Raw genomic sequence first — 144,179 nt, 5'->3', positions numbered from 1 at the left:
GCTTCACTGAGGAAAGCAGCCACTGAGAAGGTCCCAGCTTTACAGGAAACACTGGATCTCTGCTCTGATACTAACTGTGTTTAGGACAATACTGATGGAAGCAGCATGGACTGACTCCAGATACTGACCTCACAGTCTCCAGTCTGTAGTCTGGGTCCTCCACAAGATCATGGAGAGGCTTCACTGCTGAATCATTCAGGTAGTTGTGACTCAGGTCCAGTTCTCTCAGATGGGAGGGGTTGGACTTCAGAGCTGAGACCAGAGAAGAACAGCTGATCTTTGACAACCAGCAGTTCATCAACCTGAATAAAGAATAAAATATAGAGATTAAATCATTGATCAATCAGATCTGTCCTGATCAATAATAACATCATCAGTAATAAGAAGTGAACAGACACTGTTGATGACAACTGAGTGAAATGAACTGAACCTGAAAGTTCCTGTAAAGCAGTGATAGTCATGTGATCTGAGTCACTCCACAGAGAAATGTGCTTTTAACCACCCAGCTAAATGTGAATGGTTAAAAAGATCAGCTAATGTAGAAAATCCAGTTTCTAAATCTTGATAAATGAAGGAGCCTCTCTGCTCTGATGCTGGGGGCGTGTTCGCTGCCAGAGCTGAATCCACGCCCACTCAGTGCAGCACAGTGACAGTTAGCATCCTGTTAGCATCCTGCTAGCTCCCTATTCTGTACGTTTGAGCCACCGGAGCTTTTTGTTGATCAAACAGCCAGAAACAAGTCACTCTGTTTCTGCGGTCATATCACTGATGTTCATTAAAACCAAGTATAAAGACTGTCTTTGTCGTCACAGTGAAATGGTCAGTGCAGAGACCGTGGTGGTTTGGTTCCTCAGCTCTCCATCACTGTGGCAAAACCTTTACCAGTCAAGCAGGAGAAGCACTGATGCTAACGCAGCGCTGCTATTTATAACAGGTACAGTGTTGGGGGCGGGGTTATGCTGAGTGGTGGCTCTTCAGACCCCCCCCCAAACAACCCTGAGAATGAAACTGATGGAAAACTGTGAAACAGTCTGACTCCACACTGCAGTGACACAGAGTTTACAGACGTGACACGTTCTCAGGAACTGTTCTCTAACACAAACCATGTGTTTACAGACAAATTTGCTCTATATGAACCTGAAGGAATAATTCTCAGTGTGAGATCAGAACAACTGACAATATGGAACAACCACTATTTAACATGTCATTCATTCTAAATCAATGGATTCAAGTTCTGTGAAGATAAATGAGCTTCAGTTGTGGATTAAAGACAGAAGATCTCCAACAGTAACAGACAGTGAACTGACCTCAGAGTCTCCAGTCTACAGTCTGGACTCCTCAGTAAACCACACAGATCCTTCACTCCTGAATCCTGCAGCCTCTTGTTCTTACTCAGGTCCAGGTCTCTCAGATGGGAGGGGTTGGACTTCAGAGCTGAGACCAGAGAAGAACAGCTGATCTCTGACAAACTGCAGTTCTCCAACCTGAATAAAGAATCAAAGATGTGAGTTTAGGAGACAAAGTTCCTGCTTGAATCCATTCAGTGTTTCATCATCTGTTCAGAGCTGAAGAAGGTTTAGAATGAACAAGTTTAGAAACTGGAAACTCCAAACACCTGAACCAACAGGATGCAGCTTAAAAACAGTCAGAGACACAAAGAGAAAAACAGCTCTCATTAATATTAATGACAACATGCTGCTGCTTCAATAAAGACGTAGTGACTTCAGCTCTTAAACTCTGCAGCTCCACCACAGGCTCCATCTACAAACTCAGGCTGTGCAGACACATTTATCTGAGATTCAACTAAAGATCCTCGAGTTTTCAAAGAGAACAAACATGTCAGACTGAACTGTGGAGAAAAGTCGACCAATGATTCAAACTAAATCTCCAACATTGTCACTTCCTGCAGTGGAGACCACATTGAACAAACATGGTGAGTTTGGTCTGAATCTCTCAGTCAGTTTCTCTTCAGTCTCATCACTTGATGTCGTGTTGGAACAAGAAAATACTGAAGATACATTTGTTCATGTCAGAGTGGAAAACAGTCTGATGGGATTTAAACAGTGAAGGATTTTTCTTCTTCTATTAAAGTTTGAAATCTGTAGCTCAGCATTTCTCTGCCACAGTCACTGGACTAAACCACAGAAGAAGAAAACTGACTTTACCTTTAAGATCCTCAGTGTGGATCAGTATAATATGAGCCTGATGTCTGCAGGTTAGAGTCAACACAACTTTACCATCACATTCATCTCAGCACACAAAGAAAATATGGAGTCTGACCTCAGAGTCTCCAGTCTACAGTGTGGACTCTGCAGAAAACCACACAGCTCCTTCACTCCTGAATCCTGCAGGCTGTTTCCCCTCAGGTCCAGTTCTCTCAGATGGGAGGGGTTGGACTTCAGAGCTGAGACCAGAGAAGAACAGCTGATCTCTGACAACCTGCAGGACTCCAACCTGAATAAAGAATCAAAGATGGAGATCAAATCATTGATAATCAATCAGATCTGTCCTGATCAATGAAAAACAACAACAACAACAACAACAACAACAATAATAATAATGATAATAATAATAATAATAATAATAATAATAATAATGAGTTGCAGTTAATGCAGTGAAACACATTTAACAAGTAAATTCAGCTCAGTTGTGTGACTTGTGTTAAAGGTCAAACACACACAGACACAGTTTGATCAAACAGACATTAGTCCTGATGATTCACTGAAATCAACTGAAACAGAAAACAACAAGAGTTTTTTCTTCATGTTCTTTGTCCAAATATCAGCTGTGAGGATCTTCTGTTTGTTGTTGTGACCAACGACCACTGGACATTTTCTACAGTGTATTTAGAAAACATGAGTCCTCTGACTGGGAGAAATACCAGTGTGTGAGTGGTGAAGGTTTGATTGAAGTGAACAGACATTATTGATGACAACTGACTGACATGAACTGAACCTGAAGGAATAATTCTCAGTGTGAGATCAGAACAACTGACAATATGGAACAACCACTATTTAACATGTCATTCATTCTAAATCAATGGATTCAAGTTCTGTGAAGATAAATGAGCTTCAGTTGTGGATTAAAGACAGAAGATCTCCAACAGTAACAGACAGTGAACTGACCTCAGAGTCTCCAGTCTACAGTCTGGACTCTGCAGAAAACCACACAGATCCTTCACTCGTGGATCCTGCAGGTTAATGTTCTTACTCAGGTCCAGTTCTCTCAGATGGGAGGGGTTGGACTTCAGAGCTGAGACCAGAGAAGAACAGCTGATCTCTGACAAACCACAGGACTTCAACCTGAATAAAGAATCAAAGATGGAGATCAAATCATTGATAATCAGATACAAACTATTTTAAATTACCGATGGATTTAATAGAATACTTTGGAAAATGCTCAGCTGAAATGTCAACATGATTCCTGCTGAACAATAAACAACAACAATAATAATAATAATAACTTGAGTCATATCAGACAGAAACAGTTAGTTCATCACTGGTCAGTTTGGAGATTTGGGGCTTTTTGCTTCTAGAACATGTTTGACTTCAGACTAGTGGAAAGAAAAGGTCAGAAATCCACAGCTGAGTGTTTCTCTATCTACAGTTTGTCCCAGCAGTTGTTGTTCTCCTGCAGCATGCAGCACTGTGTCTGCTGTCTGCAGCAGGTCATGTGTGGGATGGTTGTAAAGCTCTCTCTCCTGCAGTGTTATCACAGACAAACATTTCATCTGGATCAGCAACAAAGCCTGAAAATGCACAGGAGGGTTGATGACTCAGCACAACATCTCATTGGCTGCTGTCCATCTCTGACAACGTGATTTGTTCAGATGAGTCATGTGACGTGCTCTGACACTTCCTGGCTGAGCTTTCAGCAGGAACTTTATCATCTGAAAATGAAGAAACAAGTGCGTCTAAAACCTTCCCAGAAAAGACGACAGCAGCTGTCACTTGGAATAAAAGCCTGACGTATCAATGATGAAATGTGTTGATGAAGAGCACAGATGGATAAAGTGTCAGTCAGAGAACAGCAGTGTTCAGACAGCAGAGGCTCATCATTCATGGAGCTCATCTGAATGAACTCATCAGTGGCTTCATTCGTCCTCACTGTGAAGGAACAGGCTTTAACATCAACAGTGAGCTGATCAATCAGAGCTTCAGCTGCAGTTTGCTTCTACACTGCAGTCTCTGAAAGAGATGGAGACCATGTATCTACATCTACACGTCTTCAACACTTCACCAGGAATCATGTTGTGTTTGATGGGAGTGTGCACGTGGTGCTCTCAGTGCACGAGTCAGGGCTGGAGGATGAAGCTGTAAAGAATCAGCAGAGTGTGGAGGATTCCTGGGCTTCATCTTCAAACTCATCAGAGACACAGAGTGAGTCAGGGGAGGAAACTGAGACAGAGAAAAGCTGAAGCTGAAGGGAAACAAGAAACATCTCTCTCTGTGTCTGCATCAATCAAACTGGACCAGATGATCAATAAGTGACACATGACACTCAGAGACCTGGACTCACTGCACAGGACCAAGGAGCAGATCAGGCTCATACACATGTTGACCCAGATGTAGGAAGATCTCCAACAGTAACAGACAGTGAACTGACCTCAGAGTCTCCAGTCTACAGTCTGGACTCTGCAGAAAACCACACAGATCCTTCACTCCTGAATCCTGCAGGTCTTTGTTGTCACTCAGGTCCAGTTCTCTCAGATGGGAGGGGTTGGACTTCAGAGCTGAGACCAGAGAAGAACAGCTGATCTCTGACAAACTGCAGAGACTCAACCTGAATCAAGAATAAAAGATGGAGATCACATCATTGATAATCAATCAGATCTGTCCTGATCAATGATCTTCTTTGTGGGTTAAAGAAATAAGATCTAAGATAGTGACCTGACTGAAGTTATTGAAGTGGTAGTTACATTAAACTCAGCTGTGGATTAAAGGTAGAAGGAGAGTAACAGACAGTGGTGCAGTGGTTAACACTGTCACCTCACAGCAACAAGGTTCTGGGTTTGAACCCCGGTTCACCCGGAGCTCTTCTGTGTGGAGTTTACATGTTCGTCTCCAGGTGCTCCAACTTCCTCCCACAGTCCACAGACATGCAGGTGAACTGGTGACTCACCTGTTCTCTGTAGGTGTGAGTGTGAGTGTGAATGGTTGTTGTCTCTATATGTCAGCCCTGTGATGGACTGGTGATCTGTCCAGGGTGTACCCCCCCCCTCTGGCCCACTGTCAGCTGGGATTGTCTCTGACCCTTAAGGATACAGAAAATGGATGGATGGATGGAACAGTAACAGTGAACTGACCTCAGAGTCTCCAGTCTACAGTCTGGACTCTGCAGAAAACCACACAGATCCTTCACTCCTGAATCCTGCAGCTTGTTGTTACTCAGGTCCAGTTCTCTCAGATGGGAGGGGTTGGACTTCAGAGCTGAGACCAGAGAAGAACAGCTGATCTCTGACAAACTGCAGGACTCCAACCTGAATAAAGAATCAAAGATGGAGATTAAATCAGTTGTCAATTAAAGTGCTGCTCCTGAATTTTGTCCTGCAGCTCCTAAAATGATTTTTTTGTGCTACTGGTGTAAAAAGTCTGAATCTCTGCCCCCACAGCACCTCAGCCCTCCAGGAACCCAGGAACCTCTGGTCTGGTTCTGTTCCTCTAATGTTGTGGGTCATTGTCTTGCTGTAGGATGAAACCCTGACCAACCAGTCTGTCTTCCTTTGTCTTTCTCTCACCAACACAGGACTGTTTCCTGCTGTATTGTCCTGATGATGCATCAGACAGTAACACAGTTTGTTCCAACACTGTCTTTGTACAGACGGTTTCAGTCCTGTAGGAATTATCTGCTTCAACTTTCAACACTTCATTTCCTTCCACGGCTGCATTAAAAGCTGAAGTTCACCTGAAAAAGGCCTTTTCTCTGGGACATTAACATGATGTTTCAGTTTGACCTCAACTGTTTCTGTTTAGTTTATCACTGACCTGTGAACCATTCAAGGTTTTTCACTGAACTTCAACTGATTGAGGTTCAATAAAGACTGATGTTCTACAACATCTGACTGAACCAGTGAATCTAATGTAACTGATTAAAGACAGAAGATCTCCAACAGTAACAGACAGTGAACTGACCTCAGAGTCTCCAGTCTACAGTCTGGGCTCTGCAGAAAACCACACAGATCCTTCACTCCTGAATCCTGCAGCTTGTTGTTACTCAGGTCCAGATGTCTCAGATGGGAGGGGTTGGACTTCAGAGCTGAGACCAGAGAAGAACAGCTGATCTCTGACAAACAGCAGCACTTCAACCTGAATAAAGAATAAAACATGAAGATCAAATCATTTATGATCAAAAGCATCTTCAGTTATAAAAATCTGATGAGTCACAACCACTTTCACCAATTAATATGAAACTTCAGATCTTGGTTCAGCCAAAGTATGAAAACATCAACTGATGACATTCAGTCCACTGGGTTTTCAGATACACGTTTGGTTTTGTGGCGCCCCCTATGGGTCGGCCTCAAAAAGCTTTCGTAGACCTGTTCCAGAGTCATCAGCAGCCAGGACCAGAGGAATGTAAAGACAGAAGATCTCCAACAGTAACAGACAGTGAACTGACCTCAGAGTCTCCAGTCTACAGTCTGGACTCTGCAGAAAACCACACAGATCCTTCACTCCTGAATCCTGCAGCTTGTTTTGACTCAGGTCCAGTTCTCTCAGATGGGAGGGGTTGGACTTCAGAGCTGAGACCAGAGAAGAACAGCTGATCTCTGACAAACCGCAGCCCCTCAACCTGAATAAAGAATAAAAGATGTGAGTTTAGGAGACAAAGTTCCTGCTTGAAACCATTCAGTGTTTCATCATCTGTTCAGAGCTGAAGAAGGTTTAGAATGAACAAGTTTAGAAACTGGAAACTCCAAACACCTGAACCAACAGGATGCAGCTTAAAAACAGTCAGAGACACAAAGGAGCTGAGCTTCTATCAACTAATAAAGGGAGAAATCTGTCCTTTGATTTTCTCTACATTCACTCATCCAGTCCACTTCAACCTGAACATGAGGAACATGAAACAACAGTGTGTGAGTACGTCAGAGCTGAGGCCACACATCCACATCACTGACCTCATCATTACAACAAAGATGGCTGTGAGCGTCAGGAAAACCTCCACCCAGGATGATATATCAGGATTATTAACAGGTGGAACAAGTCATTGATGAACCACTGCTGCTATGGAAACCAAACATTACACCAACCCTCATCAAACATGCTAGATTTTCTGGTTTTCATCTAAGAGTCATGTATGAATCAGGAAATGGTTTGAACTCATGTTACAGATGGAAATTGTTTCTCTTATTTTTCTCACTGATGAAAAAAGAAACATTTCAGTGATTTTCTTTTCTGCTTTTTTCTCCAGTGATGAAATCAAAACATGTCAAACACATTTTTAGTCTCACATCAAATCCTTCAGTAAAATACTGATTCTCCAGTTCAGGGAAAGACCTGCTGACTCACACTGATTCAATTTATCATCACTCACTTTACAGTTTATTAGCTACACCTAGATAAAGCTAATGTATGATAATACAACAGGCCTGTGATAAATCCTCCTCCATCAGGATTATAATCTTCAGTTTGAATCTAATCTGTGTGAGAGGATGTTGATTTATTTTGGAGGCTGTAATTTGTCGTCATATTAATCTCAGCACAGAACTACAATACTGTGTCTGACCTCAGAGTCTCCAGTCTACAGTGTGGATTCCTCAGTAAACCACACAGATCCTTCACTCCTGAATCCTGCAGGTTGTTGTTACTCAGGTTCAGTTCTCTCAGATGGGAGGGGTTGGACTTCAGAGCTGAGACCAGAGAAGAACAGCTGATCTTTGACGAACTGCAGGACTCCAACCTGAATAAAGAATAAAACAGAGATTAAAGAATAATTAATGTTCCAGTCAGATATGGACCAATCTGCCAAAAGAAAGACATGACAGTCAGAAGACACACAACATTATGCACCTTCTGTTTAAAGTGCATGGAGAAATGAAAATCACCTGCAGAAAACATTTAGTCCTATTTAGACTGAGGTAGTGGTGCACTGCTGCCTCATGTGGCTGAAATGACCCAACATCATTATTATCCCCATGTTTCAGCCTCAATAAGCTCAGTCACTGACAGAGAACTGACCTCAGAGTCTCCAGTCCACGGTCTGGACTCTTCAAAAGATCAGTCAGATCCTTCACATCTGAATCCTGCAGGTAGTTTCCTCTCAGGTCCAGTTCTCTCAGATGGGAGGGGTTGGACTTCAGAGCTGAGGCCAGAGAAGAACAGCTGATCTCTGACAAACAGCAGCACTTCAACCTGAATAAAGAATAAAACATGAAGATCAAATCATTTATGATCAAAAGCATCTTCAGTTATAAAAATCTGATGAGTCACAACCACTTTCACCAATTAATATGAAACTTCAGATTTTGGTTCATCCAAAGCATGAAGACATCAACTGATGACATTCAGTCCACTGGGTTTTCAGACACAATTTTGGTTTTGTGGCGCCCCCTATGGGTCGGCCTCAAAAAGCTTTCGTAGACCTGTTCCAGAGTCATCAGCAGCCAGGACCAGAGGAATGTAAAGACAGAAGATCTCCAACAGTAACAGACAGTGAACTGACCTCAGAGTCTCCAGTCTACAGTCTGGACTCTGCAGAAAACCACACAGATCCTTCACTCCTGAATCCTGCAGCTTCCAAGTGTCACTCAGGTCCAGGTCTCTCAGATGGGAGGGGTTGGACTTCAGAGCTGAGACCAGAGAAGAACAGCTGATCTCTGACAACCTGCAGGACTCCAACCTGAATAAAGAATCAAAGATGGAGATCAAATCATTGATAATCAATCAGATCTGTCCTGATCAATGATGTTTAGTCTAAAATGAGCAGAGTGACTTTGTCCTTCTGTTATTGTGGATCATCATAATGTCAGCCTTCTACAGACATCATCCAAATATCAGCTCAACATTCATCCACCTGTTCATGTCAACACTGATTCAGAACCTGCTGCTGACCTCAGTCAGTCTCTAACTAGAGGATCAATATCAGATCAGACACGTTGGACTAAACTTACTTTTTTACACTCATGCATCAGTCTAAACTTGTTTCACTGTTCACATTTGCTCCAACATATGATCAGCCTGTCAGTTCTCTCTAAAACATTCTGAATTACACTGAACTGTTTGAAAGACAGTGTTTATCCATTTGATAAGACAGAAAATTCCTGGAAATACTGAACTTTGTGTTCAAACAAATCCTGAACATTTATCAACCAAAACCATAAAACTTCAGTGAACTGACCTCAGAGTCTCCAGTCTGCAGTTTGGACTCTCCAGTCCAGCAGAGACCAGCTTCACTCCTGAATCCTTCAGGTCTTTGTTGTCACTCAGGTCCAGTTCTCTCAGATGGGAGGGGTTGGACTTCAGAGCTGAGGCCACGACTTCACAGTCAGTCTCTGAGAGTCCACAACCACCAAGTCTGTCAGGACACGTGTTATAGAACATGTTATTATCGAAGAGGACACTTTATATTGACTTGAAGCATTTGATGACAGAGTTGGACACGTCCTGGTGTTTTGCTCACAATGCACAATTCCACACCAAAAGTGATTCGAGGTCACAGTACAACTCTGTTTGCACATCTCATGACTGAAAAGAAGCAGGAAGAAGAAAAATCTTATTATATTCACCTTTGAACAAAACCAACCTTTGACTGAAAAACTAAAACTGTTTGTAACTCAACAAGATGTTTGATGAACATCTGCTACAAAAACACAACAAGACAAAAACAATGAGGTTCTGATCCTTTGGGACTTGAACCATCAATAAATCCATGGTTTAAAGTCATTTAACTGATAAAATGCTGTTGTGATCAAACATCAACCAGAACCAGTTTATTAGTCTGATCAGGTTTACAGCTTGTCTCCATCACTCTCAGGAAGATCAATACAAAACTGTTCACTGTAAAAATTATTAGAAATAAATAAAGAACTGTTCATTATAAACACAACCAACCAAGAATCAGTATTTAACTCTCACACAATCTGAAACTGATGCTTTAATTAAATAAGTGGAAATCTATTTTAATAATAATGATCTGAGTTTTATACAGTATATGTTATATTTCATTACTAATCTACATCATGATAATAACATTAATCAGCTGTGGACTCACCGAGCCTTCCTGCAGTTCCTCACAGCTGGGATCAGTCTCCGTCGTCCCTCCTCTGATGTGTTGTACGTCTTTGGGTCAAACTCATCCAGAACCTCCTCTGACATCTGCAGCATGTAGGCCAGAGCTGAGCACTGGATCATAGAGAGTCTCTTCTTTGATCTGTTCTCTGACTTCAGGAACTCTTGGATCTCCTGATGAACTGAGTGGTCGTTCATCTCCATCAGACAGTGGAAGATGTTGATGCTTCTGTTAGGAGATGCTTTGGTCTTCCTCTTCTTCAGGTTGTTGATGGCTATCTGGATGATTTCTGGACTGTTCTCTGTCTGACCCAGCAGACCTCCTAAGAGTCTCTGGTTGGACTCCAGAGAGAGGCCATGAAGGAAGCGAACAAACAGGTCCAGGTGGCCATTTTTACTTCTCAGAGATTTTTTGACTGCTTCATTCAGGAAGACATCCAGGGTTGAATCAACATATTTATTTCCCAGGAACTTCTTCAGTACCTGTGTCTTCCTGTTGGTGAAACAGTGGAACATGTAGACTGCAGCCAGAAACTCCTGAACGCTCAGATGAACAAAGCAGTAGACTGTTTTCTGGAAGATCACACTCTCTCTTTTGAAGATCTCTGTACAAACTCCTGAGTACACCAAGGCCTCTGTCACATCAAGACCACACTGCTCCAGGTCTTCTTGGTAGAACATGATGTTTCCTTTCTCCAGATGTTCAAACGCCAGCCTCCCCAGCTTCAGAAGAACTTCCCTGTCAGCCTCCGTCAGCTCCTGTGGACTCGTCTCATGTCCCTCATGGTACTTGTTCTTCTTCCTCTTTGTCTGAACCAGCAGGAAGTGTGAGTACAGGTCAGTCAGGGTCTTGGGCAGCTCTCCTCTCTGTTCAGTCAACATGTGCTCCAGAACTGTAGCAGTGATCCAGCAGAAGACTGGGACTCCACACATGATGTGGAGGCTCCTGGAGGTCTTGATGTGTGAGATGGTTCTGTTGGACAGCTCTTCATCACTGGATCTCCTCCTGAAGTACTCCTCCTTCTGTGGGTCAGTGAAGCCTCGTACTTCTGTTACCCTGTCAACACATGAAGGAGGGATCTGATTGGCCGCTGCAGGTCTGGAAGTTATCCAGACCAGAGCCGAGGGAAGCAGATTCCCCTGGATGAGGTTTGTCAGCAGCTCGTTGACTGATGACTTCTGCGTGACGTCAGACACAACCTTCCTGTTGTTGAAATCCAGTGAAAGTCTGCTTTCATCCAGGCCGTCAAAGATGAACAGAACTTTACAGACAGCCAGCTTCTCTGCTGTGACCTTCTGTAATGTTGGATGGAAAACATGGAGCAGCGTGAGAAGACTGTACTGCTCATCTCTGATCAGGTTCATTTCCCTGAACGAAAGCAGAACCAGCAGACTGACATCTTGGTTTTCCAAGCCCTCTGCCCAGTCCAGAGTGAACTTCTGCACTGAGAAGGTTTTTCCAACACCAGCGACGCCGTTGGTCAGAACCACTCTGATGGGTCTCTGTTGCTCAGGTAAGGCTTTAAAGACGTCCTGGCACCTGATTGGAGTGTCATGGAGGGTCTCCATCTTGATCTCCAGCTGCCTCACCTCATGTTGGGTATTAACCTCTTCACTCTGTCCCTCTGTGATGTAGAGCTCAGTGTAGATCCTGTTGAGGAGGGTTCTACTTCCTGTTCCATCAGTTCCTTCAGTCACACGTTCACATCTCCTCCTCAGACTGATCTTATGTTCATCTAAAACCTCCTGCAGACCACTATCTGCTGTCTGCAGTCCAGGTCCTGGTCTGGGTCTTTGTCCACACTGGGGACAGGAGGAGTCTCCTGATGGACCAGACTGGTCCCAGTATGAGGTGATGCACTGTCTGCAGAACCAGTGTCCACAGCTGGTAGAGACTGGATCCTTCAGGACGTCCTGACACAGATCACAGCAGGACAGCTGCTGCTCCACAGGAACATGACTCCTCTTCCTCTTTCTGTGGAATCAACACATTCATTATAACACGTTACATCAGTGGAGGAAACCCACAGCTCACAGGATGAATTCAGCTCTATGACTGACTGTGAAGACAAATCCTCAGTAAATATCCACCTAGAGCTCCTACTACTACTGATGTTGAAACACATGTCAACACTGAATCATCTTCAGGTCAACTTACTGTGGAAACTGTCTCCAATGACTCCAGGGTCCAGGTCCATTACTGAAGACTGGAGGATTTAAATCTTTGGACCAGTCACTCTTCATAGACAGACAGCTGGATACTGAAGACTCTGCTCTGTGTCTGTGGAAACAACACATATTTTACACATATTAACACTTTCACATATTATCACTCACAATCTTCTTGCTGTAGTGATCAGTCAGTGGTGATCAATAACATTCATCAGGGTGTTAAAAGAAATTTCCACTCCCTGCTCCAGAGGTTGGGTTCCACTTGTTGGTTCCATTTTGGACCTGGTTCCAAGTTGGACCTGGTTCCAAGTTGGTGAAATACTAAAATTCATTAACCATCATTAAATTAAAAAACACAAATTAAAGAACAAACGTGATAACAAGAGGTGGGGAAATTTTTTTAAAATTCTTAGATGCTGGATCTGGTTCCAAGTTGGTAAAATAGATTCATTAAGCTCTGCAGCCAATGAATCGGCCTCAGCCAACCAGTGTTACCCTGTATTCTGTGACCTGCAGCAACAACCAGTTCACCTTCAGGTAACATTCAGAACATCCTACAGAACAATACCATTTAACCCCATCTCTACCTACTCCCATAGATATGGTCTTTGAACACATTAAAATACATCCTGTATCTCATCAGACCAGAGACATCACAGTTTTCAGCAGTGCTGCTTTTCTTCAGTGTTTCCTCAACAAACCTCTGAGCAGTCCTTCACTAAATAAAGACAAACACAATGTGACTGTGACTTTAGAGAAAAGAGCCACAAATCCTCAGTAAATATCCACCCAGAGCTCCTACTACTAATGTTGAAACACATGTCAACACTGAATCATCTTCAGGTCAACTTACTGTGGAAACTGTCTCCAATGACTCCAGGGTCCAGGTCCATTACTGAAGACTGGAGGATTTAAATCTTTGGACCAGTCACTCTTCATAGACAGACAGCTGGATACTGGAGACTCTGCTCTGTTTCTGTGGAAACAACACATATTTTACACATATTAACACTTTCACATATTAACACTCACAATCTTCTTGCTGTAGTGATCAGTCAGTGGTGATCAATAACATTCATCAGGGTGTTAAAAGAAATTTCCACTCCCTGCTCCAGAGGTTGGGTTCCACTTGTTGGTTCCATTTTGGACCTGGTTCCAAGTTGGTGAAATACTAAAATTCATTAACCATCATTAAATTAAAAAACACAAATTAAAGAACAAACGTGATAACAAGAGGTGGGGAAATTTTTTTAAAATTCTTAGATGCTGGATCTGGTTCCAAGTTGGTAAAATAGATTCATTAAGCTCTGCAGCCAATGAATCCATCATCAAATCTGTCAGTCATACTCTCTGTTTAGTCTCTGACACCACAGGCATCAGCAAAGAAAAACAAAAGACCTGAACAAACATGAAAACTCAGAGACACTTGTTACCAACAAATATGGCTGACCAACTGAAATGTTCCAAAGTCAATGAAACAACTGAACCATCTCATATTTACAGGAGGAACTGCACATCGTTTATTTTTTAAATTAATATCTATAGACTTATTTTTTTCTGAAAACTTGAGGAGGACAAGTACTCGGCCTCAGCCAACCAGTGTTAACCTGTATTCTGTGACCTGCAGCAACAACCAGTTCAGCTTCAGATAACATTCAGAACATCCTGCAGAACATCAGAGACATTAGACATGAAAACTGAATCATCTTCAGGTCAACTTACTGTGGAAACTGTCTCCAATGACTCCAGGGTCCAGGTCCATTACTGAAGACTGGAGGATTTAAATCTTTGGACCAGTCACTCTTCATAGACAGACAGCTGGATACTGAAGACTCTGCTCTGTGTCTGTGGAAACAACACATATTTTACACATATTAACACTTTCACATATTATCACTCACAATCTTCTTGCTGTAGTGATCAGTCAGTGGTGATCAATAACATTCATCAGGGTGTTAAAAGAAATTTCCACTCCCTGCTCCAGAGGTTGGGTTCCACTTGTTGGTTCCATTTTGGACCTGGTTCCAAGTTGGACCTGGTTCCAAGTTGGTGAAATACTAAAATTCATTAACCATCATTAAATTAAAAAACACAAATTAAAGAACAAACGTGATAACAAGAGGTGGGGAAATTTTTTTAAAATTCTTAGATGCTGGATCTGGTTCCAAGTTGGTAAAATAGATTCATTAAGCTCTGCAGCCAATGAATCGGCCTCAGCCAACCAGTGTTACCCTGTATTCTGTGACCTGCAGCAACAACCAGTTCACCTTCAGGTAACATTCAGAACATCCTGCAGAACATCAGAGACATTAGACATTAAAACTGAATCATCTTCAGGTCAGCTTACTGTGGAAACTGTCTCCAATGACTCTTTGAGGGTCCAGGTCCATTACTGAAGACTGGAGGATTTAAATCTTTGGACCAGTCACTCTTCATAGACAGACAGCTGGATACTGGAGACTCTGCTCTGTGTCTGTGGAAACAACACATATTTTACACGTATTAACAAAAATACAAATACTTTGAATATTTATCTACTGTCCAGCACATTCAAATAACATCTTTCTGATAACTTGAGGTGGACGAGTGCTCGGCCTCAGCCTACCACAGTGTTACCCTGTATTCTGTGACCTGCAGCAACAACCAGTTCACCTTCAGGTAACATTCAGAACATCCTACAGAACAATACCATTTAACCCCATCTCTACCTACTCCCATAGATATGGTCTTTGAACACATTAAAATACATCCTGTATCTCATCAGACCAGAGACATCACAGTTTTCAGCAGTGCTGCTTTTCTTCAGTGTTTCCTCAACAAACCTCTGAGCAGTCCTTCACTAAATAAAGACAAACACAATGTGACTGTGACTTTAGAGAAAAGAGCCACAAATCCTCAGTAAATATCCACCCAGAGCTCCTACTGCTAATGTTGAAACACATGTCAACACTGAATCATCTTCAGGTCAGCTTACGGTTCAAACTGTCTCCAATGACTCCAGGGTCCAGGTCCATTACTGAAGACTGGAGGATTTAAATCTTTGGACCAGTCACTCTTCATAGACAGACAGCTGGATACTGGAGACTCTGCTCTGTCCTCCTCTGTCCACATCATGTCCAGTCTGAGAGGTAAACCTGTAACACTGGAGACACAGACACAGACAGACAGACAGACAGACACACACACACAGTTTAATAAACCCAGGTGGTTGTGATAGTACTAATGTAAATTACATAAAAAGCTGCTAACTTCAGAGGTGGAGCAATGACTCCATTTGGCAATTGCCTGATGGTGGTTTAAACCCAACAACTGGTCAGACTTCAGATAAACGTCACGTGTTATATTTCTCTGTGAGAGTGAAGAAAATATAATAGGAAAATAAAAAGGAAACAACATGATATGGTTATCTTTCTAAATAGTTAAATGGTTATTTTTCTAAATGTACGTTTGACAGACTTACAGTAAAAACTCAGTAATGATACTTATCATAATTTGTAGACTTGATATTAACACTCATGAGACACACACATGAGAAACTTCTTTTCTCTCCGTTTTTTTACTCTTTATCTACTTCAACTGACGCCACTTCGTCTCTGTTCGCGCGCACAGAACAGGTTCGCCTCCACAGTTCGCGCCCTGAAATAAAAACTGCGCAACAGCGGTCAGCTGCTGCCAACGGACACAAACTGTTAAACAACCATCATTTAAAGTCGCTTTTAACTTTTTGCAATCACTTACAGCTCAACGTGCGAGCGGGAATTTAACTTTTAACTTCTGAGAAGTTTTCTGGCAGTTTGTTTGGTGTTAGCTGCCAACCCGGAAACGAAGACTTCATTTTTAATAAAACGGTTATTTTCCGGTAAACCTTCTGTTCTGTCAGACAGATTACTCAGTCACCGTGAGACTAAACTACACCCTGTGACAGAGAAATAATAACGAGAATAAAGTCAAACTGACAAATAAGAAAAGAATCAAACTTACACTCCGTCGTTGCTCTCTCTCTCTCTCTCTCTCTCTCTCTCTCTCTCTCTCTCTCTCTCTCTCTCTCTCTCTCTCTGCTTCTTCTTCCGTTTTTTTCTTCCACTTCTTCGTTGGTGTTTATTAGCGGCTGGCAAACAAGCTTTTAGAGGCGCATTACCGCCACCTACTGGACCAGGCTGGAACAGGAGATTATCATAATGCAGAGAAATGTAGATCATTGGAAGAGTTTCTGGGGGAGACTTGGTCTGGTTAGGAGAGACGGCATTCATCCCACTTTTGATGGAGCATCTCTCATATCTAGAAATCTGACAGAGTTTATTAGGAAGCCAAAGCCCTGACAATCCAGAGTTCAGGCCAGGAGACAGAGCTGCAGTCTTACACGCTTCTCTGTGCCTCCTTTAGAACAGTCACCCCTCCATTACCCCATAGACACTGTGTCTGCCCCCCGACCATTTAAATTAACTAAATCGAAGATCAACAAAAGAGGAGTTAGTCACAATAATCTAATAAAAATCAGCACATCCACCTCAAATGTTCAGCAAAATGAAATAATTAAATGCGGATTACTCAATATCAGATCTCTCTCATCCAAAGCTGTACTAGTAACTGATTTGATATCAGATCACCATCTTGATCTATTCTGTCTGACTGAAACCTGGCTGTGTCAGGATGAGTATGTTAGCCTGAATGAATCAACCCCCCCCCAGTCATATTAATACTCACATTCCCCGAGACACTGGCCGTGGAGGTGGAGTCGCAGCCATTTTCAACTCCACTTTATTAATTAACCCTAAACCTAAACTCAATTATAATTCATTTGAAAGTCTTGTTCTTAGTCTGTCCCACCCAAGGTGGAAAACATTAAAGCCAGTTCTATTTGTTGTAGTGTACCGTTCTCCTGGTCCATACTCTGATTTCTTATCTGAATTTTCAGAGTTCCTGTCGAGTTTGGTTCTTAAAACAGATAAAGTTATTATTGTAGGCGACTTCAATATTAATGTTGATGTCAACAATGACAGCCTTAGCTCTGCTTTTTCCTCTTTACTAGACTGTATTGGCTTCTCTCAGTGTGTAGATAAACCCACTCACTGTTTCAGTCACACTCTCGACCTTGTTTTAGCTTATGGTATTGACATTGAACATGTAACAGTCTTCCCACAGAATCCCATTCTATCAGACCACTTCTTAATCACTTTCGACTTCATATTGCTGGATTATGTATTATCAGCAAAAAACATCCTGACTAGAAATATTTCCGATAATGCAGTAGTTAAATTCAAGGAAATGATTCCCACTAACTTAGGTCCAGTGCCTCATCTTAATTTTGCAGAAGCTACTCCCTCCCAGCTTGATCATCTTGTAGACAGTGTTGCAGACTCATTACGTACCACTTTAGATTCCATCGTCCCCCTAAAAATGAAAACAATAAAGAGAAAGAGGCAAGCTCCATGGTTCAACTCCCAAACCCGTACACTGAAACAAACAGCACGTAGGCTTGAAAGAGTGTGGCGTTCCACCAAACTGGAAGAATCCCACTTAGCTTGGCAGGATAGTGTCAAAAGATATAAAAAGGCCCTCTGTAATGCAAGAAGTGCCTATTACTCATCATTAATAGAGGATAATAAGAACAACCCCAGGTTTCTCTTCAGCACTGTAGCCAGGCTGACAGAGAGTCACAGCTCTATAGATCCACGCATCCCTATAACCCTCAGTAGCAATGATTTTATGAACTTTTTTAATGATAAAATCTCTACCATTAGAGGTAAAATTAATCACATCCTGCCTTCAATCAGTACAGATTTATGCCATAACACAGGATCCATAGAGTCAGCTGCAAAACCTAACCTTGACTCCTTTTCTACCATCGACCTAGCCCAGCTCACATCAATTATCTCAGCATCTAAACCTTCAACCTGTCTCTTAGACCCCATCCCAACTAGGCTGCTTAAGGAAGCTCTGCCCTTAATTTGCAGTCCTGTATTAGATATGTTAAATCTGTCCTTGTTAACAGGTTATGTTCCGCAGTCGTATAAAACAGCTGTAATCAAACCTCTTCTAAAAAAGCCCACTCTAGATCCAGATGTATTAACCAACTACAGACCTATATCTAACCTCCCCTTTCTTTCTAAGATCCTGGAGAAAGCAGTTGCAAAACAGTTGTGCGACTTTCTACAGGACAATAGTTTATTTGAGGTTTTTCAGTCAGGATTTAGGTTGTATCACAGCACAGAGACAGCACTTGTAAAAGTTACGAACGACCTTCTGATAGCATCAGACAACGGACTTGTTTCTGTACTTGTCTTGTTAGATCTCAGTGCTGCTTTTGATACAATTGACCATCACATCCTTTTACAGAGACTGGAGCACTTTATTGGCATTAAAGGAACGGCACTAAACTGGTTTAAGTCCTATCTATCTGATAGGCTTCAGTTTGTACATGTTAACAACTACTCCTCCATGTACACAAAAGTTAGACATGGAGTTCCACAGGGGTCAGTGCTTGGACCAATCCTCTTCACTCTGTATATGCTTCCCTTGGGCAATACTATCAGGAAACACTCCATAAATTTCCATTGTTATGCAGATGATACACAGCTTTATCTGTCCATGGAACCTAATGAAACCAATCATCTAGCCAAACTCCAAGCTTGTCTTAGGGACATTAAAATCTGGATGACAAGCAACTTCTTACTACTAAACTCAGATAAAACTGAAATCATTATAATTGGTCCTGAACACATCAGAAACAAAGTTTCTAATGATGTAGCTCCACTAGACGGCATTGCCCTGGCTCCCAGCTCCACTGTAAAGAATCTTAATGGTCAGGCTCCATCTTACCTTAAAGATCTAATAGTCCCCTACAATCCCACCAGGACTCTGCGCTCCCAAAATGCTGGTTTACTGGTGGTTCCCAGAGTTTCCAAGAGTAGAATGGGAGGCAGAGCCTTCAGTTATCAGGCTCCTCTACTGTGGAACCTTCTCCCAGTTTCGGTCCGGGAGGCAGACACCCTCTGTACCTTTAAGAGTCGGCTTAAAACTTTCCTCTTTGATAAAGCTTATAGTTAGGGTTGGCTCAGGCTTGAACCATCCCTTAGTTATGCTGCTATAGGCCTAGACTGCCGGGAGATCTCCCATGATGCACTGAGCTCCTCTCTCTCTCTCTCTCTCTCTCTCCCTCTCTCCCCCTCTCTCCACTCAGTATGGATTCATATCCCATGTTACATGTTACTAACTCAGTATCTCCCCTTTCCTGTAGTATTGTGCTCTTCTGTCTCTCTCTCCTCTTCTGTCTCTTTCTGCAGGTATTTCTGCCTCTGGAGCTGTAGAGTCTGATCTGTGATGACAAGTCTCCTGCTGCTCCTACAACTCCACTCAACACCTGCTGCTAGAATTAGAAATTACTTATACTGCTATTAGTTGTATTGCTGTGTTAGCAGTTAATACTTTAATTATCACTACTATCACTACTACTGCTGTATTACTGGCCTCATCTTACATCTGATATGGAACCTGTGTTATGCTATGTTCTTCTTTCGCTATTCTCTACCCCCTCTCCCCCCCCTCCCCCCCCCTCTCTCCTTCTTAACCCAACCGGTCGAGGCAGATGGCCGCCCACCCTGAGTCCGGTTCTGCTCGAGGTTTCTGCCTCTTAAAAGGAAGTTTTTCCTTGCCACTGTTGCCTAGTGCTTGCTCTTGGTGGGATCTGTTGGGTCTCTCTCTGTAAATACCTATTTTAAAGAGTATGGTCTAGACCTGCTCTATATGAAAAGTGCCTTGAGATGACTGTTGTTGTGATATGGCGCTATATAAATAAAATTGAATTGAATTGAAAAGAAGAAATTGTGGTTCATTCAGTTAAATAAAGTTCCTGAATAATGTCACCACATACCTTACTGCTGTTTTCACCTGGAGTATTTTATCTCCTTAATGACTGAGGAAGCTGATTTCTCTTAGTACTGTGTTTCCTTCAGTGCAGTAGTCCATGTTGGACTGTTTATGATGTATGGTTGAGTCCTGTATGACCTGTTCTAAGGAGAAGATATTTAATTCTTTATAGCCATCTAGTCTGATGCTTTCATTTTAATAGTTTATTTAATCAGCTGTGTAGTAATGGTTTTATCAGTTTTGTCTCAACCTTTACCTCAACCTTTCCGCTGCATGTTGTGGTCTTGTGTGTCATATTTTTTTTCCTTCACATTTCATTTATTTTTAATTTCCTCGCAATATAATGGTGTTTGTTTGTTATTCTCAAGTCTATGGTTCTCAACAAAAGAGAAATAAATACAAATATTTTCTCTCTAAAAGTGTTGCTGTAGCAGGTTTTCCCTCCATGCACCTAAACGCATCGCTTTTTTTATCCATACATGACTTGATAATTTCACGTGTCAGGACACTGATGTTAACATGTGTCTGGCCTGGAAATGTTTTAGAACAACTCATCTTTGGGTGAGTAAACAGTGTGTATAGCTTTACAAAACAAAACAGATCTTAAAACTGCTCAGTGCATCAAACAACAACGTTGGTTCCTGAAGGTGTTTTCACTTTGTGTCGGTAGAGGGCGCTCCTGGACAAAAGATACAGGCTCTCACTCTGATTTCCTCTGCACTGACTAGTTTTTAAGAAGCCAAGGCTGTGTATTTATTTAATTTGAAGGATTTTGTGTTATATACATGTGTGTGTCTTTGCAGTATATCGCTGTGTGAGCCGTTTAAAGGGCACAGAGACAGAGTGTGAGTGGTGTTGCAGCAGCTGGACGGTGACTGAGCAGATCCACTGACTCTAACAAGCGTCTTTTTGTCCAAACATCTGCTTCTCTTCCCCTGTCACTGCTCTGTCAATCCCCGTTTGTGTCGAGGTTACACTCAGACACTCACACAGATTATCTTTGCGCTGTTCTTCTGCTGTGGAGTTAAAATGGCGTCTGGACTGACTTCATACTTTCACTTTCAGTCTTCCTCCCTGTCTGTCTCCTCTTCTCTTATTTATACTCGTCTGTGTTCAAACCTGTGACTATGTTATTTTCTCTGTCCTGCTTCTGTCTCTGTAGCTGCTGGAGTCACGGAAAACTCAGGAGAAACTACTTTTCTCTCCGGGTTTTACTCTTTATCTACGTCAACTGACGCCACGTCGTCTCTGTTCGCGCGCACAGAACAGGTTCGCCTCCAAAGTTCGCTTCGTTCTACTTCGACGACTCTCGCGCACTGAATTAAAATCTGCGCAGTAACGGTCAGCTGCTGCTAACGGACACAAACGGTTAAATACCCGTCATTTAAAGTCGCTCCCAGGGTTTTAAAATCACTTACAACTCAAAGTGGGAGCGGGAATTAAATTCTAGAGCTTTCTGAAAACTTTTCTAACTGTTCGTACGGTGTTAGCTGCCAACCCGGAAACGACGACTTCATTTTATTAAAACGGTTATTTTCCGGTAAACCTTCTGTTCTGTGTCCACAGACGAAGTCAGACAGATTACTCAGCGACTACAGTCAACGTGAGACTAAACTACACCCTGTGACAGAGAAATAATAACGACAATAAAGTCAAACTCACCCTCCGTCATTCTGTTGTGGCTCCGCTTCTTCTTCGTTGGTGTTTATTAGCGGTTGGCAAACTAATGTATAGAGGTGCACATTACTGCCACCTACTGGACTAGTTTAGAACAGGGGATTAATGCAGACAAAAGGGAAATAAATTCTTATAGTTACATTCAGTTTCTTTTAAACTTAATAAAGTCACCATATATGTTGCTGCTGTTTTGCCCTGGAGACCTGACAATGAAAAGAGTATTTAACCTCCTTAATGACTGAGGAGGGTGATTTCTCTTAATGTTTTGTCCTCAGTGCAGTAGTCCATGTTGGACTGTTTTGACCTGTTCTTAGGAGAAGATATTTAATTCTTTCTACCCATCTAAAACACCTGATACCTTCATATTAACCGTTTATTTAAGCAGCTGTTTAGTGATGGTTTCCATGAGTTTTGTTTCAACCTTTATTTCAGTCTTTCAGCTGCATGTTGTGGCCCTGTGTATAAGTCTATGTTTATAACAGAAATAAATAAAGATATTTTCTTTCTGAAAGTGTTGCTGTGGCAGGTTTTCCCTCCATGCACCTAAACCCATCGCTCCAGATGTTTTCATACTTTTAAACTTAGATTTAATTATGTGTGTCAGGAGACTGATGTTAACATGTGTCTGGCCTGGAAATATTTTACAACAACTCATCTTTGGGTGAGTAAACAAAACGGCTCCAAACCTTAAAACTGTTTGGTTGGTGCCTGAAGGTGTTTTCACTTTGTGTCGGTAGAGGGCGCCCCTGGACAAAAGATACAGGCTCTCACTGATTTCCTCTGCACTGACTCGTTTTCATGTGGTCACAAGTTGCAGAGGGTCCCAGGTCGTTTTTCTTCCACTGGACTTTACATTCAGAGACAAAAACCTTTCGATGCTATGAGAAGAGTAAAGAAACATGCAGCTTGTGAGACTGTTTTTGTTTTTTAAAAAGAAGCAGGACTGTGTATTTATTTAATTTGAAGTATTCTGTGTTATATACATGTGTGTATCTTTGCAGTGTATCGCTGTGTGAGCCGTTTAAAGGGCACAGAGACAGAGTGTGAGTGGTGTTGCAGCAGCTGGACGGTGACTGAGCAGATCCACTGACTCTAACAAGCGTCTTTTTGTCCAAACATCTGCTTCTCTTCCCCTGTCACTGCTCTGTCAATCCCCGTTTGTGTCGAGGTTACACTCAGATAAGATTATCATTGCGCTGTTTATTAACCTATTTCCCTTCAATAGCTGGGACAAAGGCCTGTGGCAGGCCTCGCGCCATCAGCAGGCCAACGAGCTGTTATTAAACACCACAACAGGATTTACAGCAGAAATAAATACGGCTCAGCAACAGGTTCACATGTTACTATAAATATATTATTATTATTATTATTATTATTATTATTATTATTATCTCCCAGTAAATAATAATGCAGGCTGTGTGTAGCCAGTTAATAATCGCAGCTTATTCTTTTTTCGATCATTAGAAATGAAGATGTTCCTCTCTGTGTCCTCTGGGAGCCTCAGGTCTGTTTCTATAACAAATCTGAGTTTAAGAGTTTAAACTTTAAATTAGTTGTAAATTTACGAGATAAAAATTCAGATCCTTCATTATGTTAAATGGAGACTGGGCCGAGGACGTTTGGCAGCTGCTCGTCTTTGGCTGCAGATGAGCGGGAGCAAAGTGCCAATCTTTCTGTCATTGATCTGACACCGGGTCAGACACTAACTGCTTTATTTCAACTCACTGACATTTTACAGAAACCAGAGGAGACCGAGCAGCAGCGGGAAATATGAGCCTTTATTTTAACAGCAGCTTCTCCTCGACAGATCATTAAAAACAACCTTAAAACAGGATAAAAAAAAACAGGATATAAACGAAAGATAAAGGCTCATTTCCAGAATTAGAAACCATGTTAGTGGAAATAGTGAAAACCTGTTTAAAAACCACAGTCTTTCTCTGCGCTGAGCAAAGGTGCATTTTGCTGAAGCCTTTCAAATGTTAACGTGCTCATATTTCACTCTTACAACCTTCTCACATCTCCATAAAATATTACAGCACTCAGAGTGATGACTGGAGGAGCCGCGGCGCTGGGTTTTTTCCTCTCACACACTTTCACCGCAGTTTGTCTAAAAAAATAATTAAAAAAAAAACCTAAAAAAAACACAGATTATTTCGTTTATATTTAAAAATCCTGCAGCTCCGTCCTTTAAAGACTTTAAATGATTATCTCAGACAGGCCGGTGGCTGCTCCTTCAAATAATAAAAACCATGAAATAACAGGGATGTTGGTCGCGCTGCAGTAACTCAGTTTATCTGACCTCATTCACCAAAGTACCGAGATCAATGACACAAACTGTCGTGCAAAGGAAATAAAATGGAATAAGAGAAAAAGGGAAACATGCTGACTGGTTGAAAAGTCCTGACCACATTATATCACATCAAATATATCAACTGAAAACAGCTTGAAAAATACCGCAAATCAAGTTACATCCAGGTATTTCCCCGTGCACTGTGGGTTATAGAAATTAAAATCGAATGTGAAATCATTAAGATTCCCTCCTCGGCCCTCACCGGCTTCCGTCTCCACGTTAATATACTCACTTTATCTGCGGCGCCGGCTCATAGTGTAAATGTATTTTCTTTGTCATATGTGGAAACAATGATTTCCACGGTGGGAGACGCATCATTAACAGCAGCGCCAAAGATCTTAATAGAGTGTGGCTGCGTGGTGCGTTCAGGGACTGCTCCAACACCCTGGCTTCCACCGTTTTAATAGCTTTAATTAAAAAAGCTTTCACTTGATTTTAGCTGCTAATACAGTGGAGGAAATGTGAGAAAAATAAATGTCTTGTAGGCCTAGTTATTTTTTAAAATGTCAAAACTTTAGCTGTGTGGTTAATCACAGTAACATAAGCTGCTGTGTCAGTTTATTTTCTCGGTTGTTGACTCGAGCTGAAGCGTCACTTTCCAGTAGATCAACAGGCCTGATCCTGGTCCCTTCACGTCGCAGCTTCACTAAAAACTCCCATTTCCGACAGCACATGAAGGCACCGTCGCTCCAACCAAGACGCACATGAGAAGCAGCGGAGTTTCTGTCCCGTCCAATCACGACGCTGTGTCACTCGGCCCTCCGTCCAATGGGAATAGCGCGCGTGCAGGTGGCTGCGCTGTTATCAGCTGGTCCCGCTTCACTCCCAGCAGAGAGCGAGTCAATTTATGGCGAGAGAAGCCGACCCCCTTTAATGGTTCCCATCAAAACCACTAAAAACACCATCAGACCGTCCGACTTCCGCGAGGATTCCTGTGGCGGACGCACGCGGCCGTCTCCCAGCTGACACACTCCGACCAAAACAAACACGCGGAAAAGACATTTGGGGAGTTTTCACCGAGCTCTTCGCCTCCCGAGAGAGAAGAAGTTCGGCTTTGCTCAAGTTTCCCAACATTCCCAGAGAGTTCCTCGTCGGCCGGGATACTTGAGGAGAGGGCGGCAGCAGTGGCCTGGCTCCTGAACGTCTCCAGCCCGCTCTGCGCCTTCTCTCACTCCGCTGCACTTGCTTTTATCTCCCGTTTTTGTCCGAGCGAGTTTGGTGGTTCATGTTCACAAATGTTAGCGGTCGGGCAGATGGAGGCTAACCGGCAGAGTGCTTTCGTCCTGGGCAGCACCCCGCTGGCGGCGTTGCACAACATGACCGAGATGAAGACGTCCCTGTTCCCGTACGCGCTGCAGCAGAGCCCGGCGGGCTTCAAGGCGCCGCCGCTGTCCAACCTCAACTCGCAGATCTCCGGGGGCACTCCGCACGGAATAAGCGACATCCTGGGGAGACCCATCACCACGGCGGGGCAGCTGCTATCCGGGTTCCCCAGGATAAACGGCCTGGCCACCACCGCGGCCGCAGCGGCGGCGGGGATGTACTTCAGCCCGGCGGTGTCGCGGTACCCGAAGCCCCTGGCCGAGCTGCCCGGGAGGGCGCCCATCTTCTGGCCCGGGGTGATGCAGGGTTCTCCCTGGAGGGACCCGAGGGTTCCCTGTCCCAGTAAGTCACGGCTCTGTCTCTTTATCCACTTTAACCAGTGAGTCAGATAAAAGCAGAAACTCCAGAGGATGTTTCTGTGATTTAAAACATTATTCAGGCCTGTGAGAGGCCCGGCAACACACACACACACACACACACACACACACACACACACACACACAGCAAACACACACCTACTAAAATAACTGTTTCATTCCTCACAACAATCACAGAAAATAGAAATGTGGAGTGTTAATATCAGTTTTAATGTCTTTAACTCTCCACATGAAGCTGCAGACTCAGACACCGTCAGGCTTTATAACTATATTAAATGGAGGGTTGTTGTCAGAATATCTGAAGCTCGTTTTTACTTGTTCATTATAAAAATGCGGACACACAGGAGCATCATTCCTCCAGCTGCTTTAATAACTCCGCTGTGTTTCCTCCAGCTCAGGCTAACATCATGGTGGATAAGGACGGAAAGAAGAAACACTCCAGACCGACTTTTTCAGGACAGCAGATTTTTGCACTGGAGAAAACCTTCGAGCAGACAAAATACCTGGCGGGACCAGAGAGAGCCCGGCTGGCCTACTCTTTAGGAATGACCGAGAGCCAAGTCAAGGTAAAGACACAGACACACACAGCTGCAGGAATTCAACACAATCTGATTCTATTTCTGTCAGCCCAACGTTTGGCTGAATTATTATTATTATTATTATTATTATTATTATTATTATTATTATTATTATTATTATTATTTCTGTGTGCACCTGTTGAGCGTCTGAGCTGATCCCGCTCCGTCTCCACAGGTTTGGTTTCAGAACAGAAGAACCAAATGGCGGAAGAGGCACGCGGCGGAAATGGCCTCGGCCAAGAAGAAGCACGACTCCGAGACGGAGAAGATGAAGGAGAGCTCGGACAACGAGGAGGACGACGAGTACAACAAGCCGCTGGACCCAAACTCAGACGACGAGAAAATCACGAGACTGTTGAAAAAGCACAAGGCCACCAACCTGGCGCTGATCAGCCCCTGCAGCAACAGCTCGGACACTTTGTGATGGCGCACAGAGCGGGGGAGGCTCCACCAGAGACTTGAGACTTTCACCTGACACTGACGAACATGCGCCTGCGGGGACCGCTCAGACTGGACTTCAGAACCAGGTGTGTGCGCCACGACGCGCGGCCGTTCGGCTGCATCCAAACCCACTCCCAGACACTGTGCTGCACGGAGAGAAGAACTCCTGTCGGTCTGAACCGGACACACTTCCCGTCAGTTAAAAAAGGACGCAAACACTGGACAAAAAACTGGCGACGAAAATCCGTTTTTACGCAAACAACCGGAGTTTTAACAACAGGTGTAAATGTAAAGAATCTACTGTTCAGTCCGGATCAGTGTTGGACTCACTCACTTTACGTTACTTTTATTTTATACCTCTGCCTTTAAACGTGTCACCGTGAGGTCAGCGAGGCCTTCTCTCTTTCTCTGACCCTGAACGTCTCTGAATATGCCCATGAGCTGATGATAGAATTATCAGCGCAGGAGGTGAAGGTGTGTTTTCACCTGAAGAAAAAAAAAAACAGTTTCATGTTTTTTTTTTTTTATTCTGCAGTGAAGAAAATGCACCAGTTTTTTTTAGATAATTAATTCAGCTTTAATGTGACTTTTGGTTCCAACTAAATCAGCCATTTTCTCTATGTAGTTCTGAACGGCGGCTGTGAGCCTGAATCCAACACTGATCCGGATCCCAGACGCATGTTTTAACGTGGCAGGTGTGAACGGGGCCTGTGATGCTTCTAAAGCTCAGTTTAACCAGGGTATCCAGAGGTGTGGGGGGGTGAGGAGGGGAATGAATGGTTGTAGCCTAAAGATGAAAATGTATATATTTTTTACTGAGTAAGTTATGTTGTTTTGACGCTTCTTCCCCTCAGATACACTCACACATCAACCCGCTGTAACGTTAACGTCGCCTCCTGTTTTTGTTTCTGTTTCCTCAGCACCGACACACACACACACACATGTATAGACGCAGAATGCTGTAAATAATCACTGTAAAGAAAAACCAGCTTGTTTTAACCACATCACGTCAGTTCAGAGTTTTTTCTTTTCATTCGTTTTGAAGGAGTTTTTCTGTTTTTACCTCGTCACACAGCGGAACTGAAAACTGGACCATCGCTTCTGTTGGAGTTAAAACAGAGTATTATCACTTCCGGGGTTATAGGAAGAAAAAAAACAAAAACACTTTGTATTATGAATAAATTATTTAACAAGCATTTTTTGTTTTATTATGGGTTTTGTTTTAATGTATGGGCTTAATATAAATTAAAGATAAATTCATGACTATCAGTAACTGAATTTCATTATTGGTAACTGACGTTTTTACAGGAGTGATGCTGATTTTTATTTTAGAAAAGTCTGAAAGATTCATGACGAAAAACAAGACACTAATAATAATAATAATAACAATAACAATAATAATAATGATAATAACAATAATAATGATAACAACAGCAATAATAATAATAATAATAATAATGATAATAATCAGAGTAAATTTTTGTATCTTTTATTTTCATCGTTAGGTTCAGTTTTATTTTTAAAATAAAATGAAGGAATATAAATTCTACTGTCCACTGTATTATTATTATTATTATTATTATTATTATTATTATTATTATTATTATAGCAAATGGTAAGTTGTGTTTATAATATTTGATATTTAATTATCGTTATAATTATTGTTATTAGAGCTGAATTCGCTAAAACTCTTTTGATCTTTCTCAGTCATCGTTTATTGAATGAACTGATTATTTTAAACCTCCAGTTGTTTCCTGCAGTTGAATTCATTCCTCACTCAGGAAGCTATCTGATGTTTCGGGTGTGTTTCGGGTGTGTGTCGGTGGATGTTCGGTGGAAACAGCTCGTAGACTCAGTGATGTTTGATAGAAGTGCGCCCCCTCTGTCTGTGAGGCGGTACTACACCTCAGTGTCTGCACCGGCTTCAGCCAATCAGGGATCAGATCATCCTCAGGAATCTGAAGTGAGCAGTTAGATCTAAAGTACAGATGATAAAGAATGATCCTGCTGCAGGCTGATGTTCGCAGGTACAGCTCACTGTTTATTAAAACAGAATGAGCCTTTATTTTTCCATTAATTACCAAGAAGTTATTGGATTAACTAATTAAAGAAATTAATATTCAGGAAGCTTCAGCTTCACATGAGATAAAATATATTTTAAAAAAAGAGTTTAATTTCTGGGCCTCATGTCGGGCTGTAAGTCTCCTTCATTCACCTCAGTCAGTGTCAGTTTATTCTTTAACATCAGAATGGAAATCAAACATCCTGTGGGAATCTCAACCGGAACATAACTGTGTCGATATTACAAAATAAAAGCTGATTAAATAGAAGATGATTTTATTATTTTTATTTGTAGAGGCCAATTTTCAGCCAATTAAAACCGATGTCACAGTCCACCCCCCCTGAAGAGTCAGTGATAATGCAGTGTGATTGTGCAGAGAGGAGGTGAAGATGAGAGGTAATGAGGACAAACAGCCGCTGAGCTCTAATGGTTTTTATTGCTTGAGAACTGCATCACCTACAGTAGAGGCCAGGCCGTCCAGAGAGGGGCTAGAATCAAATCTCTATCTGCTTTAAGAAGATGGAGTGAAGGAAAAAACTGCGGCTTATACTCCTACAGTAAACTCACAATGACCAGCAGGAACAAAAACAAGCTGCGTTTTTTTTCTTTCTTTTGTTATTATCTTTTTTTTTTTTTTTACTTTTTGCCTACGAACCAAATCACACGAGACAACATAAATCCAGCTGCAGGCACAAAATCATCTCTACTTGGTGATTTAGATGAAAAGAAAATCACAGAGGATCAATGTGACGGCTTCACACAGTCTGAGACCTGTAGTGTAAATGAAATCAATAAAAACAGACCCCCCCCCCCCGTAATGCTCAAATGATCTGCAGTGAAGGCTGCTGAAGGCTACATACAACACAACATAAGAAGCAAGTCCTCCTGCTCTCCCCACGTTAGAGTTTCTCTCTATTCTTTTTTTACATTTCAGAATCAATACCTTTACCACCTGACTGAAGTATTTTATAACTCTCAGACATTTCATCTGTGTGTAGATACTTGGCACCATAATGCAGTAACAAAAATAAACAAAGAAGGAGACATTTTAAAGATACCCAAGCCTATCTAAAATATCACATTCAGAACCATAATATTATAGAAATAAGTTAGAGTAAGAATAATAATGTGAGAGTGCTATATATGAAACATTATCTTATATACTTGCATGGTCTATGGCACTGCTTAAAACATTCTGGATAGGCAATAAATCACTGCAGAGCTTCTCAAAGGTCACACACACTCGCTGCGTCTCTGCCGCTTCAGCATCAACATTTTGGTAAGAATTATAAATTATCTCTTTAAAAACGTACAGTATATAAAATGAGACTGAACGGATGTGTCAGGCATGGCAGTGTGTTGTGCACACGACAACAACAACAACTCAAAAACAAAACAAAACAAAAAAAACAAAAATATATATATATATATATATATAGAAACTGTTGAAATAAAGTGAAAAGGTCGATCTACTCCAACAGAGGGACCACAAAGTTTGGTCAGAAAAGAGAACGGCACTAAAACCATCAACAGCTCTATGTTCTACTGTCCAATGTACAAATAAACCTAACCATATAGATACACAACGTTTTTTGCATTGCACTTGTCTTGTTTTAAAACACCTTACATACTGAATGGAGAGGAGCGTCTGTACAGAGGCGAACCTAACGATGGTGCTCGGTGTCTAAACGTGATGTAGTTCGACTGATTCAATTAGAGTTTTGGCAACGAGGCTGTGGAGAAGTCCGTCCGTCCGTCCGTCTGTCTGTGTCGTCTCTGGGAATTGGTGGTGGTGGTGGTGGTTGGGGGGGGGGTTGCATGGCAACGGTGAGGTCAGCGATGTGTGTGTCGTCCACGTCTCAACAAGTGTTTTTTTTCTTTTAATGGAGAGAAACTGGCGGAGTCTTGGTGTGGATGAGGAGACTGGTCAGCACTGCTGAGAGTCCGTCTGCAGGTTCTTCAGTGTAGGCTTGTGCAAAGTGTGTGTGTGTGTGTGTGTGTGTGTGTGTGTGTGTGTGTGTGTGTGTGTGTGTGTGTGTGTGTGTTGGTGTCCTGTTTGTTTCTCACAGAGGCGCTTCACGAAATATGTTCTCCCCCCTTTGGCAACACTTCCCTGTGGAGCAGAGAGAGGCAGGGTCAGTGTGAGCTCTCCGCTCTCAGCTCAGGTAACTGATGCAGCTCTGCTCCGTCAGGAAGGACCTTAAAATGTCTGCAGCATTTTAAGCGATCACGTGACATTTTTCCACTGATGAGGTTTTATTCTGGAATAAAACTCGTCAGAAAAATTCAGTTTTTCTTTTTTGCAAAGTGAATGAAAAATCAAGCAAATCAAAGCAAACAATGGCAACAATGAAGAATTATAATAAAGAAAAAATAATATTTACCACGACATCACTGCACCACACAACACTTGTGCTTATTTGCATTAGGTTTACCTGCCCCCGCTGTTATTCGGAAGGACAGGAAGACGGGCTGGTGGGAGGACAGACAGACAGAGTTAAAGCTCAGGCCTGTGTGTTAACTACAGCGGACATTTGAAACATAGGCAGCTGTGACCTGGGGTCACCTCACACACACACACCACTGTCTCCATCACACTCAGTAATGATGAAAGGCCTGAGTTAAGGCGCCTGACTTTCAGCAACAAACACTTTCTGTACAGTGAGAGAGAAGCTCTCTGCAGCAGCTTTTACAATAAAGACTGAACAAACCTGGAGCTTTGCTTTAACTTGTTCCTGCTAAAACATTTTAGACTGAATCCAGGAAAGTTGTTGCAGCATCGTCTGTGTTTTTCAGCTCTTTATATTCACAGCCTGATGATTTTCTATAAAGACCCTGATTTGGGAAAAAAATTAAAGTGTAAAATCCCTGAACTGAAATTTTCACCCAAATATCACATCAGTGATGATTTTTTCTTCACATACGTTCTGTTATTGATGCTGTTCTGATACGTGACGTCTCTACCACTGAGGGACACGAGGATATGAAGAATAAATAATAATAATAATAAAGCAGGTGTGAAGCTGCAGGAACCTGAGGAAATCTGTCAGTGAACAAAGCAGAGGAACATTTCTGTCACTGTGACGACAGACAGATCCAAAGACAGTTAGTTACGTTTCTTATTTATACATAATAATAATAAAACCAGAGACGATGCTGCATCAACAGAATGAGCTGCTCCCTCTGTAATGAGCAGGTATTTACTGATGACAGAGTCTAACTCAGTGACTGAGTGTGTCCTTCACAGTTTAATCACAACAGCACAAACACACACAGTGCAGGTGGGGGCCGGGCCCCTGTCGTTACCTTGTGGTCCCCCATGCAGACATTGGGCCCAATGTTATCATAGACTATAGACTTCTCTTCATTTTCAGGCTGCGGAGACACAAAACCAGAAACAGTGATGAGGAGCTGCTCACACACACACACACACACACACACACACACACACACTCGCAGGGTGCAGAGTCAGCAGCTCGGTGTTTGTGTTTACAGTCATTACAGGCCTGTAGCACTGTTTTATGACACATTCATGGACGAGCAATCACTGCACTTCATTACACACAATTAGCAGGATTATGTTGGACCTTTCAAAATAAAAGTCACACAGAGGAACTGAATAAAGACAGTGTGTTAACTCTGCAGTCCAGATCTCTGTCTGTCAGCTTCTGTATCTGGTGTTGATCTATTTCCTGCTCAAGCTGCACGTTCTCCTACACTGATAATAATAATATTCATAATATTAATAAGAAAAGATGCAGAATTATATGAAATTACACAGAGTGTATTTCAAAAGGTAACAGTTGAAAATGAATCAGTGACAAACAGGAAGAGAAAAACAGTGATGAAGTCAGGAAACATCCAGCTTCTCCTCACAGGGTCACAGGAGGCTGGAGATAATCTGAGCTGAGGGGCGACGTACAGAAACAGTGTCCAGCGAGCAGCAGGAGGAAACACAGTCACGACTCGAAGGCAGAAGTTGCTGTGAGGCCACAGTGAACCGACTCATCAAACATGACAAATATGATTCATTTGTTTCGTTGAATTCCTTCAAATTAAAAGAGTCTGACAACACAGCGTCTGATTTATGGACAATAACAGCATCCAGTGAAGTGAACGCACCTCAGCACAGCTTTAACTCTGAAACAGACGCTGAAGAGAAAAGAGAAGCAGGAGAGATTTCCAAAGAGCAGATACACTCCCAGTGTGTGTGAGAGAATCGTGTTTCAGTAGCACGCTGTTACCCACTCACACATGAATCTGCAGACTGGAGAATAAATCACACTTTTCTGGTTGAACTAAAGACTTTTTAAACAGCCGTCCAAACCCCCACCTACACACACACACACACACACACACACACACACAGAGGCTGGTGTGTGCCTCCAGTTGTGACTGGCTGAGCTGCACCTCAGACGAAAGAGACAGAGCGCCTGAGAATGAACCATAAAGTGAAATCCAAATTAACTTCAGACCAATGCTGCAGTGGAGCAGGGTCAGCTCACGGTGTGCCTCCACCTCACTGCCTCCTCCAGCAGCCACGCACTGCCACCTCTCTATTTGTCTGCCCCGAGCCGCCGCCTCCTCCTCCCGCAGCCTGAGATACATTCATCAAACACACACTTGATAATTTACAAAGGCAGCATAAAATTGTGGATTTTCGGGCTGCATAATCTTTAGACAGATAAACAAATTACCCGGGGCCTCCGGCAGAGAGGGAGCGCTCGCTCGGCTAAACATTCATTACCGGCGTTCCCGGAGCTGGTGCCGCGCCGCACGGCCAGCGGGCAACCTTTGGCGTGTTAGGGCTCGGCAAGCAGAAAATAACATGATGGCGAGTTAACCGACCGTGCCATGATAGATGACGCCACACGCTGGGCTGTTTACGGGCTCATGTCTCAACAATCTGTAACGCTCAGAGCCGGAGAGTGTGTGCTCAGTGAATCATCAGCCAATCTGCGAACACACTAACTGTTCCACTCTGTCCCTGCATTACAAGCAATTAGCCGGTGCTTGAGGGGAAGAAAAGCAAACAGCAACCCAGCTGTGTGCGTTTTGTCATAACTCTGACACAGTAAACGGCTGAAACAAACTGTGATCGCTTTAAAAGGCCCCGGGCGTTTTTCTCTCCTCGCTGTGACAGAGATCAGAGTCATTGTTGGCTGCAGGCCTCAGTCAGCGAGGAACAACGATCAGGAAGGAATTCCTCATTTGTTTTGGACACAAAAGAAACTTCCTGAGCCTCCTGCTGTGCTGCGCTACTGTACAGTACACTGCTGCATCTCCCTCACACACATTCACAGATGGAAGCCTGAAGGTCAAAGGTGATAAACCAGGATCTGGGTCAGAAAAAACCTGGGGAAGGTTTAGCAAAGCTGCACGTTGGATCTGTGAGTAAACAGCAAACAAAGTGAACAGACTGCAGCACAGGCTATAGGAGGGGGGGGGTGGCAGATTGGCTGGAGTTTACTGTGCTGTGGGATGGATTTGAAGCTGAGCTGCGTCCTGCAGGGCTGCGAGACAGATCTGTGGTTTTATGAAGAAGACGGGGCCCAGTGGAACTCTATATATATATACAGTATATAGTGTCTGGGTGGAGCCGCGGCTTAGAGCTCTGAATTAATATTCACAGACATCATCCGTCCATCTGTGGAGTGACGGAGGAGGGGAGGGATCAAGGACGATGGAGTTGTAGAAATAAAGAGTGAGGCATTAATAAAGGAGGAGGAGGAGGGAAGAGGAGGAGGGATCAGAAGTGTCAGGTTTAGACTCACCTTTAAGACCAGGTCTCTGGCAGAGGAGGACATGAGGATTCGGTCACACCAGGCAGGGCATCTGGTGTTCATGTACTGCTTCCCCTGACTGCTGTCTTCACTGTACGGGTAACTGACAACACACACACACACACACACACACACACACACACACACACAGCACAGTCAGTAAATACAAAAACATAGACTCACATGACAAACATTTCAAGGGATTTATAAGCGTTTAAATGACGTCTGAGTAATAAGGAACTTTATATTCTGGTAGAGTGCTGCACAAAGAACAAGACACTAAAGCAAAGCCAATAAAGACAGCAATAAATATGATGCATGTGAATCAACAGGGCTGCAGAGGAGTAATAAATATGAGACGTCACGTCATCCTCCTTATCTCACAGACAGAGATCAGAATGTTTTCCTGAGAAAACAGGAGGTCCATTAGTATGACCAATCATCTGAGTAATCTCCTGAATCAACAACCATGGATGGCTCAATCAAAGCAATCCTTCTCTGCCAACTGTACAGGTTGTGTGTGTGTGTGTGTGTGTGTGTGAGAGAGGAATAAAACAGAAAGAATGAGAGCGATGGAGGTGGAGTGGGCCAGAGGGAGATTCAGTTGCCCATATGTATGGCTACATCCCTACACGGTCATCAAAAACAGATTAGGTGCCGCGGCAAATGGCCAAGAGAGATTGTATCTTGGAACAGCAGGGAACAATCGCATGATTTAAGCGGCGGCGGGGCTGGAGTCGGGCGGGGAGCCACGGAGCTGATACAGATTTACATTGTTGAGAATTCAATTTGCCCGTTCGGCTCATCAAACCGCCTCAGATTTACACGCCTCCAATCCAATTTGTTTGTCGGCGCTCATCAGGATGTAAGAGCGGGCTTACACACTGTAATACCAATCCAATTTGCTCCTTCAGTGCCACGCGTGCTAACCGTAGCATAACACAGAGTGCCTCTTCTCTGAGGACGCACAGATCCTAATGATAAAATAAACACACACACACTGAGGCCTGCGATTCATCACACTCACCAGCCTCTCACAGCTTAATTGGACTTTGTGCTCAGGCAGAATTTCTTCACTGAGCATTTGGTTGTGGATCCTTTATGTGTGTATTTAAATCACCATGTGCAGCTGCTGCCACTCCTGCTGCTTCTACAGTTTCTCCATCATCACCTCCAACTGAAACCTCCACTAACACAGAGGGACAGTTTGTATTCAGCAGCTGATTTTAATGTTTGATTTAAAGACTCTAATGTCTGTTCAACATCACCAGCCTCTGTTCCTACTCATTTACTCTGAGTTTCAGTTCACTTTCAGTAAATGAACAGAATAAAATCAGTAACATTGATTATGAAGGAGAGCAGATTTTATTCTGTACTCGGATGAATCCTCGTCCACAGAGCTCTGTGCTGCTGTAAATAATGGTGGTACTGTGTGTGAGTGTGTTCCTGCCTGTGTGAACGGGGGGGTTAATGCTGGGGCATGAGGCGGCCCCCCCACCAGGTGTACAAACAGACCTGCAGAGAGCTACTCAGAGAAGTTCCCTGCCTCCAATTAGCATTAATAGCACTTAAAGCATGGGGGAAATGCATGGGGTTTTGGTATGCTAATCAAAGTGATCCTGGGATAAAAGAGAGCACGAAGAATAGGATGAGTGACACAGAGACAGACAGGGAGGCAGAGGAGAGGGGATAAAGATGGATCAGACAGAAAGAGCAGAGTGTTCAAAGGGCTGGAGGAGCTGCTCCTCTTCAGGGTGGCCTGAAAGCTGGAGCTTCCTGAGGGACGGTCTGAGAACAGTCCTCCTATCAGGGACTGCTACAGCTTTATTGACTAACAAGCTCGGGGTCATTTTGGTGTTAAAGAGATTGAGAGAAAATCAAGGCCCCCCCCCTCGCCTCCTTCAAACAATGAACTCCCGCCTGATAGCAAACTTCCCGAAGCACTTCAACAACAAAACTTCTGTATCGTTCAGTCATTTCTGATGACAGCCGGCCATTGTAAAAGCCGATTAAAAATCCTCAACAATGGCCATTAAAGGGCCATTCTGTGTCCCTGTGTGTGCAGGCAGAGGTTGTTCCCCTTTCTGTTTCACCGCACCCTCCATTGGCTCCAATACAGATAACAAGTCTTAATGCAACAGCAAACAGTCGAACGGCGCGCTGGGGCCAAAGTGATTAATGTGTCCGATTAGCGAGCTCACAAACTTATCGGAAGGTAAACGGTCGGAGAGGGCGTGTGGGCTGGAGGCCGTCAGCTCCTATCAGACCCTTACTGCCCACAGCAAGACTAATTACACTAATTAATGGGCCAAGCTGATAACTCCAACAATTGTGTACCTGTACAGGTGGGGGGGCTGCACACACACACACACACACGTGTGTATGAAATGAACGTGGAAACACACCTGCCACAGAGAGGAATCTGACTGCAGCCTGAGGTTGGTTCAGAGGGAGAGGAGCAGATGTGACAGTGACACTGAGTCACCTCACAGGTAAAATGGCCGCCGTACACCTCATGTCGAGCGGGATGTTTTCAGACCCTGTGCTGTGTTACAGACTAAACATCACATCAGTCTTCAGAGAGGCTTTCTGCTGCGTCGGCCTGTAGATTCTCAGCTGGTTGCCTTGTTGCAGGAACAGCACAGGTGACAGGTCAGAGCAGAGCTTTCTCTCTGGAACTGAGTGTTGTCCAGTCTGGATGAATGAGACTCAGTCAGGAAGTGACTGTTTCTTCACTTAAAACACAACTCAAACTAAAACAGGCTCCTCGGACGCCCGGCGTAAACATTTCAAACTAAATCATATTAGAGTGTCTGCAGCCTGACGGTCTGATGACTGAAATATTTCTGCTGCTTCTCGTCTCCGTCTCTTTCACAGCGAAGCTACAACACCGTTTGTTTTCCTGCTCGTTCCTCTGTGTCGCTGACCATAACTCAGATGATACATGTGTGTACAGTCACATATGGAGCCCCCCCCCCCTCACCCCCCTCACCCATCCAGAGCTCATTCATTCAAGCTTGGTTTGGGGTTTAATGTTTGACTTGGCTGCTGACACATTACTCACATGTGTTCCGGTCGGTGTCGAGCTTGTTTGTCTTGCAGCAGTAAAAACCTGGCGAGGTGAGGCCCAACCTACGGTGTGTGTCACCCTGCCTCACCCTGCAGAGGGAGAGGCCGCCACACATACACTGCTGTGCTAAACAAGCTACTGGATCTGTGTGTAGAAAATGTCCGACAGGCCGGGCCGGACCCTCAGTCCTGGAATGGACTGGTCCAGGTCAGACCTCCTCGTCCCACGTTCTCCTATCTCCCGATCAAAAGCTATTACCTTGTTCTACATAATGACAAATATGTGACAGGCCAAACAGCAGCCTATTCAGCGGCTCAGTATTTAATGAGGGCAATATAAACTACAGGCAGGGCTCGCAGCCACAGATAAGAGTCCCAGTATCAGCTGCACCAGGTCAAGGGTGCATCATGGGATGTCGGAGCGGCCGGTGCCGGGTTGGCATTGGCTAAAAAGTCAGAAACTGCGAGCTCCGAACGACTCGCTGCCTCTGTGTTTGTTTGCCGTTGTCAGGGGAGGCTTGGCAAAACACACACACACATACACACATTCAAAAAGATCAGCCAAATGCTATCAATAAAGCTGAATGTTTGCCTCGGTTTGTAGAGCCGGGAGGCTCGCAGGCACAACATTGGCACAGTGCAGTACAAACAGAGTGAAATGCCATCAATAGCTCATGGCTCACAGCCTGCCCGGTTCAGCTATAACATGTTCTGCCTTTAGCTGCTCCAAATGAAGACAAGGCCACACAGATGGCGTCCATTTCATTCTCTCCCTGTAAGATTCTGAACAAAGCCTCCTCTCAGACAAGAGCCAATGACACATGACAGCGGACAATCTTCAGCTATTATCACCACAATGGCCCCTCATCATTTCACAGGCGGTGTGGTAGTTAGAGTGATGGATGCGCTGATGGCTGTAAAACAATGTTCCTGTTCAGCCTGAAACACTGAGTCCAACACCGGCAGCTTTAACCAAACACTGCCGTTAAACTACGTCTGTGGAGATGGAGCCTCCACTGCAACAAGCCTCCTTCATATAGGACACAGACAATAGCTATAGGACGAATGTATTCACACACACGGAGAGAGAGAGGGTGACGTCGCTCGCTCAGCCCTGCTGTGTGAAGAGTGTTGTCCACAGAACAAGGACGGCCACTGTGAACAGGAGAGCCATCTGTGTGAGCACTTCCTATGAGCTCAAAAGGAGTCTCGAGGAATTCTCCACCACTCCGATAATTCACTCATATGTACTTATTAGCAGCTATTGAGGAGCTGGCAGGCGGCCATTTCTGTCACTTGACCAGAATTTTTCCTCAGCTGCTTTCACCCCCCCCCCCTGTGATTGTTGTAGAGATTCCCAGCAGGACAGAAACTCTCTGGCTCGTCCTCACAGACCTGCAGCGTTCAGAAATGTAAGCTAACGTGCTGAGGTCTCACCTCCTGACCTCCGGGCCACACTCTGGTCCTCCTGCTCCTCTCCCAGTCTAGACTCGACAAACACAGACACATGGGACTGGAGCCATCCTGTCAGGTCTGACGCCTTCACTTCGCTCTATATGAACTTAAAGAGAGGTTCAGCTGAGCAGTGGAACAAACAGAGATCATCTGAATCCAGACCTTTAACAGGTCAGCTCATCTTTTCCAGCTGAAATCAGAGATGTTCTGAGCAGTGTCCGCCATCTTAGACCAGACTGAAAAATCTCAACAAGTCGATGAACGTCCATGAAACTTTGTCCAGACATTCATGCTTCCCAGAGGATGACTCGGCCATGATTTGCAAGCATTTGCAAAAATTGTTAGCATGTTAACGTGCTAAGCTAGGAGGGCAAACACACCTGCTAAACATCAGCATGTTAGCAGCTTTTCTTTAGCTCAGAGCTGCTGCAGTGGCTGTAGAGGAGGGTGTAGCAGAGGGTGTAGGTGAGGCTCTGAACAGGGTCTGAACACCAACTGCACATCCTGTGAAGTGAGTCCACGAGCACAAAAACTGCAGCTTTACTCTCGTTTGCTTTAGTTTGCACTGATTCAGTTTGCTGTCTGTGTTTTACCCTGTGCATGAAACCGACCTGTCTGCACCTCCCCTGTGTGTCATTCAACCTCTGCAGTGATTAGTGCCTTGCTCAAACACTCTGTAACAGCAGCTGATGATTGACAGGAGCTGTCACACCTTCACAGGTGTTGGATCTTCCAAACAGCTTCTCTTCTCTTCTCTTCTTCTTCTCCTCCCTCCAGCGCTGCACTTCCTCGTGGCCTGAAATCACTCATGATTTGTCCGTTGATGGAGTTGTACCGCTGCTCTGATGTCACTCAAAATCTCCCTCAAAGCCCATTCCCAGTAACCACGTTACAGGCAGAATACATTCCTCCACTGCTCCCTCATTGTCCACTGCATTTCCTCCTGAAGCCGAGGTCCCGATTCAATTTTTGCATCGATCTCGTGCAAAAAAAGAGCAAAGAAATCAGATCAGAGGAGTACTAAAAGCTTTCCCCTAAATCAATCAAAATACATGAATAAGTTACTGGGGCTTTAGTATGTTTTAGGGCATATTACCTTTGTTATGCCATTTCAAATATGAAATCAAAAGAAGAATAATGTAAAGTAAAACTAACCATTATTTTCAGTCCAATGGCCGCCGCTGCAGCTCTATGCAAAGATAAAGACCTAATGGCTGCTCCGAGGCTCGTACATTACGGCTGATGGAGAAACTGTGTCTAAATAAATGATTGGTTTCTGATTAATAGACTCATCTATTCTCTCCCTGCAAACTCTGAGACCATACACTGTGTGTCACTGTGTGTGTGGTGTGTGTAAGTCGACCCGCGGCCGATCAGTGCGCGGCGGCCGACTGGCTCCAGGTCCAACTGTGACGAGGACCAGGCAAATTCCTCACCCCGGTGCTCAGGTACTTAGACCTGTCACGTCCAACTTTGACAGACGACTTCTTGAAAGTAAAGAGATGCATTTTACAGGTTGGAGCCTCTGCAGCGGCGCGGGGGGAAGAATTCACGAGGACGGAGATGTAGACCTGCCTGATGGAAACAGGAAGCAGGAGATACAACTTTCTGCACAGCAGCTGTCAATCATTCTGCCTCACTTCCTGTCGGCTTCTCTCCGAGCGCCGGACAACACAACAGAATTAACTTGCAGATTAAATGTTTGTGACGACTATTGATTTATAGATCTGAAGCAGAGCGAGCCGTGTGTGTGCATGAGTGTGTGTGTGTCAGTGAGGGTGTGTTCTGATGGCCTGCATTAAAAAGAGTAATAACCTCACAGATGGCGAGGGGCCGGTCCAGCACAAGCTATGTGATGGAGAACAATCCTTGAGGCTTGATTGCTCAAGGAGCACAAGGCAGAGCTGACAGGGGGAGGGGCACCACTATATGTATGTGTGTGTGAGAAGTGGGAGGAGGGGGTTGTTTAAGTTTAACCAGGCCACTGCTGCCTGTTACAAGGCTGACAATGTGGTTTGTGGCGCACACAGAGTAGATCAAATCAGATTTCATTGGCTGCTCCAGGTTTCATCTCTTTGATTCATCATCAACTCAAGTATGTGGAAATCATTTGTATTCTTCGGCGGCAGCGCGCTCCTTCCTCCCTGTGGACGGATGATTCAGTGTTATATGGAGAGGTGCAAAAGTCAGCCGGTGTAAAAGGACAATAAATCCACCTGTCACTTATGCAAAGTGATGTAAATGGGGTCTCTGATTAAGACACAGAGTCATTTAAAAAACAGGGACTGGCAGAACCTTGACACACACACTCAGTCTGCAGCCCTCACACTCTGTGTTACACACACACACACACACACACACGATCTCAAACTCACACACACTTTGATAGCTCTGTGTATTTCAATCCCTCTCTCTCTCTCTCTCTCTCTCTCTCTCTCACACACTAAAATCCCCGGCCGCCCTGCGCCTGCCACCAGAGCAGTTTATCAAGTAATTATTGTTTGATTACAGCGTTTCATTATCTGCACTGATTGAGTCACAACCGACGGCAAAGGTCAAGCACCATTAACGCGCTGCTCCCGAAACATATTTCCGCGCCGGCCGCATGTTTGCCCTCCCTCTCCTCTGAAAGGGCTAATTGCAAATGCATTTGTTTGAGGAAGAGGAGAGGAGACCACCCGCTCCCATCTCCCCCAAGTCCCACTGAGACAGAATACCAATGCAGCCCGAAGCCGACGCACCACACACACACAACACACACACACACACACACATGTACGCAGATACACATGGGAGCAGTTTGGAACCAGATCCAATCACACTTAACAACTGATACCCATCAAACACTCGTCCAACAGCTTTCAGAAAACCATTCTGGACGATAAAGACTGCGACTGACTCGCTCTGATTTTACATATTAATAATGATGATACACGATCACTGCCTCTACCAACACGTGGAAACATGAGGCTCAGTGTTCGCTGACAATCATTCACCTTCACACTCAGACTGGTTTCAGATAAACTGATCTGAAGATTCTGATGAAATCAATCAGTTAAATCTCAAACAAAAAGCTCTGAAACCTGAAAAGTTTTAATCCATGACAGAAAAAAACCTGTTTGTTTCACTGGTGTGTTACTGGAGCAGGTTTATATCCTGCATCATTTTGTAGCATCATCACCTCTCACCAGCTACTTTAATGCTAAAGTCCATCTTTATTCAGGACGTCTGACGTGTAACGTGCTCCACACAGAGCAAGAAAAATGACTGAGTGTTCTGTGATTGTCACAGTTGTTGTTGTTGTTGTTGTTGTTGTGCATCAGGAGGTGGATGCAGCTACACCACAGCTCCTGCATCAACACACAGGAGAACAAATCACCTAAAGATCTAACGAAGAACAGAGGTCGACATTTAATCATCAAACTGGAGACTGTCTGCATCAGTCAACTCCAGGACAAGAGCAAAAGTCAGCAGGGTTCATCCTCTGGGGACCATGACTGTACACAGCATCAAAGTGGTGAAAGACTGCCTGACTTGATTTCAGAGAGCAGCAGGAACAGAGAGCAGTGCAGGGCTGTGTGTTAGTGTTGGTCCGTACCTGGGTGGGAAAGAGATCTCCAGTTCATGCAGCCGATCCTTGAACACCGACAGCTCTTTGTCAAACTCTAAAAGCTGCAGGAAGAAAAAAGAGCAAAGAGAGAGAAGTTGAAATTATTAGCAGTGTTTTTCTTTCTACATCAGTAAACAGCAGGTACAGACAAACACGATGTAGAAATGTAGGTTTGTTCCAAACAATTCAAGGACAGTTTCAGCTTCTGACTCCTCTGAAGTGAAACCAGAAGTCAATACTCTGCTGTCAGCAGGCCTCAGTCTCAGTGAGGTGTGGGGGGAACACACCAAACCAGAACTGATGATGATGATGAGGAGGAGGAGGAGGAGGAGGAGGAGGAGGAGGAGGAGGAGGAGGAGGACGTCCATAAACCCCACACAGCACCAAATCGACAGCTGACCAGTGTGTGCGTGTGTGTGTGTGTGTGTTCCTACCAGGGGTCTATCTCTCCACGCTAACAGTGCATCCACACACTCTTCATCAATCATGTCTCCTCACCCAGCTGTACTCCCTCACCAGAGTGTACACACATCCTTCCCCCAGTTTCCCCCCTTTCACAAAACCCATAAATCATTAGTGAAAAGTGCAATTAGCGGCTGCTTGTACACATTAATTATCTGGGAGATGAACAGGTAGCTCGGGCACCTGCATGACTGCCTCCCTGAGAGACTGACAGCGACGTTTCCCAGCAACCCCGGAGGACCCGCCGCGGTAGCCCCGCCCCTTTCCTTTCAGACGTGAGGACGCAGCGGAGACGTGTTCGTTTAGTGGTAAATTGGGCTTTTGTACATGTTTCAAACGGCGGGCGACAGTTACAGCCTGATGAAGACCTCGTCCTCTGACGGCTCCACGTTAATGACATTACATTGGTGTTTTACATGCAGCGATACGTTGACGGATACATGATGAAATACCAACGTGGTGCTCATGGGTAATATTTGGAAGGACGTCCTCACAAAGTGGAGACATGGGAGGAGGAGGTGGATGTCATGAGTGTCATTATAGCAGCAGAAGGTAACTACAGCCCTCCATCTCTGCTGACATATTTATGTTGTGCATCTTTACATTGTTTGTCTTCACACGGCTGTGGAGAACACGTCTGAGGAAGTTGCGTGTGTGTGTGCTGTCCGGATGGCGCTCTGTGTGTGTGTGATTGTGTGTCAGTGGTGTAGAACAGTGGCCATTACTCGCAGGCTCAGGGGCCTCCCACACCGAGTCTCAGCGGTTCAGGAGGGCAGATGTGCAGCATTCATCAAACTCACAGTGCCGGGGTCACAGGAGAGACTCACACACTGTGGATGAGGGATGGCAGAGCAGGGGATGCAACCCCACGCTCCACTGTACACCCCATCCTACCATCCACCCACTGACACCTCCCTCTGCTGGGTGTGTGTCTGTGTGTGTGTCAGCGTCCGACTGACGCTGGATTTTTAAGGCGGAATATTGAGAACTGAGCTTTAAAGTAGTTTAACAGAGAAGTAAAACAAACCCTGAGCAGCAGCTTCTCAGTTGTAGCTAATTAAGCTAACATTAGCTTCATGAGTTCAGACTGAAGTCTGTGAGGAAACTCTTCATTCTCACAGACAGGAGGAAACAGATGCTTTATAAATACTTCATATTTAACGCTTCAAACTAAAACAGAAACTAACCAGCGTGTTCGGCAGACGTGTTTCTGTCCTGGATAATAACACCGGCTGGAGCTGCTGGAGGCTAAACAGCACTTTGAACATTTGTGAAAACTTTATATTCGACCTGTTGGAAAGGTAGGCAGCAGTCAGAACAGGTGAAGTAGTTTGCTTGTGATCCAGCAGAGGGCGCTCTATCAGCTCGACCTGCTGAGCTCTCAGTAAGCTACGCTGATGGTAAAATGGACGACAGCGAACAATCACGACACTGAAAGATCGCAAAGTCACGAATAAAAATAAGGCTGTTTGTCGACGTTGTTACGCTCCAACGATAATAAACCTGCAGACTCGCCTGCTAGCTTAGCATCGCAGCGAGCCAGCAGGAGGCAGCGCAGACGAGCAGAGCAGGGAGTGTTGTGTTGTGGTGTTTCGGGGCAGCGCTCTCTGGTGGACAAACTGTGAAACAGCGCATCTTTTCCCTTCATTTCTCGACTGATACTTCCTGTTACTTTCTCTGCAGTAAGCTAATATCAGCTGAGGCACTGACCCAGTGAGTAACAGCTTATTTAACAGTGCTGAGTGCTCAGATCAATAACTGACAACCCTCTGTGTGTGTGTGTGTGTGTCCACGTTCACAGGTGTGACTGTGTTTGTTTGAGGTGAAGAAGCTCAGGTTATAAGTGTGTGACAGTTTAAACAGCAGGGGATGAACAACATATGGCTGAGTGTGTGGTGGTTTAAGTGAATGTTGAGTAATTCATTCAGGTGAATGGAAAACACCGCAGCCACAAATTTCACACTACATTTCACCGCAGGTCAATTAAGCATAATGCTCTGCTTATATTGGTTCAAGGCCTCATGACTTTATAAAGCCAGGAGCGCTCTGTCAGGCAGAAATGACCTTGGGAGTCGTGGAGGAAGTGATGCGAGATGATGCTGCGAGACGACATCACAGACGGGAGAAAGATGAAGAAGTGTCGGGGTAAAAACGACCCTGTCATGGGCTCAAATTTCTGCCTCTGCCTGGATGATCAGCACGCTCCTAAATCAGCCGCAGGGTGATGGTTAGGAGGTGGGAAGTTAAAAAAAGAGGGAACACGAGGTCTTTGCCCCCCCCCTCCAACACCACCTGTAATTGTGCTTTGATTTACACGTTGTCAAATATGGGCTGTGACAACACCTGCTGCCATTAAAACCCATCAATAAATGTTGGGGTGAAAGGTCATTTAATTTGATTTTTACACCTCGCACTTGGCTTTCATTGCAGGAGCCATATTTTTCCTTCTTTTTATGGGATCTTCATTATTTTGTGTGGAAAAGCGATAAACTGTCACTGACTGGGGGGGGCAGGAGGGTCGGGGGGGAACTGAGTCCCAAACAAGACTCCACACTGCAGCACTGAGCTCCCGTCTGTTAAAACATCAGAGAGCCAGTGAGGACGTGAAGCTTCCTCTGATGAAGCTCAGTAAAGCAGTCAATACTTCCCTGCACCGTTCAGAATAAAGGCGAGTGAAACTACAAGACATCAGTTTATATAAATGCTTTAAGGTCAGATTTCATTTAGCATGGCTGCTGGATTTCCACTTAAGAGCTCTGACAGGTAAAATATGAGAGAACTTTGGGCTAAAGGAGCATTTGTTCTTTTCTCTGTCCCTCTCATGTTGGAAGCGTCTCGGGGCTCTGAGTAATGCTGAGGACGACGCTGGCAGCATGACAAGGGGAGGCAGGCCGGACAGAAAGGTTCATCACTTCACTTACAGCCAGTGCACAAACACAGCCTCCCCTGCCTCCCCCTGCCTCCCCCCCCCCCCCCCCCCCCCCCCCCTCCCCCTGCCTCCTCCCCCACCTGCCGACACCGCGCTGATAAAGTTACAATAAAGAGATACTGAAACAAAATCAATGGGGACGGCCCTGCCGAGTGTGTGTGTGTGTGTGTGTGTGCGCTGCTGGATGAGGAGGAAGCAGCTGCACACCACGCATGCGTTCACACACACACATACACAATCGCACGCTCCTCCCATCTCTCCACCGGAGTGAGCCCCCCCCCCACGGTCGCCCCCTCGACGCCACGAGCGCCCGGAAAATTTAATCTTCCCAAATACTCATCAGGGCTCTCCATCGTCCCGCCGTGACAGCGCTGGGGATAATTAATTATACAATTTCGATGGGAATATCGACTAAACAAACCTATTAATCATAGCAAAAGTCAATAGGCATGGACACATTCAATCATGTCCCGGCCAATGATTACTCCTCTCAAAATACAATAATTATTTTCAAGAGCTGCCTCGAATTAAATTTCTGTCAAGCTGGTACAAGTCTTAGAGTTGATGAAGGATGCAATGGATTTTCCCCCTTCCCCAGTGGAGGAGTGTGAGGAGGAACATTTATCCTTTTGGAAAGGTAGTTTGTTTTATAAGGATCATAACATGGTGTGTTTAACTAGACCATGACCATCAGATTATCTCTGATGCCTCCATTATGTCGTCCATCTTGTCTGGCTGGGGGAGGAGGAGGGAGGAGGAGATGAGGAGGTGCCTCAGCCTCCTGCTGCTACTGTTACACATCTCTGCTGATCACATCAGTGATGTACGGGACAATGTGCACGGTCAATATCTGTTTCCTCTGAACGCATGGTGTGTTACAGGGAAACACATCGAGAAAGTAATATTTACTCAGGAGGTGTGTTGATGATTTCTCTTCAGAAATGATTCTAAAGGTAAATTATGGAACAAAAAACCTCAGAGTCACTGTGATGGTTCAGTGTAACAGGGAGAACAGAGCCTCTGTCAAACACCTGTTGTTTCTAACTGAGTGAGAGTCAGCAGCTGAAACTGCTGGAATCAGACCCAGAGAGTTCAGAGTGAAGCTGAACTGGAGATCAGTTAAAAACCAGAGTCCATCTCTGAGATCCAGGAAACTGACGCAGAACATAATCAGAAACAGAGCTTGGTGTTTGTTACAGCAGCACTTCCTGCTCCAGAAGGAGAGGAGGATCATGGGTAATTTACACCACTCTGTGTTTTAGTTCAGGGAGTCGAAGCTCCAGCAGAGTTGATTATCTCTCCTGACTGCAGGGGGCGCTGCTGCTCAGCAAAGTTACATTTTGTTGCTTTAAATTCTTTTCGACATCCTTCAGTTTCCAAAACATATGAACTATAATGAAGTCAGATTCACTTCTGCAGGAGCTGGAAAACTGAAATATCATCTGAGTTCACAAATAGAAAACTGAGCTGCTGATATAAAGCGAGTGAGGAGACGACTGAGATCTTCCACCAGGTCAGATGAAATTCTAAACTATATATCTCTCCCATATTAAAGTTCATAACCATGATCATATTATGTTTTTACATTGTGTGACTGACGGTAAATGAACTGTGCTTCCAGTCTGTGTGGATGTGTGTGTTTCACTGGTTTTAACAAGGTCCAACTTTGAACCACTTAATGTAATAAACAGCCATATAAAAGAGGAAGAGTGTAGCGGCTGTTTTTCTTCTGCAGACACTTAACACTCACCTCATCTACACTCAGCCTCATTTAAAAGTTATTCCAAAGACATTTGGCCCCTGGGACAAAGACAGTGTGTGTTCAGCCTCGGCGACGAACTGAAACGTGTGTGACGCAGGTCGGCAGCTGCAGACGACTGGTGTGGATATGTGCTAATTTTACCTTCACACTACTCTTTTCTGTCCAAATATGAAAAAAGCTCAAATCAAATTTTGTTGCTGCCACGAAGCTTTTGATTCTCATCCTATAATCAGTTTGAAACGCAGTAAATGGCAGCCGTTGTTGCCATAAACTGGAAAAAGAAAGTCAGTAAAAGAAATTTAATTTGTAATAAATACCTAGAGGAGGAGAGATGAAAGAGGAGATGAAGATATAAAGGGTTACAGAGCTCAGGGGTGACTTACTGAGGTCCCATTGTTTTCCCGGAAAACGTCCTGGTTGACATAATTAAAAAGCTTCTTTTCAAGCTGAAGAACAACCTGAATGAGAGAGAGAGAAACGGAGCTCTGATTAATACCAATACTAATGTGAACTGCACTTTGTAATTAAAGCGCTAATGAACAGCAGAGCGCCGCCGCAGACAGCTGTTAATTCTACACACGTCTCACTGAGGCGTCACATTAACACAACCTGGAAGAGCTGAAGTTAAGATGTGTGATGATACAGAGCAGAACAATAATGACTCTGAAGGTTTAATTACAGTGTTTAAAATGTACTGCTCATTTCAGTGGATTTCACACAGGAGGAAAGACATCTGACTGGCCCCTGAAGAAATAATATATCACTACCAGACTCCACTGAAAAAAACCAGGGATTTAACCAGGAGCTGCCTGGAATACCACTGCCTCCATCTGTTACTGTGTCTGTGGTTACTGTGTGGTACTTTTACTTCAGTAAAGTATCTGATTACTTCTTCCACCACTGAAAGTCACACAGTAACACAGACACACTAACAGATGGAGGCAGTGGTATTCCAGCAGCTCCTGGTTAAATCCCTGGTTTTGTCAATGGAGTCTGGTAGAGATATATCAGAGATGTTTCTGGTTAAACAGAAAGGATCTGACTCTTTAATTAATATTTATTAATAATTAATAATTGTGTGTGTTATTGTGTGGCACTCCCAGATCCTACAAACAAACAAACAAACAAACAAACAAACAAACAAACACATCACTTCCACTGCAAAACCTGAAAATAAGGCTCAGGTTCAGAGATACCAGAGTTACTGAAGTTCTGTGTGTCTCAGTGAGCTCTGATGGGTGAGTGTTGCCTTACCTTTCTGTCATTATCACTTTCTCGGAATATTAGCTTGTCAACTTCATTGGTGTCGGCGGCTCTGACTGTCTGCATGGTGGCAGTGGAGCAGAGACTCTGGAGGAGGAATATGAATGTATATTTATTTTATTATGTTACCCACATGTTCACAGGTCATTCATGTGTAATCACACACACACACTCACTCACACTGTGCAGCCGTTTCCAAAGCTTCCTGCAGAACCATCCCACAAACCACCAGCTCACTGTCCCTCTCTTTATCCTGCTCTATGTACTGACCCCACGGACTGTGTGCATGGTTAAATTCCCCTTTGTGGACTCTTTTAACAATTAGTTAAACATTCGACCATCTGTGTTTGAAGACAGTTGAATGAGGTAATCCCTCAGCCAGTGGTTCCCATACCACACGGCAGAGACCGGGTGACCTGATTGAAATTCAAAGCACAGATTAGATAATCGGGTCAAGCCAATATAGCGAGCAGAAAAAGGCCCTTTAGACTGAAATGTCACAAATCAGTCCTGCGAAGAAACTGCACAGATTAGAACAAACACCCTGAGAGAAAGTGGAGCAACTCTCTGCAGAGCCCCCCCCATCCCCCTCCCTCTCCACTGCTGCAACCCCATTCCTTCATGCTCACCCCCCCCCTCCTCCAAGCACCCCCTCCCTCCCCAAAAGCAACTTTCTAAAGCCCTAACAAATCGCTCCATCTTTCACTCATTTAGGCCATCCAAATGCAGGGTCAATATGGTCCCCTGGCAGCCAAATGCTAATGCGCTTAAGTGCGCTTAAGCAGCTTTGTGCAATGAATAGGCCAAAGAAGGAGCTAGTGAGAAGGGCAAGAGATACTTTCCCTGTCAAAAAGTCATTGTAGCCACAGCTAGCAGAGACAGAAAGTCATTTTTCACCATCTCTGATTAACACCCTCTGTGCTCTTCTTTCTGCTCGATATATATATTTTTTACATTTCAGATCTACGTTCCAAAAACTCCATCGTTTCCAGACGGGCTGGAACAGGCTGGAGTTTTATTTAAAAAATACCTTCCTCAGCTGGACCTTAATGTTTCTGGATTACCAGCATCAGGGTCTGACACAGGCCTCCTCTTTGCTGCTGAAGCCAGGAGCTCCACTGCTCACTGACACAAGCATCAACACAAACAGCCGTGATTCAAATGATTCTGATGATCCAGTGATCCAGCTCGGATCAGAGGAAGGTCGGCGTGTGAACAGAGAGAGGACGACGCGTCAGAGAGATTAGCTGATGCAGCGTCTTCTCCCTGAACGACTGCCTCCTGACTGAATCAGACTGTTTCAGCTTCAGGGAAACTTCACAGTCGGCCTGGACCATCGATCGCTGATTGACTGATCAGCCGATCGATCACGGCTCTCCTGCTGTCCTCCTCCTCCTCCTCCTCTGTCCCCGCTCAGCCCTTCATCTCTGTCATGAGCTCGACGCTCAGAGCGGGAAAATGAGAACCCCATGCCGTCACTTAAGGCTGGATCAGTGCAGTGATGTGTCCTTCCTGCTGCCAGCAGAGTCCAGGTGCCTGTGCACAGCTCTGCCTCCTAAGCACATTACATCGCTGACCGCCCTAAATGATATTAGCAGAATTCATTTGGCTGCAATTGGCTCCTTATTTGATCCATGCAGTTAGTGTGAGATGCTAACAGACAGCTGTCAGGAGGAGACGCCGGTTATATCTTCACTGCTCTGGGCTCCGTCTCTGCATTATGGGTCAAAGGTCAACGCTGAGTGTTTGCAGAGGGCCAGAGGCCGGGGGCTGGGACGAGAGGTTGCCGAGGAAGGCGCTGGCTTTGTGCATCAATGGAGGATAATCTCATGACTGTCGAAGGAGGAAGCGGCTGTTTAAAGGAGCTCTCTATTCCAGCTGCTCTCCTCAGAGGAGAGGTTAAAGCAATCTGTCCCACTTCAAAGAGCAAAGACACACACACATTCAGGCCTTCTGTCTCTGCCGCTGCCAACAGATGGAGGCGATCCACTGCCCGACTTAAACACTGACACACACACACACACTGATGCTGCATATCAAAGACAGGCCTGTTTCACAAGTCAACAGTCTGAAAAGAAACCAACAGAGAACCATTAAATTAAAATGACACTGCAAAGGTTGAACAGACACTGGTTTTATTCTCAGCTCGATATGAAGCTGCTGCTTCATGGATAAAAAGGAGGTTATTCTTTGTTCTGTTTACTGTGGAGAAATCCCATGATCTGGCCCAATAACAGGAGGAAACTATATTTATTATGCTGAGGAGGAGCCAAGGATTCTTCTGTCAGAGGTGGAAACTGTCCCGACAGCAACACACGACAAAACCATCAAGTTTGATTTCACACATTCATCATGGTTTGATTGGAAGATTCGATTTTTTAATCACAAAAATCAATTAAATATTGATTTATATACATACATATATAAATCAGATTTACACGAGATCAAAACTGGTGTTATTCAAACTGAAGCTGCTCTGAACCTGACCTATAACATTATACATAACTGGCTGTATTATCTTTAAGATTCTGATAAAGCAGCAGATCGTGATTTTTCATTCTGAATCTGCATCAGAAGAATCCAGATGATGAAACAAACCTGTTTGTTCTGCAGGTGTTTTCACGACAAACAATAAAAACAACAACCTGTGACTAACGACTGAAGAGAGAAAAACTTCTGTCCTGTTGCCTCAGACTTTGACAGATGTAAAATATTCAGTGAATTTGTGCTGATCTCAGGTCAGTGGAGGAAAGTGGACGTTACCAGTTTAATAGTTTCTGGACGATAAGGCAGCTCTGTGCTGCAGAGCGAGGAGATATATAAAGCTGTAGATACACAGGCCTGACCTGTTGGTACAGAGGAATGAATCAGTAGAAATCAGTAGTTTTACACTTTACTGCAGTGTGTGGACGGAGATCAGAGCAGAAGACAGAGCCACAGTGAACAGGAAGCAGAGGTCTGTGATGTGACAGGACAGCAGCCAACACACATTCATCCACCTCCTCTGGAGTTTACACATTTATTCCTGCGGCCTCACGGCTCCCACTCCCTCCACCCAACAACCACGGAGAGCGATTAACCCTCAATTAGGCCAGAGCGAGTATGAGACGGAGCGCAGAGAGAGAGGCCGAGGATGAGCACACAATGAGCTAACTATTCATTCTTCATTACCAGAGGCAGGGGACAGGGTCTCCCCTCCGTGTCAGCAGGGGCAGTGCCGTTGTCAGAATGCGCCATTATTCTCTCGTTGCCGTGCACGGCGGGGCTGCCAGCTGAGTTAAGGTGTGCCAGCGGGGGCTGGCAGGTTCAGCACCAATTGCTTAGCGCTCCGATCACTTTTCCTCCACCCGCCGCCGTTCATCACGCCCATCCCGCATGCATGACTGTGACACCTGCCCGAGCATCTGAGGCAGGAAACAACAAACTCGGCCTCCTGCTTTCCTGCCAGCTATTACACCGGAGAGCCAGTAAATCAGCTGTGACCCCCCCACACCCGATCTGACTGGACACCAGCCAGAGGCATCCGCTCCTCTCCGCCTGTGGCGCTCTAACTTAATGCTTCCAGACACGGATTCATCACTGACACAGCAGGAGAGGACGCAGCAGAGTTAGCCTGAGTGTGACCCGCTGGTCAGCGCTCGACCCCAGTAAACCTGGCCTGTGTCAACCCTAACACCCACCCTCACCACCCTCACCCACCCTCACCCACCCTCACCCCTTCCCATGAACCCGCTGAGCTGTGTGAGAGCTGACGGCAGGGTGTGTGTGCGTCGTAGGAGGTCTCCTAACGGGCCACGCCCTCGCCAAAACAACCGGCTCGGAGAGGTAAGAGGGTGTGCGAGGTGGTGATAATGTGCCCTATTTATCTTGTGCATTATAACATCTGGGAAACTTCTCTAAAAACAATGGCGAGCACTGAGGGCGGCCATCCTGACTCTACCTTCACAAACCGGCCAAAAGCATTTGTCCCCTCGGAATGGATAATGGACAGGCCACAAATCATTCAGGACAACAGGACGGAGGGGTGTGTGTGTGAGAGAGAAACTGAATGTATGTGTATGTTTTGTGTGTGTGTGAGTGTGTGTGTGTTCCCCCCTGGTATTTAACTCCTCTGCTGGCCCATTCTGCAGGGCCCCGCAGGACAAATTGCCCTGCATGGTCGTCTTTGAGAGGCAGTGCAGCGCGCAGAGAAAGGGACAGGGCTGAAACACAGGGAACAGGCCTATAAAAATTCATCACTTTGACCCCGGCGACCTCCCACTACTTGTGGGTGGGGGGGTTACACACACACACACACACACACACACACACACACACACACACTTGCCCACCCACCCCACACTCACAGTCTCAGCTGGGAGCAACTATTCAGAGATGATCTCCAAACATTTCAGCTAAAGATTCATATTAAAGGAAACTTAAACCAAACAACCTGCAGCAGAGAAATGAACTGAACCTCCTCTGTCTCTGTCTCTGTCTCTGTCTCTGTCTCTCTCTGTCTCTGTGTCTCTGCCACAAAAGCCCTCCACGCAGGAAAAGGCCAGCAGATGCTTCATTGTGCCGTGTCTCTGTGTAAAGTAGTGGCAGTAAAAGGAGGGTGGGCTCTCCTGAGGCGTATTAGTCCCAGTAAGAGGAGGACATTGTCTCAGCCCGAGCTCTTGACACATTACTGCCACCTGTACAAAGAAAAGCTAATGAGAGATTTAATCAGAGAACCCTCCCCTGCCACTCTGAGTCAGCACTTTGAAACCAACCACAGCAGATGTCTGAGAGACTGTTTAAGGCTCCGGCTCCTCTTCACCTCTCAACGATGTTAAACTGCTCCACAGGCTTCTTCATGTTTCTTTCATCTGAATGTTGTTTGCTGCACTCGTTATGTTTTGAAAGGAGCTTTGTGATGTGAAGGAGCTGCAGAACTTTTATCCTGTTAAGAACAGATTCACATCCAGAGAAACACCTGAAACTCACTGAAGCGTTCAGTCGTAGCTCTCGCTGGGAATCAATTAGAGGAAACAGTGAGGCGTCGTTACTGAGTCAATTAGAGAATATCGAAGTCCCAATCAGTGGCTGGTGATTAGTGACGTCCAATAGGAAGGCAGCGTGTGGAGTTCATTACTCTGCTGTTCGATACAGATCAGGACCAAACAATTAATGAGAGTCACAGATTTCAGCAGTTTCATGTTCAACAGTTGGACGTCAGGTGACCGTCCGTCTTCCTCCCAGTGCACTCTGGGAGCAGAAAACCCCACAAAACCTCCTCACACACAAAGAGCATTGATTCATTTGGAGCACCACCCTTTAATTTGTTTGCACCATTTCATCTAAATGATGTCTCACCACCGGGTGAGAGAGAGAGAGAGAGAGAGAGAGAGAGAGAGGAGAGAGAGAGAGAGAGAGAGAGAGGTGTAATTCAGCCAAGGGAAGGGGGGAGAGGAAGGTGCAGAGGGGGGAGGAGGGGTTTTGACACCCCACCACAGGGCGCTAGGCAACCATCTAGTGGGTGGGCTTTGTGATACATTTTACCAATTTTTCATGCCCATCCCTCTTGATGTGACCCCACTCAGGGCCCTTTATGCCCCTGACAGCTCTGCGCAGGAAAACATGCTGCCGCTCTGATAGCATGAAATCGGGAACAAAGACCCCCAGGGAGAGGAGAAGGGGGCCACCGAGGCACGCCGTGCTCCGGTCCCGCCTGGCTCTGGACACAAACAGATGTTAGGCCGGCCCCGGCTCTCTCTGCCCCCTGAAAGAGGAGGCCCTGCAGGAGCAATGGGCCTGAGCTGCATTGTTTCGCGGCTCCTCTAAGACAAAACCCGGAGCCACTCCTTCTGAAAGAGCCCGGGCAATATGGCCGTCACAGATAAATCACACGAGGGGGACGGAGAGAAAGGCCCATGAATTCTCAATGTGGCCCTTAATGGGCCCTCTTAAATATGATGGGATATTTGTGTGTGAGTGTGAATGGAGCCCGGCGACTTTAATGTCAGTGGGCAGAGTTGTTTAAAAGGCCGCTGAGTTTACAGCAGTGAGGAGAGGACTCTGAGGAACACTGAGGGAGACGTGTTGAACTGTGCAGCCATTCTTACACAGACGGCTGTTTTGCATATGCATTAGAACAAACTATAGTGAATGTAAAGCTGGAGATGGAGACGATGAGAGACAACATGCGATCCTGGAAAGCGCTCCATCCTTCAGACAGAGGCAGAAAACACCGCATCAGTCAAACATAGACTGACATCATACAGCAGCCGGACACTATGTACCAGGCACAAAGACGTCCCTATCCCACACACTTTATGCCACATCTCATCTGGACTAAATAACAGCATCACTGTCAGCTGCTGCTGAGGCTTCACAGGCAGACGTCCCTTCAACAGACCACCAAGACAGAGCAGCGATAAATAAACTGATTTATAGGAAGAGGTGGATTAAAGAAAAAGATGAGATTCCTCTTTACTCAAACACATCTGATACAACTATATATCTGACACTGGTCTGTGTCTGTGTAAAGCACCACTGGTTTAATGTGTTAAAATAAAAATACTTCATATCATCTGTTTTTGTATCTGATATTACTCTATTTCACACTAATGTAATATTCACTTACACTCAACAATAAAAAATGAATTGTCTCTGCACAAAAATCAAAAACTAAATGAAACTAAAAAGATAAATAAAATGTTTTAGAGCCGATGAATCAATTTACAAAAATATGATGATTCATTTTTCTCAAGTTAAAATGTCAAAATGTTCTGGTTCCAGCTCCGACAACAAACTGAACATCTCTGGGTTTCAGACGCCACGCTGAGCTCTGTGGAACTGAACGAGAAAACACTCAGCAGATTCATTGCTGAAAATAATTATTGATCTGGTCTGGTCTGGTCTGGTCTGGTCTGGTCTGGTCTGGCAGGAGGTTGCAGACCAACAGGACAGGGAGGAAACTGGTCTTTCAGCAGAACAAACATAAACCAACTGAGGGTTTTCAGCGGAGCAGAGAGTCCGGGGTAAAGAGAGACATCTCATGGTCGGCTCCAGCTGGAGCAGACAGCAGTGAAGGATTGTGGGGTAACTCAGGCTACATCCCTGACCGGGGCCAACCCCAGGGGCCCGCGAGGCGACGCGCCCTCCCAGGCCCTGTTAGTGCCAGGCTCTGCGCTCATCCTTGGCTTGGATTGTCACGCCATCCCACCGTTGGCATGGTGTTCCCAGCTGCCAGTCACAGTACCCCCCCTTCACCCCTCCCCCTCCCAGTACACAGTGGCAGTAGCATGGCTGGCGCCGGGCTCAAACGGCCTGTTGTTAATGAGCAGGACCAACAGAAGCCATTGCTTGTTCTTCATTTGCCAGCGTTTTAATTATATGGACAGCGCTGCCATCAAAGCTGCATCGCTCAAGTTCCACCCTCATAGCTGAACTCTTTTTTCCTCCGTGTCTTCACTGCTGTATTCATTAGCATCGAAAGCAAACAGAGAGAAGAGAGAGAGAACAGACGCTGTTGTCCAGAGGGAATAGTCTCCCTCTATATCCAGATGGGTTATCTCTGATATAATGGGCCCTCATTGTGACAGATTGGACTCTTCTAGCCAGATAATATGCTTTTATTGTATTGTAAAGAAAGAGCTCCATCACAGGCTTCACCTGTGAGGCCGTAAACAGGCCAGAGGTCAAACAGTAGGTGTTAATAAGTGGCAGGGTGGAGTAAACAGGAGGCTTTACTGCACCGGGACAATGAGCAGTGTCAGGTGGGCTGTCCTCCACACAAACTACAGCAGGTGGCAACAGACCATGTCGAGGATCTGTAAACAGCAATAACAGCCTCAGTCAGTCCTGTTAATACTTTCTATTCAAGAGTGAATCAATTAAAGCTCTTTATAATAAACTTCCCTTTTTCCTCCAAACCTGATGAACTACATGAGGGCTGGTGTGTGTGTGAGTGTGTATACATGTGTGAGGGCAGCCAAGGAGGGTCGCAGTCCCTGGTGTCAGGGGTTCCACAGAACAGAGGCCCAATCAGTGCTGGCCCACTGGTTAATGGATGGATGGCTTCCAAAATTAATTAGCCTGACTAATGTAGTGTACACTTAATTACACTGGCCGCCTTTTGATTTATAGCTGGCCAGATACACACATGCTAGTCAGAGTCGGGACTAAAAAGGGAAAACTGTTTCGCCTTTACTGCTGCAAATTATTTACCAGGACCTGGTTCAGCAGCCGGGACCACGATCTGATGAAGTGACATGCACAGACAGCAGGACACCCTCAGTCTACTCATTACCTTAGTAATGAGAGAAAACTCATTTAAATCCTTCTGTGTGATTTTATTTCTCTAAACTTCAGGTTCAGCCTCTGGAAACAAACGTTCACACATGTTGAAAGAGAAACGCAGAGACATGGAGAAAGAAAAGCAGACATTCAGATTCTCCTGAAACAGACTTGTATTTCTATCTGTGCGCTGGGCGACTCCACAGTGTGAGAAATGAATGATCCATCACGTTGGCCTGTCATTACCCAGCATTTTACAGCATTCATTAAGACTGGGGCTAGTCTGGGGCCCCACCTTTAATTTCATGCTGCTCAAGCGAGAGAAAGGACACAGGACAAAGGACGGAAGATTGATACCTGGTCCAGCCCTCTGCTGCTTCCTGCAGACGCAGACAGGGGGCGCCGCTCCAGAGCACCGCCGGCCAGCCTTAATGAAATCTGTCCATGTAGCAGCAGCATCAGGCCCAATTAAAGCAGCCCCACGCCATGTCACGGGGACAGTAGATCAAGTCAGCAATTAACCTTCCTGCTGGCCTCTATCAATCCTTAAATTGCAGCGGGCGGCCAGCAGCACACAATCTCTGCAGATATTAAATTTACATTCTATTAAGTTTAATTAGGAGGGATTTTAAATATACTGGGAGTCCAGGCACGGAGCCCTGGGCCTGTCATCGACACCGCTGATTCACGGCCACCAGCCACCTCCAGGGCCGCACACACACTCCCTCACACACCACCACACACCTTACACCACCCTCTAACTCAGCACGGACCCGGGAAATAAGAGTTTGCTGTTGGTGTGAACGGGTCGACACGGATTATCTGACCTGGCTTCATGACCGAGCTGGCTCCGCTCAGATCAACATGGCTGCCATAAAACTGAAACTTGTTTACTCTGTAAACCTGACAGACAGGAGGTACCAGAGGTTAGAGTGGGTCCTGATTCTGATCAGTTTTACCTGCCTCTTCACACAGGTTAAAGTTCACCTGCTGACCAGTCAGAGCTGGATCAGAGGCTTCAATCAAGAACACACTGAAGCTTCTTTACTGTATTTGATGCACACAGGAAAACTGATCTACATTCATCAATAATCAATAATCAGGACAGACTCTCGGCTCTGTGTTGATCAGGGCTCCTGATGCAGCACTGACCTTTATCTTCTGCTTAGTCATGGTTTTCTGGATCTCAGAGCCGTGAAGCTCTGGACTGTCCTGATTTCATAATAATGCAAACCTTTTTCACTCTGCTCAGAAATGTATTGTTCCCACTCTAACCTTTTTCTATCTGTCGCTTCTCTGTTAATAAAAACAGATCTGAGGAAATGGAATCTGAAGTTTAGAGAGAATGACTGTAATAAAACGCAGGTCGGTCCAGGTCAGACTGGAGATGCCAGTGAGGTAGTGTAAAGGTCTGACTTTAATGCAACAGGTGTCCAACATGCTGCACCGTCACTCGGTTCATCTCTGCTGCTTTAAATGTGGTTTGAGTGCAGTTTGAACACGAGCACTCGATGAGGGATTAACAAGAAATCGCCGACTGTGAAGATTCTGGTTCTCCAGACAAAACCCTTCCCTGTGCCGTTTCCTGTTTTATCAGCACCGATGCAAAGCGTGATCAGACCCATGGGAGAGGGAAGAGAGGGACTGCTGGGGACTGGACCACCTCCAGGCTGCTCAGGCCGAGCATTAGTCTCCACGTGGCTGTGTCCTTTGTCTGCCAGTCAAAGGGCCGCTGAATGGGGGTCAATTGAAACCAATTCCCTCTGTCGGACACAATTAATGGGGTTGCCTGGGCCGGGCAGGAGGGGGGCGGCCGCGGGCCTTTGGTTACTGATCCTGCCGCACAAGCATGCCAGGAATTTGCCTGCTGGAATTTGCCCTGTGACAATAACAAGTCCAGCCCCTTCCAAACCCACCTCCTTCTCTGTACACACATGGATACATCCTGAAACACCCCCACCCACAGGGGGGGCGGCTGACAGGGGAGGGGTTCCTGGTTGTCCACAGTCTAGTCGCCCACAATGGACCAGAGACAGAGGTGGTGGTGCAGCTGTGGAGAAATGTACCGCAGGACTTTCTGATCCACTGACTCTCAAAGCGGGGCCTCAGGAGCGCCTGAGTCCTCCCCGGTTTTCAACAAATCAAAGAGACGAGTGGTTTCATTCTGCGACGACTGCGTCCACAAGTATCTGCTTTTTTTTGGGGCCGTTTCCTATCGATTGAACGTGGAGAGAGAGAAGAGTGACGAGAGCGAAAAAATGAGACTCAGAGAGTGAGAATGAGAGCCAGCCTCGGCGAGTCGGAATCAATCTCCAGATAAGTATGGACCATCGATCCACCACCAGCCCATCTACAGTTAAGCACTTCAGTGGATGTGCACTAATTGTCCTGTTGACATTAATTGTCATTAAAGGGCTTAAAACGGCCTCCTGGGCTCTGAGTTACATCCTGCACCAAGGCTGCAACCCATTTGTTTATTGGTGATATCACAGCTCAGTGCGGCGCGAACACACAGGTCCCCGTTAAATCACACAGGTTATATGAAGCGGCGCTGGCCCTTTAATGGCGCAGATGACATCATCAGTCTTTTCTGTTGTCGCCATTAAATGGTCAGTATGTTTGAAAAAACCCTCATTAAGCTGCTCAGCTCTAACTTCCTGAGGGGAGGTCTGAAAGCCCCCCCACCTCCGTAAAGCTGCCCCACCCCTTTAACCGGGGTGAATCAATCAGATTCATTTGGCCTAACAAATTGGTTTGTGTGTGTGTGTGTGTAGTTGCTGTGGATGTGAATGGGGGGGGGGGCTAAGGTGCATAAGAAAGGAGCTGTGTGGAGGGAGGGGGGCAGAGATGGATACACACCGATGCAAGCCTAACACATCCCTGGAAAAGGGGTCGTGACCCCTCCTGCACTCAAACATGTGAGTGGCTGAGAGCTGACCCACCACAGAGACACCGTCAGCCTCCACCTTTATTCCTCCATCCTACATTACACTGAGTGTCGGCGTGGAAACACATTTTTCTTATGAAACCAAGCAGAGTTTCATTTAATGCAGTGAGCAGAACAGTGAAGCTGATACGATATAAAACAGAGAATCACTGATAGAAAATCACCGCGCTGACCTAAATATATGCCAGGTGACATTTAATTGCAATAGATGACTTCTGAATGGCCTCAGTGTTTGCACATCTGCTGTTGTGGATTCTGTCCTTGGATTTATTATCTCCAAAGCAACATGTTCACATGCTCAGCAGCTTAATGTGACCCAATTACAGAACCAAAATCAAATGTACTGTGCAAACTTTGAGGCAATCAATCAATGGCCCTGATAGATCGCTGAGTAGAAACATGTGACGACCACCCCACTTATACCAGAGGAGGAGGACGGACACTGCTGCACCTCTAGTGGCCGGATGACTGAACTACACACAGGTCTGAGCCTCCATCCAGTTTACAACACTGTCCACAGCCTCAACAGGCCAGAGAGGAGCGGCAGGATCCACCCCCCCCCTCAGACCTGCTGAATGACCTGCTCTACCTTGGCCTCATTTACACCAAGAGAAGGAGGAGGAGGGGGGGGGGGCAGGAGAGGAAGGGAGAGAGAAAGAGCAGTGAATGGCACCATAACATAACAATGCACTTGGAGGCTCGGTTGGCAAACACAGCTGGGCCGGCCACAGTGAGGCGTTTAATGACTCATAACTCTGGAGAGACAGGGGGCCACTAAAACCACTTTTACTATATTACCCTCTCTCTCTAATACACACAAACACAAGCACACACTTTATATTGCTGCGAGTTTGATGGTGCTTAACTGCATATGTATATAATATATTAGCATACATTTGTGCGTGCATTCCCCCGGACTGTTCACATCATGTCATCATTAAGCTTCCATCACTCAGTCATCAGGGCTAAAACAGGAACACTCACCTCAATGACCTGCTTAGAGTCCAACCTGAAGTTAAAGTCCCCAAAGACAAAATATGGCACCTTTTCATACCGCTGGTCCGTGATCCTGTAAAACAACACAACACTCGTCAGTGACGGGAGGTACCTGAACGCACCACACAACACAAAATCCTAATTATCCCAAAAGAGAAGCTTCAGAGAAACAATCAGCATTAACTGTCTTTAACCCCCCCCACCACCGCTGACCCCAGGGTGTTTAATTCATGAGGGCCACAGCACCACCTAGTGGACAGACCACTCTGATTGGAAGGTTTGTTATTCTTCTATAAGACAGAAAACATGTGACTTCAGGTTCATAGATGAGGAGGATGAACAGGTGTAAACAGCTTTGAACCAGGTGAAGTCAGCCTGAGGAAAACAAGTATTGAAACACAGACGACGTCTCTGCTGTTCACGTGTCTGAGCACATGTCAGACAGGAAACATGTTTCAGCTGACGCCACAATTAATGTGATAAATCCTGATCATCTGCTTTGATGGAGAAAATTCACTCTGCTGAGCTGATCAAAGGCAGTGAGGCTCTGACTCTGACTCTGTCAGATTTGTTGCTGGTTTGGTTTTTGGGACCTGAGCAGCTTGAAGGACTCGGCCAGCATCAAACTGCTTTAAAAAACACACACACACACACACACACCTAAGCGACATATAATTAACTCCTGTGCCTCATCACTTACTTAAAAGTGGCTCTTCTACAGAGCAGAGATAGGAAATTAAGGTGGACGCAGCGCAGCCTCCTGTGTAATTAATGATTCAGGATGCTTGGCTCGCTATCTCTGCTAATCGTGTGGATAAATCTCACGGTGGACTTCCCAGGCCCAGAGAACAATATATTTATGAGGCCGTAAAGAGAGAGGAAGCTGCTTCTTCTGAGTGGCGAGGCTCGGGGCTCGGGGCTCGGGGCTCGGGCCGGCCGTCGTAAAGCACGGCCACTTCTTCTCTGAGGAGGTGAGCGGATCGCAGCTATTAGATGAAACAGAGAGGCTGTCATTTACACAGCTCATTATATTAAACAGGAACTGGAGCGTTTCTCTATTCAACATCCAGACAGGAGCAAGATCTAAACTTTTTACTTTTTAACGTTTCATGTCCTGTTCCAGACATATGATGGACATTTACTCATTATTTTATCAAGTAATCAATAAATGATTTTTGTTCTATAAAACATTTAAAAACAATGAAAGACGCTGTTTAAATAAAAGCAGCAAATTCAACCAGTGATTTTATTTTTTTTTGTCAATGAACTGATTAGATTCACTGAGTTATTGTTTGAGCTCTGCTCAGTGTTGAGTCTGATGAGAAATCTCTAGAACAGAGAAACACGACTTCATATTGATCACATCTGTTTACACTGTCACTACGGTTTAAATGAGCAAAATACAGAATTCATCTGTGTGTGTGTGTGTGTGTGTGTGTGTGTGTGTGTGTGTGTGTGTGTGTGTGTGTGCAGTGCCTCATTAATACACTCAAACTGGGGCCGGTGTCATTAATGACTTCACATTCTGCTGCTAAGAGACTCTGCTCTGTTTAAACAGGGTTAGAGGCCAGTTTATCCTGCAGGCCTGAATGCAGGGCAGTAAAATGGCTGCTCATACACGTCAGTGGCGTGGCGTGGTTACAGGCGTGGGAACTCGTGTATTCTTTGTGCTAATAGAGAATTTAGCACATCTGCTGCAGTGAGAGCAGAGTCAGAGTCTGAGTGAAGCACAGATCGTCCAACAGAACAACAAGACGTTGACAGAGAGGGGAGGAAGAGAGCTGGAGGTCTTTCTCCTCCACGTCCTGTAGCTTTATCCTGCTAACAGCCGTGTCTAATACGCAGCCGGGCTGTTTTGTCTGCAGCTCCAAGGTATCAGCTGCAGGTCAGAAGGTAACGCTCTGTTTACACGATCATTTCCTAAAGCGCTCACGGTGACCCGCCGCTCTGAGAGTTGACTTTTCTCTTGGCCTTTGTGGGCCCGACGAAGAATTGTGACATTACCTACAGCTACTGGGCGTGAAAGGGGCCTGAGGGTGGGGGGTCCCGAGCTCGAGGGGAGGGCGGCCTCCCTCGCTGACCCTCAGCCTCGTCGGGGGGGCCCCATTAGCCTCGTCATCACAGTTCATTCAGGCAAACTGTTACAGTGTCAGTGACATTCTCCCACAAAGACTCACTCCTTTACACAGTCTATAAACGTGCTTTCTCCTCGCACATTCATCGCCCAGTGACACCCCTGAAAGAGGCTCTTCACTGGGGCCGTTCTCACTGAGGTTTGGGCTGGGGCCTTCGTCAGGCCTTCGCAGGGGCCACACAAAGACAGAGGTCAGACACTAATTTATAACACGGCCCCTGACTCTGCTCCCAGGCTCCTTAAACCTCTCTCATTCTCCTCTCTCCCACACACACAAACGCACCATCCGAGACGTCAGCTAACGTGGAAAACACACCCTCACAGATCAGCATGTCCAGCCTCAGCCTCTCTGACGTCTCAGCAGATTATACACTGTGATTGACAGCTAAACTGAGCCCTAACAGACAGTCTCTGTGGGATTATGAGGGTGCAACTGGGGCCATGTCATGGTTATATTGACAAGATGACTTACCATAAGTTGGCCGCTCAGATTCCACTTTGCACACAATAGCTGGGCCGAGCGCGGTCGGCCATTGTAAGTAAATGTAGAGAATTTGGGAGAATGTTAACATTGTGAAGAATGTGCTGGGTGACGTGGGTCTGAATGGACCGGGGGTGGCCCCTGACAGGACCTCTGACCGCAGGACGGCCTGTTAGCACCCCGGCTCCTCAGCAACGCCCCCCATCACCATCCCAACGAGAACTCCACACAGGAAAGATGCGGGGGGGGGGGGGGCAGCGGTCACACAGAGGTTAAAGAAGAAGTCAGGAAACATGGAGCTGATGGTCAGTTTACTCTTCTCTTCTTCCTCAGGACGACGATCACTGACCTTCTGCTTTTTAAGACGGATTTTTATTCTTTTAACATTAAAATTCATCTGCTTTCTTCTGCTGCTTATGATCATTATTATCCTTTTTTTAAATCACGCTGAAAGACGAGAGCGGACGGCGTCCACCTCCACATCCACCACACAGACTGAAATGGACTGGATTGGAAAATGTAATTTCTGGAACTGAACGTCAGACCACCTGTGGTCGACCGGTGGTCCCAGAACGGACTTTTCATCATTTGATTACTCGCAAATTTGACAAATCTGATTAGATTTTAGTTTAACTCTTTATTTAGAGGGGAATGAAATATCAAAATCAACTGTGTCTCATCAGATTACATGGAGAAAATCTGAGAAGTGCTCGGACACGTACAGAAACACGCAGCGACCCGTCACAACCAAGATGGAGGCTCAGCGGTCGCCATCTTGGCTGCACGGCCGAGGAGGAGGAAACACTGCTGAAGTTTTACATGTCGCATGAAACAGAGGGAAAGAAAGTAAAAAGCAGCTGGAGGATATTGATGGTCACATGACGCTATCGTCATTTCCTGTTCGTCACAGCGGCCATGTTTGATCTGAGGAATAAGCAGGATCAGAACCACGGGAAGAAACAAAGTGACTTCACTCTGTGGATATTTAATCTCATTAAGTTTAAAGTCACAGCTCTGGCATCAAGGCAGAGTGTGTGTGTATGTGTGTGTGTGTGTGTGTGTGTGTGTGTGTGTAATAAACAGGTCCATAATGAGCAGAGACACTGGGGAAGATTAACCTCTGCTCCCTGCAGGCCTCCCAGGGTGAGAAGGCAGTTCACAGCCACACAGTGAACCTGTACACACACACACACACCACACACACACACACACACACACACACACACACATTTAGAAAGCAGATAGAAACACTCACACACTGAGGAAAAAATGGACGTTGATTGTATTGTACCTTTTATGAGGAGGAAGCTGCTTCAGAAAACGTGATTGTTTATCTCACACACACACACACACACACACACACACACACTAGTCCCTTTAATAAATTCACTCAGGCTTTATGGAGGACATCCCTGTGATTATCCAGTCCTCCCTCTTGCAGCTCAACATGTCTATTGGCTGCAGACTGTGCGGCCTCTCTCTGCTCTTTCAGCCTGTTGTTCTGGGAAAAGCCTAAAGGGAAACATTTAGATTGGAGGGCTCTTTGAGACGCTCTGACAGTTGACTGATGACCGTCCATAAAATGACAAAGCATCGCTGTGTGGTGGCCAGTGCGGCCCACTGCCTCCCCATGGGAAACTAATTGCTTTGAATTGTTAACGGCAACATTATTTTTCTGCCAATCATTGCTTTTCAATGCCTGGAAAATGAGCATGAAACAAGTCTTTTCAGCCAACAAAACAGTTAAATGTCCCCAATGTTGATCAAATTAACTTCAGCACTCTGACAATGGACTATATTTGTGTGAAAATAATGGCGCGCCACAAAGGACGCCTTTATGCCAGGATTTCACAGTTGTAATGTAAAACTGTTCTCCCCTGAACCGGACCAGCCGCTCTGAATGGGGCTGGAAAAAAGAAACAAACGCCAAAACACAAAAGAGATTTTTTTTTTCCAAGGAAAAGGAAGAAAAAAAAACCTGTTGATTTTATCTCATGCTATCATTTCATGGGCTCACTGAGCAGCCATGTTTTCCAGCACCATCAGCTGTCAGGCAGAAACACACAGAAGTTTTCATCTAATAACACACCATCAAATATTCCTACAGAGCTTTTCTAATGAGAGGAAACAACGCTCCCTCTGGATCAAGGCGACGCTGAGTCAACAAGGTAAATACGAATGTGTGTTTTCAAAGGACAGGAAAGCAGGCAGTGAATGAGTTTCAAGCAGAGCTGGTGGAAGTGGCCCACACATCAGCTCAGCCTGCACAGCACTGCTTTTTTGATGTGACTCAATAGTGAGGTCTGGCCGGCTAAACGCTGTTCCTTCTCAGCATTGTTCCCCTGAGGCCTTGAAGCACTTTGGAGATAAACAGTGTTTAGCAGTTAAAAGGGCCACAGAGGAAAAGGCTTATCAGATGTGTTCTCAATGGGCTGCGAGCTGCATTATTAGTCCTGAGCCTCAGATAAGATGGAGGCTGGAGTTTGATGCCTGGCGGCGGAGCTCCGTCCCCAGCACTGCTGTGTGATCGGCTCCTGTGCCGGCCGCCTCCTGGATCTCAGCTGGTGCTGTGTTGAACAGCTACACCCCCCCCCCCTCCTCTGCAGTGAGAGATTAGAGCTCAGAGATGGAGAGAGGAGGGAGAGGAGGGAGGGAGGGGGAGGGAGGGGGAGGGAGGCTTTAGATATTCCCCCTGTCCCTTTTCCTGCTCTGTTTTCTGGGGGTAGGAGTCAGAGTTAGGACAATGGCCAAAAAGATGGTTCCCAACCAGCCGCTGAATGGGAACACTGTTGGTGGTAGCGCTTCATTCAAAGCCCGGCCCGGGCACATTGTCCTCCCAGATCGGCGGAGGAGAATGGAGTTTGCTGGTGGCTGCCAAAAGGTTAGCAGCCTCTGTGAAAGGACCGGCCCATTATTCACTGCCCTTTACAGAGCCCGAGCACCCTTTGTGCTCCTCCTCCCTTCCCTCTGCACCGCCAGCTTTTTCTCACTCCGGTGCTCCGGATCTGCGCCCGACGGTTTCCCCCCCAAAGTGAGCGACTGAGGCGCGATGCCCCCACTATCCCACCCCCTGTGCCCCCAGCGAGGAGGACCGGGGCGGCCGGAACATATAACGACCTCCCCACCGCCCCCTCCCCTGTCAAAGAAGAGGCTTTAAATGATATGGCCCAGAAGTAACAACAAGGTTTCCATCCCAACACAGGGCAGTCAGAGAGGGGGAAAGTACCACCCAGAGAACACACTGCTGTTTAGGTGTATTTACAAGGAAACCTTTAGAAATAAATCAGCAGCAGAAGCATGATGAAAGCAGAGGAAACACAATGAAATCACTTCAGTGTAAGCAACAACAGAGGTCCTTTTCAAACTTCATGATGCCAGTAAATCCAGGTAAGTTACAGCGTAATAAAAACTGCAAAAGCTGCCATATTCTTAAAACACTCCCACTTCCCTGTCCATTAAAGGCGGAGCTTTCTTTCATCAAATCAAGACTGAAGCTCAGGTAAAATATGACCTGTGGAGAATACTTTAAAGAGCGCCTGGTGATTCATGCACATCAGAGAGCCTGGAGATAATGTATGCCACCCATATATGCATGTAGTTATTCAAAGTGGAGGCCGGGGAGCCATGTCGTGCATTCTGATGCTGTTTGAATGGGAGGTCACCTGCTGCAAGCTTTTATTCTGTGTTAGCATGGCCAGGTAGGGAGCAGGGGTCGCTCCGTGTACTCTATCATCCTGCTCCGCTGCAAATGGATATCCCATAAATCACATTAGCTCGGCCTGCGAGAGGGAAGCCGGGCCTGACTTCACTCTGCTTACTGTTCCTGCACCCTCAGCACTGGAATACAAGAGGCTGCATTTACTCTCAGGGTTGATCCTCTGGGGAGCGACAGTCAGAAGGTGGACAAAAACTTTAGGGTTCATCCTCTGGGGACTCTGAAAACCTACAGCAAAATTCATTTCAATTTATTTTTGACCTGAAACAGACGTGAAGGCTGAACATTTGGAGAGGGTTTTTCCTCTGGGGAGCATGAATGTGCTCATCATCAAATTAGGGTTCATCCTCTGTGGACCAGTATTATCAGAGCATGTATCATATTTTAGACAGATATCTTCCTCAGAGCCAAAGGGAGAATCCTGTGGGGACCAGGACAATCAATGCTGATTTTGAGTATTTTTAGATCTCTCTCTCTCTCTCTCTCTCTCTCTTCTCTCTTCTCTCTTCTCTCTCTCTCTTCTCTCTCTCTCTCTCTCTCTCTCTCTCTCTCTCTGGACCAAAGTGTTATAGACATGTGCTTTACAGTAGTGAGACAAAAATGAGGATGGATGTAGGATTACACCACAGGAAGAGAAAAATGCTGGAGAATAAGACGGAGTTAGAGGGAGGGACAGAAAAAGAACAGATAAAAGAGACTTGGGAGTTCACAGACCGTGTAGTGAGTAAGACCCGACTTCTACAGACAGATGTAATCCCACTGGTCTGGGCCTGAACCTCTCCTCCTCAGTCCCACTCCAATCCTCCATTACAATATAAATACAGGTTTTGTCAGGTCGGACAAAACTGGGATTTGTGAGCGGTATCTACATTTTTCCACATGAGCTTTACTTATATACAATACAGCTGCTGTCTGTCCGTGTGAATCTTACCTGATGAAAACCAGACGACCAAAAGACTTTGCTTTATAGAAACATATCAACAACAGTTTGACTAGAAAATGTAGATACACAGAGACTCACAGTAAGCTGTGATACAGTCTGGGTGTCTCTGCTGGTTTCAGACCAGACGTGGACGTTGCTGAGACATTAAGGAGACACAGTACAGGACTTTATAAGGTCTGATGCTGAATGTGCTGACAGCAGCAGCACAGGTGAGCTCACACAGGTACAGCAGGCAGGTGTGTACAGTACCTGTCTAAAACGTAGCCCAGGGCCTTCTGCCTGGTCCCAGAGTAGACTGAGGGGCTCTTCTCCCAGGCCACCAGGTTGGAGGCATCATGGAAAAGGTGGATGTTGACCAGGTCGAAGGCACTGCAGTGACAAACACAGAGAGTTTAATATCTGTCAAATAAAGCATGAGAAGTCTGTTAACCCAGGATCACACCTCTGCTCTCACTGGCCTGTCAGTCAGTGATGAACACAGCGATGGGCGACCCAGAGGAATTGGTCTTATCTCAGGGGGTTTACTCTGCACTGACATGCTGAACAAATGAAAACATGCAGGGCCTTGCTATCTCAGTCTGATCTGATCTGCCTATTCTTCACCCCCCCCCGCTGCTCTTGTCATGCTCCTATTAAATGCTTACCGTTTCAGCTCTTTAGTTCTCATGTCATCCCTCTATTAGATTACAATCCCCGTCTCCCTCCCTCCCTCCCCTGCTCTGCACACAGGAGGCCAGCGTTTGTATTCATCCCATACAGGTTCAATGGCATGTAATGTTTTTTGTCATCTGTCATATGCAACTGCTTGACTAACGTGATTACGTGTAATCAAATCCCTGCTGGTTTCTGTGGCACAACTGTCCGGAGAGGATTCAGCCATCTAACCCCCCCACCCCCTCCCTCACCCTCCACCCTCACCCCCTCCCTCACCCTGCAGCTTCTGGGCGAAGCCACACACGACTGCCGTGGTCTGATCACAGGGATACAGCTGTAATGATTCAGGGTTGGACGGAGATGAGGTGGAGACTTATTAGAATAAAACTCACCAGTCAGCCAGGGCCCATCGAGTCCTGATGAATCCCTTTCTGGACCACTTGCACTGCAGAACAGAGAGACTCAATTTAGCTCGACAGCGGTAATATCTGACATTACTGAGGCTTCAGCTGTCACCAGCAGGAGAATTAAAGCCACGAACGTCACATGATTTACATGGAGGAGAAGTGAGGACGACCACTACCTGAGAGCTTCATACCTCACATCATCAGACATCACTCAGCTCAGTTTCAGTCCAACAAACTGAGACGATGAACTGAAACTCTGACGGGCAGAGAATAACTACCAACACTTTATTTAAACAGGTCTCCATATTTACAGTGACGCTGACACTATTCGACCCCACAGCAGGTGTTACAGGTGCTCTGTCGTCATGGTAACAGCCTCAGTTCGGTTGGGTTTAGGTGGCTGAGCCGGCATCAGGGATTAAAGAAACAACACTGACCACAGGGTTCAAACAGGAAGTGACACGTCACGTCACAACAAAACACAGCTCCAGGTTCACAGGTTTACAGCCAGCCAACATTAATGTTAAATAATCTAGAAATAATATTAAAGTGAAGGAAAGGCTGTGAACACTTCCTCCACTGAATTAATCAATCAAGTAATTAATCGACTCAGAGTCAGAAAGTCCAGTTAACAGTCGTGGGAATTTGCTGCTTTTCTTTTTCTTACATGTTAATAAATGTAACATCTTTTGGTTTCAGGCAACACGAGCAGTTTGATAAAAGAGAAAGAAAAACACTGAGAAGAAAATGGAGAAAATATTTGAGTAATGAAAAGAATGATTACACTTCATAACAAATGATACGAGGGAGGAACCTGCTGATCAGTCTGAGCCGAGCTGGAACACGAGGATCAGACGCTGTGTGAACCCACAGTGTGTCGGGGGCTGGGCTCGGTGCAGACATGTCGTATGCAGCTGTTAGATCAGATCCCACCAGCCTCCAGTTAATTATCCAATCACAAGTCCAAAGATCTTTCTCAAACAGCACATGATTCACCGTGAAGCTGGTTATTAAATGAGAGACAAATTGATGCTGTGAGTCTTCTCATTCTGAATAGATAAATAAGTCTCTCTCCCTCTCTTTTCCTGTCCATCTCTCTCTGATACTCCTAATGGGGAGTTAACTGCACTGATGAATAAACTAATTATGGGCCAGGTCACATAATTACAAATTGACTAATTTTATTAAAAAAAAAAAAAAAACTCTGATGCAAATTAAAGGGCTAAGAGGTATTTGATTGCGCCTCACATCCTTCAATCTGCATTAGTACAAGATTAACTGTATCAAATTGAATTACATTAGCATACTTGAATTAATCCATACTGCCTGTGCAGGATGTATGGGCCCAATTATAACTCGCTGTCCCAATATTGTGACTTTGAAAGGAGCAAATGGAATTAAAGACGAGTGTCACTGTGCATCAGAACTGATCGAGCTTCCACTGCGAAAAATCTGTTTTCTTTTTTAAACTAACTGAGTCTATTGAAAAGAAAAACAAGGGACGTGCACACAGGAGGATCCATCAGAGCTGTCTGTCTGTCTGTCTGTCTGTCTGTCTGTCTGTCTGTCTGTCTGACTGTCTGTCGGAGGGAGAGGATGAAGAGTGTGTGTGTGTGTGGGGGGGGGGGCTCTGACTGCAGCCAGAGACGTTTAATCTCGATTTAATTTAAAGAGCCATTAACTACAATCGCAGCATTAAAATCCATCACTTCTCTGACACCCGGCCCCAGATTGCCCCATTTCCTCCACGTATGACTGATCGACCCCCCCCCCCCCCCCCTTTACAAACACACACACACTCAGTGATCACGAGGACGACGTCGCCGCTCAGAACACACACCTGCTACCTGCTGGTTTAAGAGCTTTTACTTTGTCCAGTTACGATGATTATCAGAGAGCAGCTGGTCGACATGATGACATCATCATGTGGTCGCCACAGAGATGATGACACAGACACCCCCCCCTCCACACACACACACACACACACACACACACACACACACCTTTTTAAGTATGTAAAGATTTAGCTGATCTGCTCTTTGATTTTCTGCGTCAGCTCTCATTGTAAAGAGACTGTGGTGTGTAATCATGTCTTAGAGGAGCTGCTGGGGGGGTGGGGTGGGGGGGGCTGAGAGTCAGAGGGCAGCAGTAAAAGGTCACGAGGCTCGGGCTGACATTGGCTGACCTTCCACAGGTCAGCGATGGCGTCTCCGCCCATGACAGTGATGAACGGCGGCGACACAGTGGGTCACATCCAAGGGTGCTGGGTGATACATATACAGGCTGACCGCCACAGAGGAGGGGGGGGGGGGGGGGGTTAGAAAGCATCAGATTCACTTGGAGCTGGAGACCACTACATAAAACTCCCCGATTGTGACCAATGGAAAATGACGCGTGATAAAATGTCAGAACACAGGAGGATGCTCCTCGCTCCGGCCCTTTGATTCTTTGACCTTTCTTATATTTCAGCTCAAAGTCCGACCCCCATAAATAATATTACAGCGAGGGGGGGGGGCACAAAAGCCTCTGTGACAGAAATGCACTGTGGGTAATAACTAATTCACACAAACGCTGATTGATCTGAGCTCTGCTGGACACTCACATTTATCTTTATTCCATCAGCCAATCACATCAGAGACGTTTCTACAACTGGACTCATCACTGTGTGTGTGTGTGTGTGTGTGTGTGTGTGTGTGTGTGGAAACAGGAAGCTCCTGTGTTAAGAAGCTGAAAGCAGAGTGATGGATTCAAACAGCCAGAGAGCATCAGGAGGGAGATTCAACAGAAAATGAGTGAAGAAAGCTTTGATTTGGTTTTCATTTCAACATTATCTCCACATTTATGAGCTGCTCGCTCCGTCATGGATCACGCCTGTCACCGCCAACAGCATCTGTGTCACAGGTGTCTTGTCTGGGTGATAAATGCAGAGAGCATTTTACAAGCAATGCCAGTTTAAATGACTTCATCTCCTTAACGCACGCATCGCCTCGATGAATCACACACAGGAGCTGCAGCTGCTTAAATCAAAGCAGAAAAATATGAAGGAAGTTAACTTTCATCAGGGGCAGAACCTGAAAGTAATCACAGCCCCGTAGCACAGCTTACTACAGAGGGCACTAAAAGGCTATGAAAAGTCAATGCTTTTATGGACACGCTCACGCTGCCAAACAACAAATAGAAACTGGTATGGATGTTGATCTACAGCCCGTCGCCTGTTTTCTCCCCTTCTCTTTTTTCCTTCAGCTGTGTAAAACAATCAATAGCAAGGGCACATTAAGGTCCGGGTCGTATACTTTATTTATATAAGGCAATGACAAATCCTTATGATGCAATGGTTTTTGGAGGCGTGTATTACCGAGCCAAACAAATAAATATATTAATGCCCACTGTGGGGGGGTGGGGGGGGGTGGAGAGATTGACGGAACAACGGGAAACGACAAGCCGCCAAATCCATCACAGCGACCTTTCAGAAGAAATGCGCCCACGATTTTGTCCACTTCCTTCTTATTCAGCATTTCAATTAACGTCCCTGCTTCTCCCCGTCACTGACGGCCATAACTCAGCGCGGGATTACGGAAAGAACCCGTGTTTAGCATACGGACGGGTTGTCACTTAAATCAGAATCAAACTGGGAGCAGAGAGAGAACCAGAGCGATTCTAACCAATATTTTATTTGATGACATCGACTTTAAGAGCTGAAACAGAAAACCATCAGGACCTGATTCATGTGGATCTTTTCAAAACCCGATGATGTGATTCAGTTGTTTAATTCCTGGTTTCCTGGTTTACCTGGCATTTTACCATCACCTTTATGAAGCCATCTGAATATTTGGGGTTTGGGTGTGTGATATCACACGTTTCACAGTGAGCGGTGTGTGAACTCTGTCTATCAGCTGTGTAACGCTGCAGACAGAAGATGTGCACAGGCCTCAAATATCTGCTCCTGATGCACTGCAGGCTGCAGAGTGTGAGCGCTGGGATCAGGCCTCCAGGTAACTCACCTGCACACATTAACATAATCAGACATTAAGCTTTAAATGGTCCTTTCTGTTTTCTATCTGGACACACACTTTAACACCAGGCCGTCCCACCATGATGTCACCAGCATCTCGCTCACTGACACGTTATTAATGGCCGACCGTAAAGGTGAGACAGAGGCAGGGAAACACACACATCTGTCTCCCAGCAGCCGTCACTCTAACCTTCCTCTGACCACTCAGCTTCAAACTGTTTCATTTCAGAGCTCCTGTCAGTTCTTCTTCAGGACCCGGAGCCGGGGGAGCTGGGACTCTGAGCGTCTGGTTTCAGGACTCTGTGTGGCGTCCTGTCCGGTCCAGGATCCCTGTGTAATAGGATTCCTCAAAGCTGCAGATGGATGGCAAATCTAGGCGGTTTCATCTACTAAAAGAGGGCATAAATCAGCGGCGGAGGAAGCGGGGACGAGGCAGGGGTTATCACCAGTCTGCCTCCCTCATGAGAGCTTTGCATTAAAGCATTAGTGAAATTAATTCATCTTTCATAAGAGGTCTGAGCAGTATCTGTGATCTATGATAACAACCAATTTCTCACTACGGAGGGGAGGAGGAGGAGGAGGAGGAGGAGGAGGAAAAAAATACTCGGCGACCCTGATAGACTACACAAATCTGCTCTTTTTAAATGGGCTAACATTATCTGGAGTGCTGCTCTCTGGAGCATCATCCCAGATTCATATCCCAGCCGGGAAAGAGGCATAAATCACCGGGCAAAACTTTTCTCATCTGCCCCCCCACCTCCACACACACACACACACACACACCTCCTTTCTCCCTCCATCACTCCCCTCATCCCTCTCACTGTGTGCAGTGCCAGCTTTGTTTTGTGGTTTTCTTTGCTCGTCCTGTTAAACACAGAACAATGCTGCGCTCTAATCATTTTAAATGCTTTTGCGCCTCAATCAGTGTAATTGGTTTTAGATCATCTGTGGAATGGGAAACCAGAGACGTGCGGGTGTTTGGGTGTGTGTGAATGCATATGTTTGTGTGTGTGTGTAGGGTGAAGGGGGGGGGGGGGGGGTCCTGCAGTGTGTGAAAGAGACGGAAATTGGGGGGAAGTGTGTGAAGGGGCCGTATCCATCTGTTTTGCATATATTTGTGGAGGCGGCCGTCGGAGCATGGTTGACAGATGAGTGGGGAGTGCAGGGATGACACACGGGCGGTCGTGCTCTTTATTACTATATCAGCACTGCTATGCTCGGCGCTCAGCCCCCCCCTCCTCTGATGGCACACACCACACAGACACCAGGAAACTGAACAGAGCAGAGAATTGCTCCACGGGACACGGCGCCACACGGCGAGGACTTTCTGTTTCACGATTTGAATTTTGTGACTGATTTGTTTTCAAATCGGCCGTGTGTCCGCCGGACTTCCCCCGAGGCAGAAAAAAAATTGGACTGTAACACGAAAGAAGAAGAAGAAGAAGAAGAAGGAAAGGTGGAGGATGAAATGGCAGCAGAGAAACACACCTCTCTTTCTGCTCAGAGTTTCTACACATTTCTCCTTTGACTAAAAATCGATCACATTAAATAGATGTTTGCCTTCATCACACACAGAAGATGCTGAATTAAACCTGCACTCTGTCAGTCAGGTGTGTTCACTGACCTCAGGAAAATAATCCTGGGGAAACTTTTCCTTCTCCAGCGTAGGCGTGCTTTCTAGTGTCTCTGAGCAGGTTTCCTTCCCCAGCACCTTCTTGAACTTCTTGGCTGAAAGGGAGAGAGACAGGTTATTGTTACAGAACATGGCAGGTTCATTTTGACCCCCCCCCTCTGTGTGTGTGATCCTCCATCAGAGCCGCTGAGAACAGGAGCCTCCTCCTCTTCATCAAACAACTGCTCCACCTGCTGGTCAGACTGAGGAACAGCTCAGAGACAACATGACTCAGGTGAATCGAGTTTCTCTTCCTGAGTCCTGAGTGAAGACTCTGCTCTAACTCTCATCAGAATGTTCATCATTGAATATTCATTTAAAAAGTAATAATAATGTTCCTGACCTCCTGTCAGTCCGGGGCTTTAGTTTGGTGTTTCCTGGTCAGGACACACTGCGCTGTGTGTTTGAACATGAAGGTTTTTACTGAAGATTTAATCGTGTCCTGACAACAGCAGATGAATCTGATCATTTTTATATATATATATATTTAATAATCTCCACTCTATCACCTGTTCTACCTGCAGGGACTGAACACAGCGTCCTCACATCACATCAGGTGTAAATAAGACGGCTGCATTCCATTTAGCTGCTTCACTTTCAGGGCCAAGAATTTTTTTCCAGATGTTACCAACACATCTGCTGTTTCCACTACATTTAACCTGTGATTTGCTTTAAGTCTTTATGTTTATTGAGCTGTTGTTGTGTTTATTTTGAATATATGTTTTAGATATTTTTCTGTTCTATGTGAGTGTTTACACTGTATTTTCATACTGATGTTTTTATTGCTGCTGGTTTTATCCGTGGTGTTTTTGTTCCATGTGTTAACGCTGGGTTAGAGTTAGAGAGAGCTCCATAAAGTTAGATCTCATGCTCTCTGTGTGTCAGTGTGTGTGTGTGTGGGGGGGGGGGGGTCCTCTCCCCTCTCGACCCCTCCCCTGCCTTCGCCCTGTCCTTCACATGGTAACTGGCTCTAATGCTGACTTGGATCTAATAGGAAGCGAGGAGCCTCCACATCTATATCCCTTCTTTAATTAGCGTGGCCGCGGCCCCCGGGGCCTCTGACACCGCAGGCTGATGAGACCGCTGTAACTGTCCAATAACCCGCCACACGCCATTACTGTGGGCCCGAAATCTTATGAATTAAATCCTAATATTAATAAGCATTACCATTCTGTCCCGCTCCCTCTACATTATCCTCAGAGCCAATCTCAGCTCGCTGGCTTTGATGGAAGCGGGAATAGCCTGCAAATGGCTGCGTGTGGCGAGCGGGGCGGGAGGAGGGGGGAGGAGGGGAGGGCTGTGTGTGACGGGTTCATTTCCACACAGTGGTGATGATGTGGAGGAGGGAGACGCTCACCTTTGAAATCAAACTGGTGGATGTTTTTCAAAGACTCGTGGATAAAGTAGAAACTTCCCAGAGCCTGAAAGAAAAGAGAAGAGAGTGAGAGACGGATTCTTTCCTTTACTCACACATTTATCAAACACGTCCGACCTGCTCAGGACTGAATCTGTCTCATCATCTCTGCAGCTTCCACTGAACAAAGCTCCTCTAATAAACTGAGCTGTGAGTGCAGAGCCACAGCACACTGCCCACTGCTACACAACAACAACAGGTGCAACGCTCTCAGTACAGTACGCTCACTGCAGCCCATTCTGAGTCCTCTAATGTGGCGAGTCAACAATCTGAGCTTTCAAAGGACACATTCAGATGGACTTTTGAATGAGCAAAGATCAACTTCAATAGGCTTAAAATCTTAATTTTCCCTGTGAACAATCAGGAAACTTTCCCAGTCGGTGGACAAGCCAATCAAAGTCTGTGGGAAGAAGTAAGAGTGGTGCAGAGGGGGATTTGATGCGGTTCACAGTCCACTACACTGCTTTCTGTTGCCCTCTTTACATTTAGGGCAAATGGAGGCAAAGCTCAAGCTCAATCCTCTGTGTCTTTGAGATAGCAGACCTCTGGCTCGGGATAATTCGGAGTCTCCTTTTCCCTCTGGAAGAAAAGCAGAGGCTGGTGAGTAACTTTGACTATGAAGAGCGGAGAGAGCAAATTAAACCTGAGAGAGTGGACTGAGAGAATCAGAGTCTAAACAGAGGTGAGAGCAGACTCCTGTGGAAGAAAAAGGATTTCGTCTTTTCCTGTGTTGTCCTGTGGAGGCCGGTGTGTGTGTGTGTGTGTGTGTGTGGGTGTTTGGGCCCGGCCCCGGCCTCTGCATTATTTATGAGCGCCGGCACATCTTGAGATTAAACATTTGCTGATTTGTCAAAAGCACAAACATGAGGTCCTGCCCATCTCCTTGACATATAAGTTCAGCCGACAGAAAACACTGTCGCACATTTAATTGATGAGAACAGCGGCTGGTGACCCCGAACCCCCCCCCCCCATCCTCCGGCAGAGCAGGAGAAGGAATGACGGAGGGGGGGGCAAACACAGGACTCAAGGTCACAGCTTCCCATGGCGGAGGACGGCTTCCAGGAAGCCCCCCTGTACTTATTTGTGCTCACTCGTCTTTATGTTCTCTTTCACCTCAAAGTGCCGCCGACAGACTGGGAGACAGAGACGGATGGAGAGCAGGGAGGAAAAACTCAGCTATTTGTCAAAACGCTGCCGCTGTGCTACCTGCTGCTGTCTGTGTGAATATTTCAGTGGGCAGTGAAATAAAAATGACTGCGCTGAAATATGACATATGGGAAATTATAGAGGAGGGAAAAAGATGTATTTCTCTCTATTACAAATTAAACTGCAGAGCTGCGTCTTTTTCCTGCAAAGTCAAAGAAGTGCTGAAAATTAATCGACAAAAATTTACTGATGAATATTTCATTCGTTTTTTTATCAATCAGCGTGGTCAAAGACGGAGCAGGTCCACACTGTAAACTGTTTAGAGTAAATCTCTCTGTGTTTTCTGACTCCTGTCAAACAAACATCACATTCATTAGAAATACTCATATACTCCACCATGATGAAGAGGCAGGCCTCCTGGATCCTGCTGCTCTGTGAATGAGTGGCCGATTAAAGCCCTGACTGTCTGCACTGGTTCCTCTGTGAGCTAAAAATAAAATTAATATGACATCAAACAAATCGGCATGAATCAATCCTCAAATAAATGATAAACAACTGAGCTTAAGTGGCTATCCGTGTAATCGCAAAAATCTACTTAACCCTCCACCCTAATAAATATTTATCTGACATCAGGGTTCAGAGCCTGCAGCTGCTCGGCTCTGCCTCCTCTCCTCCTGCACTCTTCATGAAGAAGCTATTATATTAGCAGGGCGCAATTAATCCATTTGTCTCCTTACATGACAGGCTCCAAATATTCATTAGGGCTGGGCCGCGCTGACAGGCCGTGCTTATCTTTTACCAGTAGCTCTACAATGGCCTGTGTCAAACGTATGTTTGTCACGTCCCTCTTTATTGATTAGCTGCCAGATTCACTTGAAATAATTAAAAGTATATTTTACATATTTATAAACCCCACTGCCACGGCGGCTACTTAATTTTCCATTAGTAAAATGCAGTCTATTAAGTGCAGCATGAGGCCGCGGGGGGGGGGGGGGCGGCTGAGGGGAAATGAGTAATCACCATAATTGTGGACAGAAAGACAATAACCGCACCATAAAAGCCGAGCTTTATGACTCGTTCTGGCGATGCTCTCTCTTATCACGAGCCGTGTTGGCTACAGCCTCACAGATAAGGACACAATGACACCACGGCAACTGTGCTCGCTCTCCGTGTGCATGTGTGTGTGTGTGAAAGTGTGTGTGTAGCTGACATTTCCAAAACCCCTGCAGATACAGGCTGAACAAGTCCCAATAGACTGGCTGCTGGAAAATAGAGAGTTGAGAGCTGCAGTACATAGCCTGCATACTTTGCTCCGCTGAATGCTTTATCGATACCGAGGGCTGCAAAAATTAGTTCTGGCCGACGAAGAGAAGCAGGAATTCTCTGACCTCTGAATAGATTTTCTGCGTATAATGTGAAAAATGAGCCATAAAGCAAACATAAAAGTAATAATTTTTCTTCAAGGTCTCACCTCCAATCTGTGCAGAGGGAGAGTGTCCAGTCCCTGGAGAGCTGACACACACACACTCCAGTGTCATCACAGTGTCACTGTACAACTTCAGAGGGTAATGTTCTGCCGTCCCCAGACTCCAGCAAAGAGCAGCATTATGGCTTGTTGGAGCACAGGAGGAATAAATGATGGTCTGTGAACGCACCACGGCAGGAGAAGCTGAGTCAAACGTGTTGGCGGCTGGTTGTTGTTTTATCTCAGGCTGTGTAGTGTGTGATTTCTCCTCTACACACCTGAACACTGATCCTCTGTCACAGGAACTCAGGCAGTAAACTGAACTGATACTGTACTGTCAATATATAAAATCTAATCAAATAAAACCAGTTTTAGTGAGTTAATCTGCAGCAGCTTCTAGTTTCTGGAGAGAAAACACAGATCTCACTGTAAAAACTGGAAATAAATCAAAAGTCTTTTCTGTCCAGATGAACATTTATTTTACACTAATAACAGAAAACTAACAGAAAAATATTTAGTAAAAAAAAAAAGGTGTGTTGTCTCTGCTCATTATTTAATAATTAAAAAATGTCCAGAACTAATCAAAAACCAAACTGAAAAAAAAAAACGTTCATGAATAAAAGATGAATAAAGTTTGTTTCTCGGCCACACACACACACACACACACACACACACACACAGAGTTTTATCTCAGTTCACACTGAGAGAAGTCGTTCAGTTGTTTTTCATGTTGCACCTCATCCAGCTTCAGAGGATCTTTGGTTCGTGATCCTCTGAGGATAAAACTGAACCGACCTGGAAACAACACTGTGGCTGTTGGTGATCATGTCTGTGAGCTGAGTGTGTCACACTGTGAAGACGTCTTAATAAACTGGTTCATGAACCAGTTTGATTTAATAAGTGACGCAGAGAAAACTTCCTGTGAAATCAGCTGATTGAGAGTTTAGCTGATGAGTTTATTAACGTGTGTTTGTTGCTCTGTGGAGAACGAAGATCAAACAGGCTGTTTCCCAGTTTATATCTCATTGCTCAGAAAACCCTGGTCAGATCACAAGTGATGCTACACACAACCACTAAAAACAACACACACACACACACACACAGAGTCTTATTGGAAAGGTCAATCAGACGTGCTGTCGTGCAGAGATGCTGCTGTGATAAATCAGTCGTCGAGGCTCAGACTGCAGCTCTAACAGGTAGATAACATCCTCATTATAATCACAGACAACAGGACCCTGAGTCCAACAACCCACAGATCTGTTTCAGCTCTGTGTCCCAGAGAGGGGATCATTGATATGCAGGGTCCGGGTCTAAAGCAGCACCTTCACTGAGCCTCTCTGCACAGATCTCCAATACTGCACAAACAGCCTGTTTGTCATCGGCGGCAGGGAAAACACCGCGGCACAAAAGTGAGCAGCATCAATAGAGACGGCTGCTTTTTCAGCGCACAGATACAGATGGAGAAGCCTTAGTGTTTTCCACCCCTCCTGAGCCCACCGCCCACCCCAGGCTGCCATATGTGTTTGCCAAGGCCCTCTCCCAGTGCCATTGATTGAGTATTCAGAGTATTGAGCCACAGTGTCTATTATTCATCGGCTGCCTGGAAGGCCTGACTGGATACACAGACAAAACTCTCATTAAAACTTCCTCTGTCACTTCCTGTGATTTGAAAGCAGCCTGTGTGTTGGAGCCATCCGTCACGTCCTGAAGGAGCTCTTGTCTCTGGGGTGTGTGTGTGTGTGTGTGTGTTGGGAGGGAGGAGGGGGGAGGATAGGTGAGGCAGGGACGGGGGATTAGACTGGTCAAAGATAAACTAACAGGAAACATGTAACACAGATGTGCTCATTTGTTTCACAGTAATTAAGATGGAAGTTAAGCTCAGTCTCCTTAAAGCTGCGACGTCCTGAACAAACCAGTATTAGTATTGATCCTTTACAATGAAAACAGGAGCAGCAGATCCTGCACCTGAACCTCACATCGACTGGATGCTACCGACCTGCAGAAGCTGGAATAACACACACACACACACACACACACACACACATCATGGCAGCAGATCCTGATCTGATCCAGGATCTGTGGGATGATCCACACCCCACGTGACGGGTCAGAGCTGCTGGACTAACAAAGTCCTGGACTGGCTGAGATTCTGTTCTGATGATGAGCAGAGGACCAGAGATGTTAGGGTTCATCCTCTGGGGACCATGAAAGTCCCGCTGCCGTCCCTGGACCCTCAAACAGAAACCACAGCGCTCGCTTCATTTCCCAGCATCCTTTCTGCTGTATCTGGAGTAAACGTCCGTCTGCTGCGTTTCCGGGCTCCCACTTCATTATTCTAAAATCTCCCAGAATGCAGAGCGACACGCGCTCGTGATTGATCTCAAAACCACTGATTTTATTTTCTTTTGAGGAAAATATTATGGATGGGTCTAAACAAGGCATAATTGGCCAAACCTACGGCAGCGCCTGACCTGCCAACAATCCAGACCCACTCCCAAGGTTGGCTGCCTCCCTGGGAAATATTGTGCATTAATTTCATTTAGTCTCCCCTCCAACATTCAATGGTAGAAGTTAATTAAATTGCTTGTCCATTGTGTTCATCCACTTACAAAGTTAATGATATTGTGCCGGGGAATTAAAGAGCGTTTTATAAAGCGCACGGGATGGGAGCTGGCAGGCACTACATTGCCCAGTTGAACCCTGTCAGTCGGCGGGCTGCTGGACCCCCTAATTAGCGGTGAAATGGATGCTTCCATCTGCCAATTTCCTGCCACGCTCATCAGTCGTGCAGTCGCTCCCCTAACCTGCCCGGCAGAGGGGTCTAAAGCAATAAAACCATCACAGCAATGACATTCAACCCAAAAAAAAGAAACCAAAGTGAATACACGTACACATGATATGACTCAGACTTTAAAAGAGCTCCGGCTTTTTTCTTCTTCAGCATAATTCAGATGGAAGACTTTGATAACTTTGTTAAAAATGCTCCATACACACAGTAACAGCACCTCCATGCTCAGAGAGAGAGGTCTGAATAAATGCAGTAACACACCAGAGGAGAGCTGCACCACCTCAGTCCTAATTAAAGGAAACATTCAGCACAGTTTCCTCTCTGTTGTGAACCAGTGATTAATGTATTCCAGCTGTGTATTTACTAATACATGTTGCTGCTTCAGCAGCTTTTAACGAGGACATAAAGTAAATGGGATTACACCTGTGGGGCCCGAGCTGCTGCCGACCTCTGCACGACGCTGGAAATGAACTGGACTCATTCAGACAGAGATTTAAACTCTTTACACTACAAGTCCTCTTGCCCAAGGACACTTCAGCACGTGGACTGAAGGAGCTGGGGATTGAACCATCAGAATTTCTGTTCAAACCAGAGGCTGGTGGGAACCTGCATTTAAACAATATGCATGTGTCATTAAAGAAGCAGGTGATTACAGGAGGAGTGGGAGTCATCGTTTCTTCTAGAGACCAGCTGTGGATTTCTCAGCTGCTGCTGCTCCGACTCTGAGCTGATCCAGAATCAGATCTTAACTTCAACCAAAACACAGTTTGCAGATAAACAAGAGTCAAACAGCTGCAGCTCTGCAGTGACACTGTACCATGTTCACATATTCAATTTATCTGACTGAGTCTAAAATGAATGTAAAGAACTTCAGTGTCAGTTCAGACTCATTTTAACCAGTTTGAAAAGTTTCATTTGAATGTTTTTAGAAATTGAACTTTATTTTGGCGGTGCGCTCAGACAGAGGTGGGCAGTCAGTCTCTGCAGAGTTTAGTTCATGTTAGCTCATCTCCACTTTATGTAACTGTGTATTTCCAGAGAGGTCATCAGGACCTTTATGTATATTATATCCACAGTGTTTTAACCTAATTACAGAGCGCGTCTCGTGTGCTGGTGACCAGAGCACGTTAAGGTCACACAGCTCCATGATTTACACACAGCTGTGCTAAGATTGTTCAGTAACTTCATAATAAAGCTCAGGTCAAAACCACTGCGACGCACAATTTAATCAAGACAACGAGAACAACTGGTACTAAAACAAACAGGATGTAACGTTCACTCAATGACAAACAGTGAGGAGCAATATGTGAGACACTTCTACAGGGAAGTTTAACGACGTCTGTCCCCGATAACAAGGTCAACCTCCAAACCCTGAGTGTATCAGACGTCTGTGATTGGCCGTGAAAAGACCTCTCCTCTCTCCTCAGGAAAATCATCTTTGGAAAGCGATCTTCAAATAAAGCGTTGATGCTGGGTAAATGGCCTCTTTCCTTAAAGAACTACGTCGTCTCATCCTTTTAAAAGACGGATATGAAGCTGATGAATATTTACCTTATTAGATTGTTCCCAAAGATGAAAAATCAAAGTCTGAACAATCGAGGTATCCATTAGTAATTAAAGTGACATTACCTCCTCTCTGTTTTCTCAGCCCGCTGCCTGGTTGCCAGAACCATTATTCAATCGTTTCAGATGCTGGGGGATAAAATGCCTTTAATATACTTATGCTCATTAATGTAAATCATATTTGGCTATGGATGTCCAATAATCAAAAAGAATATTTCAGCTTGTAATTCCCTGTCTGTAAAAGTATTCCCATTAGGGGAAGAGGTCCATGCAAATGACAGGTCTTTGAGCTCATTGATTTTCTTTTTTTTTTTCATCCCTGCATTTTGGAAAGGCTGCTAATGTTGTCATGGACTGTTCATCAATCTATATTATTATCTGATTTAATATTGTGCCTATTCATGTGGCCTCATTTGTGAGAGAGACTGATTGAATTAGGATCATACAGGGTTGCAGGGAAAATGGAGGCAATGTAATTTGAACTGATTGCTGTGGTTGAACGAGACTGAAGAAGTTTGAAAAGTTTTTTTTACACTGACTGATGCACAACTTGTTTACTTGCTATTAATTTTTTTTCTTTAAACATTAGTGGAGGTGAAGCAGATGTGCAGAGCGGCCGGTCACACCAGCAACTTTCCATGTCAAATGATGTGTATTGAGCAAACTGTGCTCTCCCTGAGGATGCTGGGAAAGCTGTCAGAGCTGTGAAAAGTAATCAGTCAGCCTGCGTCCAGAGGCAGCTTTGATTCTGTCCCTGTCCCACGCTGCCTGTGGCCTTGTAGTGACAAAGTGGCATCCTTGGCTGCCCAATGAGATACAGCTCTATTGCAGAGTCCCATAATGAAATATATTAGTTTGCTGCATCTTAGTGGCATTACTTTGTCACTTGTGAGAAGAATTTATCAGGAAGGTCCCATTTCTCTGCATCAAGAGCCGTTCCTCCTCCCTTAGTACAAACACAACTCTTCCTAAATGAAGGCAACATCGTCCAGATCATGAGCCATCTCGTGAAACATCTATAAAATATGACAGCTTCCGCGGCACAGGGACAATCGATGGTGCTCTACAGTGTGTGAGGCCGGGGGAGCGCTCCTCTGCAGACCAAGACGAGAAGTCGCCCCATCAGAGGAGAGGGTTCAGTTTTGAGGTCGCGCTCAGAAAAATCATTTTTCCCCCCTCGATGTATAAAAAAATAAGCAGCTTTCTGTCTGCGTGCTGTCTGGGTATGAGCAGAGGCGTTCTCCGAGCACAACAGTGACCACAGGACCGTGAAGCTTTAGAGGAGTCTGCAAAAACACACGCAGCGGCTCGTCTCAGGCTAAGACGCCCGTCCGGTGGCTCTTTGTGGCCTTCTTTGTCTTTATGTAAAAACCGATGCTCGCCAATGATGTGTTATGTAAAATTCCCAGAGGCTTGATTTAAATGGTTGGATATCCTCCATGCTAGCTTAGTTATACTCCAGTGCATCGCCCCTAAGAGCACACGGACGCTGCATGAAAAGCAAATGTAAATGCAGCCTCAGCTTCTTAGATAACAAGAAATTATGTCATGGGTTTTTTCCCTCTTATTGTATTATTATAATAATAAATAAAAAAGAGCCAACAACGGAGGACTTTTCTTACGCAGATGTTTCTTTTTATCCGTACAATCGCAGCATCCGGCCTTTCCCCTGGCCCCTCTAAAGACAGCTTTAAGATGTGAGCGAGCAGAGGTCCGGTGCCAGGGCCAAGAGTGGCAGCAAACCCACGTCTGCTCTCCTGTAAATACCACACCCTCAGAAATGTGGGAAGAAAAGAGGATTTGGAGGGGGGCCCATCGCAGGTCTGCAACAAGTCTCCTGGGCCGCCCCTTTGAGAGCTCGACAGATGACCAGGTGGTACTGAGTCGCAGGTCTTTGAGTCACGTGTGAAAACACAATGTACAGTGCATCTGTTACATCTGAGAACAAATCGAACCTCAACGTGACGTTGGCTTTGTAGGAGCCATCGCTGAGATTTAGCAGAGCAGCTAAATGAATTAAAGCTGCAGCAGAGCTTTAGTTTCCTCTCTCACCTGTAGATGGAGAGGAATCAGACGTCAGTTTTTATGGTATTTTTCAGTGTAGTGCTGTGAAGAAGGTCAGTGTTTGTATAAATGCTCACTGAGGGTTGCATGCTGTTAGCGTTGCTATAAAAACCTCCTGAGCCACAAAAACAAACAAATAAATAAAAACGTGATGAGGCTAATCAGCTAGCTAACCGCTAGTGTTGCTGTTTCTTGGCTAACTGGCCTCTGTGATGCATTCAGTGTCAAAATTACACAACTACAAACCAGAGCTGATGCTAGCTCCTCTGAACAAAGACGTATGGTATTTAATATGGTATTTAGCAGCAGTTAGCTGGTGTTAGCTGACTAATAACTTCAGCACAAATAGAATTTCCTGCTCAGCACTGATGTGCTTTATAAACCTCTGGACCAGGAGCCACATCAGCTGAAAACACCCTGTTAGATCCTCTTCAACAGTTAGCCATATATTTCTCCAGGCCAGATTTATGCTCGTGAAGTCTGAAAGATACAGTCTGAACACACCAAACAGAGACAAGAGCGTTCAGTTCTCTGAGGCTCAGCATTCTGAGAAATGATTCATTTCCAGTAGGCCACAGCATGCTTTGAAAAGTGCTTTTTTTTCCTTTCAGAAATGTAATTAGGCAGTTAAAATTAAGAGATTGAATTTAACTGAAAGAGCATAACATCCAATCTAATTAGAGGGCTCTTTAATGAGTTGGTAATTAGCTACAGCATGGTGCACACAGGGTGCCATTGTGGCTTGAACTTGCGCAGGGACCCTGCTGACTGGAGCACCCTTTGTGTTAGATTGGTTCCCACTTGGGAAGCATTACTCTCTGAAATATGGTTATGCTTTGATTTATACCTTTATAAGACACCACTTGGAAACATGCTGGGGGTCAGACAGAGGTTTGGAAGAAAAGTTTGACATGAAGTGAGAGGGTCTGTGGATCCCAGATAAGATCCAGGTCTCACATCAACTCTGCTTTCAAGCTGCTGTGAAGGCACCAAACAGAACACGACATCAAACAAGGGCAACAAACCCGGGGTGAGTGCGTGTAGTCAATAAAGAGGCCTGTATATATATATATATATATATTCAGTGTGTGCATGAAACAACACAGAGACAATACATCATAAACTGCATGCTCCGCCCCCAAACAAACACACCGTAAAGTTTCATCAGGCGGGCGGCGGCGGTCCGATACGGCCCGGCTCCGCCCCTCATCTGCTGCAGCCCGTCTACCTCTGACCTCCAGAACCTCACAGCCTCTGTATTAATTTTCCCCAACAAAAATCAATCGGGCCGGGGAGCGGGAGAAGGAGGAAGGCCCTGGTTATTACAGCGGGCAGGACACACCCTCTGACTGGGAGCATACGGCTGTTTTTATAGGTAATAGTTTAACAGGGGGTGGCGGCTCGGGGACAAAGGGATTGCTCATTTCCTCTGACCCCAGAGATGAGTCATTCCAAATAAACATACACGTGCCCCATTTAATAGCATTAGAAAATGAGGCCTTAAGACAATTTTGGGGTTATTTGATGTGAATTTGTTCTCTGTTAATCACAAGGGGGGAAGCATATGAGACTAATTTGTTTGAAAAGATGGCACTGGAGTGTCGAGGTTTGAAAAGGAAAATAATGCATTCAGTCAAGGGCAGAGAGAGCGCATATGACTGCAAATTCCCAGCCATGTGGCGGTTTCATTTTTGTTTGTCTATTTATACGCTGGCTAGTCAAACAGACTCGCAAACATTCCCCAAAATCAGATTAGGAAATTATGAGCCCTATCATTAACCGGCTGTGTCAGTCCAGAGCTTCAGCTTCCTATTTCCTAATGAAGAGCAAGTAAAAATGATTTAATAATGCAACAAATGTGCTTTATGAGCTATTAATATGTAGTGCATAACATAAACATGACAACAATATTGGCTCCACATTTACAGATCTGAGTAAAGTGTCGGCGGAGGGCAGAGTATAGAGTTATGACGGTTAAAGAGGAAAGCCTGTGATGCCATTACTCTGACAGTGAGCGGGGATCATCAGCTGCACTGACGGAGTGTGTGCGTTTAAAACGGCCTATGTGTTTAAAATGTGCTGCACAATACCTGCTAATTCTATTAAGTGCCTCTGTGGTGTGGCTGTGTGGTTATGGGTTGATGTAAATGGACGGCTGGTTGACTAAACAATGCAATAGCATTAGAATAAGGTGATTGGATAACAGAGTGGAGCGGGAGGCCCAGGCCCAGCCACCCCGAGGCCCTGCCAAGTCCATTACGTGTATTGGGAGACATCTCGATATCCGTCATGGGCAGCTGCCAGCCAGCAGAGAGGGGAGGCTGTTGTTTTGTTTAGCTTTCATCGTCGAGACAGCCTCCACCTCCCGACATCCAGGTGTAGGTAATGCAATCAAATGAGGACCTCACAAACAACCCCCACCCCCACACACCCCTCGTCTTTCAATCTACTCTGGGACTTTTAGGAAACACTGGTCGTCAACAGGCTCAAGGACGAGCTCCAAGTTTGACTTTGCCACAAATCCATCAGCGTCTGAGTTCCCGATGTTTATCAGTCCTGTCGCCTTTTATTCACAATTCCAACATCTAACGTGAGAAAAGATGAAATATTCAAACTGTAATGACCTGAATTCACCTTGTGGTGCAGCAGGGGGCGCTCTTAGAATTCAGCTTCACCTACTCCACCTCCTATTAATCAGTAAACTAGTAAACTCCCTCCACAAAAAGCCAATGGGATTATTCCAGAAAATAAACAGTGAGCAGCTAAAGTTTCTGATCCTTCAGGTTTAGTTGATCAGATCATCTTCACAGATGAACACCACTGTTCTGATGTTTGAAGTAAGAAGCTAATGTTAGGCTATAAACCAACTACACCACGGTCACATGACGTCAACGTCTCCACCACTAAGCTTCCAACTGGTCATTTCATTTAGCTCTGAGCTCTTCTACAAAAGCCTTTCTTCTTAGAAAGTTAGTGAGAGTTTGAAAGAGCGTGAGTAGAAACACAACGAGGCTGTAAAGGTGGACTGGTGAGTAGATGGGTTTTCATGTTAACGTCCCCGACAACCTCTGTAGTCTCATTTAGACACTCGTTAGCAACCGCCTTTTTTAAGACACGTAAAAGCTTCAAACATCAGGAGTGGGGGATTTACTGACCCATTTTATGTCGGAGAATAAAACCTGAAAATGTCTGGAGCTTGTGTTAAAACCACAGACCTTATTTCAGACATTTAACCAGAAACACACTGACAACAGGAAGAGCTAACATGCTAACATGCTAACTGACTTCCTGGTTTTAGGATCAGTCCTGCAGGACTCTCTTCCTCTTTATGTCTGGTTTATTCTTACCCCCCCCTCTAAGAGCCGGTCATTAGAAGCACTTGTGTGGAGTGTGGTGGTTTGGTGGTTGGAGTGTGTTCATGGAGGCAGGTGTCAGGAGGTTGTTTCTGCTGCTGTAATTACTCCACAACATGGCGCTGACCACAGGAGCCACAGGCTTTCTTTAAGCTGCTTGGATTTAATGTGACGATCACCACCCCCCCCCCGGTCCTTGCCCCCACCCCCCCTCGATATTAACCAGCTGTGCGTGACACCGAGCTCGAGTGAGGAGATCAATTCCCCCTGAAAGCGGCGTCTTCTTCAGACAGGCCGGGATGAGAGGCAGGATCACGGACCGGCACTTCCACCGCTGGGGGGGCTGTTTAGATTAGAGGCTGGTGGCTCGCTGCAGGTGCCCCCCCTCCACTCCCCTCCCTCTGTACATGATACCTGGGCATGGGGCAAGGTGCTCCCAGAGGAGGGAGGGGATATATATATATACACTTAGGCGGGAGAAAGGTCAGGCGGGCTGAGCGTGGCAGGCAAACAGGCAGTGGGGGTCTGGGGGGGTCTGGGGATGAATCACAGGAGAATTGGTGCATGGCAGTGAATGAATAACCCGCCATGGCTCCCCAAACCCCATTATTTCCCTCCTTCTCCAGTGGGGCCTGAAATTCATGTCTGCGCATGCTGCCAGTTCATTAGGGGGAGGATGTCATTCCTCTTCTGGCTGCAGCAGGACAGGCCGGGCGGGCCCCAGGAGGACCGGGGCCCTGTTTAATTCCACATCAGCCGCTCCACTGAGGACCTTAATCTCTGCTCGTGTGATCAATACTATATCAGTGTAAATTAAAATGACAATTTTAAAGTAATTAAGCCTGTTAATGCTCGATTCAAATGTCATTATTTGCCTGAGGAGAAGCAGAGGGCGGCTGTGTGTGTCGGAGGGTTTGGTTTTTTTTTGTGGTTGAATTACGAGCCACGTCCACAGCGACAGGTAAAACGCTTTAACTGGCGCGGCCTCGATGTCGCCGCCGCAGCCACCAAAAGGAGGGCTTAACAAAAGCAGATTAACTCTCCACCCCTGCCGGACCAGAGGCCTCTCCAATTTCAGAGGAGGATAACCCAATTGCTGAAATCTGATTTGTACGACCAAACCCAATTATGGCCATATTAGATGAGAAGTGGCAGAGAGAGAACGCTGGCAGAGGGAGGCAGGACAAACAGAGCGGGTGGAGGAGGGTGGAGGAGGGTGCTGGGGTAAAAGAAACGTTACACAATAAAAATGCACTTAACTATAGAATGAAGCCGAGCAGTAATTGTGTGATTGGATTATTTTTGTCTCCCTCCTCACTCGGCTTTTGAAAGGCTATTTAGAGTCATTGTTAGAGTGAAATAAATGAGGCCCTGCGTTAACCTTGTCCCCCTGTGTGTGTGTGTGTGTGTGTGTGTGTCGTGTGAAGCGAGGTGATGTGTAAGTGAAAAGGAAATGAAATGATCACATTGTTGGTTGTTGTTACGACAGGCTCACAGCCCACAGCCTCTTAGACCACATTCACCAATTACACCCAGTCACGCTGGTTAGGGGCCACACGGGGCCCCAACACTTCCTCCTGCTGGGACATAACATCAGTAAGAATCAGCTGCACTTCATCTTCTCCAACACAAACTCTTCCTGTGAAGCCCTGCGTCCAGCTAACGAGGCGGCTAACGCAGTTTTCCTCTGCGGAAGACGCCCATATCTCTGAATTAGCGGCTAATGTGTTGACAAAACAAGAGGAAGCGGGTGATTTAAAGGAAGCCATTAGTGCGGAGGGACACGTCGGTCATGGACGTGTCCGTCACTGCTCAGACAGTCAGAGGAAGTGGACTCATCTGACAGCTCTGCAGGAAATGTCCCACAGAGCTGAGACTGCTTCGGATGAATGTGAAGAATTGTCTGAATGCTAATTATTGCTAATGTGCTCCATCTTCATCACACATGAGGAGCATTTAGGACGAAGGTGCAGCTTCAGAAACATTTAATCAACAGTCTGAGAATAAATCCCGAGCCTTTCTGATGACTGTCCACACTTTACATTCAGAGCCGTTAAATCTGCAACACAAAACCTGAGCCGTGTCCTCGGTGACGCGGCTCCATGAATTATTAAATACGTGCCAATAGTGAACAGATAGAAAGCATCCCTGCTGAAAAACAAGGGCAACCTGTGGGTATTTAATTAGCAGGGTGGGTGCTCCTCTGCATGCCTGATCACGCAGGGTAAAGGACGCCCAGGGGCCTCTCTGAGGGCCGCAGCAAAGCTCGGCATCGTATTGGTTTGCATCCAAGCTGTCCGATCCATCACGCTGTCTGTCGGCTGCTGTTTGCAGAGCCAGCCCTTATTAATTATCAGCTCATTTGGAGAGGACGGGGTGTTAAGGGTGCAGTGTGGGCCGTAGCTGGTAGGTCCTCTTTGATCAATGGAAGCGATGGCTCTGACAGAAACTCTGCTCAGGGTGATTAAGGTCAATCTGTCGCGGCACGCTGGAGGTTTCCTGCAGGAGAGGATGAGGGGTCCTGGGATGGAGGTGTGGGAGGTGGAGTGTGTTAGCTGTAGGCAGCTGATCCACATCGCTGCTGATTGGTCTTCAGCCTGGGGGGGTTAAACACACTAAGATCTGTTTGTATATTTAAAGCTCCCAGCTCTCTGCAGGCGGCTGCAGAGGACTGAGCCGTCAGGACAGAGCTGTCCCAGCCACACACTCCACTGAAAACACATCTCGATGGTCTGTTCTCGGTGAAATGTGCCGAGCAGTGAGGCAGACCAACGACGATTAACGTCGACATTAAAGAGACGAGGTTCACAATGCAGAGCTTTAAAGACTGAACCCAAAACCACGATGGAAACTTCCACAGTCCTGTATCATGATGCAGGAGGATGATACACTCCACCCCGACCACAACCTGCTGAGCTCTGAGTGCAGCTCTACTGATTTTATTTCACATGCAAATCACTAAGTTATTATTCTATTCAAGGCTGAAGCATTTCTAAATATTACACTTCACACACATGACTGCTCTGGGCCAATCATGACGGAGCTAACGGCTGTAGATACTAGTTACTGTGCAGATTGAGGATTTACTGACTCACAGCCTCTGAAATGAACTTCACTGTGACCAGAGTTAGATCCACACTGAGTTTAATAACTGGTAGATTTTACTTAACTGGTTCATCACTGCAGAGTTTAAGTGTGTGTGTGTTGCTGTGCAGTTTTGGAGAGTGAAGTGTGTGGGACGGGGTGAGTGGGGGTCTTTTCTCTCCTGTGAGAGCAGTGAGGGCTCTCAATGGACAGAGGATTATGGAAATGAGGCTGAGAGATTAGCTAATGGGAATATAATGGGCAGTGACGGAGCGGGTCAGCTGGGCCATGCAAACCAAGAGGCAGAGCCCAGGGATCGATACGTAAGGACAAAGTGCTGCTGGAGATGGTCCTGTATCAGTGAGGCTGCACACACACATGTATGAACGCACACACACACACACACACACACACACACACACACACACACACACACACACAGGGCTTTCAGCGGGAGGACCCGGCTCAAGTGGGGATCTGGAGATATCGCCAGCTCGGGCCCCGGCTCCCTCTCCCTGATGTCAACAGGCAGCATGTGATCCTCCTCCGACGCCTGGCTCCCGTCCCCCGCTCCACTGACACAGCAGCGGGATGCAGATGTCCCCCCCGCCCCCGCTCTCCACGCTCCATCAAATATCTATTCATCGCGCCTCGGCCCCCAAAACAGAACAAACGTCCTTGTGGACAATCGATAGCGCCGCGACCAGGACGGCCAAGTATTACGACAGCATTTAGAAACACTAAGTAGTTTATTTTCCTACAGACTCTGGACAATCTGACATCCGCCATTTAGGATGTGCGGATATTAACCTTCTTGGGATGTACGAGGTAAAGTGGGTGTCGTAAAACGCAATTGACTGGGACACATGACGGCTTTCATCATCAAACTAAATGGAACATCGCCTCTCTTATATATCAGAATACCAATTTTGAGCGTGTCAGAAAAATTTCAATTTCAGGTGGGAGCGGCGGGACTCTGGCTCGCCGTGCCTGGCCTCTCCCCTCTCATTTTCATTCCTGCCCCGCTCGGCGCGGCCATTCATCAGGACCCGGGCAGAGGACACCTCCCGCCTGCTCACAAATGCATGGAGCAGGCAATAAAATTAACCTTGTGGCAATTGTTTTCCCACCCGTTTGATGGCCCCGTGTCAGCTCATCTGTTACCGCAGGAAGGAATAAAAAAGTCAAGCTCGGATGTGCAAAAAATTATGACTCGGGAGGAGGAGGTGGGGGTGGAGGGTACCTGAATAGAGCCGAGCTAATGCCAGATTATGAAGTCAAAACCCGATCAATCAGCGTTAGAGAGCAGCTGAAAAGATGGTTGCTTGTTGATTTGTGTGTGTGAACAATAAAGAGCATCAAGAGGCTGCTCGCTGTGTGTATGAAGACGACTGAGCAACAAGATGGTGGCCTCTTTTTTTTTTACAGTTCAGCCAGGCGCCATCCCTGACCCTGCCCCTCCGCCGGGCAGGGAGGGACAGGACGGAGGAGGGGGGGGTAAAAATCCTTCAGAGGGTGTTTATTTGCTCTCAACACCTCCTAAGCGATCAATATTTTTAATTTGGGTCCGAGTTATTATTTTTCACATCACTGCGCCGGGGAGCAGAGTAAAGTGGCTCATATTTTAGCACTAAAAAGATCGATATGACAGGCTCACCTTCACTCTGCCCCCTCGGTGGCTGGGGGCCGCACATCATAATGGACGGTGGCGAGGTACACCCAGCCCGCCTCATGCTGGAATCACATCATTATCTGTGGCCCCCACCACCACCACAACACCCCCCCCTCCACAGCAGGACAACAACACCTCCACCTCTAACACAACTGATTTACTTCCTCCAGCTACATCCCATCAACACACACACACACACACACACACACACACACACACACAGGTAAACACTTTATCAGGGCTGTTTATGAGCAGCCTGCTGTGAGCTGGAAGTGTGTGTGTGTGTGTGTGCAGTGATGATCCAGGAGGGCAAAAGTCCCAGCTCCACCACAGATCTGACTCCTCGTAATAAATGCATCAATTTCTCCACCTCTTTACACAATCCATTAATTATATCTACATTTTCAGTCCAAATATTTTCACACAGGGAATGCCCACTCTCTCTGCACCATAACTCACGTCTGATGGCAGTTTCATTGATTGTCGCTCAACACATGTCCACGGTGTGTGTGGCTGTCTGTGTGTGTGCCTGTGCAGGTGTTTGTTAGGCTTTCTCTCTATACGTGTCCATGTGTGTGTGTGTGTGTGCACTTATGTCTGCCCTGAGAGTATGAGTGATGGCCGAGGAGAGTTATGGCCCGGCCATATTACCCAGCTGACATCTACTCCTTTCAAGTGGCCTCAGTCGGTGCCGTACTTCTCACCATATTGAAATAAGAGCTCTGTTAGATTTAGTTTGCAATATTTTAACCTGCTTATGTGCCTGCTGCGGCCTTTTTAAACACAGAGAGGAGGAGGAGGAGGAGGAGGAGGAGGAGGAGGAGGAGGACGGCTGCTCCTGCTAGTTAACCTCTGTGTGTAAAACCACCAGGCTGTACACAGAGACCTCTGCTCTGTGACCCCACTCTCTCTGCAAAGTGGATAATCTCTATATGCAACCTGCTTTTGTGTCGTCATAAAAAGGTGGAACGGTGTGTGTGTGTGTGTGTGTGTGTGTGTGTGTGTGTGTGATATAGGACGCAGTTAAAACGGAGGAAAAAATAAATAAAAGGCGATAAATGCGAGTGACACGCATTTCTGGGTAATACAGTAAACACACTCCCTCCTCGCCCAGAGCCCTGTCAGCACAGAGGGACACTAAGTGTTCATAAATTCCTGGCCGAGCAGAGCGGCACTGATGATTGCATTACAGCGCGCCGCCCGGACGAGGATGGAGGACTCACCTCTGGAGCAGAGTGAGGCCGAGCTGCTGCTGAGACGCTGACCACAGAGCAGAAACCAGGCGTTTAGCTGCTGTTAATCATCCTGCTGAGAGCTTTAAACATTCGTTCACACACTCGTTTTTTTGGGGAACAGCATTTTTTCTTCTCGTGCCTCTTTTCTCTAAATCTGTATTTCTGCATCAAAAAAACCCAGAGAGCATCTCAGCTGCTGCACCTCAGCTAAAGACATTTTATTGATGACATTTATTTAATCTAATCATTATTGTTCTTCTGTCCTTTCCTTGTTTTTATTTGCATTTCCTCATTTTATCTGCAGGCACGTGTACAAACAGTTCTAAAATAAAATATACACTTTTAAATATTTTAAATAAAATAAATAAATCATTTTAATTATTTAAAAACCAAAGCCTCAGGCTGAACTTGTTTTTATCTTATTAAACATGAGAAGATTTAATTTTGTTTTTGTTGTTTTATTTCTCTTCCTTTTTTTCTGATTAAATATAAATTAGAATTTAACAATGTTTATTATAAATGTATGCTTTTTATGGTTTATCATAATTTAACGTGCAGTTTATTTCACATTAAATTCATTTAACTTTATGCTCCACTAAAATCCACTCAGACCTAAACTTGTTTTAAATCAGTTTGTTCCGTTAAAATGAAAATGAAAACATTTTCAGCATCTTGTTCTCAACTTTCTGTTCGAGTGTTTTTAGATCCGTGACACAAATTAAACAGGACGAAGAGCTGGGATACGATAACACTGTCTCACACACACACACACACACACACACACACACACTCAGCCGCGGGTTAAAGGAGACAGCGGTGTCCTGTCAAGCCACAGAGTCTGATTTATCCTCTGTCGCTGCTCTCATTCCTGTCCTGCTCACCACAGACATGAGGGATGCCTTTAATTTCCCATTAAAATGCCCTGGAACAACTGAGGGCTGAGGAGGCAGAGTGTGTGTGTGTGTGTGTGTGTGTTGCTTGATGAGACTGTGTGACAGTGGTTAGGTGTGTGTTTGTGCATGAAGCTCTGCAGGCGTTTCCTGTCAGAGAGTGTGTGTCGGGAAGCGGCGCTAACGTAAAGCTCCGGATGAGACGGGCTGCAGCTCCGGGGCCGAGCCCACGATAAATATTAATGGCCAAGAACAAGTGGATTGGGAGTTGAGTTATCAGGGCGGGCCTTCCTAATTGACATTTTACCTGCTGTATACCTTAACAGGGCTGTAAAACACCAGGGCCCGGGCTCCGCCGCGGGGGGACGTGTCAGTCAAGCTCTTCCCCGTCACAGCTGCCTTCCTCTGGGAGGAGAGGAGGAGCTCCGGCCTCACATTCACCATCAAGGTGCCACATGTAGCATCTCAACACCAGGAAGTGATCGGCTTGTTTAAGTCCGAGGAAATGAAGACGCAGCAAACAAACGAAAACAGACATTTCTTCACATTTCAGCTGATGACTGATCCTGATCACCAGTGAGATGATGAGTATTTTCTAAATTAATTCTTGCAGCAAAGCATCTCTCCACTCCTCACATCCTCGTTTTGTCCAATCAAGACTCCAAAACCTGAAGGAATTAAATTTACTGTCAGAAAAGCAGCTGATGTCTTTGACATTTCTGCTTAGAAAAAACAGAAGCTGATGAAGTTTGACTCGATCGTCTGATTGATCAACAACTTTTACAAGAAAAAAAGTGAAGTTCACACGTTCAGTCACCTTCGTCTCTCCCTGACACAGAAAAGCAGCTCAAACACTCTCAGACATGTGAACAACGTGAGCGGCCTTCACCACATTACTGCACTCAAAAACACACACTCACACAAAACTGGAAGCTCCCACTTACATTATCTGAAAACTGACAGGCGGGGGGGCAGACAACAAACAATTATCCCCACAGGGCGAGGAGGAGGAGGAGGAGGAGGAGGAGGAGGAAGGAGGGAAATCAAAGATTGAGAAAACAAATATGGGTGATGTCATCAAAGCTAAATGGCAGGCCCTGTGTGAGAGAGACTGAGAGTCTATTCATATTTACTGTTGCCAGGATTTCAATATCAACATCATAGAAAGCACATCAGATGTTTCTGTTTCCACTGACTGATTCACAAAGAGACGCCGTCTCTGTTTGATGAAAATGAGAACACAACAAAAAGGTTAATCTATAGACAAACACCATTAAATAAACAGCTCGTAATGCTGCGCTATTAGCGCCGCTTATATGAAATGGCAGATAATTATATTTTCTAAAGGCCAATGTTTGTAATATTTTTTTGAAAAGAGCAAATGTGACTCAGCGGGTGCTGTGATTTATGAGCGTTTGTGGAGGTGCAGCGTAGCGTGGTGATAACGCCACAAAACATTGGAGGAGGACCGTGACAGACACAACTCAGTGATCACAGAGAAAAACAGGGACCACGGGCCACATCTGGACCACATCAGTCCAGTCCTGAGTCACCTGGGAGGCCAGGGGTGATCACCTGACACGGTGACACAGTCTGTCCATTAAACACCAGGCAGAAAACTACACTTTAATCCAGGTTTCCTGAGATTCACAGGACGAGCAGAGAGCAGGGCTTCAGGTCTGAGGATCTGGCTCCACCAAGAGGCCACGACCAACACAGACCAGAACCAGAGACCACATCTCTCCCAGTTTAGCTTCTCTTCACAGGCTTCTGGTTGGTTTCAGAAATTACTTTAAGGCCTGTTCTGGACAAACGTGTCCGATCATAACCTGAGGCTGACCGGGAGTTTTCTGTCACAGTTTTTTAAGTATGCCCTCTGTAAACTTCTTAAGTCACTTATTATCAGACATAGTCATTCTCTCTGTTCTGATTTTATTGATTAAAATGATCAATCTGATTTTATTCTCCCACTTTTGTTCTCGTATTTCCTCCTTAATTGTTGTATAATCTGTTTTCTATTGTTTGTCTTCAATTCACATTTTGTCTTGTAGCTGTGCTTTGAAAGGTAAATAAAGTTTATTGTAATTATTATCATTATTATTATTATTACATGCACAAGTTCAAACATCTTCATCGACTCGTTTCAGGTCTGAAGTGTTTTTACTGAAATTAAATGTATTTAAAATTACTTTTCTTATCTAAAAGTAACTATAAACTACTGTTGAGGAATGTAACTGTAATCCATTACTGCTAACAAATCTTGATGATAAAAAATAAATCAGTCCCTGAACACTGCAGAAGTTTTAACCTGACCTGAGTCATTTCCTGGTGTATACTGCCATCCTGTGGCTGTCTGCAGGTACTACAGCTCGAATGAACACCGCACTGTTGCAGCGACAGTTTCACTCTAATATTTCACAGGTTCAAACAGGATTAAAAGATCTAAAATATAAGGACCTTACAGGTGATCAACAGGATCTTAACATCAGCTGTAAAACCAACAGAGTGTCAGTGTAAAGAGGCTAAAACACAGGTGGTTGTGAGAGTTTCAGAGTATAAGGATCCTTCATGAAGTGAAATGTAGTTTTTCTTTAAATCAGCTTCTGAAAGTCTGTGTCCATCTGTTTAAACTGAATTTCCATCTTCAACTGCCTAACAGCCCGAGACGATGCACTCTGTTCAAAACCAAATACCACACGCCGCGGTCAGTGTTTGCGTCAATTACACTTTCACACCTAACGTGCAAACAGGTGGTGTTTGTAGGTTTTTTGTTCTATCTACAGCAAATCAACCACAGGCAGAAATTCCACCACAGTGTCCTAATTTAAGAGCTGTGATCAGAAAATGACTTGAGTGATGACACATGTTCGCCGTCACTGTCTGAGATGTTTCCTCATTAGTCAGAATTCAGAGGAATGAAGAGTCCGTCAGAACGAAGCTTCTCGATTCATCAAACTGGTTCTGCTGCTACTGGTTTCTTCAGTTTTCTTGTTTTTTAATGAATTGACCTTCACATAATCCTGCTGTCTTTTGTTCCCCTTGTAGGGAAGATTCTTTTCTGTGTGATCAATCCTGAATAAATCACAACTAATGATCAATATTGAACCTGATCACAAACTTGAAAAGTCAAACCTCGTCCTTCATTCGATCATTTTAAAGCTCAGTGTCTGAGTGTGTAGGACTCTCCTGCAGGATTCAAACACGCCTGTTTAACGTGTGAAACATCACTTACTGTGAAGTGCTCCTGGGATTTGTAGTTCTCATCGAGGTAGACACGGACCCTGCTGTACTCCCTCATGGCATCACTGGACAACAGCTCTCTGATGGACACAACACACAGGTATCATCACGCAAATCCTAAAAAACTCCAGGTGTTAAACCACTTTATAATAATTCAGATTTAGTTCAATCAAGTTAATATTGATTCTCAGCAGAATGTGATGTGTAATGTACAGCTTCGATGTGACCAGAGGGGGGAGTAGTGCGCTCAGTTTAAACCTCCAGTGACTGGGTGTTTCCTTATCAGAGAAACTGCTCAGCTACTACCAACACAGTCAAAACAATTAGCACAATGACCACATGATGAGCCCGGGACTTACTTAACAAAACTGTCCACGTGTGACATGGACGCCTCGTAGTTCTTCCCGCCAACCTCCTGACAGTGCACCGCCAAGAAGTGAGGCTTGTGTGACTGTACTGTCTGTAAGAGAGAGAGAGGAGAGAGAAACGGGTCAGAAAGGAGGGAAAGAAACAAACAAATGCATCTGTAACAGCTGTAACAACAACACACTCAGCCCCAGTTTAATTATTCAGCCGAGCACAAAACCTATATGAGCGTGGCGCCCGGGCCTCCACAATTCTTCCTGACTCCGCTCGGTGACATGCTACTATATTTACACAAGACAAAGTGCCCGGCTAATGTAGGCAGAAGGCACTTAGCGAGCTTGTTCCACAAGCATAACGTCGGCCCGTCTTCATCCACCATCAGGGATGTGCCTGCAGCTCTGTATGTATGTACAGCAGGGTGTGACAGATGCTCACACATCACTCACACTAACAGCTGCTGTGATCCAGGAATATGTCAGCAGAACCAGGACAAGACTCCACAGGCTGTTTAAAAAAACCACATGCTGCACATAGATGTAAAGTCAAAGTGGTAACATCCACTTCCTCTGCCTTTCCCACAGTCACATGACCTCATGTTGCCCTCCTCTAACATTTCCTCTTACACATGGCGAGGTGTTTGTGAGCACCCTGTCAGAGGTGCTCAGAGCGGCTGACCTCTAATGGAAAATCAATACCACTGAGTGATTTACAGCACTCACAAGCACTCACATGGTCGGGCCTACGGATGCTGGGCACAGGCGATGCATCAATGTCGCTGGGTATTGGCGGAGGTGGGGTGGTGGTGGTGGTGGTGTGTGGGGGCTACAAATGATCCCTGCACCCTGACGGAGGCACCACCACCTCAGCGCTGCATTATGCTCACTACAGGCCCAATCAAATAAAAGTAATGTATGGCAATAACACTATGGATTTTCCATCAACCTATGGCTTGTCACTTAGCTGGATGACCCGGCAGCGAGGACCTGCAGCGGCTCAAACTTGGAAAGATTAGTGGACCTATCAACTCACATGAGGAAAGGTCACAGTCTCAAGGAGCCTGCGACTAATGTCAGGCTCAGATGTGACGTGTGTGTGCACGCCGACACGCGCGTGCACGTGTTAATCGACCGCATTGTATTTATCTTTCCAGGTCGTGAATTCAGCTCCACGTTGGCAAACAGACAGGTGGTGATTTCATTACCAGAATCACCAGCGCTATCAGCCCAAAACCAAACAGCATCAACCGCTGACCTTACAGTACAGCGACACAGAGCAGAGCACAGAGCAGTTTCTAATTAAATCTACAACTGGTGACAAGAAAGTCTGTTGACATTTGAGTTGAAATATTAACATGCCAAACACTGCATCTATAAAACGTCACTTTATGACGGGCAACAACAGTAGTGGTCCGTCTGAACGAGGCTCAGGCGGTGACAGCTGGTGAGAAAAGCCTGACATGACTCACAGAGCGCCGCCGTATGGGACGGTTTCTCCACCTCACCGAGGCGTCAGACTCTGAAGTGTCATCTAGGTCAGTCTTCAGTGCTGGAGCTGAAGGCAACTGGAATTCTTTTAGTTTTCTTGGAGACGATTTCACCTCTCATCCGAAAGGCTTCATCAGGTCTAGAGACTGATCAGAGGTCCTGGGTTTTTAACCTCTTGGAGGAGGTCCAGAGAGGAAGGGAAAGGAACACCGACACCTCAAGACACTTAAAAGTGACTTTCAGACCTGGGAACAGAAACTGGTTCAGAACTGTTCATCTGCATCTAAGGGGGAAGGGAAACTCCTTCACGGACAATACTGTTCACATTTTGGACAGAGGACAGATGTTTTGAGAGAGGACAAAAGATCTATGTCCATCTGGGACGTCCTGGTGGCTCCAACTATCAACCACCTAACATAACGCGGTCTTGAGATCCTTATCCAGGAGATTTAACTCCCATTCACACCTAAAACCAAGTGACGCTGATGACAGGCTGGGTTCACAACTGGGTTAAATACCTGGCACTCCCCAAACCAGTCTCTAGAACTGAGGACGTCTTTCGGATGAGAAGTGAAACCTGAAGTTCTAAACATGTAGATGAGGTGTCAACTCAAGTGTTAAAGATAAAGGAGTAAATCAGGAAGGAGATTCAGTTGAAGTTCAGTTGAAGTTCAGTCGTAGTGGTGATGGACCGTATGTGATAAACTGACGTGGAGGTGTTGGCTGAAGTAAACTGTGTGTTTGTTGGACTCAGTCCGTACAGTTTGTAATCTTTACTGATGCCAAAGAATATAAATGAGTTTTTTACAGTTTGCTTCATCTTGGTGGACTGTATAAAGGTCAGAGGCTGCACTGTGCAGCAGATATCATCGTGGAGACAGAAAGGGCCTTTGATGAGGACTAATCAGGAGAGCCTGAGTCCTATTTCATGGTTCCTATTTGGAGGTGGAATAATCAGACTGATCAGAGGAGTTTGTGAGCTGACGTACAACAAGGAGTCTTTATCATCAAACCGTGGTGCGTTCACTGACTCTAAAAGCTTCTGTGGACATACAGCAGTGAAATTACAGATTGGGTCTTTAAGAGAAATATCAGATCAGTGACTATCTGATGACCTTTAACTCTGCAGTTTACAGATCACAAGACTGAATGCGGGGACCCGATACAATCACTGGCCTGTGACGGTCCAGAGAAGTTTCCAATGCAAATCAGTGGGATTGTCCCATTGAGTGCGGTGGGATGCAAAGCGCTGTTTATCAGCAGAGCCGGATCCTCGTTTAGGCCGAGCTGCTGCACACGTGGAGCAGGCAAATGAACCTGGCTGGGTGTTGAAGGCTGGGAGATCCTGAGACAGGCTGAGACTGATCCAACAGGATTTGATTGGACTCAGTGGCTGAGAAATAAGGAAATAAGAACCAAAGACTTTGGGAAAGTGTTGAATGTATCACTGATCTCTGCAGTAATAGTCCAGACAATTTGAATGTTGATTTCTGCGCAGAACGGCAAAGACTGATTCATCTGAACGTCTGATAAAACTAAATGTACGATGGTTCCTAGAAAACTGCAGCATGGAGGGAAGTCTTTAAAAACAAAACTCAACACGTCCTGTATTTCGTGTTATACTGCATCAGTTTATAAGTGTTCTTACACTGCGTACAGGCCTTCCCAGTATAAATAAAGGTGAGTGACTCCAAGAATTCATCCACAGCTTGTTCACTGAAAATAATTCTGGTAACCTGTGGTCCCAGCAACAAAGTCAGAAATATCTGTATCATTAACGGAGCCTGATGGATGTTTGCTGCTGGTGTTCGTACCAGTGAAGAACATTTGAAGAACAAGCTGAATGAGTAACAGCACAGACTTTGTTTCATTCTGCCGACTGCCAGATAAATATCTGTTTCTGTGCACGGCTGGAAGCTGAAGATCAGTTAGATTCCTGTAAATACTTCAGATTACATTCTTTCTGCTGCAGAAACGTGCTGCAGTTCCTGCATTTGCTCTCACCTGCTTCAATAAAGTGAACTAAACAAGTTTGTCTAAACTGCTCCGAATGAAGACGCTCGGTCAGAAAACACAGCCTGTGTAAAATGAGTTAGAAAGTCAAACAGGGCAGATCAAAAGAGCAGAGAGAGAGAGCGCTGCTGTGAACTATGACCAAGGTGTGTCGTGAAAATAAATAGTCTTATTTCCTCAAGGAATTCCCTCCATCTGATCTGCTGGGCTCTTCCCAGTGAGGAACAACCCAGGGAAACAAGACACACCGGCCTGGACTCAAACAGACACACACTGTATTTAAAGACATGCAGAGGTGGTGCAGGTACCAACAGGCAGCCTTACACAACACCCTGCACTGCTGCTGCTGCTGCTGCTGCTGCTGCTGCTGCTCCATAAAAGCCAGTTTAACAGCTTTTCTTGTTTATGTTCCAGGATGCTGCAGTGGAGCTGAGCTGCGATTCGTTTTGACACAAAAAAAATGAGACGGCTCTTTCTTGTCCTGTGAGTCAGCAGCTGACCGAGTGTGGAATGTACACAATCGCCTCGGAGCAGCAGCGATGCATGCCGCATTTTTTTGTTTGCTGGTGGTGGTGGGGGGGGGGGGGTTACAGTGTGAATCTGTGACACCAGTTTCAAGTCTCTTCACATGTTGTTGTTCCTCCATGATTAAAGTAACTGAAGAGTTTTCCTGTGTCAAACTGCCTCTGGATTCTCACTGAGTCAGCTCACAGCAGGAGTTCTGACACCGCGCTGTGTTACACATAAAAACATGCTTCTCTTTTTCAGGGCAAAACTCATCTCTGTTCATTGACACAGTGAGTGTATTGTGTGTGTGTGTGGGGGGGGGTCACGGTGAGCGAGCGCAGCGTAGATGATTGTAGTTAACTGTAGCCGCCGTCGCTGCTGGTTGTTCCCAGCCGTGCCGAGTTCAGAGTCTGATGCTTCTTTCCATGACGTCAGCCGGCAGCAGCACAGAGCTGGCATGAGGCTACAGGCCTGGTTCACACAGGGGCACACCTCTCTCTCTCTCTCTCTCTCTCTCTCTCTCTCTCTCTACTTCATGCTTTTCCTTCCCTCTCTCTCACTACACACACACACACACACACACACACACACACACACACACACAGACGTGATACCTTCCTCTACAGCGTGCAGGCCTGCGGCACAATGCAAACAGAATTCCTCAACAGCCGTAACCAGGACATGCTTCTCCACACACACACACACACACACACACACACACACTCATATCCTGTAACCTCAGTGCTAAAGAAAACACACACAGACTGGAATCACCTGGCTGTGGACGTGTTTTGAAATGCCAGTGGCGCTGATAATTACAAGGAAGCGTAAAGGTTGACGGAGAGAGTTGGAAGCCGTGCAGCAGATGTGTTGTTTGTCTGTAACTCCTGTAGCTGGCTGCACAGCCTCAGATGAGGGGAAATTCTTTTGGCATCATGAGGCTCTTTTCATAGATTAGATTATCTGACCTGAGAGGAATCAGAAAAACTACTAAAACTCAACATTAGGGCTGTAATAAACCAGCTTCATAGAGCAGTCTCAGAGCCAGCTGAGACATATTTCACATGGTGGTAATGGTTAGATTCAGCCTAAAGCTATTCAGATTTGTTTATTGTAGCCAATCGGGTTCCAGGAATGCAGCCGGTCTACTGTGTTCATCTGAAACCACAGGGAAGTACGAATAGAACCAACAGATATCAACACTGACGGCTTCTGTATCTGTGACCTCTCTCAGAACATCTCGTCAGTGTCAGACCTTCCCCTCTCCACTGTAGGAAACACCACAGGAAACTTTGGTCCTGATCCTGACCGGATCCAGGATCTGTGGGATGATCCAGGACAAGTCAGCCTGCAAACCACAGGAACCAGACAGCACAGGACCTGAGGGGTCAGAGCTGTCATGGCGGGGACCTACACGATATCAGGCTCAATCGACTGGAGGCCGGTTAGCTTAGCTTGCTAGCTTTCAGGCTCACAGTAGAAAAGTTAACAGCTCCTCTGAAATGTTGAATGATGAGGGACAGACAGAGCACAGAGGCTTACTGATATCTCCTTTAAAAAGGTCGGTCTAACGCAGGTTCACTGTTAAGACTCAGTTTCTGATGCACAGGTTTACAGGACTGGGATCAGGATCAATATCAGGACTTTCCTGAGTGGAATTCAGGATTTGGTTTTGTGTGAATCCGACATCAGATATATTCAGCCTCTGCTGAGTGAAACTAAGATGGAGTCAGGATAGCCAACCACAACATGTTTCAGCTCTTAGGAACATTACTGCTGCTGAATTGAGAAAACCTAATGGAACTATTAGTCTGAGAATTACCAGGAAACTGAAGCATGCACTCAGTGTTCGAAGTCCTGCCTCGTATTTAATCTGTTATGTTTATTGAGTTTACGAGGAAATCCATTACTGCAGATACACTGCAATAAAGTAAAGAGGTTGTGGTTGTGGAGTATTGTCTCAGTGCCTCTGAATATGATCTGATCAGACTAAATGTTCATGTCAGTAACTGAATATGTGACAGACAGTTCTCCAGTCTGAAAAGAAAGTTGACAGTCGAGTGTGTGAGTGTGTGTTCAGGGTGAGTCTGGAATATTTTCTGTCACAACCAATGGACCAGTGCTTCCTGGGAATGGTAAATAAGATTGTGTGTTTTTCTCGACAGTGTTTGAGTTGTCGTTTATTTACTCGGTTTACATACCAGGTCTGAACCAACCACTTTTTCCAGCTAGTCCCCGACCACAGTCAGAGAAGACGCAGAGAAGCAGATAGAAAACAGACGAGGAGCTGTTCAGTGTGTCATGTGTGGACGAATGGAGACACAAACTGGAACACTAAAAAGCTTAGACAAGCTTCTACCCATCAGGGCCTGGACCAGGACCTCTGGGGGTGTCCTGTGGTGTCTGGATCAGATCAGGATCTGGGGAGTTTGGAGTCCAGGTCAACACCTCAGACTCTTTTGCCTGGTGGTGTAGAGGATTTGTCCTGCTGACGGAGGCCCCTGCCACTGGGGAGTGTCGCTGTCTAAACAATGTTTAGGAGGATAAAGAGCGGCCGTGGGCTCAGATCCAGCTGCATTACCTGCACATATGGTCGTAAACCACGGTACCTGTGCCCTCACAGAGGAGCTGAAATAAGACGACCACAGCTGAAATATTTGTGGTAGTTCGTGCTCAGCCAGTCGCATTCTTCTGCTGCTTTGTTTCTTTATAAATGTGGCTGGGCTCAGGAAATGTGAAAGGAATGGAGAGGGCAGAACCTTCCATCCCAAACCCTCCACAACCACTGAACCGTGGAAAATAAATGTCCGGGTCAAACGCAGTTACTCCAGGATACTTCTGCATGATAAAGACGTGACTGGAAATCTGCTGTAAATCAAACGACTTCCTGGTGATAAAAATCCTCCTGAGCCTTAAAGCGACTGAAACACAGCCCGGCGGTGTATATTACCCACGATCCTCCTCTCCCTCTGGAGCAGGAAGTGCTGTGGCTTTAACAAACACAACAAACTCTCACCAAACCTTGCGTCAGTTTCCTGGCTGGATATCAGAGATGAACGTTGGTTTTTAATGACGCCTGAGTCTTTTTAACTGATCGGTGTGACTCTGAACTCTGGGTCTGATTCCAGCAGTCAAATAGTTGCATAATGTCGCTCTAAGTGTTTTGTTTTACAGTGAAAATGCTCCACGGCTTGATGTAGCCGCCTGTGTGTTTGTGTTGTATAGGTGTTTGACCTGGACGCTGCCCAGGCAGGATCCTTCTCCTGTTTGGACTCTGTCGCTGTATAGCCCAGATGTTGGCGTTACACTCACAGATCTAATGGTTCTCTGTTGGCAGCAGTGTTGAGTATTATTTACCGTTCTCACCGATGAATTCAGAGATGTGTCTCACTTCATTCTGCTTCTCTTTCCTCCTCGTCTCTTTCATTACCTGACTTTCCTTTAGTGTTTTCTGCTCATGTATCAGTATCACATTTGACTCAGACTCTGGTGGATAGAGATTTGAATTCTGGTTGTTTTCTCTGTGAGGAAATAAAACCAGAAAAACGACTGCAGCACATTTTTTCCATTTTTCATAAGATGATGCATTTATGGAAACAGTGTCTGGGTGGGCATTTCCCATTTACTGACATTTAAGGGTTGTTAGGAAACACGCTGCAAACTGGCTCTACAGGTGAGAACATCTGAAAACACTGAGCTTTAACCCAGAGAGGTTGAAGACATCAGTCCCTTTACAGCGACTGTTTAACATGAGGGCGGATGTTCTGTGTTGATAAGTTCGGACTTTACCTTATTTCAACACATGCTGAGTCACTGGCAAGCTGTGAGAAAAAGTACAAACACTACAAAGTATAGATTTGACCAACATACAGGAGGTAAACAGCACTGTTTCATGGTGTAACTGTGCTGAATTTACCTTTTCACAGCAGAAGTGTAAAGAAAAATCCTGGTGAGTAAAGTAAAAGTGTGTCTGTCACTTTCAGACAGCAGTTAGAGCTCGAGCTGCCTCACTTCCCTTACCCCAGTGGAAAGAGTTGTGGTTAGTCAGAGGTTCCTATGTAGATGAAAAGGTAAGATATGAAACATGACTGAGCTCGAGCTTTGGCTCTCTGAAAAAAAAACAATGCATTTAAAGAAGGGTGAAGAGAAGGTGAATAAGATCACAGCAGCTCCACCGAACATTACTGGGTTTAGATTTTCTCTGTGCAGCTTTAAGAAGCACACGGCTTCACTTCACTTAATCTACACAACTTCCAACTCGAGAGAAAATCACGTGAAGCAGCAACAAGGGTTTTTTTTGTGTCTGTCTGTCGCAGTCCCATGACAACAGTTGAAGCTATAGAAACACACCCCAGCTCTGCTCCTGCTGAGTCAATAAAACATCATCCGCTGAACTGCAGCGAAAGGAAGGATGACGTGGAAGAACACGTTGTAAAGGCTGCAGGGTGATAAAGAACGTAAAGAAGTGTTGGTCTCACTGTCGCTAACAGCATCATGATGCTAACAGCATCATGCACATGCAGCGCTGCAGGAGCCTCGGCTGACAGCGACCTACATTCTTACACCACAGAGACAGAGACGTTAACCTGCCGGACGAACATCGTCACACGTCTGAGGTTCAGCTGCATCACTCACCTGGTAAAACTCCCTCAGCCATGTTTTCTGTAGATTCTCAGGCTGGAAGAGAAAGAAAAAGACGAGCGGTTAGCGACTGGACGGTGAAACAGTGACAGAGACAGTGAGCATCAGACAGTATTTATCAGCTGATGGCAGAGTCAGGTCCCAGGTGTCTCTGTGTCAAACCAGAATAAAAACAGACCAAAGGAACATCTGGATCCTGTCTCTGATCAAACCTTTCAGATTTCTCTTGATCAACAGCAGAGCCCCTGATGTCTGAGTACAGGGTTGTATACATACACACATCTGTCTAATATATGAACAGTTACTGACAGGAAGTTTCCTCCCTCCAGCTCCAGGGTCATGTTGTCAAACCTCTGTCTCTCACCTTCTTCTACTCTCTCTCTCTCTCACTCTAAAAGGATATTCCCAGACCTGGACTTCTTTTGGTCTGTGCAGTGGAAACAGGGCTCTGGGCAGTCTACCATTTAAGGAGAGATCTCTGTATGTCGATAACTAGGTCTGATGAACAGCTCTGTGTGAGTCTGTGTCTATAATAAGAACACACCGGGGCTCAGCGTTCTCTGTCGGTATCTGTAACAAAGCCCTGATATATTACAGTATCCCTGGATGGCATCAGGGCACGAAGTACACCACAGTGTCTGAAAGCTGCAGCACCTGTCACAGGTGAGGGAGGAGCTGGGAGTCAGTTAGCCTAGCTTAGCATTAGTGTTTCAGTTGTACTCGGAAGTTCCTGGTCAGAAGTTTGAACCTGAACGCTCCCTGAAGTCGGATTTCCAACTAGGAAAGTCCAGGATACGTTTGAATCTGTTCGTGTTTGTGGTTTAACGTTACGTTTTTTTTCAAACTGTTCAATTTGAGCGGCTCAGCTCAACACAACAACACAACCTCCACAGCTGTTTGTTTAACATCTGCACAAACAGTTGAAGTAAAAACAGACATCTGTGGTTTCAGGAGTTAGAAACTGGAACTGCTCTGTCCACTCCGCTCAGTGTCCAGCTACAGCGCTACTGTTTAACTGTGACAACACAGAACCCAGGAACACATCACTAGCTCCCCCACTTCCAGTCTTCATGCTAAGCTAAGCTAAGATAAGCTCTAGCTCTAGCTCATGAGAGAGGAATCATTCTCTTCATCGAACCCTCTGAAAGAAAGAAATGAACCTCCCAGAACGATGGACCATGTTTTTACATCTAGTTTCTGTCTGAATATATTTCAGGGAAACAAGTTCACAGTGTAAATAACTCCTGTGACGTCCAGAGTCAAAAATAGTGCTAACACACACACACACACAGATTAATAAATCAGCTCAAGATCTTAATCCTGATGTATGCTGATATTTCCAGGGGCACCTAAATGTCTCAAGACCTAGCGAGAGTGTGTGTGTGTGTGTGTGTGTGTGTGCAGCATGGTCCCAGCCTCAGCCAGATCAGACAGAGCAGAGGTCTATATAAGGACATAAGCACTGGACCTTGTCATTAGTCACATGGATGGAGGAAGAGAGAAAGAGAGTGAGACAGAGACAGAGAGGAACAGAAAGGTTCAGACTCTGAGCTGCCACCTGCCAACGCTCCAACAGGTCAGAGCGAAACACCAGCTGGAAGTTTCTGCTGCTTCACCGCTCGCTGCCGTCTGAGGCTGCGGTGCATCGTTCAGGGTGCGTTTGTGTCGGCGGCTCATCGGCCCGCGGTGCACCAAAACCACATTTAACACATGTTTTATGTGCGTCTGAAGTTGAGATCCTGATCCTGTGAAGAGATGGTACGGCGCAGTAACGTGACGAATCGCTCAGATATTTTTAGATTCTTTCCATTGGTTGTTTCTCCCAGGACCACTGTTAGCCACACTCACTGCAGTTTCAAAGGTTTCCTGTGTATCACACTCATATCACACACACACAGAGGGTGCAAGAGCGACCAACTGAATCTCTCCACAATCTCCCTGCGAGTGCACGAGACGGCAGCCTGACGCAGGGCTGAGCATGGCAATAAAACCAAACTGTTGACAGCTTTATAAACAAGTCTTAAAGTGTCTCATCAGGGGAGAACGTGTCCCTGATCGACTGGACGCCGAGCCTCAGCAGCTCCGCAGCTTTTCTAGAGCTGCTCAGATTTAGGCTGACCCGGCTCTGATGTGCGGAGGAGGCGTACGATGATTCTGGGGGAACAGATGTCGGCCTCGCCGGGGCGGCTCAGAGCGGGGGCCCTCGGAGGCCCCAGCCCCGGAGAGAAAGTGGGCTAATAGCGGAAGGGAAGGGAGGACGAACCGAGGCTAAATCTGTAGCTGCAGCGCTCTGCCACCCGCCCTCAGCACATCACAAGCTAATTTGCAGTTAATTAGAAAGTGGGGCTTCACTGTCGGAGAGGTAAAAATAAAGCGGTGCCCTCCCTCCTGCCTCTCCTCCACGTACACCTCCTCTGCTCTCCGAGCTCTCTCCACCTCCTCTCTCTGCTTTGCCTCGGTTTTCTCAGTCGATGGCCTACTTCTCAGACAGCGCGGGGAACTCAGAGGCTTTTTCACTTTTTTAGTGGAAATCTGTTTAACATCCCACTCATTAAAAAGTATATCTGAAGCACAGGAACAATGGAAGCTGCTCTGTCCGTTCTTTATTTGCACTGCAGCTCTTCTCTAAACCAGCACATCATCTCTCTCTGCTGGTACGAGATATTTGCTGATTGCAAATGATCAATTTTTGAATTAAACAAATATGATGCAAAACACCTCAGCCAGTCTGAGCAGAACATGGTGTCACAGTGAGGCTCTGCAGAGTGAGCCTGGACTCATTCTTCTAAATATTAAAGCTGTTTTCTTCTCGTCTGTGAAGTGAAACGGTTGAAAGGTGAAACTTTAATTTGATTATTATTCTAGGTGTTTCAGGGGGTTTCCTGCATGCAGCACAGGAACCTTCCTCTCCTGCTGTAACTTGGCGTCACAGTGGACGGGGGTCTGCTGGGTAAAAGCAGGAGCTGAGTAGAGGTCGCGGCCCTCGGCTCAGCCTGCTGTTAAACAGAGAGTGGAGGGGAAATGACGTCAGGGCCGTTCCCGTTAAAGACCCCTGTGGCGATCCTCTGAGAACACATGGCCACCACATGAGTTTCCTCCTCCTCCACCCACTCCTCACGCTGCAACCAATCCTCCGCCTGCTTTCTCTTGGATTCATCTACAATATCAGTTTTTTCCACCCGGTCCTCGCTCTGTCCATCCTCTCGTCTCAACAATCGAGCCATTCTCCGTTTCCCAGCTCTGGCTCTCTCAGAGCACGCCGCCGTGGGGTTGGAGAAACGCTGCTGTAAAAACTTTGCTCTGCAGCGAGCAACCTCCATAATTGAAAAGAAGAGAGTGGAGTCTTAAAAAAGCAACGGTTGCTTGGATACACCTGGCACTAAGCACAGACACACACAGGTCTACCAGAGAAAAAAGCTGCATGGGAGGTAGAAGTCAGAAAGCTGACGTCCGTCTGTCTCTCCATCTGACACGTGGACCTCCCTCTACAGCAACGGTCTGAAAACAGAACGACCTTCAGCTCACGTCCTCATGTGTCCTTGAAGGACACGTTAACACGCAACACACATGACAGGCCTGTGGATGGATGAACACACACACAAACAACTGAACTAAATCCACTCATCAGGCAGGAAGAGCAGAGTCAGTTCACACTCACACACACTCTGATCCTCAGAGAAACATCAGCCTGTTTTATTCAGACTTTAATCAGCTGTTTGTTTGGAGAGGAGGAGAGTTCAGCTCCTGAACCATCCACACTGGAGGAGTCTGGGTTCATACTGAGACAGTTTGCTGCAGGATTTGTCGCTGGGTGCTTTTCTGTAAAAAGCTCTGAAACGTCAGGCAGCGGAGTCTGTGTCTCCGTCTGTAAACACCACCCTGAGCAGCAGATAAAACACTGACTGTAGCTCTGATGTTTTGGTGTGAGCGGCTCCGACCGGCTCACCTCCTCTATTCGAAAACATCCCAGACGCTCTGTGAGCAGCCAATCAGAGGCCTGAATAAAAATCACCCTTTCAAGCAAATCCTCACCATGAGCGATTTGAGTAGACAAAGCAGGTGTGATAAGAGGGAAGGGATCTTTTTTTTTTTTCCAAATCATATCCACCTCATTTGCCATGCAAAGTGAGAATCAATCTGTGACAGCTTTTACCACCAGGAAGTGACTGATTCTCCAAACAAGCACAGACACAGAGAATCTGCACCGCTCTGCCTCTGAAGCTCAGCTGCCACCTCTGAAACCATCCTCTAACACAGACACACAGTCGAGGCCTCGCGTCACCGCCTGGTGTTTTCCTTGTGTGTGTGTGTGTGTGTGTGGACAGACTGTTAGAAAGGAGGTTGCAGGCTTTCAGGGGAGCGGGCAGCTGACTAAAAATACCCTCCCTCGATGGAGGCCACAGGCTGAGGGAGGGGATGTGAGGAAGGAGAGCAGCTGGAGAATCAGCGGGGGGATCGGCCGCTCGGCGGAGGTGTGTCCCCTCAGTGTTTTATGTAACTCCACATCAAACAGGCTCATTATGGAATTAATTAGAGGAGACTCTGAATTAGAGCTGGGCTGGCTCCTCAGAGAGGTCTCTGCACGGAGGAGGATCATTAGACTTCCTGAAACCCCCACGTGGTCCACAGGTGGGCTGCATCTGACAAACAGACCATGTGACCACACACACACCTGTGTGGAGCTGGGAGAGCACACAGGATTTAAACTTCTTTCTTCACACAACTTCTACAGCCACTGTTCAAACAGCACAGCACCAAGACATGTGCAGAAAATCAGCAAAATGAATGAACGTGTTTCTGTTCACGACTGTTAGCAGCTGATGTCAACATCGAGCAAAAGAAAACAGTGCAGAGACTGAACTCTACACACACCTGATGCAAAGAAACACCTGACAAGTTTCAAGTTTTTGTTTCCTCAGAAAAACTGGAACAGGTGTGAACAGGTGTGAACAGGTGTGAACAGTTTCCCCTGGTTTAAGAACAATGACCGGTTTGACGACACCTGACCAGGTCACTCTGAACAGTTCGAGCTCCGCAAATAAAATCTGTGTGAGAGCCACTTCAGTTTTATCTCAGTGTATTTTTAAAGCAGTGAGTAACCGCGACTAAATAAAGACTGTGTGCAGTTTTACTTTTACTTTCTCCTCTGAGTGTTTTTGCTGCTGCTCTCTGTGCTGAAGGTGTTTACCTGCCTTTAACGCAATGCATGCTGGGACAGGAAGAAGCAGAGTTCTGCAGCCTCATCCACACTGACACCAAGAGTTCCTGAGCCTCTGAAACAGAAACGCTGCCGGTCCAGTTTTAGTCTGGACAGAAACCATCACTCCTGATTTGGTCTCATCAGTCACAACATGTCCCTCCCTGATTGGTCACTGCTCCACCTGCAGAGTAGACAATCTACTTCCTGTTTACACCTGCACATGTGTGTGAATGGTCATGTGATTATTTCCGATGCAGGTCAGTGTGGACGGAGCCTGAGAATTCGAGCTGCAGGGTAAATGGATCAGAGCAATAATGAAAACTGGTATTCTCTCTCTCTCACACACACACACACACACACACACACACACACACACACACACAGATGCTTTTACTGTGAATCAACGCTGCAATCAGCTGGGATTTGTGTAGATTAAGTGTCGTCAGAAAACAGGAAATTACGGCACTCAGAACAACCACAACTGGTGTGGTTAGAAAGTCTTTTCCTCGCTGCCTCAGACTGCAGCACACACTTCACCTCCACTGCCATTCAGGAGCTCACCCTGCTCTGTAGCTGCAGGGATAGAGTGTGTGTGCTGTGTAAAACTCTGCAGTGCAGCAGAGTAAAACTCGGACCGTCGAGCTGAGAAACGATTTCACTGAGTTTCTCTCAAGGTTGACGACAACAAAGACTCGGTTTTCACGTCGTGTGGAGACAGTTGGTGTGTGATGACGACCTTGGAGAATGTTTTCACTGTGGAAACTCGGTGTTGAAAGATGTCCGCATTGTGCAACACACACTCAGCCCAGCAACTGACAGAGCGATGCTACTATCTGCGAGCTCTCCCACTCACACCTCTGCCATGTGTTACTCAACACAGACAGCAAACTCCCCACAACAATACGATGCCCAGAGCTGCACTGAGCTGCACTCACACAGCTTCTAGAGAGAAAAACAGGAACCTTCAACACAGCAGTTTCCACCGAACACACACATGAAAGACGTGTGTGACTAAGCATTTATGTCTTTAACACCAGACGTTCAGTGAGAGTTTGTCAGTATCAGTGTGACAGGTTTAGAGTTCGGTATTAAAGGTGTAACGATTCTGAAACCTCGATACAACCGGTCACTGACTCGGAGTCAGACTAGAGGCCTTGGAGCGAGTCTGAAACCACGGCAGGTCGCAGAGCGGTGCTGAAGGAGCTCACACTGCAGGATTTCCTCCTGGTGAAGTGAGTGTTTGCAGGATCAGGAAATCCTGTCTGACTCCTGATCGCTGCCCTGACCTCTGAACTCAACTCCAGTCTGCAGTGTGGCAGCAGAGCGAGCGTCCAGCCCTCAGAGGGAAAAACTCCATCAGAAATCATCGAGCTCAATCAAACAGTGGAACGCAGCTCGGCCTCAGGGCCTCACATCAACATCAGCAACTTCAGAGCTGATTTTACAAAGTCAATAAAATCACACAACAACATGAGCATTTACACTTTGACCCAGAGTGTGTGTTTAAAGGTCAGACGCTCACAGCAGGACAGGACACGTCTGCACAAGACGTCAGAAATAATCAGCTGGGGGTTCGTGGAGCCCTCAGCAAACAGAATATATAGATCTATATCTCAGAGCTGAAGTGGAGCTGAGTGGATGAACAGTGAGCAGTTTTCACTCTCAGAGGAAAAAGATGTTTGTGATTTCTAATTAAAAACTGTTTTTGCCAAACACATAAAACCAGATGAAGCTAAATATGTCACGACACTCAGCAGCAACACTTTGATTTCTGTGTTAATCCTCCCCCTGTCTTTATGTTCGTCAGAACAAAGCCGTTATATTTTACCAACTGAGTTCATGAGGTTTTATTTCTCTCCACAGAAACAAGGGAATCTATGAATCACCAGAACGAGTCCAGCTGAAGCTCAGCATCCTGATGTGAGGCAGAACCAGCACAGAGAGAGGAAGGGACCCGCTCTGTAATTACCAGTCACACATGAAGCAGAGATAAAGACCGTGCATACAGTGAAGGCCTGCTGCGTCTCATCCATCCTGTGATTACAGAGCACCTACATCTACAACGCAACACGAGACAAACAGCTGCTCACGCCACACAGAACGCCGCCTTTTCCACTTTCATTTCTTCACCCACTTTATCCTGGGTGGGGTCTCATGTGGCTTTTTATGGAGCTCGTGGAGATAAGAAGCTTTTCACCTCAGCAACTTTCTCAGTGCAAACAGGACTCACCCAGGACTAAACTGGTCCTGGTCAGAACAGCTGGCCCTGATTTCACCAAGACAGGAGTCAGTTGTTGTTCTCCGAATGTCCTCCAGGTGAAACTCTGTTAGCAGACTGCTCAGCTCGCTGCTTGAAGCTGCTGCAGGACAAAGTGTGAAGTTTGTCTCAGTTCAGCCACGACTGATTCATTTCACACAGTTTCCATCACACCTGGTCTCTGGGCGCTCAAACAGTGCATGCTGGGAAGTCCGCTAACATGCTCATTTCTTTACAAACGTTATTTAATTCAAGGTTAAGTCAACTCATGTTCTGATGAGGTCCTAAAATGGAAACTAGACATTTTAACTTGAATTAACTAAAGATGAATAAAACTCATGTATTTCTATAAAGTTTAGCTCCTGATGTTTTACAGTGCAGGAGTAAGACAGTTCCTGCTGTAATGACTCTGAGTTCAGGGTAAAGCCTGTCTTCATCTGCCTTTCACAATAAGAGCCCACAGTGGAAGTGACAGCAGAGTGACTGACACGAGCGGAAACATCTTACGCTTCCAGTGAAGCAGCTCATTAACACTGATGTACTAAAAAAAGAACTTCTGTAGAAAAGATACAGAAACTTTTACAAGCACAGGCACGTTCCTGGAGAACCGAACACGGCTCCTCATGGCATCAGTGACTAATAAAACGCTGCACAGGCCTGCTTAGTGTCACTGTAAGTAGAATATCCTCTTCACTCAAACAATAACCTGTGAAGCATCTACAGCAGAGCAGCTGTGTGTTACTGAGAGAAGGCTCTGAGCTGAGCTTTTCATAAACATTAACAAGCAGCTGCTGAGAGGATTTCTTATTGTTCGGAGCAGAAAATGAATTCCATCTGAGATTTAAAAGCCATGTCAGATACAGTGCTGAAGGTTAATCCTCCTGTTTACTTTGCTCCCGACGGGGTAATTCACCACAGCGAGGGGAGCCGGCTACGCTGCAGAATAAGTCACAACCCAACAACCCAAGAGTGCATCTGCACAATATTTATGATGCACAGAATCCGCTGCCAACAGTTCTCCAGAAATAACTTCTGAGCCATTATCAGTCGTTTTCCCAAGAACCACTGGGACTTCCCTAAAAAGCAGCATGACCAATATATTTACTTCTCTGGCTGCTGCGCTCATTTATTACTCTACGACACTGACATCATGCCAGTCTTCTCCAAGTGAAGAACAAACAAGTCAAAGTTTCAGTTTTCAGTTTAGCAGAGGACGGGCTCTGTAAGGTACAGAAGTCTTAGAACGACTTTATTATCAGACCAACATGAGGAGCAGTGAATCTCCAACAGATGAAATCCAGAAAACTAGACCTGAACATTTATTTACCTTTATTATGATGCGTGAGCGGCTGCTAATTGTTCTGTTAGCACTGAGGCTAACCACGCTAAGGATGGGACAGGTATACGATTCTATCTCCCATCGCGATAAAAAACTCTCATAATAAGTTGATGGTAGTGAATTTCCATCATCCAGTTAATCATGAACAGGGATAATTGTTAATATCCTCACAAGTGACTTTGAAAAATCTGCCTGTACAGTCCTGTATTGATTTATTTTGAATCGCCACAAGGGGGAGCCCTGCGTCTTTTGAGCTGCCATCTCCATGACAACCATCCAGCTCTGTTCACCGAACTCCAGGTAAAATTAACTAACGTGACTGTCAGTTACTCAAGTGTTGGTTTAGTTAAACGTTGATGTTTATTTAAATGTTATGATGCTGCTTTGGTCACTGGTGAAATAAGCTAACGTTAGCCAGGTAACGTTAGCTCTGTAGCTAAACAGTGAATAGCTTCATTATCTTCGAAGAATTCACTGAAGTTTTTCCTTTGACATTAAATGTAACACTAATTTGGCCACAGCTCATACAGAACAGTTCTAATCGTTCTAGGAGTTTAAAGTATTTCTTCATGATTATCGCAATAATACCGATGAATCGCGATCATCTTGGGCGGGATAATCGTGACATGAAATTTTCATATCGTCCCTGCTTCATCCACACGGACAGGTTTCCATTTTAAAATGAAACGATCTCCGTCCAGTCGAGTGTTTTAGCTCCACATCAGAAATAATCTCAACTCAAACTACGACGTCAGGCGTAACCGTAGCAACAGTGATGAGTTTTAAAACTGAAACAGATTAGTGAAGCATGAGACCTTCAAACTGTCCTTCAACATTAAGACGGTCTCTACCTGCAAAACAAACTCAGTTCTTCAGATTATTCTCACAGGACTCAATTTAAGACTTTATGTCAATAATGACTCTCCGCTCCCGCAGCTGCTTTCACACTGCAGACGCCATTTGTGGCTCAAATTTGCATCGACTCAAGGTGAGGTGATATTCTGCCTTAAAATAACAATAAACGTGACAATACAGCATCAGTACTGTGTCTCTGCTGCTGTAACAACTGGTGAGGCGCTCAGAGCTCAGACGGCCCGAGGACATCCTGAGGGACACCACCGAACTGGTTCTGCTCACACTTTCAAAAGGAGGATTCAAACTGCAAAAAAGGGACGTACTTGGAAACTAATGCATAATTTAGCAACGGAAGAAAGAGAGACAGAGAATTAGGCTGTCACAGATTCCACATAAAACGCCTGCTCTACTTTCTCCGGCTTTGAACAGTCACTCAGATGTTTCCATCTCTGGAGGCCTGACGGGGTTTGATGGAGGTTTTTTAAAGTTGTGTTTTTATGTCTGTGTATGTTTGTGTGTAAAGTCTGAAATTGATTGTGATATTGATTGTGGAGGTTCTGTCTCGGCGTCAGGGACCATTAACTTGTATTGATTCAACACAATCAACACAACAGAGACTTTTGGTGTTAATCTTAAAAGCTGCCAAAAACGACAAATGTCACAGCAAAACCCAAACACAACCGAACAAAAGCCTCTGCTCCTGTTGTGTGCCTGCTGGGCTATTAACATGCTGTGATATTTACTGTTGTTATTGGCTGAATATGTCAATCATGTCATCTCACAGTACTTTTTCTGTTTTCTGTGTGTTGTCCAAAGGACGAGCCCGGAGGTGTGAAGCCTGCAGATGAACAGGTAAATATTTAGACATCCATAAATCAGAGTGTGACGGCTGCAGTGAGGATGTTTGGCCCAAAAACGTTCAAACAACTTTCTGTAATTATGACTTTAATCAAACAAGATACCTGAAAAAAAACCTGAAACACTGAAGGATTCCTCACCCGAGGTGTTTGAGGGTGACAATAAATAAAAATCATTTGCTCTAAAAACGACACATCCTACATTTTAAAGCTGAATTAGCATCTTAACGGCTCAGTAGATAAATCCACACACAGAAAGCAAGAAACCCGTAACCTTTGGGCTCAGTGGAAAAAAATAAGATCATCCTGTAATCTGCTTCTGTGTGATGATAACGTGATCACACCTATGATACAAATCCCTGTGTGTGTGCAGAGCGTGCGATCTGCCATTTACCTGAACCTTTATCATCGAATTCAGCTAAAAAAACATCAAGATGAGCAGTCACACAAATCAGCCTTTAATTTCCTCAGTAAACAAGAGTCTCTGTGAGCTGCTATCTAGCAAGGAAGCAACAGGAAATGGTTAAGAGTAGGAGGAGGAGACACGACACAATGTCTGTAGTACAAGTTGTGCTTCCTTCAGGTGGTAGTGCATCCCCTTCTACTTCCTGTACTACAACCTCACTGTTCTGGTGACGCTGTAACTGTACTCCTGCTCTTTCTCCGGCTCTCGTGGGCTCATCAGATCATCCCTGCATCATCAGCCTCCCAGCTGTTTTTATCCTCTGCCCCCTTGGTAGCCATTTTTTATTTTTTATTTTTGGTCTTTCCCTCTTGCCGTTGTCCGTTCTTATCTCACGCCGCTCTCCTGCACACAGCTTCCTGTTTGCACTGGGGCAGGACAAACATTGTCTCTGTGTGACGCCAAAGACATTTCACAGGCTATCACGTTTTCAGCATGGGCTCGATATCTCTATAATTGGGTTCTTCCTGCTATGGGAGCGCTAGAGAGAGTGAGAATGGAAAGAAGAAAAAAAAGAGGAGGAGGGAAAATAGTGAGCAACAGGGGAGGAGGGGGGGGGGGGGGTGCACAGAGGGGTCAGTTTCCATTTCCACCAAGACCCCATTAAAATGGGGTAACAATTCTTCCTGTCACCGTGTACTATGTGGAGCAGAAACATCAACATGAGGATCTGTGTCACAGGAAAATGGGTTAAATCCATCATAGTTCATCAGGCAAGTCCAAAACGGGACAAACCAGACTCTGTCCTGTTCCTCCAAACAGAAGGCACGTCCAAAATATGTCCAAATCAAGCATATATCTCCCAGGCAGTCCTTTGGTTTAATGGTTCCCCTCGGCACTGACCTTCACAGAGTGCCAGAGAACCAGACTTACAAAATAAACAGTGGAGAGGGTTCTGGGTTTCCACAACACAGTGCCGACGTCCAGACCTCGACCAGAGCGAGAGCCAGGGTCACGCCTCAGAAACACCACAACAGCCCTCGGTGGTTTAAACCTGGGCCGGACTCACACCCAGCCTGTACAGGTCCAGGTCTGGGTGAAGGTGATGAACTCCTTCTCCTCCTTCAGTGTCACATCTTTTCTTTCCCTGCATCGAATGTTCTCCGGGGCTCCTCCCTGGATATTTTAAGACTTTTCCATTTGCTTGAACACAAACTGAGCATGACACTCCGCAGGGATCCCCCTCACCGGACCATTACATAATCCCTCTCTTAAACTTACTCTTAATTTGCTGTTTATTTGAGCCCAGCCCTTTGTTACTCTCCTTTTTTGGCAGCTAGTCTTCACACTTTTTATGACACAGTTTAATAATTTCACAATCCAGTTTCGTAACTTTCTTATGAACTGACATCACAGAGCAGCGGTTGGCAGAGTGATGAGGGTAACCTACATTTCAGGGGATGTTTTAAGTGTGTCCACATGTTTGGCAGTTTGAGAACTTAATAACTTATTTTAGAGTTAGAAAACTAACCCAGCGGGCATGTAGGTCGTTTGAAAGACGGGAGGAGACGTGTCCTGCCACAGAACACGTCAGTTAACAGTCGAGTCACAAGTCATCTTAAGCTGTTTGATCTTTGGCTCGACTGTGACAACACAAACTCGTCTGTATGTTAAAGGCAGGATGCAGAGTCTACAGCTTAGGCCAGCAGCTCTGCAAAAGTCAAGGGACCAGCAGAGACGTTAGGATTCATCCTCTGGAGAACAGGAATGTCTGTGCAGGATTTCATGTCAATGCATCTGATAGTTGTGAAGAAACTTTACTAAAAAACAAAAATGTCAAACCTCATGGTGGAGCTAAAGGCAAAGTCTTAAGGTTTCATCCTCTGGGGACCATGAATATCTCATGGTTATTGAATACTTGTCAAGATATTTCACCAAGAAGCAAAAATGTCAATGTCAATATGGCTAAAGGAGAAATGTCAGTGGATCACCAAAATTATTAGAAGTCGTCCTCTGAAGATGAATTCATCTTCTGGGGAACATGAATGCAGAATTTAATGAGAGTCCATCTAATAGTTGTGGAGATACTTTACTAACTCTTCAGGGTTTATCCTTTGGGGGACTATGAGTGTTTGTACTTAAATTTGTGTCGATCTATCTAGCGAAAGAAAATTGACCAGGTTCACAGGATAACTAAAGCCACTGGGGTTTATCCTCCGGGGACCATTAATATTTCAAGGCAATCACTCAAATAGTTGTTTTTCACAAAAAAAGACAAAAAACTAAACGGACATCCTCAATATGGCGAAAGAGGAAATGTCAGTAAATGTCAATAACCAAACTTGTTAGAATTCATCTTCTGGGGAACATGAATGTTTGTGCAGAATTCCATAGCTGTCCATCCAACAGCTGCTGAGATATTTCAGTCTTACATCAGATTGCTAATCCAGGAGCTACTCTGCTAGCATGGCTAAAACTCCTTTAACCACACAAAGAGTAAATTACACAACGTCCACTCAGTTTGAATCTTTGAAACTAAAAATATATGTTGTACTGTTTTATACAGTTCAGACCTACAGCCAACAGCATCGAACCAGCTACTGATAAATGGTTTTAGTCTGACACTGACCCTCACACACACACACACACACACAAACTGTTGGATCATATAGATGAGTGGGAGCTGCAATGCGAGCGATGTTCACCTGAACAGAGGCAACACAATTTTGGGCACAGCCGACTGCAAAAACTCATTCCTGCTCTGCCAAAGTTTCTATTCCTGTCCTCAGAATGATTCACTGTTTTCAGGCATTAATCCTCCTCGCCGTCTGTCGGGCCTCACAGAAACACCTCATCAGTTTTACAGATGCAACCACCGGCATTCCCATTTACCCCGGCCTGCTCCCATACATCATCTGATATATCTAATCACGTCTCCCGGGCAGTCCCGTCACTCTGCGGTGACCTTCCAGCCGCACAACAAGCCGGGACGAAACGCACAAAGTCAGACTGCTACACACTCACACAACACACACAGGATAAGGAGTGCAGACTGGTCATCATGAGAGATGCGTAAACAGGAATTGAGAGACAAAGTCGTATGTAATCTCACTGTTCCAGATGCAAAATTCATACAAACTCACAAACAGCCTTTGTGTAGATACACACACACACACACACACACACACACACACACACACAGTTGTCTCTCGACAAAAACTAAACCATCTGGGCTAACTCAAACACCCTGTGGCAAAGAAACACACACACATGCAAAACACTGTGTGCCTTAACTCACCAGCTCTTAGCCCGAGGTGAGCTGGGCGAGCGCAGCCTGTGCACCTACACTTACTAATATTTAAGGGCTGTATCTTAGTCTCTAAGGTTGTTTCACACACCACAGTGTGAGGAACAGAAATGACTGAAGCACTTTGCACAAACAGTGACTGACGGGACACAATAAGCAACTGGAGTTAGAAGAAGCAGCTTTGTCTCTCTCATCTGTGTGAATCTTTAGTTTCACGATAAACTTCAGTGACCTTTGGCAGGAGAATTCGCCCTGTTCACCTCTGAGGGACCGGACAGCCGATAAGGAACGGTCACAACCTTAGAGAAGCAAGCTTGTGTATGAGAGGTCGCCGGTTCAATCCCCAGAACCTGCAGGATAAAACATGATTGAGGACCAATGTGGTGCCCTCGAGCAAGGCCTTCAACCCCAACTGCTCCAGTGTTCAGGTCAGACTGTGCTCGTACTGGGAAACTTCTTCATGAACTTACAGCGAATAAATAAAAGGTTTAAAGAAGAAGAGTTTTAACCACTGACATCCTGTTAGCGACTGAGCTAACAAGCTGGCTAAATGAGAGAGATTTTATTGTCTGACTTGTGTGTGTGGATCTTCAGAACAACAACAACATCCACCAGAAACCTCGATTCATAACGTGAAACGGATTTATTCAGTGTTTCTAACTGACCTAATCACTGGTTCCTTTTAGTTTGGAATCTTAAGAATCTTAACTTTCTAATGACGTAATGTGTTGAACGAGCACCAGGAAACAGACCAGGTGTAAATTCACCTGGCATCAAACGTGCGGAGTCCTCAGCTCGTTTTTCCTGCTGAGAAGAGGGAAGCAGGAGAGTGACAGAGCCAGACCGGCATCCCCAGCCACCGAGCTGCTTAGGTGTCCCTTCATACACACCACTTCACCTCTGCCAGCAGCCAATCAGATAAGACTGTTTCAGGTTGATTACAGTGGAGTGAGAGCTGCTGTGTGTTTACATTCTGCAGTCTGGGTGTTGGTCTTGACTGAGACACTTTCTCTGTCCTTTGTACTCACACATACATGTTAGCACACAGCAGCTCTCGCTCCAGAGAAAACACACACGACGTGTTGCTTAAAGGCAGCTTACAGGTAGACGGTAAATGCTGATCGAGACTTAAAGTGAACTGAACTGAACTAATACGTGTGCAGATGGACGGACAGTGGATGGACAGGTGCAGATGGACGGACAGGTGAGTGCAGAGATGGGTGCAGGTAATAAAAGCAGAGTGTGAACAAACAAAGGTCGCTGGAGATGCTGCTATGAAATCCCTCTGCTAACATCTCTGCTCTGTGACGAGTCTAGAGCTGCACAGTTAATTGGATATCACTTATGGACACAAAACTCTGGGAATTTTTTAAGTTGGAAACCTTCCATGGGAATTAACAGGAATAAACTGGAACAGGGAACTGAAATGTAGCTGAAAAAACATGCTGCAGCATAGTGTTGATTAAAACAACCAGATTTAATGTAAATTCATCTGAATTTCTAATCTGCATTCCTCCATCACATTTCTGATAATATCACTCGGCTCAATATATCTGATCTGTGCTGTTAAAGTTTAACCAAAAAAATACATCTACGTGTGTTTATACAGCAGCTAGCCAGCTGCTAAATCATCAGATGCTAAATGTGAGCTAGCTAACAGCATTTTTTGTAGATGATACAGTTTGTATAAATTACCCCAAATTTCCAGTTAATTCCAAAATATTCCTGTTATATCCCACTGGGAGTTTCCCACTTCCCACCCCAGCTAAACTTCCCATGGAAAGTTTCTGTTAATTTTACTGGAAATGTTCCACCCCTTTGCAACTAAACACACCTAAACACAACATTCACAGAAAACTCTGCTGCGCATCAAATCAAGCGCTCCCTAAACTAACAGCCACGGTTCCAGTGTCGGTGCGTCTGCTGTTTTTTGATTTTGGCCATAAATGACAGGGTGAGTGATTCATAACATAATCACAGTCTCAATACTGATCAAAATAACTGCAGCTGCACCTCAGCCATAGATTACAGATTATAGTTATACTCTGATGTTCGTCCTGGACCAGAGGTGTGAGGGTTCGGCTGCTGCAGAACAGATTCATGCTCCTGGAATCCATAGTCTATATATATAAGATGTGCCACATGAAGAGACAGCCCAGCAACTCGTTTAACAGGACAGGAGCACAAACCAGATGCCAAACCTTATAAACCCTTGGACTGCTTTGTGTCTGACACTTTTACGTTCCACAGGCTTTAACTGGTCAGAGCACGTGATGGTTTTTCAGTGGTACAGTGAAGCCTCTCTGCAGCCTTTAAAGGTTTTAACGAGGTTTCCATCTGTCACACACAAAGCAAATACCTGTAAAAGCTAAATTATCTTCATTAGCAGGTGGATAAATGTGCTCGGTTTTTCTCTCTGGGTAATAAAAACAGGCAGGACAGAGACGGGACCATCTGCTGAGCTGATCTCAGGTCTGAACTGTCCCACAGTCGTCTGATGGAGCGCCGTCAGGCTGCAGGCGAAGGACGACGCCTCAGACACGTGTTGTCTCACGTCAAGTCTCCTTCCTTTTATCTACAGACGAGCGCTTAAATCCACATCACACAGGGCTGTTTACTGCTGCAGCTCTTTATCTGTACAAACCCACCGACACGCCTCAGATACACCACAACACTCTGATCAGGAGGATCATTACTGAGACTGTGAGCTTTAAAATATCACTTCTCCTCAACTTTTCACACCAAACTCTGTCATGAACTAAATTATTTAAGAGAATTCTAACAAGGTGATAAATGAGAAGACTTCATCAGATATCTCCAGACACACAGCTACTTTGAACAGAACATTAGAAATGAAACAGACTCTATCCAAATATCTGAAATATTTCTTGGTGCTCAGTTAAAGGCTAATTGTCTCTACAGGCTCTAAAGAAACTCACACTGAAAAACATTAAAAAGAAATGAGAAAGAGAAGGTGATCATTCGATGTCGACGAGGATCAGTTGAATGAGTGTAAATCCTAATGGAAATATGTGTCAGGAATCTGGGTGGAAATATTTGACTGGTTTATTTAAACAGAAAACACACTTCACAGGACGGTAAGTGTCGGTTTCAGGAAAGCTAAAAGACTCCTTATTCGTAGGAGAAGTTGATCACTCTCTCTCTGCGTCTCCTGTTTATTAAACTGTGGGAGAAGCAGGTCAAACACGTGAAGCCTATACGACCAGACTTATACTTGACTTATTGTCTTCGCTAACTTGGTCACTGGAAGAGGACGTCCTGGGTGAGGCTCGGTACGAGAGCTTTTCCCAGCAACACAGTAAAGAAATAATAGGATGTCTTAGACAAAGATGTACTCGTGGCTGAGGTCTATATTTAGCTGCCGGAGGAGAGGCAGAGAAACAAGGGAGGGTCTGCATTGTTGGAGCTGTGGAAACTTTACTGTCAGCAGTGGAAGTGATAACCCTCTGCAAAGGCCAGAGGCGATAAGGACCACACACACAACACGACACACACATTCACACACGAGCTGGAAAACTGGCAGCACGGACAATTTCAGAAGCAAAAACAAAATCACAGGTGAGAATCCTGAAATTAAAGCCGGCTGAATTCCATTTAGCTGCGTCAGTTTCAGGGTCCTGGTTGTGTGCATGCCTAACCCTTACAGGGACGCTAAAAACTGAGCTAAGAAAACCTGTGTTTTCAGATACAGATCTTCAGTCGCACTGACGACACAAACCTAAACAAACCTAAAACTGTCCTGATGACTCTGAATTTAAATACTGAGAGAGTTTAAAAAAGTCAAATTAAAGCTAGTGAAGGAGGAACAGAGGTGAAGTGTGGAGAGATCATTTTAGACTTAATGTTAAAAGATGACACAAAGCAAATCAGGAATCATCACACAGGTTTAGTCAGAATTTGACAAACACTGTCGTTAATGTAAATGTTATGTTGTTAATGAACCTGAGCGTCGACAGAGCTGCAGCTGATCACCACAGCAGCTTCACCTGTAAAGTTCTTTCACTGTCAAATCAACCAATAAATCAATCAATAAAAACAACACCACCCAGAACTGGAGGTGAAAAGTGAAAGGCCTCACAGCTGACTTTACTTCTACCAATCATAAGAAGATTCATTTCTGTTGCAGTGCAGCCTAAAGTCAGTTTCATGTTCTATGAAAACTCTCCTCACACATGCAAAAACTCTGTGACACCACAAGACCAGAGGTTCAAATAAAAAGAGGAAATCCCAGTTTGATCTGACTCTGCTCACAGCGACAGTCCAAAGTGTAACTCAGAGGTTCTTATCTGTTATCACGCTGCTCATGGTGCTAAAGACGACGAGTTCGCTGTCTGATCATGTGATGTTCTGGATTTGGAGTCGATAATACGTTTTCTCCAGGAGAGAGGCAGCGAGTGGGAGGACTAATGATGCTGTAATTAAAGCTCCAACACCACAGCAGCTCGCTGAGGAGTAACACTCACTGCCCCCCCCTCCTGCAGCTGGCCTTCTATTTGCATCAAAAGGGGAGAAAACATCATGTGCATTCTGGATGCTGCACCACTACTGACCAACAACAGCCACCAAACACAGGTGTGCAGGTGGAGCAGCAGAGGAGTCAGAGCTGCACACTGGGCTTTTATAATGAATGCAAAGCTGAGACTCTGTGGAGTGCCATGTGACATATAACAGGAGCTATCAGGCTATTTCAGTAGTGATGGAGTGCCAGTAGTGAGTGTGTATGAGTGTGTGTGTGTGTGTTATGTATTGCTCTATCAGCGGACACCCTGGCTTTCCTTAAATGGGAACCAGGGGGTGTCAAACAGTCAAATCCTGGAGTTCACTGCGAGGGAGTTTCCATTATGGCTCTGAGAGAAAGCAGACGCAGCTCTGACTGACGGAGGATATACGTCCGATCACAGCCGACAGGACGGAGATCATTACTTTCATACACAATATTACACGACAAAAAAGCAAAGACTTCTTTTCACTGATTTTTCTCACTGTGAATAAACTCATCACACTCAGACTGTCAGAGACTGTGGGGTTGTTGGACTCTATGTATTAATATGTCCACAGCCGGCCGTGCGGCGGTCGTCACTGCTGCAGTGTCATAAAGCTGCAGCTGAGTCGAGAGAGAAAAAGAGAAAATGGCCGAAGGGTCTAGCTAATCTTTTTTGACACGAGCACAGCAGGGTGGATCTCACCTCCATCAGCGAGGTTTTCTTCTGGGTTAGTTTCTGCTTTTGCTCTGAGTCACCTGGTGTAACGGTGCAGTTGTGATTGGCTGAGGGAGAAGACAGGAGCGTTTGTTGAAAGCTGGCGAGAGATCGCACAGAGCTCTGGATCGAGATCGTGATTTTACAATTAATCGTGCAGTCGTACCTCTGATACCGACTGATGAACAACAAACCAACAATCCACTCCTGAGGCTGGAGGGAAAAACAGTCACAGTACCAGGCCCTGTTTAATGACTTGGCCAGACCAGACTGGAGCTACAGTGGAAAAAAAACAATGGCCTTAACTGGGAAATATTCACCCACTGACTGTATGTGGACCAGAGACAATAAGCACTCTCCATCAAAGGCTTAGGGTTAAATAAACACCTGCCCTGCTGGGACTGTGTATGGGAACAAGATAAAGGGAACTGGTGAGTGCAGAGGGAGGAGGAGAGGAACCAAGCTGGAGAGTCTTTTTCAATCAGGATTCATTAACTAGAGTAGAAACACAGTAAAGAACAGGCTGCAGTTAGTGAACACTCGCTAATAAACAGTTTAACCAAGACACCTCTGTTTCATTAGCTGTGTCTCTGTGAGGAGAGCTAAGCTAACAGCTAAGGGATGGCTGGGTTTAAGGAGCATGTTCATGTAACAAGATGAAACAGTGTTTCACAATATCGCGACAACAAAAGTGTCTGGATCCCGTCGTGGACCTGGACAGTAACAAACGCTAAGTCTTCTGGGTAAAACTGGGGGAGCAGAGTGAAGAGAAATGAGAACTACAGAGACCATCATCCTTTGCGCTCCGCTTGTTCAGGTGACACTTCCAATTAGGAACTCGGAAATTCAGACTTCTACAACGATAAACATCAAACATCAAAGGATTTTACAGCTCTGGAAAGTTACCTTTTTATTTTAGTTATGCTAAGCTAAGCTAAGCTAAGCTAAGCTAATCCTCTTCTGGCTGTAGCATCATGTTTTGCTGAGTACATTTTATATTTCCTCATCTAACTCAAGAGAAAAAGAATGAGCTTATTTTCCAAAAGGTCAAACTAGAATCATAAAGCAGACGTCCTCCATCTTTAGAAACGTCAGGGTCAAACATGTTTATAGAGTCAGTTTAAAGTCTGCTCAGCTAACTCCACTGACAAAATGAACAAAAATCTTAACCAGTTTCTTTGCCAACAAACAACAGTGTCTTCCATCAGCACAACCTCACAGTTTACTCATCACTGGTTCTGGAGCAACAGGCAGCCGATCATCACTGCTAGACTCAGTCACAGTTTATACTGCAGAGGCTGACGGACAAATGTCACTGTCTCAGGTCGTATCCCTCGACCTCTGTTTAACACAGTGATATGATCTCTGGAGTTATTAACCCTCTATGGTCTGATACTCTCTCTAACAGGTGTGTTTTACCTTTACAACGAGCCGTCGTTTGTGATTATGATGGTGCTTTGTAATCCATCCTGAGACCTGCTGTTATTTCTCAGTATTTCCAGAAGAAAATAAAACCAATAAATCTGTGTTTTGCATCTTTATTGATCCGTAGAGAGTCTCAAAATGACGGATCGCTGATTTACAGACTCGACTGAGGAGGTCTCTTAGAACTGAGATACTGCTCAGACTATAATAAAATCATGCAAAGCTATTAATTCCATTTCTCCAGTCTGTAAAAACATGTGATGTCTGTGACCAACACACAATTTTCTGCATCCATGTGAAGAGGCCTGGTGTAATGTGAAGCAGAGCAGGGACACAGCCACGTTCGGCTTGTGGAGATAAAAGAGGTACGAGCTCGTCTGTAATCACTCAGCAGGACAGAGAAAACCACGTATGAGCGTGGCTACAACAAACACACAGAGGTTCAAACGGACGTCATCGCGACAGATCGTGAACGAAGTGAACGTGTGAGCATGAGCGGACGGACGGCCTGCTGTTGCTAAGCGCGCTCTTTAAAACACACTTTGGGTTTACAAGATGAAAGTGAGCCAAATTCCTTTGATAAACAGCTGTGACACAGGCTGAAATACTGCACAGGCCGAGCACACATCTCCAGGTAGAAACTAAAGCATTAAAGCATTAAAACATTAAAACATTAAAACATTAAAACATGGACGGCCTCCTGCAAACCAAACATGACTGGACTGAAAACATGTTCTTCAACATCCGAGCTGTAACAAAAGCCACATGTTCAGCCTCAACCGGAGAGTTTGATCAAAACTAGAACTGAGAGGTAAGCAACGAGGTGTAAACTTTCCAACCACATCAATACATGAAAAGAGGAAAAAGGTCACGCCTGTCATCACGCACAGAACAGAGACCAGAATCTAATCATTTCATCTCTGAGTCCAAGTGAACGTTTGTGATGAAGTTACAAAACAACTGTCGCCAATAGATTTCTTTCTTACCACCAGGTAAGATAAGCAGATAAGTTTTGGTTTGTGTGAAGACGTTTTTCAATTCATTCATTGGCTTCATACAACCACAGCATTACCAAGATATCATATCGCTCAGCCCTGACTCGGAGTATAACTGCCTCTTTCATTCCCTCTCATTTCACCAAACGAGACGAGAATGAATGACCTGATAAGACAGTGAAACTTTCACCATAAACTCGCCTCACTTCCTCAAACACAGAGAACGACTGAACAGACGGGCGTGTCAGGACGTGGAGGTGTAGTTTGGGAAATCCTCAGGGTGTTTTCTGGCTGGATCTGCAGATTATTTCATGGATTCATCGATTCAGTGTTTCGTCTAGAAAAGCTTCCAAAGTTGTTTTGTCTGGCTGACTTTCCAAAACCATGATGTTCAATTTCAGTTCAGAAAAACATCAAATTCTCAAACTGAAGAAGCAGATTTTTGGGTTTTTTTTTGTTAAGAATAAATAAAAATGTGAGATTGGAGATTTGCAAACTGAAGCTCATTTTACCACCTGATCAGCCCTACATACAGACGAGTATTCTGTCATTAAGTGGGTTACTCAGTTAACCTGGTTTTGTGTAAATGTCATAAATGACTTAGAATAACCCAGTTAAAGCCAATTTATACTCCATATTTAACATGTTGGCTCGGAAACTTTTGACATTTTCTGTGGTTGTTAAAATCAGACTCACACCACATGTCGGCACAAAGCGGCAGCAGAAGCAGAGCGAATCAAATCACAGACTTAATAATCAGTTTAAAGGTTTTAAACGTCTCCGGTCGTCAGCGCGACTTTAATGAACCTTGTTAATTACTACGGACGCTGCAGCGGTCGCCAGAGGTGACGATTAGCTGTCGAACTGAAAGGAAAGACCCAAGGTGACGAGATAAAACTGCAACACACAGAACATCAGATCAGGGACTGAGCCCTCGCTGCCGTCTCTTCAGGGAATCTTATGAATGAGTCCTTGGCCTAATCAGTGGGATGGGTGGGGGGGGTGTCACTCTCCGGCTTTCCCATCGCAGATAATTATGGCTCTTGGAGTGAACCCAAGCTTCCCTCGCTCCGCGTCGACACTCCCACCCTTATCCCGCCTCCTTATCTGGGTCCAACTTTTGTCCCACTCTGCTCACACACACATTATCAAATCCTCCTGAGTGGGGTCAGTGAACTCTGGAAAAAGTTGGCTGTGTCGACCCACTGTAAAGTTCCCATCTCAGACGGGACCACAGACCGTTCAGCTACATGATCATCTCCACAACTCTGCTGGTTTAGGCCTCAACAGACTCTGCTGTTCTGGGGCACGGTGACCTGACTCAGCACCTGAGAGATACAGGTCCCAAAATACAGCCTGATCAGCTGAGACGATACATACAAACAGGAGGTACCAGGATACTGTGATGATGTACCTGCCTGATGACAGGAAGATCCTTTTAGTTTAACCAGAAACATCACTGCATATCTCTACCAGACTCCACTGACAAAAACAGGGATTTAACCAGGAGCTGCTGGAATACCACTGCTCCATCTGTTAGTGTGTCTGTGTTACTGTGTGGTACTTTTACTTCAGTAAAGTATCTGATTACTTCTTCCACCACTGAAAGTCACACAATAACACAAACACACTAACAGATGGAGGCAGCACCTCCTGTGTTCTGCTGGGTAAATTTCTTGTTTTTGTCAATAGGAGTCTGGTGGTGATATAATGATGTTTCTGGTTAAACAAAGAGGATCTTACTATTTGGCTCAATTGACTAAAGGTTGCTGCTGTAAATAAACACAGTACAGTAACTAACCTCTTATTTACTTAGCAAGTTTAACATGGTTTGCAGATACTCCCTTGCTAACATGCTAACTAGCATGGCTAGGTTGTTAACTTTAATTGTGAAGACACATCATTAACAACAGTAGCTAGCTAGTTGATGTTCCTCAGAAAAAAACACACAACTTTGTTAAGAGCAAAAACACAGACAATCTTTCTTGTGGTTGTTTGACCTAACACGAGCTAGCTAACAAGGCTAACACTCCTGTCTTTCAGTTTAATGCTAGGTAACTAGCTAGGCTATTTATCTAGCCTAGCTTAACAAGGCTGCAAATGCCCCCTTGCTAATAGGCTAACTAGCATGGATAGATTGTGAGCTTGAACGACAGTAACTAGCTAGCTGGTGTTTCTCAAAGAAAAACACACAACTTTATGAAGAGCAAAAAGACAGACAGTCAACAGGAGCTAGCTAACACGACTAACACTACTGTCTTTTCAATTTAATGCTAGGTAACAAACAAGGCTATTTATCTAGCCTAGGTTAGTTAGCTGGCTAGGTTAGTAGTCTGCTTGGTTTTTTAAGGCAAATAAAAGCAGAAGTTATTATGTTTTGTAGTTGTTATTGTAGATTGTATTTACATTATAAATGTCTGCTCATTAAAATTCCTGTTTTTGTCACTGGAGCCTGGTAGTGATATATAGAGATGTTTCTTGGTAGTGATAGAGATGTTTCTGGTTAAACTGAACAGGATCTTCCTCTTTAATAAAAAGCTCTGTCTCTGTAGGAATTCTGTCATGATGTTGTCAGACCCTTTGGATAAGGCTTAGGGGATGAATCACGTGGCGTCTCACAGTCTCAGCTTTAGGGGCTCAAAAACTTGGCTTAAACATAGCAACAGTGATGTGTTATAAAACCTAAATGTATTAGTGTGGATGCAGCCTGTTACTCCTTTATGTTAACTGCTAACTTTGGTGATATTTTGTGGAGGATCCCTTGTTGACTGAGACAGCGACGAGCTGCGACGAGTCAGTCAGTCCGACATACATTCCATCATGGCTGCCACCGGCTTAACGGGGCTTTCCTCTCAAAACAGGGAAAAAATTATCAAGAGAGCCTTCAACTCCCACCCTGAGTGTCAGGCTGGAGTGTGCAGGGTGGCCTCCAGCTGCTGAGACTTTATGCCACAGCAAAATACACAGCAAACAGTTCATTTGTGTGGTGATGTTTGACTGACATCATTCACACCACATTCATGAAACCTTCCTTAATATCATTATTACCACAGAAGTGTTCATTTAAAATGAAATAATCGGCTGCAGCTTGTCAATCTAACACATAAGTGTGATACGAGGAATTCTGCAGAACCACTCAGTTTCTACAAGCTACAATGTTCCTCTCAATAATAAAGAATTTGTGATGGTAATGGGACTGGGCAATATGACAAAAAAAATGATCAGGATTTTTTGATCGATATCAATATTTATAGAATATAGAATCTGTGAGAAGAGTTTCATGATAATGACTGAAGCCTAAAGAAACCAGTGGCTTAGTTACACTCTGAGAATATAATTGATTAACAGACAAACATGTTTTATCTGCCTGAACTAAACATTAAAATCAACCTGTCAAAACATGGACATAAAACTAAAACCTGTGACTCTGATCACTGATTCCTCTGATAGGACCTTCTATGTAGAGGAGCAGATTAGACAGTCAGCAGTTTGTCTGGGGGTTCAAACCTACGACTCGTCCACATCTTTCTCTGGGTGTGTAATGCTGCTGTGTGATAAGTTGTTAGAAAAAAAGTTTATCGTCTTAATCAACATCAATTTTACTGCGATCCTATTTCAACATCATTTTATCTCCCAGCTCTCTGTGATAACCAAATGAAAATACCCGTCTGAATATGAGTAACTGTCTGAGTACACTGTCCCTGTAACTCAGGACTTTTCGTTGCCTGCTGGTGGCAACTTCCAGCTCTTTCCAACATCTTTTCCCTTTTTGAAATTCTAATTCCGTGTTATGACAGGATGGAGGAGGGCAGAGCGGGGAGAACACCAAAATAGCATCATCTGATCTTTCTTTCATAAACTTTTCCACTCCTGCAGCAACACACTGGAACAGACTTTGGCAGAGGAAGAAACACAAAACTCAAGCTGTCAGATGAAGTATTTAGTCACAGTCTCTGCTGCTGAGCTTCTCCTCATAAAAAAAAAAAAAACCTGAGCTAAAACATGAGGAGACTACGAAGTGAGGACACCGGATCGAGAAGAAAAGCTGTGCTCACATTGTTAGCTTCCTCTTTTTCAGCCTCTCATCAACACAGCATCATTTCTGGGATCACACATTTGCACCACTATTGCCAACACTATAAATACACACCCTGAATGCTCAATTACATTATTCAGTTAGGGAATTCACTACATCAGCCATGTGACTACAGGCTAAATATAGTGTGCAGGGTCTGTGCTGCCTGCAGTAACATCTTCACATGTTTACACACTGAAACCAAACTGATTTTTACCACTGCTGAGCCACACAGACGGACAGACGGACAGAGCACAGCTTCCAGGTTTGAGGAAACACTCAGGTTATTTTTTCCTGCTCTGTTCTATCTTTAGCGGCGTAAATATGGCAGCTCAGTGTGATAGCCTGAGCTAATGAGCTGTCAGCGGACAGGACGGGGGAGAAACAAGAGGGAGAAACGATGACAAATAAGTTGGACGACCAAACCCACAAGAGACGAGGGGTATTCATCGTAATCCACCGCATCACAATATGGTCATCTCGGCCTGAAAACACGAGGTGTATGTAATCAAAAACAGAGTGGTTGTAATCAAATGAAACCCACAGCCAGTGTCCGGTGTTTACCACAGTGAGAGAACTTGAGGAGAATGTAGGACGATGTAAACACACAGGAGTCAAAACACACAGCCTTCGAAAGCAGAGCGACACATCCGAGCTGGAGAGCTGGCATCTGTTTGTTTGATTTCAATCATTTGGCTTAATGCAACTGGAAAACCTCCAGGAGTCACGCTATGATCTCTCCATTACTGTCAGTGAGCCAGATCCAGTTACCACCACAGATCTCATAATGGACACAGACACTCAAATCACACCTAGAGTTTGTTTTCTCCGGGATGAACCGCGATGGAAAAGTTTGCTTTCTTAGTTTTTCTGTGGGTTCATTCAAGTTCAAATGCGAGAAACCCACAGGCCGTAAACATAACTGACAGACCAGGTGGAGGTTCTGGGTGGTGGGAGATGTTAAATCAACTGGATTCCAGTCTCTGTAACTTAAGTGAAGTGTTTCAAACATATTTGCATAGGCTTGTCTGTGATGAGTGTGAGTTACAGGTGAGCAGCCTGCGTTCAGCTCTCAGAGAATTTAACTTTCCATTTTGGATCGTTTCCTGGAACAGGTTTGTTGGTACAGGCGACTGAGGTGTACCTCCGTCCCGTCTCAAAACAAAACCTGCACCTCAGGCGTCACGGTGCGGTTCTCTGGTGACACCCACGTCCAGCCGATACGGTGTCCACCTGTTTAAACAAACCAACGCTAACAAGGAAAACGTGTCTGATGTGAACATGGCCTCATACTGGCATCAGCTTCTGCCCTGTTCACTCATCTAATGACTCCACCATCAACGCCTGCCTGGTCTTCAGTGTCAGTTTACGGCCGATGATCATTAATGGGCTTTGTCTGCACTGAACTGTGTGACTTTGGATCAGGACACCAGTGAGGACCCATGGGAGTCCTGCAGCGTCTTCCCACTGCGTCTTCAGGATGGGAACAGATTAGAAAACCAAGCCTGGGGAGCAGAGATGATGCATAATGTATATTATAGCTGCTTCACCCAGCAGCAGTTTAAAATGCTACTGGCAGCACAGGAAGACAGAAAACTGTCTATGAAGTCAAACTGAACCCTGCTTTGTTTGGACGGAGTGAAGGAGTCAGCTGGATGGGGAGGGGTCAGGGGGAGGGGTCAGGGTGGGGGCTTCACCTTAGAAACACAACGTTAGCACGTGAGACTCAACAAAAGCAATAAAGGTCAAGTCTTGATGGTTGTTTTAAACACAGGAGAAACCAGTGTTTGCCGTCATAATTAGACTCACTGACGAAGGAAAAATGACTCGAGCTCGAGGAGGACTGTTTGTCTTTTTCTTTAAATGTTGTTCAAACAAAAAACTCAGAAGTGGAGTTAGAGAAAACTGAAGCGGTTGAAATGGAACGACGAGGCAGAATATTAATAATATTTAACATCGAGGAGTTGGTTTAATCACAGTGCACAGATTATTGTGTCTGACAACAACAACAGAGCTGTTTATCCTTTTAGTTTAACCAGACTCCATTGACAAAAACAGGGATTTAACCAGGAGCTACTGGAATACCACTGCCTCCATCTGTTAGTGTGTCTGTGTTACTGTGTGGTACTTTTACTGCAGGAAAGTATCTGATTACTTCTTCCACCACTGAAAGTCACACAGTAACACAGACACACTAACAGATGGAGGCAGTGGTATTCCAGCAGCTCCTGGTTAAATCCCTGGTTTTCTCTATGGAGTCTGGTAGAGATATATAGAGATGTTTCTGGTTAAACTAGAAGGATTTTACTCTTTAATAAAAAGCTCTGTCTCTGTAGGAGTAAGGCTGTCGTAAAGTCAAAAAAGTCAACACAGTTATTTATCTAGTCTCATTCTTGCTAACAGTAGCCATCATAAGCACCTGTCATACCAGATCAAATGAGGCTGTAACAGCAAAATCCCTGAGCGTCCTGAACTGAGCGAGTGTGTGTTTTACTGCTTATGAATTTAACTTTTCATTTGCAAACTAATGAATGCGCCATTTCTGCCTCCAAAAGTGTTTGTAATGGGCGTAAACACAGAAGAAATTAGAGTTTTAAAAGTTTAGAGAGCAACTTTATTAAAAGGCCTGTTACACATCAGAGTGTATGCTGCAGGATCGGGGTCAGGCCAGTGTGGAATCTGCATTAAAAACAGCCCCACAAAGACTTCATTCAACTCCATGTCTGGATCATAAGAGGTGCAAACACACTGCAGACTATAGATAGCTTCATATATGACCCACACACACTCACACAAGGAAACACACTCTCGTGTGCGTTTTGGCTCGGTGTGGTGGAGGAAAAAAATCCACAAAACACCCAAAGTGTGGTGCTTGTAAGAGACGTGCTATTTATAGGTTTACTCCAGCGAGGGAGACGGCTCTTCCCTCATGTTTTGGATCAGCACTTCACACGGGTGAGGAGGAGGAGGAGGAGGGAGGAAGACGGAGGGGGGACTCTCTCTATTGACACAACACTGACACCGACACAAGCTGGACGGTTACACCTTCCTCTGTAGTCTCAGTGCCATTAGGTACCAAGCTGCAGACAGAGCCAAGAGTCCAAATATGTGATAAGAGCCACAGATATGATTCAGACGCTCCTCAGGAGGCCGGACACACCTGTTTCTACACTGAGCCTGATGCCTTTACTTTCCTCTGCAGAGCAGAGAGGTTTATCTGACAGATGATGAACAGGTGTCTGCCTCCTGTTCCAGCAGGTACACTCACCTGACTGAGAACACGAAGGTAAAAGGTGCAATGAGCAGGAAACTCTCCTCCTGGTCAGTGAGCACCAGTGTTTCCTGCCTCCAACAATCCACTCCTGGATAACTTCTCTAAGTTAGTTTTCACCTGAGCCTCACAGGTGGGTGCAACCTGCGCAGGTAACTCACCCCGAGCTTTAATACACTGAACACTCACATCCTCAAACAGAGCAAACAGCCCTGAACACACACACACACACACACACACAGGCAGCATGTGTCTGTACGGGCACGAGAGGCCCATGTGTTCAGGTGTTCGCGGCTTCTCTGTCACACACGAGTCGTGACCAGCTGATGAAGATGGAGCTGGGTGTATGAAAACACACATATTTATCAATGGGGATACTCACATCCTCGAACAGGGATCCGACGTTGGCTGTCACCAGCAGTATTCCTGTGCCTTGCGCTGCTGTCAGCTTCCCTGCCATAATGTTCTCTCTCTCGCAGGTGGGTCTGGGACTTGTACAGCGGACTTTATAGGTAAAGAGGCGGCGACACCAATTTAAAACACACACAAACAGAGGCGGCTGGAAACGTCTCAGGGAGCTGGTTAAAACGCGGACAATCTGCGACTGGAGCCGGGGTTGAGGCGGCTCGGCTGGAGCATATTTTTCAGCAGTGGCCGTGCATCTACCAGGAGTTGCTTTGCAGTAGAGGGTCCGTTGGCGGCGGCGGCGGCGGTTAGCGTGCTCCTGCTGCTCGTGCTACTTTTTCACCTTCAGAGCCATCGTGAAAGTTTCCGTTTTAATCCACGGAGAGCGGCCCGAGGGCTGTGGGTCATTTCAGCTGCGAGTGTTTCCCTAGCTTTCGTGCAGTGTAAAAGTCTCCCTCCTGAAGCAGGACTCTCAGCCAGGACCATTGCCTTCACTGCTCACACGCGATTGGTTGGAGCCCTTCGCTGCTCTGACGTCACCGCGCCAATGGCAACGCGGGGTTCTCTTAAAGGGCCAGCGCATCGTAAACACAAACGGCCCTGCCTCCTTAACGCCGCGGTGTCCATTATCGGACAGAGCTGGGTCACCCCGGGGTGAAGTGATTGTGAACATGTTTTACCGTTTAACAGAAACACAGTCCTGTCTGAGCATCACATCTTAGATGTTTCTCCACAGTTAAAACTGGACTCTCACTTGTTTGAATGGTGATACCGAGCAGAAACTGTAGTTAACATCTACAACTTTGATTGGACTGGGCAAAATTCACTTCATATTAGTAAAAATACTTCAAAAGTAGAAGTGGCCTGTAGCTAGACTGGATATCTATAGACAGAGCTGCAGGACTGATCCTCCTAATCCTAAACCCAGATTAAGTTGCTTTTCCCGTCATGTCCCTAAGTTTTTGAATGTTTCTGGAAATAAGAAATAAAGTGATAAAGTGAATAAAGTGACCGCTGACATTTTAAGATTTTACGTGTCTTTAAAAAGGCGTCCACCTTTAACCTTAACGTGCAGTTTGTAATTAATTTCTGTGTACGTTATCAAAGCATGGAGATGAATTATATGCAGCATTTATCGACCATTTATTATTATACTTCTATCCAGGAAAATTCTATCATTTTGAATTGCAATATAATTTAATATCACAGTAATAGTTAATCACCAGCCTGATGTTACATTTATTACAGTTAATCTGCTTGTTAAGTGAGTCAGAGTCTCTCTGATGTGCTTTGCAAGGCTGGAACAAGTCGGTTTAATTTACCGGCTTCCAGCTGTAGTTTCCCTCTGGCTGTACGCTGTAGGTCGACTGGGATTCCTCTGCTCACTTCAAAGTGGACATGAAGTTTGCTTCACTACGACTGAGGCACCTGAATGAGTTCAGACATGTCAGTGTAGTCATACAGCATGAAGCAGGTGTAATCAGGTTGTAAGACAAGTTTAGTGGCAGAGTCATGTTTGCTTAAGTTTATCATCAAGGATTCTTCTAGTTTTACTAACTTGCTATTTTTCATTGTATAATTCACTGATTTAAATGAAGCTTTTTTTATCTGCAGTGTTTTTTAGCTGATATGTGGTCAGTGTTTGTAAACTGTATGTGACCAGGAATATCATTAAAAACAAAATGCACACAGTCATCCTCACTGCAGACGCAGATTCTTCATCCCACTGAGAACACCTGGACAGGTTACATTCCCTCCTGCCGGGCTGCTGACAGTGTCGTCAGTCGATGTTTACTCACCATAGAACTGGTGGTTTCTGCTTCAGCTGTACATGTTTCTGCATGTTGTGCTCAAAAGTAAAGACTTTCACACAAACACAAAAATCCTTTAACTGTCACGCCACAAGACAAAGTTACAGATTTTACCTTTAAAGCTGCAGTGACAGACATTTGACCACTAGGTGTCAGAGAGACGACCCAAACACATGACAACATTAACACCAAGTTCTCATGTTCAGTAACTGTAAGAACACGATGACATATGTTTATGAATGTTAGCAAACTTATCACTTATCAGCAAAAACAGAGAAATGTGGTCACATGCATCAGTTTCTTGTTTGCTACACGCACAGTGTTCTTTATTTATTTAGCATAAACCTGAGGTGTGGGTTCTGTGCAAATGGACAATATTTTAATTTCACTTTTTGGCTTTTGTTTGTAGAACCTCAGCTCCTGCAAAGAGCTGAATCCAGAGGTGTTGATCTGCAGTGGGCTCAGCACTTCTACAAACTGTCAAATGACTCTGTAATTTACTCAGTAAATTACTAACTTGAGGTAATTTAAGGTGACGTTTGACCATAACTCAGTGTGACACTCCCTGACACACAGTGACACAGGCGTTTTTCACAGCAGATATTTGACATGTCACAGTGGGAAAAGCTTCAGTGTAAATATGACAATGAAGCAGCAGATAACTGTCTCACTAATCTGTGTAACTGTCTAACATGTTGTGCTGCAGAATTTAGACTTTAACTGCCCTTTTCCATCGTGTGTGTGAGAGCCCTGCACAGACCCAGACGCTCTTTGCTAAAGGTGGACTTGCACTCTTTGATCTAAAGATTTCCTATTTAGGTTCTGGCAGGAGGAAGTTGGAAAATTTCATATTAAAAGACTAGAAACCAAATCAGTGTGCATGACTGGGATTTTGCCAGCGGTGCTCAGAGGCACAGCCAAGCCCATGTGTAATGGATTATTGTGAATGAGAACAGATTATATTGGCCTTTTCCTGGCATCACAAAACCTGTTTGTTGACAGCATATTGCTCATGCAGCATTATCTCACCTGTTTGCTGACACAAGGCTCAGGAATGAACCGGGAAAACAGCAGAAACCTCGTCTGAGACTCGTCCAGGCTGAGGAGGAAGAGATCTGCAGAGTGATCAGTTACCTGACGGCTGTGGATCCTTTCAGCCTCTGAGACCAAACATCTGGCAGAAACACAGCGTGAAACTTCCGCATCATTCACAGATCATCACCTATTAATTACAGACATGCTTTTCACGCAGCATGATGTGATCCCCCCCGATGGTTCTGAGGCAGCCTGGGACCATAAATAGCCCACTCCAGTTAAAGGTGGTTTGAGGTCAACAGGCATACGACACGCTGGATAACAGAGCAGCGAGCTCCTGTTCCTGAGAGGACGGAGAAGTGACTTTATTGTGTGAGTTTAATAAATGTTTCAGCATCGTTCATGTTGCTGTGTTTGTGTGTGAATTATATTCCAGCACATTCAGTCAGCGTCCAGCTGTGCAGCGATGACAGGAGGGAAGGGTGGCGAGCGTCAAATGGCTAAATGATGGCTCATGCAGCTATTATGATAACAGCATCAGGTTAGTGTGTGTGTGTGTGTGTGTGTGTGTTTGGGAGGCGGGGGTGGGACATGGTCATGGTTCACTAAGAGTCTTTGAAGAGAGCTGAGAGATTATCGCCGAGAGTGCTCACAGCTGTGTCTGGCATGAGGAGTGTATCTGAGAATGTGTGTGTGTGTGTGTGTGTGTGTTTGCAACTCCCATGTCACGATTGTGTTTGCATGAGTGTATATGTGTTTATTTATGTGGTGTCTCGCCATGTTCTGTATGTGTGAACACGATATGCCTGCAAGTATCCATAATCAGACAGATGATGATAACATTCAAAGTGTGTGTTTTGCTGTGTGTGTGTGTGTGTGTGTGTGTGTGTGTGTGGAGCTTTAATTAAACATGGATCAGACCGCCCCTGAAAACAATCCAAACTAGATCATATCTCTTTTGCAGATTGTTGCACTCAGCACTGTCACAGTAAACTCAGAACATTAGACTTGTGTAAACTGTGTGGAGAGTCTGACCGACTCGTGTTTATCATAAAGCAGCAGTATATGCTCACAGTACGTCCTGCTGGGTTTGGATGACTAGGAGTTAATAGTTTTACTCAGGAGGAAGCCAAAAGGAGACAAAGCTTAAAAAAAAAAAAAAACCATTAGCGGTGTCCTTAATAGGCAGAAGAGGAGAGACGGAGGAGCGGGGGAGGAAGACGAAGCTGAATCCCAGCATGAAATAACTAAATAAATGAAGCTTATCTTTAGAGAAATACTCTGAGCAAATACCAGAAAGTGGCACAGTGACATTCATGTACATGTTTTAAAATGTTTGGTTCTGGACGTCAGTCACAATAAAACTTCCCTGGTACAGAGAGTGCTGTAGGACTGATCCTAGAACCAGGAAGTCAGTTAGCATGTTAGCATGTTACCTCTTCCTGTTGTCAGTGTGTTTCTGGTTAAATGTGTGAAATAAGGTCTGTGGTTTTAACACAAGCTCAAGACATTTTCAGGTTTGATTCTCCGACATAAAATGGGTCAGTAAATCCCCCACTCCTGATGTTTGAAGCTTTTACGTGTCTTAAAAAAGGCGGTTGCTAACGAGTGTCTAAATGAGACTACAGAGGTTGTCGGGGACGTTAACATGAAAACCCATCTACTCACCAGTCCACCTTTACAGCCTCGTTGTGTTTCTACTCACGCTCTTTCAAACTCTCACTAACTTTCTAAGAAGAAAGGCTTTTGTAGAAGAGCTCAGAGCTAAATGAAATGACCAGTTGGAAGCTTAGTGGTGGAGACGTTGACGTCATGTGACCGTGGTGTAGTTGGTTTATAGCCTAACATTAGCTTCTTACTTCTCACAGTTTATTTTCTGGAATAATTCAAAACACAATGAAAAAGCCCATTGGCTTTTTGTGGAGGGAACCAGGCCGATGCTAACTTTAGGACTGGACTACAGAAACACATCATCACTGTGGGACTGTATTTTGTTTCTGGATTGGATGTCACTGAGCTAATGAGTTTGCTAACTGTCTATATTTGTACAATTGTCTCCTGTTTCATAACTGTCAGCAAACCAATAGTTAGACTAGCTTAGCTTAGGTTAGCTAGGGGCTGGAAACTGGGGGAGACTCCAAACAAAATCAGCCGATATGCAGCTCTGAAGCTGAAGGATTAGCACGTTATGTCCTGTTTGTTTAACCTGTACAAAAGCCTAAATGTTAAAATAACAAGTTGTGGTTATACAGGTTATACAGTCTCAGCTGGCAGCTTCTTTTCTCCTTTAATCAGAGCCAGGTTAGCTGCTTCAGCTGCTTCAGCTGCTGCCAGTCTTTTTGCTTATGCTAAGCTAATGACGTGCTTGTTCTAGCTTCATGCAGTGAACCCTCTGCGAGAAAATTAATTAATTAATTAATTTCCCAAAACGCCAAACTATTCAAAACGATATTTGAGATGAAGCATCAGTTCCCATGCAGCTGTATCCCTCTGCCTCCGACACTTCTCGTCCTGCTAATCAAACAGCTTGAAGGCAGAGCGAGTGGAAATGGGCCTAAATATAACAGGACAAATATGTGTGGAGGTCTGTGTGCACAGAGATAACAACACAGGTAATGTGTTCCATGAGGGTCAGTAAATACTACACCGTTAGCTCTGGGCAGGATATCCCACAGGGGGAACATAAGGAGGGTAATGAAATTTGTGTGTGTGTATGTGTGTGTGTGTCCACTGCTGATAAAGAAGTTCTACACACAGGCCCAGAGCCCCTCCTACTGCACTCTGGGTAATGGAAAAAATTATGTTGGAATTCCAGACTGCAGGCAAGTATGTGCACTTTGACCCTGATCTCTCTGCTGCTTAAATTCACGTATCTAAAAATAGGCAAACCTGGAAATAATCTGGCTTTCTCATGTCTCAGAAGGAGCAGGGATTCAGCCATGTAATGATGGACTAAGACTCGGCCGACAGGAGGTTTTACGTCCAGCTGTGCTCAGGAATCAGTCATGTAAACCTGATGTATGTTTCCCCAGAGGGCCGGCTCTGGTAGCATGGGAATTTACCAGAGAAGACTGTTTCATCAGCGGAGGGGAGGAAGATAGAGAGAGAGTGGATGAAGTTTTATCTCTGAGTCATTCATGGGACAGTTTGTATCTCTCACAGATTTCCATAT

At 45.3% G+C, this 144,179-nt stretch overlaps 4 protein-coding genes across 34 annotated transcripts in view; 2 read left to right on the top strand and 2 right to left on the bottom strand.

Moving 5' to 3' along the window:
* LOC108891198 (NACHT, LRR and PYD domains-containing protein 12) overlaps positions 1–22,024 on the bottom strand; it is a 73,401-nt gene extending 51,377 nt beyond the window's left edge. For 7 of the 27 annotated variants that reach the window (XM_051076583.1, XM_051076596.1, XM_051076605.1 and 4 more), the window contains exons 1-19: positions 16,456–16,549; positions 16,380–16,423; positions 15,373–15,540; positions 14,746–14,871; positions 14,121–14,243; positions 13,252–13,374; positions 12,385–12,507; positions 10,210–12,201; positions 9,337–9,513; positions 8,662–8,838; positions 8,178–8,351; positions 7,726–7,899; positions 6,616–6,789; positions 6,132–6,305; positions 5,306–5,479; positions 4,606–4,782; positions 3,126–3,302; positions 2,281–2,454; positions 1,308–1,484 (exon numbers count right to left, since the gene is read on the bottom strand). In XM_051076583.1, the coding sequence (XP_050932540.1) occupies positions 1,308–1,484; positions 2,281–2,454; positions 3,126–3,302; positions 4,606–4,782; positions 5,306–5,479; positions 6,132–6,305; positions 6,616–6,789; positions 7,726–7,899; positions 8,178–8,351; positions 8,662–8,838; positions 9,337–9,513; positions 10,210–12,201; positions 12,385–12,507; positions 13,252–13,374; positions 14,121–14,243; positions 14,746–14,871; positions 15,373–15,512 (4,556 nt within the window). In that variant the 5' untranslated portion in view covers positions 15,513–15,540; positions 16,380–16,423; positions 16,456–16,549. Of the gene's footprint in view, positions 1–1,307; positions 1,485–2,280; positions 2,455–3,125; positions 3,303–4,605; positions 4,783–5,305; positions 5,480–6,131; positions 6,306–6,615; positions 6,790–7,725; positions 7,900–8,177; positions 8,352–8,661; positions 8,839–9,336; positions 9,514–10,209; positions 12,202–12,384; positions 12,508–13,251; positions 13,375–14,120; positions 14,244–14,745; positions 14,872–15,372; positions 15,541–15,647; positions 16,333–16,379; positions 16,424–16,455; positions 16,550–21,926 lie in introns of those variants that run through there. The other 20 variants (XM_051076604.1, XM_051076607.1, XM_051076601.1 and 17 more) reach the window with 14 other exon arrangements.
* The window catches only part of LOC108891199 (homeobox protein Nkx-6.2), a 55,306-nt gene extending 27,032 nt beyond the window's left edge, over positions 1–28,274 (top strand). The window contains exon 4 of one of the 2 annotated variants that reach the window (XR_007814773.1): positions 28,029–28,274. The gene's annotated coding sequence lies outside the window, so the exon portion shown is untranslated. The other variant, XR_007814774.1, reaches the window with a different exon arrangement.
* nkx6.2 (homeobox protein Nkx-6.2) lies at positions 24,139–27,103 on the top strand. Its single transcript, XM_018679324.2, has 3 exons — positions 24,139–25,956; positions 26,385–26,557; positions 26,745–27,103. The coding sequence occupies exons 1-3, from the start codon at positions 25,527–25,529 to the stop codon at positions 26,991–26,993; spliced, it is 852 nt and encodes a 283-aa protein (XP_018534840.1). The 5' UTR covers positions 24,139–25,526; the 3' UTR covers positions 26,994–27,103.
* Positions 28,275–29,489: 1,215 nt separating the features above from the next.
* Positions 29,490–138,676, bottom strand: LOC108885135 (inositol polyphosphate-5-phosphatase A). 4 transcript variants are annotated; one of them, XR_007814800.1, is made up of 17 exons: positions 138,139–138,673; positions 108,548–108,589; positions 99,902–100,002; positions 99,535–99,622; positions 76,986–77,049; positions 75,581–75,684; positions 69,930–69,982; positions 69,133–69,252; positions 61,599–61,683; positions 49,397–49,492; positions 48,526–48,600; positions 42,978–43,051; positions 34,847–34,958; positions 32,379–32,447; positions 31,457–31,544; positions 31,118–31,185; positions 29,490–31,087 (listed from the first exon to the last, which is right to left on the bottom strand). XR_007814800.1 is itself a non-coding variant. In XM_018679326.2 (17 exons), the coding sequence occupies exons 1-16, from the start codon at positions 138,214–138,216 to the stop codon at positions 31,136–31,138; spliced, it is 1,248 nt and encodes a 415-aa protein (XP_018534842.1). In that variant the 5' UTR covers positions 138,217–138,676; the 3' UTR covers positions 29,490–31,087; positions 31,118–31,135. The 4 variants fall into 4 exon arrangements, 3 of the variants coding, with proteins under 3 accessions (XP_018534842.1, XP_018534841.1, XP_018534843.1); XM_018679326.2 differs by having other exon boundaries at positions 31,508–31,544; positions 138,139–138,676; XM_018679325.2 differs by having other exon boundaries at positions 29,490–31,185; positions 31,508–31,544; positions 138,139–138,676.
* Positions 138,677–144,179: the final 5,503 nt, after the last annotated feature.

Source organism: Lates calcarifer, linkage group LG16_LG22, assembly GCF_001640805.2.
Source record: "Lates calcarifer isolate ASB-BC8 linkage group LG16_LG22, TLL_Latcal_v3, whole genome shotgun sequence".
NCBI lineage: Eukaryota > Metazoa > Chordata > Actinopteri > Centropomidae > Lates > Lates calcarifer.
Note: the sequence above shows the minus strand (reverse complement) of the source record. Positions and strands in the feature narration are given on the sequence as shown.

Excerpts from the sequence above, each read along its gene's own strand:
- nkx6.2 (XM_018679324.2), top strand. The coding sequence starts at position 25,527 with ATGTTAGCGGTCGGGCAGATGGAGGCTAACCGGCAGAGTGCTTTCGTC. Across the intron at positions 25,957-26,384 it reads CCCGAGGGTTCCCTGTCCCA|CTCAGGCTAACATCATGGTG; the intron begins GTAAGTCACGGC and ends TGTTTCCTCCAG. Across the intron at positions 26,558-26,744 it reads TGACCGAGAGCCAAGTCAAG|GTTTGGTTTCAGAACAGAAG; the intron begins GTAAAGACACAG and ends CCGTCTCCACAG.
- LOC108885135 (XM_018679325.2), bottom strand. The coding sequence starts at position 138,216 with ATGGCAGGGAAGCTGACAGCAGCGCAAGGCACAGGAATACTGCTGGTG. Across the intron at positions 48,601-49,396 it reads AAAGTGATAATGACAGAAAG|GTTGTTCTTCAGCTTGAAAA; the intron begins GTAAGGCAACAC and ends TCTCTCATTCAG. Across the intron at positions 31,186-31,507 it reads CCGAATAACAGCGGGGGCAG|GGAAGTGTTGCCAAAGGGGG; the intron begins GTAAACCTAATG and ends TCTGCTCCACAG.